General features: G+C 43.2%; 6 protein-coding genes, 1 long non-coding RNA gene and 2 pseudogenes across 15 annotated transcripts; 4 read left to right on the top strand and 5 right to left on the bottom strand.

Annotated features, from left to right (window-relative positions):
* Nucleotides 1-2,272: 2,272 nt before the first annotated feature.
* LOC309704155 lies at nt 2,273-5,357 on the bottom strand. Of its 3 annotated transcripts, XR_014276156.1 has the most exons (6): nt 5,316-5,357; nt 5,063-5,194; nt 4,579-4,614; nt 4,070-4,220; nt 3,613-3,703; nt 2,273-3,024 (listed from the first exon to the last, which is right to left on the bottom strand). It is a non-coding gene; the product is annotated as an uncharacterized lncRNA (long non-coding RNA). The 3 variants fall into 3 exon arrangements; XR_014276157.1 differs by lacking the exon at nt 5,316-5,357 and having other exon boundaries at nt 5,063-5,252; XR_014276158.1 differs by lacking the exon at nt 5,316-5,357 and having other exon boundaries at nt 3,613-3,698; nt 5,063-5,252.
* Nucleotides 5,358-19,326: 13,969 nt separating this feature from the next.
* On the top strand, nt 19,327-21,918 carry LOC309705631 (GTPase IMAP family member 9-like; the record flags this gene model as incomplete). The annotated part of the gene is made up of 4 exons (XM_082531542.1): nt 19,327-19,351; nt 19,403-19,521; nt 20,351-20,516; nt 21,104-21,918. The coding sequence occupies 4 exons, from the start codon at nt 19,327-19,329 to the stop codon at nt 21,916-21,918; spliced, it is 1,125 nt and encodes a 374-aa protein (XP_082387668.1).
* Nucleotides 21,919-35,505: 13,587 nt separating this feature from the next.
* LOC309705630 (GTPase IMAP family member 5-like) lies at nt 35,506-38,594 on the top strand (annotated as a pseudogene). Its single transcript has one exon. The product of its transcript is annotated as a GTPase IMAP family member 5-like (transcript).
* Nucleotides 38,595-38,716: 122 nt separating this feature from the next.
* LOC309704634 (uncharacterized protein) lies at nt 38,717-61,980 on the bottom strand. Of its 3 annotated transcripts, XM_082529949.1 has the most exons (5): nt 61,561-61,979; nt 49,586-50,180; nt 48,177-48,276; nt 46,357-46,427; nt 41,920-42,442 (listed from the first exon to the last, which is right to left on the bottom strand). In XM_082529949.1, the coding sequence occupies exons 1-4, from the start codon at nt 61,807-61,809 to the stop codon at nt 46,394-46,396; spliced, it is 978 nt and encodes a 325-aa protein (XP_082386075.1). In that variant the 5' UTR covers nt 61,810-61,979; the 3' UTR covers nt 41,920-42,442; nt 46,357-46,393. The 3 variants fall into 3 exon arrangements, with proteins under 3 accessions (XP_082386074.1, XP_082386075.1, XP_082386076.1); XM_082529948.1 differs by lacking the exons at nt 41,920-42,442; nt 46,357-46,427 and adding an exon at nt 38,717-39,511 and having other exon boundaries at nt 61,561-61,980; XM_082529950.1 differs by lacking the exon at nt 46,357-46,427 and having other exon boundaries at nt 61,561-61,976.
* A 4,632-nt stretch (nt 61,981-66,612) lies between these two features.
* jmjd6 (jumonji domain containing 6, arginine demethylase and lysine hydroxylase) lies at nt 66,613-77,048 on the bottom strand. The gene is made up of 6 exons (XM_082529147.1): nt 76,597-77,048; nt 75,401-75,789; nt 74,014-74,300; nt 70,678-70,813; nt 70,382-70,520; nt 66,613-69,121 (listed from the first exon to the last, which is right to left on the bottom strand). Exons 1-6 carry the CDS (start codon nt 76,723-76,725, stop codon nt 68,990-68,992), a joined length of 1,212 nt encoding a protein of 403 aa, XP_082385273.1. The 5' UTR covers nt 76,726-77,048; the 3' UTR covers nt 66,613-68,989.
* A 94-nt stretch (nt 77,049-77,142) lies between these two features.
* mettl23 (methyltransferase 23, arginine) lies at nt 77,143-80,660 on the top strand. The gene is made up of 5 exons (XM_082529154.1): nt 77,143-77,421; nt 78,164-78,268; nt 78,625-78,862; nt 79,417-79,501; nt 80,274-80,660. The coding sequence occupies exons 1-5, from the start codon at nt 77,317-77,319 to the stop codon at nt 80,467-80,469; spliced, it is 729 nt and encodes a 242-aa protein (XP_082385280.1). The 5' UTR covers nt 77,143-77,316; the 3' UTR covers nt 80,470-80,660.
* A 105-nt stretch (nt 80,661-80,765) lies between these two features.
* On the bottom strand, nt 80,766-94,175 carry LOC309704150 (GTPase IMAP family member 4-like; annotated as a pseudogene). The gene is made up of 2 exons (XR_014280849.1): nt 94,024-94,175; nt 80,766-85,067 (listed from the first exon to the last, which is right to left on the bottom strand). The product of XR_014280849.1 is annotated as a GTPase IMAP family member 4-like (transcript).
* LOC309704153 (uncharacterized protein) lies at nt 87,831-120,704 on the top strand. Of its 3 annotated transcripts, XM_082529156.1 has the most exons (4): nt 111,544-111,633; nt 112,529-112,624; nt 114,181-114,262; nt 119,698-120,704. In XM_082529156.1, the coding sequence occupies exons 3-4, from the start codon at nt 114,186-114,188 to the stop codon at nt 120,113-120,115; spliced, it is 495 nt and encodes a 164-aa protein (XP_082385282.1). In that variant the 5' UTR covers nt 111,544-111,633; nt 112,529-112,624; nt 114,181-114,185; the 3' UTR covers nt 120,116-120,704. The 3 variants fall into 3 exon arrangements, with proteins under 3 accessions (XP_082385283.1, XP_082385282.1, XP_082385281.1); XM_082529157.1 differs by lacking the exons at nt 111,544-111,633; nt 112,529-112,624 and adding an exon at nt 87,831-90,306; XM_082529155.1 differs by lacking the exon at nt 111,544-111,633 and having other exon boundaries at nt 112,410-112,624.
* Nucleotides 96,931-99,425, bottom strand: LOC309704151 (GTPase IMAP family member 4-like). Its single transcript, XM_082529153.1, has 2 exons — nt 99,344-99,425; nt 96,931-98,334 (listed from the first exon to the last, which is right to left on the bottom strand). Exons 1-2 carry the CDS (start codon nt 99,366-99,368, stop codon nt 97,598-97,600), a joined length of 762 nt encoding a protein of 253 aa, XP_082385279.1. The 5' UTR covers nt 99,369-99,425; the 3' UTR covers nt 96,931-97,597.
* Nucleotides 120,705-125,589: the final 4,885 nt, after the last annotated feature.

Here is a 125,589-nt window from a genome sequence, read left to right as displayed (position 1 = left end):
AATGGTTTGTTTCAGATTTCACTAATGTAAGAACTCTTCGTTTTGTGCCTTGAAAATATGTCGCTGAGATAATCACAATTGTAGCTGAACTGATAAACTACACAAAGGATGCTTCTTCACCCATGGGCAGGAAGACGCTGCCTTATCTTGGTCTGTACTGGTTTAAACTGATAATCTGCTGTCTCATGAATTTTACCCTCTATATAAACTGTTGTACTTGTGAATAAAGTTGAGTCACTTTGGGAAGACAATCTGAAGCAGTCTCTGTTTTCTTGTTCTCCCAAGCTGCTCCCGAGCTCGTACTAACACGCTGAATGGCATGCTTGAATATTGCTTGAGAATATATTTGACTGTGTTACAGACTAAGGTACATTCTCTGCTGATAGACGTCCACGCCTCGAAGGAAGTCGATCCACGGATTAGGCCCTGGAAACCGTTTCCTTCAAGAAGTACTCACGAGTTCAAATTACAGGTTTGCAGGGCGACTGACGCTGACGGCTCAACGATCCAGCGAAGAGTAGAGCAGGCCCACCATCCTAAGTAGGGCTCTAATTCTCGTGATCAGCGGCAGGTGTGCTGATCATCCCCAGGTGCATGGCCCAGGGGCGGAGCCCATACTGAGCTCCGCCCCGGCAGGAGAAAGAGAGAGAGAGCAGAGAGAGAGAGGAGAATAAACAAAACAAAACATAGCGCCAGACTGATGTCAGCTGGCGAGGTGCGGGGACCATGACAACTTATTTGCACATCATCTTTTATGTAAAAACAAAAAATTACTTGCACTTTAATTTGCATTATTTATTTGATTTGATTTATTTGATTTTTAATGTGACGGTCACATTAATGTTAAAAATACATTTCACTAGTTTCAAAATCATTTCTTCCATGTGTCATTATTTTATTTGCTGTGGGCGGTGAGGTACAGCATGAACTGGAGCCTAGAGCAGAAGGTGTGCCCACGGAAGGCGGAGATCTTAGAAATTAGATTTTTAATTTCAATGGGATATTTACCTGTTTAAATAAAGGATTATTAAAAAAATAACAGAAATGAGTGATTGAAACAATAGTAGACTAATCGACTAATCAAAAAATCTGCTGACAGATTAGTCGACTACTAACATATTCTTTAGTTGCAGCCCTAGACATCCACTCCAGGGAATATTGCCACCTCAATACTCCAAAGCAGCAGCCTGAAGAAAAATGATAAAATAGCACAATCCTAGCTGTCAGTCCAAATGGCCACGACCCTGATATTACAAACTTCAATACAATTAAAACAGGTGAGTTATAAAAACATGTGCAGGTGTTATGAAGGGGGACAATTTCTATAGAGACCAGAACAGTTTCTGTATCAGGCTGTACAGTTGTGCATTTTCATCTGGAAGTCTATGGGGACTGACTCGTGCCCCCAGTGGACATTAGAGGAATTACACATTTTTGTGCATTTCTTCACAGCGAATTTGTGGTGCTACAGCTGTGCCAGTGTTGGTATTTGCCAGTACAGAGGGGTTTGCTACCTACACTGAAAAAAATATGTTGTTGGATTTACTTAATTCAATGGTGGACATTTGTTGCACACAGATGTTTTGCTTCGGCAGCAACTTAAACAATTGAGTTAAATTAACACAATTTATTCATGTTCAATAAACTTGTGCAATTTGTGTTGATAAAATGTGACTTAAACATGTTTTGATGAAGTAATTTGAGCTCTTGGAATATTTTAATCCTTCACAATTTTCTCACGTTATCCCAACACGATTCAATAACTTTTACCCAATACTACTTGGTCACTTAAATACTACATGTTATCTTCAAATTACATTTTGCTATTATATTCTAGTATCAAATACACAATTTTCAAATGGAGGCCTTATAACAGATTGTATTGTTCTCTTCCAAGATGGTTGCTGGCATCCACCAGTAACCTTTCAAAACAAAATGTCTAATTTCACTGCAGTAGGTAAAGAATTAAACTGACATTACTCCTCCACTGAATCTACATAAATCAACAGTTAAATAATGTCAGTTCTTCCGTGTTCTCTGGAATCAATCACAGTAAAGAAATTAGACTGTTTCTTTTGAAAAATGTTGGGAAAGAACAATACAAAACATTCTATTTAAGGCCTCTGACATCAAGATTCAGTTAAACAACAATTATAACTAAACAATTTGAGGTAATGTTAGTTTCCATTAACATTAAATTAGGTTACTGAATTGGCAAACACCTTCCTATTAACATTACCCATTTTACCCCAATAACTAAAGAAATTAGCACTTGCAGGTCAAAACCTTTATTCAAGAGACGCAAAAATAACATTGATACAGTGACTGTCAAAAAATACAGCACTGATCATACTGTGACATCTTGGTTCAAAACAGCACACTTAGAAATATTCAACGTTCTTTACTTCAACTGAATGAAATTGAAAATACCATTTCACACGACCCATATGGGATATTTAGACTGCATAACTGTTCACGCTACATCTCTTCACTAGTAAAAGAAAGAAAAAATACAAAGACAAATTTAAAAATGCTGCCAAACAGACAAACAGAACTTGTACAGAGCAAAAGGAAAAACAAACAACAACAAAAAACGGCTTGTCCTCATGGCAGTTGCAGAGTATATACAAATGAACCCTGCGATCCGTTTCTGGAATTGAGCTTCAAAAATGCAGCAGAACAAGTGTGAGATTTAAATGTCCTCTCACCTAGAGCTGGTCACCTCACATGCATAACAGTGAGCTTCGTTGCAGGAGCAGTTTTGTCTTAGTTGTGAGCTTTTCTTGAGAGCTGAGTTGCATCCAACTCCATTACCACCCTTTGAATCACCTCAAAAGTGTAGCAGAGTTGTGATGGGTAACTCATGTTGAAGGAATAAAAAAGGTCCAAACAGCATGGCTACTGCAAAGGTCACATTATCCAGATCTTGAAGAACAACATCAGAAAAGTCATTGCCTGGTGCATCCTCTGGAGACAGATGTTCATTGTGGTTTTCTCAATCTGTGCAGTGGCCTCAGTCAAGTCCTGGTTAAACACAAAACATTTCTTTAAGATTCCTTTTTAAACTCATCTCTTTTGAATCTACCAGTTCTAATGTTAGAGTAATTTAAACCAATGCAAGCAACATAGTAAATAGCTATAGCCAAAGAGTGGCCTGCCATGCTGCCATTCATGGTCTAACAGAGTTTCTAAGAGAGGGTGAAAAACATAATAATTTCAAATGCTTTACATTAGTTTTTGTTAGAAAGACACCGGCCCATCAGAAATCCAGGTTATGTCACTCAGAAGATGTTAGAATTTAGACTTTCAGCCCCACAATTTGGTTAGCTGTTGGTCAGTTGGTCATTTTTTCAAACAAAAGCTAATGTAAATATTGGTGGGATTTTCCTTTGTTCACTAGAATGACAAATTTAAAGTTTTTTCACACTGATGTGACCCCTAATACAGGGGTGGGGCCTCAAGGGCCGGCGGCCGAGTTCACTACCAGGCCTCATGTGAACTTCAAATTATTAAAGAGGACTACTGGTCCTAACCAGTCCAATGAGGATCAAGTGGATAACTAAATGCATTTTTAAATGTTGCAAAGCCACAATCTACTCATAAAACACTCACCATGAACTCCTGCACCAAGATGTTGCAATTGTCTTTCACACAGATGCGGAGCACTTTGATGAGGGACTCCGAGCATTAATGTCATCCTTGACTATTATAACAAAGAAAACAGAGATTTGTGAACTTTTCAGTAGCACAGAAGAAAATGATCCCAGACAAAAACTCTTGACTTTTTAAACCAGTCAACATGCAACACCAGCATCTACAAAGCAATATCAAAAGTTCCTGTTTGACATCAACTTTATGGATATATAGTTTCCAGAACATTTATTTTTAAAAAAAGATAATTTTTTCTCAGTGGGCCAGTAAATGCATGACGAAAATTATGGCATCCTTTTAGTGGAATCATTACTCACAGGTAATAGTTGACTGTTTCAATGGATGTAGCATAAAAATCTTTTACTGACCTAATGCAATACATATACACTTTGTAGTTAAAGAATTTTAAAGTTCTTACTGTCATCATGGCAGCTACATCCTTTAGCTTTGTGCCCTGTTCCCCCGATCACTTTGCAAACACTTTCAGCAGACTGTCAGAGAAAAACTCAGCTCCGTCAGAAACCTTGACTGTATGCATGGTTGGGATGCACTGGAATGCTGCATTTTATCTGAAATGACATAAAATTATTTTGAAATAACAGCAGGCACTGTGCTTGGTTAATCAGTAATGTTTTGTTGAATAAAAACTGTGTTTCCAGATCTTATGGGATTAAAAAAAATCCAAAGATGTTTGTTTCTGATTTGCAACCCAAGAACCCACAAGTTACAACCTCATTTCAGTTCAAGTGTGCATTAATGCGAGTCCAGTAATCACCTTTCTGGCAACACATACAGGTATAAGATAAACCTATGGCAGATTTTGGATTTCTCAGTTGTATTAATAGGGTGAGTATGCATGCACCTAATAATTATAAAAAACCTATTATAATTAAGTTACAGAAACGAAAATAGAATATACTTTCTTACCATAACACCTTGAACCCACAATCCATCAGCTGACTCCTGGTGAAATGCAGAATAGATGTGGTCTCTCAATGTGCATCAACAAAAACAAAAACAAAAACAAAAGGACAGCAGGTGAGGGCAGGAGGGGTAGGGATGTAAGCTAGCATAATGCCGCTGATGATATTAGCTAAAGCTGTTCAATGTCCAAAATCCCACTAACACCACGGTGCAGTAAATACACAATGTAACTGAAGAGTCAGTTGGCAAATCTATTCACACAGAAAACCAAATTATGTTATGAGTGCCTCATAATTAGGTTTAATGTGATATTACGGCTCTTGTGCCAAAGACAAATTCAAATGAAAAAGCGCCAATTCTTTGACAACAGATAAAACAGCAAATAAGCTAACGGCTCTTTTTTAGCATGTTACATGGCGACACTCTAGACGTTTAACTACATTTGGCTGAATTATGGTAAAAATGAATTAAAAAAATCAAGACATACCAAAAACGTAGAGTTGGCTGCTCGACTTGACTGAGATGGATGCCTTTTTTAAACCACGATCCAAAGCCCGCGAGATGAAATCACGCGTGGTTTCACGAGATTTAACGTTGCTATCTTATTGACTTACGTCACCTGAACATGATATGAACAATTTAATACACCCTTTCTGCATATCATGTAGTTTTTACACTATATATTTACATTTAACTTTAAAACATGAGGCAATTGTGTTAAATACATGCAAGATGCTTACATAAATCCAAGAGATGGCCAGTCCCTTTTTTTCAGTGTATGCAAATGGGCCTGCATGCAGTCGTCCAAAAACCCAACATGGATGAGAGCCCGTTGTCATTCCTGACGCATAACATACCGGCGATTTGTCACATCCCAAGCGGTGCCATGGGAATGTGAAAGGTAACCTTGGGCATTCCTGAGATACTCTCCGGATTATGAATGACGGTTCCAGCGGTAACACACGTTCCAGCCATGTATTCCAGCCCTAACCGTAACCTTATGCCTAACCTTAACCACAACATTAATGGTGTCAGATGTTTTCCAAAAAAATTAAATACATGTAAATGTGCAGATTCAGTCCAGACGGTTCTCATGTTTCCTCCTGTTTCCCAATGCGTAACATAGAAATGTGTTGGGTGGCCGAAAGCGCAACATCCCGACTATTTGTCACATAGCATAATATGTTACGCTTTGGGAGTGAGGACGTGTTGTGGATGATGCCATGTGTCCATCGAATGCTGATTGGGGAACATTTTTGGCTAGAATAGAGAACTTAAGCTTAGCTCTTTGCATTATAACATCATTCTTCCCCGTGGCTGAAGGACCAACAACAACACAAGCTAAAGTCTGGATGATCGGGCATTTGTGACACTGTCCCCTGGTGTTAATAAACAGTTACAACATGTAGACAATGACTGCTGTCCATGGGCTCTGTGAAAGACCACCACAGAGCCACGTTTCCCTCCTTCCTCTGGGGTTGGTTCATTTTTCAGCCCTGGAGGTTGAGGGATTATTTGCACCTGGAATGTTTTATGTGAAACTTTAGCTTGTACATGAGAAAGACATGGATGTTGGTTCTCTTGTAATGTTTCCAGTTCTCTTTATGTAATGATGTAAATGAGAGAAGAGGGTGAGGAGGCAGACCCATGGGGATGTACTCTGCTTGATGCACTTTTTGTTCAGCCCTCCGATTGGTTCTTTTCAACCACAGTTCTGATTGGACAGCCAGTGTTGTAGGGGAGGGAACTAGCAGCAGGCTTTAAAATAGAAGTGAAATGGAATTGTAACCACTCAGAATAAGCCATGGACTCTATTGAGCTAGCACAGGGTTGCAGGATACCTGTTCCCAGTGAAGATCCAGATAAGATGGGTGAGTGTATCTGTCATGCACCGAGAGTCATGGTGGTGTTTAGTTTGATATTTGGGACAGAAATTACAGTAAAGACAGAAGTCAGTAGCAGCTCCTTTGTGCTTTACTTTGAAGTTATTTTGTTAGAAATTCATTTTCAGCCTTGTTCTGAAATTTAGAGTTGTTAAGTCCAGAGATGTCAGATTGTTCCTTTATGTTAAGTTTAGAGTCTGAATATCACCAAGCTGCATTTAGAGAACTTTTCAGTGGAACTGAGTGCAGTGAGTGTGAGCTGCTGACCAGTTCAATATGAAGGATTTCTACTTAGTTAATCAACTAATAAAACTATTAACATTAATATTTTACAGATCTCCTAAGGAAAGTACATTTTTTCTTCAACAATGACCTTCTATATGTTACATTATATTAAATTGTAACCTTTATGTAGAATACACATAATATATATCATGAATGTAGAGCATAGTTAAGTTTTTCAGAGAAGGTCAAACATCTGATCCTTTCAACTGAAGAAGTCGAAATAAAATTAAAGTTAAAGTTAAAAGTTAAAGTTTTTTAATTACTTTTGTAAGTTAAAAGGAAAAAATGTATCTGCTTTATGGTTTGGTTTTCTCTGTTTTAGGAAACTGCAGATTAATTTATTCAAATTTTACAGATAAAACAAAATGATCCTCAGATCTGCTGATGATAAAACGAGTTAGCTCTCCTCTGGTGATTTTTACACAAACACTCAGAGAAAGGAAACAATCCCAAGCTCTTTTAAATATTTTGACTTCATTCAGTAGGTTTTATAACGAGTCCTGATGTTGTGATTGGTTTTGTTTCTCTTGCTTTGGGAGAATAATCCGTCTGCACACGTGGCTGCATTTTGCCGCCATTTCACTTACGATTCTTTAAATGTCTTTAACTTCTGTGGTTAAACGTGACGCTGAATTTCGACTCGTTACTCGAGCGAAGCTTGTCTTAAAACTGAAAATTAGGACTGCAAACATTTCTAGGTAAGGAAACAGAATAAATACTTTTCTGTGATTTACACAGTTAAATGAATGAAAGTGACAGCTAGCAGTTAGCCAGCTTTGTTGTGGTAGATTAGTATCAGTAGGATTAGCTTTTTGCGTAGATAATGAAGCAGTTAAATCTGGAGATTATATTTCTGTAAATCTGTAAAAGTCACTTTTTAACTATTTGTTGGAACTTTTAATGCCTGTGAAATTAATATTTCTGTCTGTATGAAATACTTGGTGATCTAATCAGCATTTCCAGAGCTTTGAACAAACTAAACATCAACTTCTAGGGCTTTGAAAAGTCTCCCTGTTAAATCCAGAATTTCTTTCCTTTATGCTAAAGCTAAAGCATATAGTTAGGGCTGGACCAGGTGACCCTGAATCCTCCCTTAGTTATCCTGCGATAGGTGTAGGCTGCTGGGGGATTCCCATGATGCACTGGGTGTTTCTTCATCACTCACTCACGATTGTTGGGGTTTTTAATCTCTTTTCTCTGTATTATTGTAGGGTCTTTACCTTACAATATAAAGTGCTTATTTGGTGCTATATAAATTATAAAAGTTGTAACACATATTATATAATAATATGAAATATATATGATATAAATTGAATTTAATTGTTGAAATGAATGTTTATCAAGTGTGTTGGACATTCAGGTGTGGAGCTGGGTGAAACTGTCAACTGATCAGCACCTAGTGGTGTCTTGGATTACGTGTGCAGAGCGAGAATGGCAGAGCGGCCTGGTCCACCTAACCATAGAATGAGGGTGTGCTTAACAGTGTATTTTAAGTTTGCCTAACTTTCTTATCTCTAGAATAGAATAGAATAGAATAGAATAGAATAGAATAGAATAGAGTAAACCATTATCCCACCAATGAGAAATTTGTTTGTGACACAGAATCAGAATCAGAATCAGAATCAGAAACTTTATTGTCATTGTCATGAGAACAGCGAAATTAAGAATGGTCCCCGATCATTGCATCATCCCTAGCAATATCAAAATATAAATAAAACAATAAAATTCAATAAATAAAATAGATAGAATACTTAAAATACTAATAAGATGTAACAGTAAAACATTCACATACATTCCCACACACATGCTTCAGACCGTGCATAGATTAACACAAGAGTGGCGTGATGGACATTTTTTTGTAGTATTCAGATGTGTTATTGCAGTTGGATAACAGCTGTGTTTGAGTCTATTAGTCCTTGCTCTGATTGCCCTGTACCATCTGCCTGAGGGCAACAGTTTGAACAGGGAGTGGCCAGGATGTGAGGTGTCTTTTATGATGTTTTGGGCCTTTTTAAAACAGTGGGCGTTGTGTAGAACTTCCAGTGTGGGGAGAGGGCAGCCAGTGATCTTTTGGGCGGTGTTAATGATCCCTTGGAGTGCTTTCCTCTGAGCCCCTGTGCAGCTAGTGTACCAGATGCATATGCAGTAAGTTAGAACACTCTCAATGGTGGCTCTGTAGAAGGACACCAGCAGTCTCTGTGTGATGTTATTCCTCCTGAGAATTCTCAGGAAGTACAGTCTCTGTTGGGCCTTTTTCAGCAGCTCGGAGGTGTTCACACTCCAGGAAAGGTTCTCCTCTATATTGACTCCCAGGAAGCGGAAGCTTGCCACCCTTTCTACACAGTCCCCATTTATGAATAGTGGTTGGATCTCTGCCTTTTTCCTTCTGAAGTCTATTATGAGTTCTTTGGTTTTTGAAGTGTTGAGGAGGAGGTTATTGGCCTTACACCATGACGTCAGCTGCTCCACCTCGTCTCTGTACGTAGACTCGTCTCCCTTGGAAATGAGCCCCACCACTGTGGTGTCATCTGCAAATTTCACAAAGATGTTGCTGTGGTGGCGAGGAGTGCAGTCGTGTGTGTAGAGAGAGTAGAGCAGTGGACTGAGCACACAGCCCTGGGGTGAGCCAGTGCTGAGACTCAGGGCTGAGGATGTGTGATGGCCAACTCTGACTCTCTGTCTACGGCCCGAGAGGAAGCTATTGATCCACATGCAGGTGCTGTATGGAAGCCCCAGGTCTTGTAGCTTGGCCACCAGTTTGTGTGGAAGGATGGTGTTAAAAGCTGAGCAGTAATCCACGAAGAGCATCCGCACATAGCTACCATGCTCTTCCAGGTGAGTTAATGCAGCATGGAGTGCTGTGGCTACAGCGTCTTCCGTGGATCGGTTTGCTCTGTAGGCAAACTGGTGTGGATCCAGGCTGCGGGGCAGGGCTGCTGTGATGTGTCTGCGGACCAGCTTCTCAAAGCATTTCATTACCACTGGGGTGAGTGCCACCGGTCTGTAGTCATTCAGGCCGGTGATGTGGGGCTTCTTAGGCAAGGGGACTATGGTGGAGGACTTCAGGCAGAGTGGGACAGTCGCCTGTGCGAGGGATTTGTTGAAAATCCTGGTGAAGATCCCAGCCAGCTGTCCTGCACAATCCCTCAATATTCGACCTGGCACACCATCAGGACCCGCCGCCTTCCTCGGGTTAACAGCCTGCAGCATGCGCCTCACCTCGTGCTCTTCCAGGGTGAGGGTGGTGCTGCTATGGGTGCTCTCATAGCAAGGGAAATATAAAATATAGAAGGAAGACACAAAGTGCTCCTACATACATAAGTAACTGAGGTTTGTATATACAGATACACACAAACACACAGTAACAGGACGGAGAGGAGAAAACAGCAAAGTGCACACAAACACAACCCGAACAGGCAGGTCGACTGGCGAGGACCGTCTGGCCGTGACATCCTCAGCATGGGTGACATCCCATCTCTAAGGAAGAGGCCAGCCACCCTTAGGAGAAAAGCTCCTTTTCGCTGCTTGTATCTGCGATCTCGTTCTTTCAGTCACTACCCACAGCTTATGACCACAGGTGAAGGTAGAAATGTAGATCGACCGAGCTTGACTTTCACACTCAGCTCTCTCTTCACCATGATGGACCAGTACAGCGTCCACATCACTGGAGCCCCAGCACCAATCCATCTGTCGATCTCTCGCTCTCTTCTCCCGTAACTTGTGAACTTGCTGTAACCCCGCAAATGTGGCTCGTCTGTGAAGCACTTTGATGTACCTGGGACTTTTAAATGTGCTATAGAAATAAACTTGAAACTGAAACTGAAACAGAAAACAACACCCTGAGATAGTCAAAGGAGCTAGCAAAGAAAAGCGTCTGGACTTCTTTAAGTTGCTTGAAGACACCCTGAGATACTTGAACTCCTCCACCTGGGGCAGGAATTCGTCCCTGACCCGGAGTGGGCTCTCCTCAGTCCTTTTCGACTGAGGACCATGGCCTTGGATTTGGAGGTGCTGATTCTCATTCTGCTGATTCACCGTTTCGCACTCAGCTGCGAACCACTCCAGTGCAAGCTGGAGGCCATCATCCGATGAAGCCAGCAGGACCACATCTTCTGTGAAAAGCAGAGACGAGAATTGTTGACAAAGGGCAGCCCTGGTCAGAGTCTATCAGCCACTGGAAATAAGTCTAACTTATTGCCGGCAATGCAGACGGTTGTATAAGGATCAAATGGTCCGTAGCAATGGGCCAGACAAGTCAAGTCAAGTCAAGTCAAGTCAACTTTATTTGTCAATTCTGCCACATGTACAGGACATACAGAGAATAGAAATTTCGTTACTCTCAAACCCTAGATGAAATAGCAAATGAACATTTAAATATAAGAGAGTGATTAAAAAATGCAAATAAAATAATTAAAAAGTAAAAATTTAAATAAATAAATACAATACAAATTAACAAGAAAGCTATGCAATATACAATATACAATATTCAAGTAAGGGTAAATGACATTGAGTGTAAACCAGGCAGAGTAGTGCAAATAGGCAAATAGTGCAGATGGAGATTTAGTAATGTACAGTAAGAGATAGTATAACAACAAAGTCTTATGAGGTAATGGCAGTCCAATGCTCCACAAAGTGACTGGTAACTGGTGCAGGCCAGTGAGTGAGTTAGAGTGTGTGTGTGTGTGTGTGTGTGTGTGTGTGTGTGTGTGTGTGTGTGTGTGTGACAGAGTTCAGTGAGACCATGGAGGAGAAGAGGGGAGAGGGGGCAGAATCGGGAGGGAGTTAAGCTTCCTGACAGCCTGATGGATGAAGCTGTCCTTCAGTCTGCTGGTCCTGGCCTGGAGACTCCGCAGTCTCCTCCCTGACGGCAGCAGCTTGAAGAAGCTTTGCATTGGGTGCGTGGGATCAGCCGCTATGCAAAGGGCTTTTTTAGTGAGACGGGTGCTGTAAATGTCCTGGAGGGAGGGGAGAGAGACACCAATGATCCTCTCTGCAGCCCTCACTATGCGTTGGAGGGTTCTATGACAGGACGCATTGCAGGCTCCAAACCACACAGTGATGCAGCTCGACAGGATGCTCTCGATGGTGCCTCTGTAGAAAGTGTACATGATGGGGGCTGGTGCTCCTGCTCTTCAGTTTTCAGGCCCCTCTTCTGTGGAACCAGCTTCCAGTTTGGATTCGGGAGACAGACACTATCTCTACTTTTAATTCAATTCAATTCAATTCAATTCAATTTTATTTATATAGCGCCAAATCACAACAAAAGTCGCCTCAAGGCGCTTCATAGATACAGAGAAAAACCCAACAATCATATGACCCCCTATGAGCAAGCACTTTGGCGGCAGTGGAAAGGAAAAACTCCCTTTTAACAGGAAGAAACCTCCGGCAGAACCAGGCTCAGGGAGGGGCGGGGCCATCTGCTGCGACCGGTTGGGGTGAGAGAAGGAAGACAGGATAAAGACATGCTGTGGAAGAGAGACAGAGGTTAATAACAGATATGATTCAGTGCAGAGAGGTCTGTTAACACATAGTGAGTGAGAAAGGTGACTGGAAAGGAAAAACTCAATGCATCATGGGAATCCCCGGCAGCCTACATCTATTGCAGCATAACTAAGGGAGGATTCAGGGTCACCTGGTCCAGCCCTAACTATATGCTTTAGCAAAAAGGAAAGTTTGAAGCCTAATCTTGAAAGTAGAGATAGTGTCTGTCTCCTGAATCCAAACTGGAAGCTGGTTCCACAGAAGAGGGGCCTGAAAACTGAACGCTCTGCCTCCCATTCTACTTTTAAATACTCTAGGAACAACAAGTAGGCCTGCAGAGCGAGAGCCAAGTGCTCTAATAGGGTGATATGGTACTACAAGGTCATTAAGATAAGATGGGGCCTGATTATTTAAGACCTTGTATGTGAGGAGCAGGATTTTGAATTCTGGATTTAACAGGAAGCCAAAACAGGAGAAATCTGCTCTCTTTCTAGTCCCTGTCAGGACTCTTGCTGCAGCATTTTGGATCAGCTGAAGGCTTTTCAGCAAGTTTTTTGGACATCCTGATAATAATGAGTTACAGTCGTCCAGCCTGGAAGTAATAAATGCATGAACTAGTTTTTCAGCGTCACTCTGAGACAGGATATTTCTAACTTTAGAGATGTTGCGCAAATGGAAGAAAGCAGTCTTACATATTTGTTTAATATGTGCGTTGAAGGACATGTCCTGGTCAAAAATGACTCCAAGGTTCCTCACAGCGTTACTGGAGGCCAAGGTAATGCCATCCAGAGTAAGAATCTGCTTAGATACCATATTTCTAAGCTTTTCAGGGCCGAGTACAATAACCTCAGTTTGATCTGGCAGTTTTGGCAGTTTTTGTGAACGACAGATGGTGTAACCCTGGGCACATCACTGTAAAAGAGCAACTCTGCAGCAGAGACATTGAGCTGTTAGCCGTTAGCATGCATCCGTACTACCTGCCCCGGGAGTTCTCGCATGTTATCGCGATAACAGCGTATGTCCCCCCCTCGGCCAACGCGGATGCAGCCTGTGACTCTCTCCACTCTGTGGTCAGCAGACTGCAAACACAATCTCCGAGAGCCCTTCTCATAATATCAGGGGACTTCAATCATGCCTCACTGGACTCCACACTGCCCACCTTCACCCAGTATGTGACCTGCCCAACCAGAGACAATAAAACACTGGACTTACTGTATGCCAATGCAGAAGAGGCATACAGTTCATCACCTCTCCCTCCCCTGGGCAGATCTGATCACAACCTGGTGCACCTTGTCCCTGTGTATGAGCCCTTAGTGCGCAGGGAGCCACCAGCCACCCGCACAGTACAGAGATGGTCAGAGGAGAGCGAGGAGGCTCTTAAGGATTGTTTTGAGTCGACTGTGTGGGAGGTGATCTGTGATGACCACGGAGAGGACATCGACAGCCTTACTACATGCATTACTGACCATATAAACTTCTGTGTGGATAACACTGTACCTACCAGGACTGTACGGTGTTTCTCCAACAACAAACCTTGGATTACCCCAGAAATTAAAACCGTCCTCAAGCAGAAGAGGAGGGCCTTCAAATCCAGAGACAAAGAGGAGTTGAAAAGGGTGCAGAGAGAGCTGAGGGGACTGATAAGGAATGGGAAGGAGAGCTACAGGCAGAAGATGGAGAACCAGCTTCAACAAAACAACGTTGGTGAAGTCTGGAGAGGCCTCAGAACCATCTCGGGCCACAAACAGCAGAACTCTCTGCCTGGGAGGGATGTGAGATGGGCAAATGAACTGAATCATTTCTTCAACAGATTTGACTCAGCCATGAGGCAGTCTGCAACATCGGCTGCAGACTCACCCACCCCCACTGCTGCTGCTCCACCTCAGACACTTCACACCTCCTCTATTCACCCTGCTCACTCCTCCCCACCCCCAACTGCAGCATCCAATACACACTCAACACAAGGCTCCAGCCTGTCTCTCTCAACCACCCAGGTTAGGAGGGAACTGAGGAGGATTAATGGCAAGAAGGCAGCGGGTCCAGATGGCATCAGCTCGAGGGTCGTCAGGTCCTGCGCGGACCAACTGTGTGGGGTGATGGAGCACCTCTTCAACCTGAGCCTGAGGTTGGGAAGAGTCCCACAGCTCTGGAAAACCTCCTGTGTTGTACCAGTGCCAAAGACTTCACGCCCCAAGGACCTCAACAGCTACAGGCCGGTGGCTCTGACATCCCACCTGATGAAGACCCTGGAGCGGTTGGTCCTGGCTCAGCTTCGGCGCCTAATAAGCTCATCACTGGACCCACTTCAGTTTGCCTACCAGCCTGGCATTGGAGCGGATGATGCCGTCATTCACCTCCTACATCGTTCCCTCGCTCACCTGGAGACCGCTGGAAGCACTGTGAGAATCATGTTCTTTGATTTCTCCAGTGCCTTCAACACCATTCTTCCCTCGGTTCTGAAGGACAAGCTGGTGAACTCTGGAGTGGACCATCACCTCACTACCTGGATCCTGGACTACCTCACCGACCGACCACAGTATGTGAGGACTCAGGGCTGTGTGTCGGACAGGGTCGTCTGCAGTACGGGGGCCCCACAGGGAACGGTTCTGGCTCCGTTCCTCTTCACCATCTACACTGCAGACTTCTCCCACAATTCCACCCAGTGCTTCCTGCAGAAGTTCTCTGATGACTCTGCAATAGTCGGCCTCATCACTGATGGGGACGACAAGGAGTACAGAGGTCTGACCCAAGACTTTGTGGACTGGTGCCAGCAGAACTACCTCCAGATCAACGCCAGTAAAACCAAGGAACTGGTGGTAGACTTCCGCAGGCACAAGCATTCTCCACTGCAACCACTGAACATCCAAGGTATGGACATTGAGGCTGTGGACAGCTACAGGTACCTTGGTGTTCATCTGAACAATAGACTGGACTGGACTCATAACTCAGACGCCCTCTACAGGAAAGGGCAGAGCAGGCTGTACCTGCTGCGGAGACTCAGGTCGTTTGGGGTGGAGGGCCCACTCCTGAAGACCTTCTATGACTCTGTGGTGGCTTCTGCTATCTTTTATGGCGTGGTCTGCTGGGGCGGCAGCATCTCTGCTGGGGACAGGAAGAGACTGAACAGGGTGATCCGAAGGGCCAGCTCTGTTCTAGGATGCCCTCTGGACCCAGTGGAGGTGGTGAGTGACAGGAGAACGGCGGCTAAGCTGTCATCCCTGATGGACAACATCTCCCACCCCATGCAGCAGACTGTGACAGCACTGAGCAGCTCCTTCAGTGGGAGACTGCGGCACCCACGGTGTGGGACGGAGAGATTTCGCAGGTCTTTCCTCCCCACTGCTGTCAGACTCCACAACAAAGACTTTAACTGAACAAACACACACATCCACACATGTGCAATAATACTAAGTGCAATAATCCTTTCTGTCATCGTTGTATTTTTACTCAGTTGTATATAGTATTTGTATTTGTATTCTATTTTTATCTTATTGTATATTTATTTTATTTTATTCTACTGTATATAGTATTTTATTTTATTCTATTCTGTACAGCTGTGTACTGTATTTATTCTTATTGTATTCTAATTTTTGCCTCATAACTTTTGCACTGTCCACTTCCTGCTGTGACAAAACAAATTTCCCACGTGTGGGACTAATAAAGGTTATCTTATCTTATCTTATCTTATCTTATCTTATCTGAATTAAGAAGCAGAAAGTTAGCGGCCATCCAGGTCTTTATGTCTTTAAGACATTCCTGCAGTTTAACTCATTGGTGTGTGTTATCTGGCTTCATGGACAGATAGAGCTGGGTGTCATCTGCATAGAAGTGTAAATGTATGCTATGTCTTCTAATGATGCTGCCTAAGGGAAGCATGTATAATGTAAACAGAATTGGTCCTAGCACTGAACCCTGTGGAACTCCATAATTAGCCTCAGTGTGTGAAGAGGACTCTCCATTTACATGCACAAACTGGAGTCTATTAGATAGATATGATACAAACCACTGCAGCACAGTACCTGTAATACCTACAGCATGTTCTAACGCTCTAATAGGATATTATGGTCGACAGTATCGAACGCTGCACTGAGGTCTAGCAGGACAAGCACAGAGATGAGTCCACTGTCAGAGGCCATAAGAAGATCATTTGTAACCTTCACTAAAGCTGTTTCTGTGCTGTGATGAGCTCTGAAACCTGACTGAAACTCTTCAAATAAACCTCTGCAGATGATCTGTTAGCTGTTTGACAACTACTCTTTCAAGGATGTTTGATATAAAGGAAGGTTGGAGATTGGCCTATAATTAGCTAAGACTGCTGGGTCTAGAGATGCTTTTTGAGTAAAGGTTTAACTACAGCCAGCTTGAAGGCCTGTGGTACATAGCTGATTATTAGAGATAGGTTGATCATATTTAAGATCGAAGCATTAATTAATGGCAGGACTTCTTTGAGCAGTTTTGTAGGAATGGGGTCTAAAAGACACGTTGATGGTTTGGAGGAAGTAATTATTGAAGTTAACTCAGAAAGATCAATTAGAGAAAAAGAGTCTAACTTAACATCAATGGTACTAAGCTGTAGATAATATTACATCTGTGGGATGATTACTGGTAATTTTTTCTCTAATGATAAAAATTTTATTTGTGAAGAAGTTCATGAAGTCATTACTAGTTAACGTTAAAGGGATGGTTGGCTCAAAAGAGCTCTGACTTTTGTGTCATATATTGCTGTATTTGTTGATTTGATTTTTAAGATTAGGCTTCAAACTTTCCTTTTTGCTAAAGCATATAGTTAGGGCTGGACCAGGTGACCCTGACTCCTCCCTTAGTTATGCTGCAATAGACGTAGGCTGCCGGGGGATTCCCATGATGCATTGAGTTTTTCCTTTCCAGTCACCTTTCTCACTCACTAGGCCCTCAAAGTATTCCTTCTACTGACTGACACTGTTCTCAGTTGAAGTCAGCAGTGCTCAACCCACACTAAACAGTGCAGGTAGAGCACCGCTTTCCCTTCCTGAGTTGCCTGATGGTTTGCCAGAACCTCTTTCAAGGCAGTTTAAAAGCCTTCAAAACCACACCTGAGTTTTTCCTGCAGCCACTGGCTGAGCTGCGTTCCGCTTGGCCTGTCGGTACCTATTACCTGCCTCCAAACTCCCACATGCTAAACAAGAACAATAGAACTCAGTCTGGTGCCTTCCTTCACCTTTGGTGTCCACCATTTGGTTCGGGGGTTACCACCACAACAGGCACCAACCAGCCCAGTGCAGCGGCTTCGGCAATTGAGGTGCTGAACATGGTCCATTCAAATTCAATGTCCTCAGTCTCCCTCGGGATGGTGTTGAAGCTCTGCAGAGGTTTTAGCTTCTGCTGGGCATTCCCAGCACACCCTCACTGTACGTTTAGGTGTGCCAGCTCTGTCCAGCATCCTCCTCCACCACCTGATCAAACTCACTGCCAGATGGTGATCAGTTGACAGCTCAGCCCCTCTCTTCACCTGAGTGTCCAGAACATATGGCTGCAGATCTGGTGATACAATCACAAATCGATCATCCGCCTGTGGCCTAAGGTGTCACATCCACTTATGGACAACCTTATGTTCGAACACAGTGTTTTTTATGGCCAAACTCTGGTTTGCACAGAGGTCCAGTAACAAATCACTGCTCGGGTTCAGATCCGGGAGACCGTTCCTTCCCATCACGCCCCTCCAGGTCTTGCTGTCATTGCCCACATAAGTGTTGAAGTCTCCCAGTAGGACAGTAGAGTCTCCAGGTGGAACACCCTCAAGCATCCTGCCCAAGGACTCCAAGAAGTCTGGGTACTTTGAACTGCTATGCGATGATGACAGTCACAACCTGTTTCCTGACCTGAAGGCGCAGGGAACAAACCCTATTGTCCACTGGGAGAAACCCCAACATAAACCTCAAAAGTCTGACAAAGGAGGACCCATCAACAGCAGCGCTGCAGTTTAACACTTCTTTATTGGCTTTCCAGCTGCCCTGCTCCTGTAGCACAGACACCACCCCCTCCTATGGTCCCTGCATGATCTTTAACAGGGGAGACATGATTAGATGATGGGGTCAGGTGTTTGAGTCAGCCTCCCCAACACCACACTCTGAACCCACTGCTGAACTCACCCCTCCCCTGCAGCTGAGCCACAATCCACATCCTGCCACATACCCGACAGCCCGAGAGGTATTAGATTACATGCATAATTACAAACAGCCTGCTCGCTCTAACACTACATCAAATAACCGTGATCTCATTTGGTTACCCATTGCTAGCTGGAAGGCCTCAAATCTTCCTGATTATTGAACTGTGTTTTGATTCTCTGCCCACATCCTTCAAGGTCACCTGCGTTGGCTGGAGGATTGTTGACTTTTGCTTAAAACTAGGTGAAAAGACACTCTCTCTTCAGCTGATACAGGACACACACACACACACACACACACACACACACACACACACACACACACACACACACACACAGAGAGATATACAATCACACTCCTCCCCCCTCCAAATGCTTCCAAAGCACGTCCTTTATGTTTTAAGTTGTGAAGATTCAGGTACTGTTTTTGTTTTGTTTGGGTTTTTTGTAAAAGTGATAGAATGATGCATACGACATTAACAATACACTTAACATTAAAAGAAAATCTTGTGACAATAAATGAACATTTTTCTCATGAACTTTCTGAAAATTCAAGACAGTGGCTAATTTTAGGAAAGTCACCAACTTTACATACATCTATTTATATAAAATTTGTCACTCATCTTGTGGGCTTCTGTGGGCCTCTGTCAAAGGCCTGGGAGCTTCAGGGTCCTGTGCAGTATCTGTGATATTCCTACAACTGTGCTCTTATGTACAGAGATCTTGGATGTTGTTCGTTGGGTCTGGTGGAGCCACTTGCCCAGATTGGGGGGTATTGCCCCAAGTGCTTTGATTGCCACTGGGACCACTGTTACCTTCACCCTCAACATCTTCTCAGGCTCCTTACTGAGCTCTTGGTACTTCTCAGGCTCCTCATGTTCTTTCTTTCTGATGTTGCTATTACTCGGTATAGCTACATCTGTCACTACAGCCATCTTTCTCTACTTGTCCACCGCTACGATGTCTGGCTGGTTAGCCATCACCAGTTTGTATCTCTGTATCTGGAAGTCCTAAAAGATCATTCTCAACACCCTAGGTGGTGGGAAGCCCTTGGGTCTCTGGTCTCTGGGCCCAGAGCTCAGTCTGCTCTGGCGTAGCTGGCTGCCAGTGGAGCCTGTGGGCTGCTGGGTGACCCCCTACCCTTCCAGTCCATTGGTAGGTTTTCTTGATATCAGCCACTTCCTCTATCTGCTGGTGGTACATTTCATGCAGGGGTCTGTCCTTCCAAAAGGGTTCATGTTCTTGCTCCTCTTTTTTCTCAGGCATCTGTTGCCTGAAGTATTCACTGAGCACACTATCAGTAGTGGCTTCTTCCTGATGTACTTATGAAACTTTGTTGTCTCATCCTAGATGGTGGTTTTGACACTCACTAGTCCTTAGCCCCCTTCCTTCCACTTAGTGTACAGTCTCAGGCTGCTGGACTTGGGTTGAAACCCTCCATGCATGGTAAGGAACATTCTTGTTTTACTGTCAGTGGATTCTCACTCACTTGGACGAGTGACGAAACGTTTCTCCCATTGAAAACGTTACGTCCAGATGAACAGACTTACTTACCTGGACGATTGAGAAGGCATTGCTGCCATTGAGTTTCAATCCATTGAAAATATTTTTCTTGCAACTGATTGTGGACTCTTCACCATCATTTTCATTCTCTATGACCACACTACAGCTTTTGATACAACTTCCCACCGCGCCATTTTTATAATTTATCGCCTACGTCTCTGCAATATTTTTAAAAAAATACAACATTCAGCTTCACTGTTATCACTGTTACCCAGATGACACCCAGCTCTATTTGTCTTCTAAAACAACTACTATACTCCCACCCACATTCACTTCTGTTTAAATAAAATTAAACTTTGGTTTACATACATTCTTAAACTTAATGGCAATACAAGTGACTTAGTTCCTTTTGGCACCAAATTTATACCATCTAAATCTAACGTGATCTTTTAATAACTCAGTTGTCATATCTTCCCTTTAGCTTGAGAGTCTGAGTGTCATCCTTACCTTCATCGCGAACATAAACAATATAACCCAGTCTGCCTATCTTCATCTTTGCAATATTAATGCCCTTCATTCCTCACTCACTGAGCAGGGTCCACGCTCACAGGTGCCGCTAATCAGGTGCCTAATTGTCATCACCTGGGGTACCAGATGCTCAACACAAGAAATAGGAAAAAAACAAAACACAAATGTGGCACCATTTAAGGGGAAAAAACATGTTATCCCAGAATAATCAAACCACAGTTTATTTCAGAATTTTTAAAATGTGTTATATTTCTGTGTTTGCTATATGTGTACATATTAGTGCTGTCAACATTAATCTCGTTAGAATGATGTTAACGCCATGCACAGGGCGATCCGAGATTTGCCGCGTTAATGCGGTTATGGCGTTAACGTCATTCTAACGAGATTAACGCTGACAGCACTAGTACATATTTATTATCAGAATGATCTTCAATAACCTACAGCGCATGTTAAAACATCTTAAGGCAATCAGGTCGGACAATGATGGAATTCAGTGGGCGTTTAATTTTAACATGTTTAGATTTTAGAATTTTTACATCAAAGCAAATTCTTGAGTTTACAAAAAATATACTGCACTAGTGCACTTTAAAGTCTGATTAATGACTTCTGGATGAAACATTTGGGTGCATGTTGTGTCTAAGTGTTAAAAATGTATTTGTCAGGTTTGAGTAAGACCGGCTAATTCTCACTGACGTTCTTCCAACAGGTGAGCTGAGGATCGTCCTGTATGGACAGAGTGGACAGGGTAAAAGTACTCTAGGAGGCATCATCCTGGGCAACAGAGAAATATTCACTCCTGATAAGGACTCAAAGAAGTGCCGTAAGGAAAGAAAGACCATCCCGGGTCGAGACGTGGTTGTTGTTGACACTCCAGGTCTGTTTAAAGTAGATGATGATGGAAAGGAAGTGGTGGAAGAGATCAAGCGGTCCATCAAACATGCTGAACCTGGTCCTCATGTGTTCCTGTTCGTGGAGAGGTTTAAAGAGATCTCACAAGAGAAATTAGACGCACTGAAGACTTTTCAGGACACGTTTGGTAAACAGGCAGTGGACTACACTATAGTGGTGTTCACCACTAAAACGAAGGAAATCGACGCCGCTTTCAAGCAGGAAACACTGAAATCCCTCAGAAGATTAACCGATCAGTTCCAGCAAAGATGCTTTGTTTTTAACATTAGAGACGAACAACAAGGGTCTCAACTCGACGAGCTGCTGGGGATTATAAACAAGATGACGGGAGAAAAATGTCAACCTTTCTACACGTCTAAGATGCTCCAGGAGGCTGAGGAAGCTCTGAAAACACGAAAGGAAACAAAACCAAAGCCAGAAGAAGAGTGGCGCTCTTTTTATGACCGGTGTGGTTTGATTGGAATGGCTGTCGGCTGTGCAGCAGGGTATTTTATTTGTGGTGGCGAGCTGACGCCTACAACAGGAGCTGGGGTTGGAGCTGTAGTTGGTATGATGCTGTTCGTGGGAATAGCGTTTTTAGGCGTACTTGCTAAAATTAAACTTCAGGCATGATGCAGATAGATTTCAGACAGCGTCAGTGATTTTGTTGCTTACGCTGATCAGACCAAATCTAAAATCTAGAAAATCATAAAGGGGAAATCATGGTGGTTGTAGGTTTAGTTATTTTAGTTAATGTTTTCATGATTTTTACGCTGCAATAGGTGTAGCCTGCTGCGTGCTTCCCATCACGCACTGACTGTTTCTTCCTTACTCACCATGTGTTTATACACCTCTGCATTGGTTCTTATTAATCTCTGGCTCTCTTTCACAGCATGTCTTCATCCTGTCTTCCTTCCTTCTTCCCCAACCAATCACAGCAGATGGCCCCGCCCCTCCCTGAGCCTGGTTCTGCTGGAGGTTTCTTCCTGTTAAAAGGGAGTTTTTCCTTCCTACTGTCTCATTGAGGGTCATATGATTGTTGGGGTTTTCTCTGTATAATGTGAGGATCTTTTCTGTACAGTATAAAGAACCCTGAGACAACAGTTTTTGTCATTTGGTGTAAAATAAATAAAATTGAACTGAACTGAAAATCACAACAACAGCTGCCTCAAGGTGCTGGTGTTATTAAAAGTGATTTGTCACATACCAAATGGACCAATACCCAACAAGACCAACAAGTTACTGTATCTACAAATTCAGTAAAGAACTGTAATAGTGACCAACCACAAATGGAGAGCTATGTCCACAGAATGATCACAGTGGGTGTGGTTCAGCACCATCACGGCCAGCATCATTCACAAGCGAACCATGAGAAGTGGGCCAGTTTTGGGTTTAAGAAATAAGAGATTAAAGTGAAAGTTTTACAAACATGTTTAACGCCGACGTCTGTCAGTACCGAAGATTACGTCATGTGGTTGGTTGAGGGCTGTGTGGCAGCTCCTAGAGTCAGTCCTCATTCACAAAGTGCTCTACAAACACGAACGTTACGGCTAACAGCTGGATTTTCCCGTTTGAGTGCAGCAAGCAAACAGCAAACAGCCACTTACTGCTAAAGAGACAGAGTGAAAGTGGACTGCACATTTAACATAAACTCATTGTTGCAGCACTAAAGTGATCCCATGAAAAGTAGTTTTAGTTTTAATGTCCTCATTTTCCTCTGAGTTAGCAATCTGTCACTAGTTAGCTAACATGAACTAATGTAAATCTATTAGCCCCAACAAACCAGCCAACCGGGTGACGTCGCGTACTGACAGAAGATGGTGCTAAACATGGCTTTAAACTTTAGGTTTAAGCACTTATTTCTTAAACCCAGCTTAACACACAGAGTTACGTCTATGTCAGTTTCTGAGAGCAGGGCTCAGTGGTGTATATTAGCCTTTATATGCGTAGTGTTTCATGTCTCCTTTAAGGTTTGAGTTTTGTATGAGCCACATGTTAATAAAAAACTAGATGTTAGATTCAGATGATGTTTCTAATATTTTGGCATTACGATGTTTCCTCTTGTGAGTCTGAAACAACTGAAACAGGATAAAAACAGGTGAAGCCCAACTCTGGATCTGCTGCAGTGACCTGCTGGATGCTAAGTGAACTTTTATCTTCATTAACCTGTGACTGCTTTCACATCCAGTGGTGATCTGTGAGATAACACACAGTAATGTCTTTAAATGTCTTTTTGTGTGTTGGACAGATCGGTAATCTATCAGTTTGATCAGATTAGATCCTGTTGGCCGTCACAGACTCTGTTCTACATTCATACAGTTTGTTCTCATTTTAAAGGATTTTTGGGTTTCAGGGTTGTTAGGGAGTTTTTATTGTTTTATTTGCTTATGCTTCAAAAGTTATGTTACACATATTTCACCAGACACAGTTTTCTGTAGAAACAGGAAGCTGACCCTGTGACACTGGCATTTACCGCAAGAGACCAATACAGAAATACATATCCGCAGAAGTTGACTTGCATTATATTATTCTTAGAAATTGACTTGCAACACACATACTTTGTGACACACACACACACAGACAGCATCAGGACCTGCGTAACAGGAAATGTGATTATATTTGCATATTGACGATGTAACCTATAAAAATAAACGAATACTGCAGTTCGGTGTGATTTGCTCTGAGCTTTTCACCCGTGCAGCACGTTAACCTACACAAGTGTCTCAGTGTTGTTTATTCACCTGACTGTTTGTTAACTGTAAATCTCTGACAAGGGTTTTCTTGTGTTTGTTCTCCTGGATAAACTCCATGTTCTCACTTTAGGAGTTTCTACAGGACTGTTTCCTGATACAAATGCAAATGTGTGCTTCAGCTTCAGTGCAGACGGTTTTCACATGTTTGTGGATGGAAACACTTCGGTGTCTTAAACCTGTATATAGATATAATGCATTACCCATACTCACATACACATGTAATTTCTCTATGCTGCACTTTGCACATATCTAACGTTCTTAAATGAACTTGTAGATCAAACTTTTTACTTCTCTAAAGTAGCAACAACCTTTGATACCAGTTTAATCATCAACAGATAATCAAACAATCATATTGCTCTGTGTTGCTCTCAGTACGTTGAGCAGCTGCCACATGTCTTCCCCTCTCTCTCTCTGACCCTGCTTTCCTGTCCTCTCTACACTGTTTCTATGCAATAAATTAATAAAAAGGTCCAATCTGACAGAGAGGAGAATGATAAGAAACTATTTAAATAAAGGCTTTGTAATACTGCTGGCTCGGTGTCTGTCTGTTCTCTTGTGATCATTTTTATTACCACAGATATAAAAACATCTCCACTTTGGTCCGGTCTGTGGGAAGGACAGGGTCCAGAAGTCTTGTGCTTTGTTCAGATGCAGGTTTGCAAAGCTGCATCTGAAACCAAACAAGCCATGTTTGTTCAGTCTGTTTCTAATTGTACTGCCATGAACTTTAACCTTTAACGTGCTAACTGAGGGTTAGAGAGCCTGAGCTGGAGCTCTTGAGTTTGTTGCAATTTCACTGAACATTACATGGCCTGAACTTGGAAAATTAAGACTTGAATACTCCGAAATACGACAGAAAGTGTCAGTGTCCCTTTGACACTAAGCTTTAAAAGGAGATAACAAACACTCCACGTGTTGGCAGTGCTCGAGTATTTGCTCGAGTGGTTATCAGTCTCTTCTGAGGAACTGAGGAAGGGCTCGTTAAAGGAGTCATGCACATGATATAAAAGTCTTACTGATACAGCAGTCATAACAAATTTCCTACGTGTGGGACTAATAAAGGTTATCTTATCTTATCTTATCTTATAAAACAAACATTGAAAGTAAAAAATAAATGCTGCGTTAGCGTGAATCAGAATCCAAAGACTGTGATGTCCCCGGGGGAAACTGCTTTGTTCCAGAAGCTCAATGAAAAAACATGAAAGACAGAAAAATGTAAACTCTTAAAAATAAGATCATCATCAATGTTCCCTCTAAGCTGCGCACTGCTACACGCTCTCTGCGCACAGAAAATCTGCGTTGCGCACAACAACAACAAAAAAGTCTCACCTGAATTGAAATTAACATTAAAACTTTAACAATCATGTTTTGCAGTGTCAGTCAGTGACTGGCTGCTCCCGTATGGGATCAGAACGATGCCGCCTTATCCCGTAGTCCAGCCAATCACGCGATTCACATTTGTATATACGCAGCTAATCAATGTCGCTGACAGGCTATGACAGCGTCCTTATGTGCCGGTGTTTTAGCAAAGCGGCTGATGTGGAGTGAAGCCACGTTAATGACAACGTGCACAACCATTGGAGATGTGAGCAGGACAGACGGAACAACTGAAAGTGTGGACTTTATAGCAGTTTTTAAATTGTGTTGATCGGCCACGTAAAACCAGAGTTATGATAAAAATATCATTCATTTTTTATCAATATAGAAATGTGGGATGGTTCCCACATCGCAATTCCAAACACTAGGATCACCCCTGCCCCACGGCCGACACCCACACATCTTACATACACACACAGACAAAGACAATCCACAACTCTTACATGTTGACTGCTTGGCCGTCACCTAAGGATTTACATCCCCGATGAGCAGAAGGAGTCTCATCTTTTTAACGTCTCCCATGAACTAACAATGGCCTCACTGTGTGTGCATATATGTGTGATAGAGCATAAGGCCCATCTGTAGTGCACATGCATACAACTAAATGAGAAAGTGATATTACTATTAGTAAAGTGATATGATTAAAATATGTGATTAATGCACGAATAAAGAAATCTGCCAGTACAATATTTATGATGTAAGACGGGAAATTTTGGGTGTTTCTCTGCAAAACTGCTGTGAAGTTGCACACTACTTAAAAGTACTTGTGCAGTACTTCAATTTACTTATAGTATAAATATTTCATGTTCTCCTGTATTCTAATGTGCCTACTGTTAAGTAGTTGTAAGTTAATATAATTCCATCATCATTTCAAATAAAATATATTGAAATACAATTTAGAATTGTACATAATCTGTACATAGTGATTCCCACCTTTTATCCTAACCCCTATCTGTATGTAATCTGCTCTTATTGCACTCCTGATTAGATGCAAACTGTATTTCATTACCCTGTATTCATGTGTGATGACAATAAAGTCTAATCCTAACCAAGCCCTTAGTGCAGGGGTCCCCAATCCCAGTCCACGAGGGCCGGTGTCCTGCAGCTTTTAGATCTCACCCTGGGTCAACACACCTGAATCACATGATTAGTTCATTGCCAGGCCTCTGGAGAACTTCAAGACACGTTGAGGAGGTCATTTATCCATTTAAATCAGCTGTGATGGATCAAGGACACGTCTAAAACCTGCAGGGACACCGGCCCTCGTGGACTGGGATTGGGGACCCCTGCCTTTGTGTTTTAAGGTGTTACCTAAACGTCTACTGTAAAAACGTAGGAGTGCACACTGAGGTGTTATCTTTTACACCTAAACAGGAAGTGTGGCTCCTCTTTAGTTTGTGCTCGTATCAATGATGATTTTATAAATTAATGAATTCACTTTTATTTTCTTACTTTCTCTCTCTCTATGCTGCACTTTGCACATATCTAACGTTTTTAAATGAACTTGTAGATCAAACTTTTTACTTCTCTAAAGTAGCAACAACCTTTGATACCAGTTTAATCATCAACAGATAATCAAACAATCATATTGCTCTGTGTTGCTCTCAGTACGTTGAGCAGCTGCCACATGTCTTCCCCTCTCTCTCTCTGACCCTGCTTTCCTGTCCTCTCTACGCTGTTTCTATGCAATAAATAAAAAAAAAGGTCCAATCTGACAGAGAGGAGAATGATAAGAAACTATTTAAATAAAGGCTTTGTAATACTGCTGGCTCGGTGTCTGTCTGTTCTCTTGTGATCATTTTTATTACCACAAATATAAAAACATCTCCACTTTGGTCCGGTCTGTGGGAAGGACAGGGTCCAGAAGTCTTGTGCTTTGTTCAGATGCAGGTTTGCAAAGCTGCATCTGAAACCAAACAAGCCATGTTTGTTCAGTCTGTTTCTAATTGTACTGCCATGAACTTTAACCTTTAACGTGCTAACTGAGGGTTAGAGAGCCTGAGCTGGAGCTCTTGAGTTTGTTGCAATTTCACTGAACATTACATGGCCTGAACTTGGAAAATTAAGACTTGAATACTCCGAAATACGACAGAAAGTGTCAGTGTCCCTTTGACACTAAGCTTTAAAAGGAGATAACAAACACTCCACGTGTTGGCAGTGCTCGAGTATTTGCTCCAGTGGTTATCAGTCTCTTCTGAGGAACTGAGGAAGGGCTCGTTAAAGGAGTCATGCACATGATATAAAAGTCTTACTGATACAGCAGTCATAAAACAAACATTGAAAGTAAAAAATAAATGCTGCGTTAGCGTGAATCAGAATCCAAAGACTGTGATGTCCCCGGGGGAAACTGCTTTGTTCCAGAAGCTCAATGAAAAAACATGAAAGACAGAAACAATACTCAGTTCTGAGGAATTCGCCTTTTTTCTTGTCAATACTTGTAATGATGAAAAGGATAAGAGGAGAACATTACCCAGTTTCATTTATTACATTCAGATGTTATCAAATTCCATGTAAAAGTGGAACCGTTATCGGTTTGTGTTGTTACTGTTAGGCTTGTCTCGCTGATAAACTCGAGGTTGCTTCAACTTCAGAGCACTTTTTAAGCACACATCCAAAGCTAAGTGATAAATGATGTCTGAATGACTTTTTTAATTGCAGGCTTTTCATTGTAGTGCTCCAAATAACATTCAAATACAAATACAACAAGAAGGAAAATCAGGAACTAAACTCTAAACTTCCATTTGTTGATGAGGTCCTGATAAGAGGCAGTGAGTTCCACAGGTACACGTTTAAGTTGTTGTTTTTCTTTATTGTACTGTGCTAATTTACTGATCTGAAGCCAGACTGAAGGAGCATGCAGTGGATTCTCAGGCAGTCCAGCCTACAGGGAGTGCAGAATTATTAGGCAAATGAGTATTTTGTCCACATCATCCTCTTCATGCATGTTGTCTTACTCCAAGCTGTTTAGGCTCGAAAGCCTACTACCAATTAAGCATATTAGGTGATGTGCATCTCTGTAATGAGAAGGGGTGTGGTCTAATGACATCAACACCCTATATCAGGTGTGCATAATTATTAGGCAACGTCCTTTCCTTTGGCAAAATGGGTCAAAAGAAGGACTTGACAGGCTCAGAAAAGTCAAAAATAGTGAGATATCTTGCAGAGGGATGCAGCAGTCTCAAAATTGCAAAGCTTCTGAAGGGTGATCATCGAACAATCAAGCGTTTCATTCAAAATAGTCAACAGGGTCGCAAGAAGCGTGTGGAAAAACCAAGGCGCCAAATAACTGCCCATGAACTGAGAAAAGTCAAGCGTGCAGCTGCCAAGATGCCACTTGCCACCAGTTTGGCCATATTTCAGAGCTGCAACATCACTGGAGTGCCCAAAAGCACAAGGTGTGCAATACTCAGAGACATGGCCAAGGTAAGAAAGGCTGAAAGACGACCACCACTGAACAAGACACACAAGCTGAAACGTCAAGACTGGGCCAAGAAATATCTCAAGACTGGTTTTTCTAAGGTTTTATGGACTGATGAAATGAGAGTGAGTCTTGATGGGCCAGATGGATGGGCCCGTGGCTGGATTGGTAAAGGGCAGAGAGCTCCAGTCCGACTCAGACGCCAGCAAGGTGGAGGTGGAGTACTGGTTTGGGCTGGTATCATCAAAGATGAGCTTGTGGGGCCTTTTTGGGTTGAGGATGGAGTCAAGCTCAACTCCCAGTCCTACTGCCAGTTTCTGGAAGACACCTTCTTCAAGCAGTGGTACAGGAAGAAGTCTGCATCCTTCAAGAAAAACATGATTTTCATGCAGGACAATGCTCCATCACACGTGTCCAAGTACTCCACAGCGTGGCTGGCAAGAAAGGGTATAAAAGAAGAAAAACTAATGACATGGCCTCCTTGTTCACCTGATCTGAACCCCATTGAGAACCTGTGGTCCATCATCAAATGTGAGATTTACAAGGAGGGAAAACAGTACACCTCTCTGAACAGTGTCTGGGAGGCTGTGGTTGCTGCTGCACGCAATGTTGATGGTGAACAGATCAAAACACTGACAGAATCCATGGATGGCAGGCTTTTGAGTGTCCTTGCAAAGAAAGGTGGCTATATTGGTCGCTGATTTGTTGTTGTTTTGTTTTTGAATGTCAGAAATGTATATTTGTGAATGTGGAGATGTTATATTGGTGTCACTGGTAAAAATAAATAATTGAAATGGGTATATATTTGTTTTTGTTAAGTTGCCTAATAATTATGCACAGTAATAGTCACCTGCACACACAGATATCCCCCTAAAATAGCTCAAACTAAAAACAAACTAAAAACTACTTCCAAAAACATTCAGCTTTGATATTAATGAGTTTTTTGGGTTCATTGAGAACATGGTTGTTGTTCAATAATAAAATTATTCCTCAAAAATACAACTTGCCTAATAATTCTGCACTCCCTGTCGATAAATCTAGATAATGAGGCATGAGATATAGGGACATAAAACTAAAGGTAAAGCACGAGAAACAAGGTCTTGCAAACAGGAACCAACTAACCATGTGGAGTTTGTGTTGGACTCCGTTAGGCTGGGATCAGCTCGTCTCGTGACATCAGTAATTAGCAGACTCTGTTATTAAGCTAACATGTTGTTGGATTTTTACTCAGCATAACTGCAATGGATTTCTTTCCCATGTTCATTGCAGCTGCACAGTTTACCCATAACAGTTTGTCCTGAGAGGGAGGTGTGAAGTTCAAAAGATGGCAGACTTGCGACCAAACAGGCTCAGCATGGAACCACCTTTTAGCAATGTCGGCATTGACGTGTTTGGGCCCTGGTCTGTGTCAGCCCGTCGCACGAGAGGAGGCCACGCTGATAGTAAGAGGTGGGCTGTCCTCTTCACCTGTCTGTGTGTCAGAGCTATACACATTGAGGTAACTGAGTCATTGGTTTCCTCCAGTTTCATAAACGCATTCAGAAGGTTTATGGCGATTCGAGGGCATTTGCAAAACATATGCTCTAATTTCACCAGAGCTTGCAAAGATATGGGGATTCCCTCAAATCTTGATGGGAAAGCCATGGAGAGGTTTCTGTCAGAACATGGATGTATGTGGACCTTCAACACACCACATTCCTCTCATATGGGAGGAGCATGGGAAAGGATGATCGGCATCACACGTCGTATCCTGGACTTGATGCTTCTTCAAATGGGCTCCTCCAAACTCACACATGAGGTACTCACAACATTCATAGCTGAGGTTTCAGCCATAGTGAACAGTCGACCACTTGTGCCTGTGTCAAACGATCCTACAGATCCTTTCATTCTTACACCTGCTTCATTGCTTCAAGAAGCCAGAAAGTAGGTCCATTCCCAGTACCAGAAGAAGATTTTGGTCATAAAGACCTATTGAAGCAACAGTGGCACAGGGTCCAAAGTTTGTCTAACACATTTTGGGACAGGTGGCGGAAACAGTATCTGTCAACGCTACAGTGTCGAACAAAGTGGACATCTGACCGGCCAAACCTTAAGCAAGGAAGTGTGGTGCTTCTTAAGGACAGTCAGTGCAGTAGGAACGAATGGCCCTTAGGAATTATCGTTGATGTGTATCCCAGTAAAGATGGAAGGGTGCGCAAAGTGCAAGTAAAGGTCATCAAGAAAGAGGAACCAAAGCTTTACGTCCGACCTGTGAATGAGATGATCTTGCTCATTCCTCCAGATGACTGAAATGTGTTTGACCTTGTCATATTAGTAGGTGAAACCCGCTGGGTTTCAGACGGGGAGTGTTCTGTCACCAGTGTTGAGAAGGTTACTTTTAAAATGTATTCCATTACAGAATACAGATTACATGCCCCAAAATGTATTCTGTAACGTATTCCGTTACGTTACTCAATGACAGTAACGTATTCTGAATACTTTGGATTACTTAATATATTATCATGCTTTTTACAACAACATGAATGTACTATTGCTGTGTGATTTATTACTGTTACTGAAGGTCCGCGACTCCGAACTGTAGTAAAGGGACCTCTGACTAATAGGGCGGGGTCCCTGTCGGCTCGTAGCTGAAAAATAGCTTTACTTTGTTGTGTGGGTCAACTTTTCTTGCGAGAGACAGAGAGAGGCGTTGAAAGGCTCCAACGGAACTTATTGTTTTCGGAGGAAAACAGGAACACGGTGTACAGTCGAGTCTTAATAGCTTACTTACAACTGGGCTCGTCAGGCTCTCTTCTTGGCTGCAGTGGTTATTATTATATTTACATGTTTCCAGCTCCCGTTTTTCCTCGATGACAACTCGTACCTTTCCACTCCCCTTTTTCTCCCTCCTCGCTCACAGACCCATAACGTGTATGGCAGTCCATTCTCCCTGCAGCACGGACTACACTGCCCATGATGCTACATTCTTTAGAGCTATGCTTGTAGCATTCTGCCTGTTAGCTTAGCACAACAACAACAACAACGAAAAGGCGCTCTCTCACCCAGGAAACACACAGTCGCAGAGAGAGAGAGCGTCGCCCTGTAACCATGGCAGCCGTAACGCTGCCGCCTGGAACAACAGAACGTAGCTGTCAAACAAAACCCAAACAGTCCTGACCCACGACAATATGAAACAGGAAAGTACCGCAGTGTAATCCATTTATTTCAACAAAGTAACTGTATTCTGAATACCACCTTTTTAAACGGTAACTGTAACGGAATACAGTTACTCATATTTTGTATTTTAAATACGTAACGGCGGTACATGTATTCCGTTACACCCCAACACTGTCTGTCACCATGTAACTGTGTTCTGTTTAAATAGATTTTCCCTGAGAAAGTTGCTCTTTAGTGCCTCCTTCTGGCATGACCTGGTGTAACGAGCGCAAATCTGTCTCTGTTCTATGATGTCATCAGAAAGTGCATGCTATTGTTTGGGGAAAAGACTTCTGTTCTCTGCTGTAGTAACAATTGTCTCCCTTAAGATGGTCTTTAAGGGCGTTGTCGGTATGAAATTCTGTTCCATCCTTACTAATGAACAAAATCTACTTGAAATGCGATTGCAGTGTTTGCTTAATAGAAATGGTTGTAAAGAGAGGATTCGCTAACGCTTTTGGCTAAACAAGTCATTTGTACTGTTATTGTGTATTTGTCCTTGTCTTTGATTTCTAAGAGCATTTCATGTTGTTTTCTCAGTTTTATTCTACTTCAACTGGCCTAAGTAAACCGAGTGAAGTCAAACCCTCGTGTCTGCGTGGTCATTTTGAAGAGGAGTTGAGTCTGAATGTCGACTCTAGCAAGGCGTTAGAGGCAGAGGACATTACAGTATGTGTTCAGGCTACACTTCTCGTTATTATCCACGTTTCCAAATTAAGAAGACACCTAACAGTTACAAAATATTATCTAATTAAATTTAGTTGTAAAGATTATAGTTAGTTATAGAGTGAAAAAGACAGAGTGTGGCTGCACAGTGATTATTGTTTTAGTAATACATGAAAAAACAAGCCTGGTAATTCATTACTCATAATTTTTGTTCTATCTATACAGAATAATATGTATAATTTTATTTCATAACAATGTGAAATAAGTGAGAGTTACTACTATAAGTACGAGTTAATATGTTTATATTAGGGATGCACCGATACCTATCAGTATCGGTGCATCCCTAGTTTATATACATTTCCATATATCCACTTATCTCTCAGTCTGCTCCTCAGTCCCAGATCTGAAAAAAAAAACCCAAAGATATTAGAAGGTACATTTGAGATTAAAGAGGTTATTCTTCCAAAAATGAGATGGCACGAGAGAGAACAACGTAACCAATGTAAACAGAACAATTACGAAAATCCATAAAATAAGTGAGTAAAACAGAGCTGGGGCCCGTTCTTCGTACGTCGCTTACTACATCCAAGATCAAATGACACATCCAAGATCAAATCATCGCGCTAACCGTGAGCTCGCTAATCCGGTTCCCCGAACACACTTGCTGTTGACGATTACTACAGCTGGACGCAGGAATGTGACATCACTGGGCGTCGTAAAAGGGGCTACGCATCGATAGTAGAAACATTGATCGGCAACCCGCTGATTGGTCGGCGAAAATGTCGAAGGGGCGTGCTCGGTATTTTCCGGCAGCAGAGCAAGAACTCTTGAGTGAGGGATTTCAGGAGTTTCAGAGTTTAATTAAAACGCAAGAGAACACTGCAAAGGCTGCAAAAGCAAGGAGAGAGGGCTGGCAGAAAGTTGCTGACAAATCAAACTCGTAGGTAATTTAATAATAATAATAATAATGGATTGGATTTATATAGCGCTTTCCAAGGCACCCAAAGCGCTTTACGATACCACTATTCATTCACTCCCACATTCACACACTGGTGGAGGCAGCTACGGTTGTAGCCAGGCTGCCATATCGCGCCATCGGCCCCTCTGGCCAACACCAGTAGGCGGTAGGGTAGATCTATCATATGACACTATATTGTCCAATATCATATGGCATTATATTATATTATAATATGTTACATTATATCCCCTTTCACATTAGAGCCACAACAGGACCCACAAGAACATGGGAACAAGTAAAAGTGGAATACAGGAGTATTCTACAGAATGGTAATATTTATCTCTTAGATTGCTTTGCGTCTCTTGGCAAGGTAATACTGGCCTGTAATACTCTGTTAGTTTGTTCATAACAGCAACCAAGAAAAGGGCAGAGGAAAAAAAGACAGGTGGTGGTCCTGCACCCCCTCGTCAACAAGTTGGTTAAGTAAATAATACCCTCACGGGAAAATCGATATCTCTCTATGAGCACACTGTCGCGCTGAGCTAAAGGATCCTGTCTATCCCGCAATATACGCTGAATTCTGAGGACTCTCCTTATCAATCTTGCACCTTCCGCAATGGGTGGCTCGCGTATACGGACAGGACATGGCTGCGACAGACTTCCCAAATCCACCTTCGCTTTTATAGCCGTGGTCTCTCATCTTGATTACACGAAGTAATTTACAATTACTACTCTGAAATATGAATTAAATCTGTAATAATCACATACATGTAATAGAATGTTAATAGTTCATTTCCCTTTTTTAGGAAATGACCTGTATGTATCTGTGTGAAATCAATAAATGGATCAGGTGCTGCATTGTCTTTAGTTACATTGATAATATTTATTTATGGTGAAACAGTGGAAAAATATCGCTGTTGCTTTCGTATAAATGAAGCGGACATACCTGCGTGGCCGCGATCTAATCCTGTTTACATAAAGTGAACCTGCTCCCGAGCAGGTTTACGCTTACGGCTCTGTTGCTATGACAGCAAGTCCCGGATGAGCTTCGGGGAACCGACTGATCCAGGATCACGCGAAATCGTCAACAATCTAATCCGGCTAACCTACTTAGCGAGGTACGAAGAACAGGCCCCTGATCTGTAACTGAACATGTTTACATTTGTGTAGAGATGATTTTGGTCAGTTTTATGCCACTTACTGTGATATGCACATGAAAATAAATAGAAACTTTTTTATTTGCTTTATCCAATGAAAGATCTGCTTAATTCAGAAAGCTTTCCACATTTTTTCATGTTACAGCCTTTTGATTTTTCGTCTTTAAATTCTCGTACAACACCTCATAATGACAAAGTGACAAAAGTTTGTTTGAAATCACGTGTTTGATTGTCTTCACCTGCGTCCAATCACTCTATAAGACCATGAACACACAAGCATGGTGCTCAGAGCATCAGACTACCACACATCAGCTGCTGATGGTGCTTAACTGTGGATTATCTCCTTCGTATATGGATGCTCCAGTGTCTCCTCTACTAAAGGAGGTAACAAAGGAAGCACCAAGGAACCTTTCTTTAGTGTTCATCCTACCAGCTGTGATTATGGCTGCTGCACAGACATGTTCAGGTCACGTCGGTCAATTCAGAGCCTTCTCTTAATGTTTGTCTGATCCATCGTCTTGCACTCTGTGGTTTCCCACTCTGCATTTTTGGGAATCTTGTTTTGTGTCTCTGCTGAAAGGATTTTGTGTTTCCTTGTTAATAAACGCTGATTGTTCATTCCTCCTGCCTTCATGTTTTATATTTCCTTCCTCGCAGCTGCTTTATGATTTATGTCAGTGCTGTAAGAGATGGTGACTGGGACAGTTCTCACATACTAATATTCTTCCAACAGATGACCTGAGGATCGTGCTGTTTGGAAAGACCTCGGTTGGTAAAAGTACTCTAGGAAACATCATCATGGGGAACACAGAGACTTTCACCTCAAAGGATTCGTCCAAAGATCGCACACAGAAATCCCACAGCACTGTGGAAGGTCAAAAAGTGGCTGTTGTTGATACTCCAGGTCTGTTTAAACCTGGAAAACATGAAGATGAGCTGGTGAACGAGATCAAGCGATCCATTGATCTTGCCAGTCCTGGTCCTCATGTGTTCCTGCTGGTGCTGAGGTTCGGTATGATCACCTCTGAAGAATTAGAGGTACTGGAGGTTTTTGTGCGCACCTTTGGCAGACGTGCATTGGCCTACACAACAGTGGTGTTCACCCATAGAAATGAAGATGAAGACTATGAAGCTAACATACAGGAGGCTATGATCGAGAGTAAGGATTTCAGAGAACTCATTGAGCAGTGCCAGTGGAGATATTTTGCTTTTAACATTGAAGACAAAAGTCCTGCTCAGGTCACCGAGCTGCTGAAGAAGATAACACCGATGGGAAAAGATTACTTCTACACTCCTGACATGCTCCAAGAGGCTGGAAAACCGGACGAGCAGGACGAAAAACCAAAAACAGCAGAAACAACAGGCAGGCGTGCGCTTCTGGAAAGGACTGGATTGGTGGGAATCATTTTGGGATCTGTGGGGGGATATTTACTTGGAGGTGGTGAGCTGACGTCTACATCGGGAGCTTTACTGGGAGCTTTAGGGGGTTCAGTACTGTTGATGGGAACAACAGCTTTAGCGATGAAGGCCAAAACGCTCACTGAGAAATGCTGCAAAAAGTGAGTTTTTAATTGATTTAGCTTTTTGTAAAATGTTTCAAAAACAGATTCAAACCTTTAAAAATGAAAGGAATGGCCACGATGGCTCGTTACCGTGACGATTTGACCTGGGCTGTATTTTCATCTAATACCAGTTTGTACCACATGATGCAGCAGTGAGTCGGTGTAATGTTCATGCAACCAGGTCTCTTTTTCTTTTTTTACCTTTTCATATTGTAAGGGATATTTGTGCTTTAAGCAACAGGACTAGATGTTACAATCCCTGAACATGCATTGCTTCAAATGTAGAAAGTCTTGAGCAATGACTGTTATCATCGTTTTGTGCCTCAACCTCACAAGATGTTTCTGTCTTTTATCACAAGCTAAGGGACATCTGTACAGTTTGTATTCTGGTTGCTGATTGGTTGAGCTCTCTAAACTCTTTAAAAACATCTAACTTTCAGTGGTTTGCAGAGTAGTTTACAGTAAAATAATCACCAGTGAATTAGCAGTTGTTGGTGGAGGGGAGAGCCACAAGATTACTGGGTACCTCCAGATACTTTACTGGGAAACAAACCTGAAACAGAACATCATCCTCCAAAATTGCTCTTTAAAAAAGAAAAATCATAGAAGCCAAACATCTGTTACTGTCAGCTTTCAAATTTGCACATTGAGTTTATTATCTCCATGTTTTGCTGTTTGAAGATGCTGTTCTGGGAGCTTGTGATTGCTCTTTTTGTAGCATTTAAATCACTTTAAAAACTGTGTAAAGTAATAAAAATCAAAATAATATAATTTATAATTTCTGTTATGTTGCATTTTTCATTTATTACCTGAAGCAGTGCTTTGATATTGAGATTGTAGTGTTACTAGGGTGGAGCACGTGATCACAGACCTCTCCACACTTCAGTGTCGCTGTGGATGCTGTCACCTCTAACGTCAGCTCTCCTGTCTGTTCTACTGTCTGGTTTTGGTGGGTTGCTGTGCAGACTGCAGCAGCTACAAGCAGGAGAGGAGGGGAAAATATTTAAGCTCCAGAAAAAGTGATATGGGTGTATAATAAGTGAAATAAGTTAAAGCTTGTACAACATGTTCAGCGCCACCTTGTGTCAGTACAGAATGTGACAGCAACCGGTTGGTTGTTTGCTGTTAATAGACTTACTATGCATGTAAGCTAGCTGGTGACAGAACTGCTAACTCAGTGGAAAACATGGAAACTAACATTAGAGCAGAGCAGACTAAGGAGGTCTCTTTTTGTGTTGCAATGATAAGCTTCATGTTAAGAAACCAAGGAGCCAGTGCCCACTTCCACTGTCAGTCCCTTTAGCAGTAAGTGGTTCTTCGATGTTTGGCTGTGCTGGAACAGGTATGTCCTCCTGTTAGCCGTGATGTTCGGGTTTGCAGAGAACTGTATAAATGAGGACTGTGTGCAGGAGAGCCTGTTTCAGTTCGACAACCCCGTGGTTCACTCGACCGACATTTTCCTTGTCGGGTTAACTTTAACACTTATTTCCTAAATCCAGCTTCACAGACCATTTTACAGAGCAGAGATCCATGCTGAGAATTTTCCTTTCTACATGTCGTTGTTCATGTCCACTTTAAAATGTCCAAAGGGTTGGATTTGGTCCTTCAGTTTGAGATTTTTATATCAAACTCTTACTTGACAGCTTAAAAATACTCGAATCAAACGAATCACAAAAATATCTTTGTGTTTTTTTCACCTCTATCATGGAGAGTCCCAGGTATTTAACCTGCTGTGGGGACGTCACCTTGGGCTACGTCGTAGCCTAGCCTAGCCTAGACGTAGCCTTAGATGCTGGGGAATCAAAGGCAGACGGCTCTGCTGAAAAATGAAGTAAGGGAGGGTGAGAGGAAAGAGCAGAGAGCTCGAACAGGAAGCACAGCGTGTTTCTGCTCACAGTCTCAGAGGTGAAGCCCTGAACCTGTGTGGTTTAGTTAAATGCTGCCCTCTGCTGCTCACAGGAGGAAACACAGCCTGCAGCTGCAAACAAACAAGCCTCTGCTGCTGAGCCTGTTGTTCTGCAGTTTCACCATTAACCACTAGGTGGCACTGATGTTTCTCTCTGTGAGTTGATCCAGCTGCCCCGACATGAACTCAAGTCTCCTTTTCCAGATCAGTTTCCACACAGTGGGAAAAGGCCATGGAGTGAAGGAAAGGTGTGAAGGAGAGACTTAAAAGGACTCAGGAAAGGAGAAGCAGACTGCTTTTACGCTGGACTCCTTAATCATGTCTGCACTGCTGAAACTACACTGTCTACAGGATGGACTACAAAAGCCGGCCTTACAGTACATCATCCCAGCGTGTTCTGTCGTTTCCTGCAGGAAAATATAACACTTCACTCAACTGCGAGATTTCAAACAGCTTTATTGTGACTGCAGATGCTCCAGTGCAGAAAAACAGCGACAGAAGAAGAAGCAGCCAGACCTGAGTAGGAGGCCAATCACAGCTCGGGGGACACTTGGGGACATTTTTATTATTATTATGAAAACTAATTAAAAATACTATAAATGCTTTAAATGAACTATGAAATAAAAAATGAACGGTGGACGGAAAAAAAGTTGTTTTCATGACAATCTTGATGCAAAAATGTTCCATTAATATTATTTTAAAATAACAATATTTGCAGCAAATATTTGAAAAATGTTTGTTAATGAGCACTGAAATGTTTTTTACAGAGTTAATGTAGAAAAGAGTTCAGTGAGCTTTGAGGCTGAAATCATCCCACACACTGTTTCTTTTTTTGGTCTTTGGTGACGTCAGAAGCTCTCAGACGAGAGCCAATGAAGCGGTTTGAGGGGAAACGTCACGAGGACGCCGCCGCACTCACGTGTCTGCCATGAATATGAATCTGAAGCCTGCCAGCTTCCATTAGCGCGCTCTTCAAACTGCTACTACAATTTAGCCTAGCATTGCTTTGGAAGGAAGTGATGTCCCTAGAGTCTGACAGATGGCGAGCTGCAGTCTGGAGACATGATGCTGGTGATGGTGGTCATGGTGATAGACTTCCTGAGTGGACAGATCGATGGCGTCTCTCGTGTTTCAGAGGGAGTAAAGCTTCAGCTGCTCCTCTATGTCGGCCTCTGTCACCTCCTGGTTCGCCTTCAGCAGCTGGAAGATGGCCGCCAGCTGCTCCTGTTGCACCCTGGGATGTCAACACACACACACACACACACACACACACACACACGGTTAACAGTTTAGCCTCCAGGATCGTTTTTATTGTTGATCCTCGCTCAGGTGTTTTCAGATAGTGGGTTTGGATGTTCACTGAATGATTTCAATATGAATGAACCAGATTATTGCAAACAGCTAACAGTCTCACCATCTGCACCATCTGAGCCTTACATAGCTGCCTGCAGCTAGCAACCAGGTAGCACATCATTAGACAGTACTGCGCTGAAGTCTTCAGCCAACGAGCTTGACAATGAATGTTTGGTGTGAGCACCATCATCCTTCAGCTCTCTGAGGATCTCTTCTCCAGGCTTCTTGAAGGACGTTCAGAGCTCTTCTTTGGATGTTTCTGCCTCAGGATGTCCTTACCAATGTTCCCTCTAATGTTTCATGTGTCTGAACACACAAACTCCCTGAGCGGACACTTGGACCACAGTGAGCAACAGCAGACGTGAGCACACGGTCACGCCAGCATCGAATCCATGTATGGTTCATTAAAATAATCAAATTACAGCATTTACATTTATGTTACACTACTTTTAATTAACTGCTTTAGCCCACTTACAATGAAAATTTAAAAAAATCTTGTTCATGACCTGTGCAGCATGTTAACACTATTGGAAGTAAAAATAACTTGAACTCCAATTTTGAAAACACAACTTTCTTTCTTTTCTTTTTTTTCTTTTTATAAAGCTCTGACTTCTGAGTCTGTGGTCTGTTAGAGAGTCTGTAACTCTGCAAAATACAGTAAATAATGACCAATGTTGGGCAGGTAATGATATAGTTACTTCTTCAAAAAAGTAACTGAGTAATGCAAACAACAAGGTTTTTTGCAGCTGTTTACCTAAAAATGCAGCCAAGGCGTTTTTTAAACAAACATTTCAAACTATTTACAGAACAATCAGCTGTTCTGCATCAAATCTGATGCCACACAAATTATTTGTGCCGCTCCAAAAAATAATTTCTGTCCACTATGAGATGAAGGAGAACAACAGCCTGATACCTGCAGGCCTGACAGCAGCAGATGTGTCACTGCTGTGACACTCAGCAGGCGCCTCATTGTTCTGACACACAACAAAACCATTGACTACACTTAGTTAGCAGAGCGATGCTACTGTGAACTGAGGAGCGATTGTCCTGATGTGAGCTTCTACTCAGGGTTTTTTCTTCATGTTCAGAGCAGAAATGTTTTTGTTAAGAAACTGGATGTTGTGTTTTTCTCCACAATTTTAATTATAAGCTAGATACATTTCTACTAATGAAATGAGTTTGCTAACAGCAACAGGGATGAGTCAGTGAGTCAGTTGGGTTTGTGAATCATGATTCACGAGTCAGTAAAGTGATTCTCGAGTACTGAACGATTCGTTCATGATTCGCGCATCACTACACGCCGCTTTGCTCGCTAAAACAGCGGTGTCGGCACATAAGGACGCTGTCATAGCCTGTCAACGTTGATTGGCTGCATATATACGAATGTGGGATAAGGCGGCATTGTTCTGATCCCGTACAGGAGCAGCCAGTCACTGTCTGACTAACACTGAAGAACAGAATTGTTAACGCATTTATTTTAATTTCAATTCAGGTAGATTTTTTTCTGTGTGCAGAGGCCGTGCAGCAGTGCAGAATTGTGCACGTGCGCAGCTTGGGGGGAACATTGGTCCCCGCACTGCTTCAGGAATGCTGAGCTCCAGCTCTGGGGAGGCCCATCCATGACTGATAGTGCTCCACTGTGTGTTGACATGCTTTCACTGCGCTGGCAGTGTGTATGGGATCATCGTCAGGCTGAAAAATGAGGCTGCCAATCAGAATCTTTCAGATGTTACTGCATGTGGATCAAAATTTGATTTTCTTCACTAATCAGCAGTTTTAACTCCAACACACATCCAGCTAAATGAAACCAGTCCAAAGACTCTGGCACTGCAAACGTCTCTGAAAGTGTTTCCACTGATGATTCCCAGCAGTGGCTGTAAGCTGACAGTATTTCGTCTGCCCCTCCTCTGTTAGGTCTTGAGGCTGAGATAAAACAGGAGCGTTTCAATCATCTGCATCTTGATATTTTGAAACCAGACTCGTCACTCATCACTTTTGATCCTAAATTCTCAGTGAGAGATCTCTGAGCTCATCAACCCGACAGGCTGGACGAGCTCAGAGATCAGCTGAGCAGCAGGCTCACCTCCTGACCTCTTACAGCCAGAGGACATCTTAATGCAGGTTTGCCATATTTGGAGGGACTTTCATTTTTTGTGTCGTCTGTGGTTACACTTTTAGTTTTTCATATGTTGCCTCTAAACAACCACCTGATGGTGCTGTTGTCTCTGTCAGCTCCACCTAAACTTTGAAGCAAAAACAGGAAACAGGAAAGAATAAACAAACATCAAGAATGGGCAAAAGTACTTTTAATAATCCAGAATTTACAAAACAAAGATCAGAAAGACTTTCACCCTATGACAGCTGGGATAGGCTCCAGCGCCCCCCGCGACCCTGAAAAAGGATAAGCGGAAGCGAATGGATGGATGGATGAAGATCAGAAAGAATCAACAACATGTTTCACGCTTTTATTTCATGGTTAACTTTTAAAATCACAACTGAACACTGAAGCCAGCAGGAACGTTTTATTGCAGCTTGTCGTCTAATTTTCTTTCTTCATTTGAAACCAGCAGTGAGAACCAGGTTATACTGAGGTTAACTTCATTAACATTCACTCACATAATTAATTTGTTTGCTTCAGAAAAGCTGGACACGAAAAGCAGACGGAAAAGAAACTCCTGAAGGCACTTTGGTGTGAAGACGTTTGCTTTTCACAAGCAGCTCAAACCTCAAAACTCAACAACAAGAGAAGAAAGTAGGACTTCCTGCAGGGTCTTATCTCATCTCTTCAGAGCCCCTCATCCTCACAGATCAGCTGTAAGAACACAAAGAAAACACAAGTTTGAGATCACAACTACAGGAAAACTTGTAAAAATGACTCAAACCGTCTGAAAATCTAAACCCGGTGACGCTAACACGCACCAGAGTTAGCGCAGTTTAACGTGACGTTGTTCTGGAGTCACCTCAGCTCTGAGAGATGCTAACGCCAACACTGACTCTACTCGAATATTCAGGTTTATAGATGCTGAAGTTTTTTGGGCAGAGAAGTAAACGGTGCTGCACCGAAAACCTCCTCCAGGTTGCTTTGGTGCCTCGTAGTTTGCATAGAAGTCGCCGACTTGCAACGAGTCGTCAACGACTCACTGAGCTGTTGTGGCAGAGCTCGCCTTCAGAGTAAAAGCTGCATGAAATGTGTTGGCTACAGCGATAAGGCACAACTTTTACTTTGAAAGCAAATGTTCTGTTTCCTGTGGTTGGTGTTTGCAGTCTGATCCAGTGCGAACAGTGTTGCCAATTTAGCGACTCTGTCGCTATATTTAGCGAGTTTTCAGACGTGAAAGCGCGTATGGCTTTTACTCTCAACAAGCAGCGGGTGCTGTAACGCAGTCAGTTCTTTTACTCTTATGCTGTTTTGTGGATCACAAGGTTTAAAACTACTTATAAACACAAACACAAAGTAACTCCACCAGAGCGCCTATTTCGGGTCACTTTTGCCGGTCCAAGCCCGGGTAAAGGAGCAGGGTTGGAATTGTGACATTAAAAAAACAATAATTGCTAAAAGAAATTTAATTTGTAGTTCTAAATAAACTCTAAATGCATTTAGGACGTTTTTACTCCCTTTATGTCTCTTCCACGATGTTATTTCTCTCTCCAACAACATAGGTGCAATTAGATTAGCATGACCAATTATGCAAATTAGGCGATGACGTCATTTAGCGACTTTTAGGACAACCAATAGCGATTTTCCTTACTGAGGAGTTGGCAACACTGAGTGCGAACCACAGGAGACTGCAGAGGTCTGCTACCAGAACATAAAACACACACAGGTTTTAGGTGCAGCACTTTGGGGCTGATGTAACCTAGGCAACAGTCACCCTCCAGTCGGAGACAACACGCGTTTCCTTGACTGCAGGTTGCTGAGCGGTCACCGGGAAGCCTGAGCTAACAGTTCAGTGGAAAGTCCTTCACGAGTGACTCCAGCTGATCGAGGCGACCAGAGTCAGAGGTCAGTTAGGTTAACTAGTTCGACTCATGGACACGTTGCCTAACATGGTTAATGACGGCTCTCCTGACAGGTGAAGCAAAGGGCGGCACTCACCGTTAGCTGAGCCGTAGCAGGCAGCATGCAGGGTTAGCAGGCGAGCAGCACAGCTGGACAGAAGCTGACAGATGTGACGAGACCAGAGCGAAGACAGAAATAAACGAGCAGAGGCGAGCGCTCGATGAGCAGCCGGTCCACAGCGACGCTTCACCTGCACAGGTGAGACGGCAGCTGCTGCCTCAGGCTACAGCCACAAAGCAAAGTTCTCAGAAGTGTTTCTCCAGCTACAGAACACACCTCCACCCGGGAATTATTTATTCACCTGGATCAGAATACAGAAAATTCAACAGGAAAAAATGTTGATGACAGTCGTCCAGTTCCCACAGGTCAAAATAAAGATGGCGAGTCCACAGTGCTGCACATTCACCACGACTGAAGCAATGAAACGACCCGCGCTTCATCCCCATAAATCCCCACGGGGTCGCGACAGGAAGGACGTGGAACAAGTAAAGCTTGTATTGTGTTTCAACAGCACCTGAACATGCGTCACTAACACGTTTAGAAACGCTCTCTGCTTCAGCAGCCCCTCGTCACGGTCGGCGTGGAATAAAATACTCCATATGACAGGGGTGGGGAACTCCACAGTGTCCTGGTCCAGGCTGACGTTGACTGTGTGACAGCTGATTATACTAATATGAGGTATTATTATGGTTCTTTTGAATGTGTGGTGTGTTTGACCAGAGGAGGGCGCTGGTGAGCTCCACGCTGCGCGCAGTGGAAAAGTCCAAAAAAGAAACTGAGCTCAGACGCAAGCGGAGGACTCTCCATCAAACTGCTCGTTTTCTCCATAACAGCAACCGTTAATTATGGGCCACGGTTTCCTGTGCTTTGGATAAAGCGCTGAACTGTTTGGCTTAAATGATTCAACCTCTATTTTTATGGATGTGTTTAAGCGCCTCCAGGACCCCGTCTGAATCATTGTAACCCTGCTCTGACGCTGCACAGTTTCTGCAGGAGGCTGATATGAAGTCTGGCAGCCCGCTGCTAGAATCACAGCAGCAGTGATATCAAAGTCCACACCCAGAAATTAAACTGCTCCGGACGAGGCAGCAGCTGTGACGTCTGCTCTCAGGCCTTTTCTCAAAGTTTGCAGCTCCACTCGTCTGTGAGGCAGACGAACAGTAAAATCGAGTTACTGTGGCCTCTGCAACCAAGTGTTCCAGTAGTTTATGCAGGTCAGGAAATGTGTGTGTGAAAGCTGGAGACTGAATCAGAGATGACCGGATACTCGCAGGACAAAGAGACGGGCTGGCAGGAAACATGAACCAGGAATAAAAACCAAATCCAATGATTCTCAGTCACACCTCTGCCTCCATAAACAGGCAGTAGCCCTGAAGTAACGGAGATAATGAAAGCTGTGTGTCTGAGGTCAGCGGCTGGACTGAAGAGGAGCATCTCACCTGTCTGAGGTAAAGAAGGCAGCGCACAGCAGGACCGAATCACATGAAGGGGAGTCTGAGGACGCGTCCACGCTGTGACTGCAGCACCAAGCCTGATCTTCTTCACATGACTCAAAGAGTTCCCATCACACGTCTGTGAAAATGCTCCCAGAGCTCGTCCAACCCTGGAGCCTGGGAAACTCACGTCAGCCCCAGCGTGGTCACGTGACCCCGGCGCTCTTTTCTTTTAGATTAAAAGCTCGTGAAGCCTCACAACACTGAGCGCGCTCCTGCTGCAGCTGGAGGTGGAGCGTCTCCTTTATCCCCACAGAGAACATGTGACCCACATCAGCCGCCTTTTGTCCCTGCTGGGTCACACTCAGTTGGTACACTGCTGGGAGGTTAAAGGGGCGGGGCTGAGCTTCCTGTTAGCAGACGGTGAAGGACAATAATGATAAGAGGATAAGCAGCCGCTGTCTGGAGCGGCGGGCTGGTGTAAACACAGACCATGTGACCAACAGCAGAGGAATGAGCGTGAAACAGGGAGGAGCATCAGCCGCAGGGATAGACCAATCAATAATCAGTCATCAGCACCTCATGCAGAATATCTCACTGCAGAGACAGGAAACGATTAAAAGTTGGGACACGCCCACTCGTGGGCAGAAAACACAAAAACATGTTCTCAGTGTCAGCAGGGACCCAACCAGCAGCTGGACCCGAACGTCCACGGGAGACACAAACACAGACCCTCCCCACGGAGGAGACTCCACGGTCACAGTGAAAGAAGTACCACAATGGCGCTACACGCACGGCTTTAATATCCCTTTAGTAACATTCTGTTTTCTTTTAATGTTGCAGCTGAAGCGAATCACACGACGGCTTCTGTAAACGCTGATTCTCAGAGTTTATTTTTATCGTCATTTTGCAGATTGACTCAAATAATCAAATCATTGCAGTTATTACAGATGCTCTTTAATTATGTTCCTCCAGCACATTTAATTGCTTTGATCAACATGTTTGTTCTCCTGAAGAAACTTCAGATGAGAGACGTCAAACCTGCAGCTGCTGTCGGCTCTGCAGGACAGACGTTAATCAGTTTATAGCTTCTTATTGGACGCTTTGATCTAACTGGCTGCATTTGCTCTGTTTCTCACTGTGAATGTCGGCGTCAGTCTATCTGTGCTGCAGCGTTAGGGGTGATTAAGGACGGGCAGGGCTGAGGGTTCAGGGAGGGGATATTCTCCTTACCAGCTCCTTCCTAGCACACTGAGTCTGCTGAGGCTGATTACAGAGAGGTAAAATCAGACGTGAGCTCTATCCTGGAAAGATAAAGGTGGAGGCTGTCAGACACGTCACTCATACAATCCAGAAAAACGTGCAAATTCTCCAGAAAAAAAAGGTTGGTGCATGCTGGGATATTCCAGGAGGGGCGGATATAAAAAGAAGCTTAAATGAAAAGTTTGATGATCACGATTCTGTGTGTAACTGAACACGGCTATCAGACACATGCACGCGGCATCATAACCAAATTATAAGTGAGAGCAGCACATCACAGGTGTCACATGATGGTGATCCTCCCAGTATGCACAACATGTATTCTGATGAATAAGGATGCAACAGTCCCAGTACAGGACGCATCAGGCTGCTGCAGCAGGACTGGGACCAATCAGGGATGAACTTTGACTCAAACCTGTGCAAAACAAACTGCAGCGCTGGCTGTATCTGTCTTTGAAACACGCCCATCTCTCTGCATGCAGCAGCTGCATGCAGACACCTCATGCACTAACGTAGATCCATCACATGATGCATGACAGCTGATTACAAGAGGACAGAAAAATGACTGTTTGTGGTCAGTTAGCATCTTTTGTGCAAGCCTCTGTGTCCCACAGTGAGGAGCGACCTTCAGTCTGGAGGGACTCGCCCTTTCTCGAGTTTCTCCTGACTCAGAAGGTTTTGGCCTCCAGGTGTTTGACGAGGCTGGGGTCAGACTGAACACAAAGGTAAGGTCACTGCGCAGCTGGAAGCAAACATTCAGAGTTTAACAGATGCTCGGCGAGGATTCTGCACAAGCTTCTCTCAGCAAACTGAGAACAGAGAGGCCTCCCCTGCTCCAGGAACACAGTGCAGCAGCAGCACCAAGCCACACAAAGCTCCAGTGTCCAATCAGAGCGCTGCAGACGTGCACGCCCCACACCGACAAGAGCAGAAAATAAAAACAGTGAAATCTGCCAGACTTTCGTCCGCAGGCTGCTTCTCTACTTAACTGTGATTCAACAAAGAAGCAACGGGAACTCCGTCCAGCTGCAGGCTCACAGACGGGCACAGACAGCATGTAGCAGCAGATTACATAACACTGCGTTCAGACAGCGTCAGCCTCAGGACGCGTAGAACAGACACGAACGGAGGAGACAGAAGCTGCTCTGGATGTACGAACCAGAGCGCTCTCTCGCTCCAGCGAGGACGGACCGAGTCCTCGGCAAAAGTCTCGATTTGAATAATCAGCTGCCTCAGTTAAAATTCTGCTGGGATGGAAACACAGGAGTGTGTAAAGAGCCTCAAGAGGCAGAGCTGCTCCCAGCACAGGTACGACAAAGGTGTACCTGAGGTGGTGCAAAGGGAGGCCATGGTTCTGGTTCCACACCGAGCCCAGTCTACACGAAGCAGCCGTTTACTGTCGGTGGGTTCAAGTCTCCACCTTTCCTGCTTCTCCCATTCATGGCGTCACGCCCTTCCCTGTTCCCGCCCACTTTTAACCAATCAGCATTCGACTGACACACAGCATTGTCCACACTGAGCCACGTGCTGGTAGAGACAGCTCTCTAACCACATCCATACAATAGCTGGTTAATTAAAACCTGATGAGTTCAAATGAAACCACAGCTGTTTTTTGTTTCCTGAGCTCTTCCATCAAATCTTCCACGCCGAGTGTCAGAAAGGTTTAAGGAGCCAATCAGCTTTGGCTGCTCCGTGCAGCCGACCCGTCCATGCAGGATAGAACAGCGTGATCACGGCACACAGCACCAAGGTCAGTGTTAGCATGCAGTGAAACTGTCAGCCAGGAAACCAACCTCTGCTCCTCCTCCATGTCCTCCTGGGTCATCAGCACTGCCATCTTACTCTGTTTCATTCCCGGGGTGAAGCTCAGCACATCAGCAGCTGCAGCCACATCTGGAACAGCAGAGGGAGCGCAGACATGTTAGCATCTGGCTGATGTCAGCTCTAACTCATCAGCTCATACTGACAATACAAGATTTTTCTTTTTTTTATTCTTTATATTCATTTGCTGAGTGACTAACAACTAAAGTGCATCTCTGTTTTCTTTCATGAAGTAACGAGAGCGGCAGGACTCACAGTTTTGGTGAAAAGTTCTTACTGTAGATTTAAAAGAGCTTAGAAGCAAAGTCCAAGCGGTCACATCACTGCAGTCTGTGGTTGATCATTTCTGCCACTGTATTTGTGCAGCAATAACCTCCGAGCACACAAACGCACCTGTCGCTCCAGCTGCTGCGTGACAGCTTGGAGGTCATATGGCGAGCCGTCAGCCTGCACGCCAAGAGCTTTGCTGCCTGTTCAAGATTAAGTATCATCCTCCTGCAGCAGATGGCTGCTTCACCTCTACGCACGCCGGCTGATACAGTAACCACGCTCTGGCTCAGCCAGCGTCGACAGCCGGCCGCACGGAGCACGGTTGTGCATCATGCTTGAACCTGGATACTGATCCAGACTTGCAGGTCACAGTGATCACAGGGAGTAGCCGGATTTCCTCCTTGCTGATTCATTAACAGCAAATCAGCTGTTCTAAAATATATTCCTCTGGGTCACACGTTGTATTTCAGTAGCCCAGCATCTGTGTACACTCCTAATGTTTCCTGGAAGTGACTTATCTGTGACGCGCAGCTGCTGGCCTCAGTTTTCTGCTCAAAGATTGTCTTCAGTGTAAACGAAGCTGACACGTAAACCCAGAGCACGTATGTGGGAGCTTCAGTGTTCACAGCGGGTTCAAACTTTCAGCACGTTTAGTCTGTTTTAGCAGCAGATATACTGAACCAATGTCATTGTCACATACATGTTACACCACATGTCACTGTTCAAAGCAAATGTTTTTGAGGTGTTGGCATTGAGACGTTCAGGAGCCCTTGAGCCAACGGTTGTCGTGATTTGGCGCTAAATAAATAAAGCGAAATTGAGGAACCATCATTCTTCACTAAAGAAATCAGTACACAGGCTGTACTGAATTATTTAACAGGTTTTTTAACAAGTTTGGCTTTTCAAATTTATGTTGAACAGAAGAGGCCCCAGGATAGAGCCTCGGGGTGCTCCTAATATTTAATTACTGGAAACTTAGACACTAGGCAGTCCTTGGCCAAGAAATAAAACCAGTTCTGGACTCATGTGGTCCACCGAGGTCAACTAAGACCAAAACCTCTCTGAACAGAGACAGAAGAGTAGAAATGCACAGTCCAGCTAGCAGACTTACCATCATCCAGGATGGTCTCTGGTTCTGGTTCCTGCTTGTGCGATGGTTCTGTCAGACCTTCATTGGGTCTGGGAATCTGCTCAAGCGGTTCTTCGGGTTCAGTCGCGGACTTCTGGGCTGCCACTTCAGACACGAGCACAGGTTCTGGATCAGTAACAGGTTCTGGGACAGTTTTGGGTTCAGATATGAGTTCAGGGGACCTGTCTGGTTCTGATAAGGGCTCTGCTACAGGTTTGGACTCTGGGGTAGGTTCTGCAGCTTGTTCTGGGCCTGATACCAAGCCTGGTATGGGTTCAGACACTGCTGCTGCTTCTTGTGCTTCATCTGGTTCGAGAACAGGTTCTGGGCCTGACACAGCTTCAGAGACAAGTTCTGATACTGTGACTGATTCTGGAACAGACTTTGGCTCTTTTGTTGGTTCAGGGACTGCTTCTGGTGCTGGTGGTTGCTCTGCTCTTGTCTCTGGCACTTTTATTGGTTCTGCCACAGGTTCTGGTGCTCTGACTGCTTCTGTGACCTCTGGATCTTCTGCTGCTTCCGGCTCAGCTTCTGATATCTGCGCTGGTTCTGGGACATGTTGTGGTTCTGGGACAGCCTGAAAAGAGAAAGATTATGAAAACAGTTCACAGCAGTGGACGTCACAGTTGAACGAGCAGCTCGCCGACTGTCAAAACTGAGATAAACCCGATAAACCTGCTGAAGTCTGGAATCTGCTTTGGGAAAGTTTATGAATGACGTCATCCTGTAATTCAAAGTAATTTTTGCTTTTGAGAAAATGAAACAGATTTCACGAAGGCTGGTTTTTGATAACTTTAAAGACCTTTATTACAAAATGTTTTTTAGGATTACAGACCGTTATTACACAGTAAGAGCACAGTTAACCCGTCAATGTGCAAATATTGTCTTGCTTGTTCAAATCTCACTGGCGCTGGATTTTGCTGACTCGGGGAACCGAACCCAGATGCTTTGAATCTGGGCCGCAGAGGAAAACCAAACAACCGCCATGAAACAAGAATTTCATGAAGCAGAGAAATGTAATATCACCCAGACTTGAAGGAAGACTTATACTTCAGCAATGAAAAATACCTGGACACATGTGGACTCCCTGTAATGACCTCTGCACAGACCAACTCATCTGGAGGTCATTACTGTCACTCGCAGCACCTCCACAGCAACACTGGGACAAATAAAACCCTCCTCAGCTAACCTGTCCCTTCCTTGACACCCAGCAGCTCATCCATACAGCTATGTACAGTATGTACACTATGTACTATATATACCCAGGTATATATCTAGCGGCTGACCTCCATATTTGGCTCTACTGTTGCACCTGTCTGTGCTGAGGTTGCACACATCGACATCCAAGCAGCAGATCTGGTTTCTGCCTCAGCCTCTCTGCCATACCACCATCCAAGCTTTCCTCCTGTCCTCGTCTTTAGGAGGCGCTTGTGGCCTTAACCCCTGGAGGGTCTTGGGTCGATTTGTGGCTCTAAGCCCAATAGTGTATGCATTTTTCTAGGACCCTCCAGGGGTTAAAGAAACCAAACACTTGGAAGGCTTTATGGAGACGAAGGAACTTTGAACTCTATTAAACTGAGATCTGTGACTGCGTACAGTGAGCTCATTGCCGAGTTCTAGAAAGCAGTCCAAGATGATCTGAGCTTTGAGACCTGGAGCTGGCCTGAGGTCATACAGGGATGGGCACGGCCAGCAGCAACACTCGGGCAGTGTAAACCATACTAAGCTGGTACTGAAACCTCCCCACACCATCACACGAGCAGCGGCCGGAGCACAGGCAGGATGGATCCATGCTGTCATGTTGATTCCAAACTGACCGTCTGAACGTGACTCATCAGACCAGCAAACATCTTCCTCTGTTGGTGTGTGAACTGAACCCTCAGTTTCCTGCTCACACTGACAGAAGATTGAACTCCGGACCCAACCTGGCCAAAGGAGATCCTGAGAGAGAACAAAGGACGCGACCCTAAGCGACGGCCTCGAGGTAAAAGAGCCGGCATCAGGAACAGGCTACGGGCTCGCGCACACCGCGCACCCATGCCCAGTATCCTGCTAGCCAATGTTCAATCCATCGAGAACAAGCTTGATGACCTCAGAGCCAGAATCAAGTTCCAGAGAGACATTCGGGACTGCAACCTCCTCTGCTTCACCGAGACTTGGCTGAACCCAGCGATACCAGACCACGCCGTGCAGCCGACGGGGTTCTTTTCGGTTTACCGCATGGACAGGACAATGGAGTCGGGGAAGAAAAGAGGTGGTGGAGTGTGTTTGATGGTGAACAACAGATGGTGCGACAGCACAAACATCTCCCCACTCACACGCTCTTGCTCGCCCAATCTGGAGCTTTTGATCGTTAAGTGTCGCCCTTTCTATCTCCCTCGGGAATTCACTGCGGTCATTGCCTGCACTGTTTACATTCCGCCTCACGCGGACTCGGACACTGCCTTATGTGAGCTACATGAGGCTCTCACACATCAACAAACACTTCACCGAGATGCCGCACTCATTGTTATGGGAGATTTTAACAGAGTGAATCTCAAACGGACATTTCACAACCTTCACCAGCACATCAACTGCCCCACCCGGGGCACGAGGACATTAGACCACTGCTACACCCCGTTCAAGAACTGTTACAAGGCTCAACCCCTGCCGGCATTTGGAAAATCGGACCATTCCGCCATCTTCCTCATGCCTGCTTACAAACAAAGGCTAAAGCAGCAACCACCAATCAGGAGGGAGGTCGCTCGCTGGACGGACCAATCGGTGGCCGTGCTGCAGGACGCACTGGATGACGCAGACTGGGACATGTTTCGGCGCAGCTCTGATGACATCAACATGTTTGCGGAAGCGGTTGTGGGATTTATCGGGAAACTAGCGGACGACACAGCAGAAAGAACTATCATCCGAACGTTTCCCAACCAGAAGCCGTGGGTGGATAAAAACATCCGCGACGCTCTGAGATCACGCACCGCTGCCTACGATGAAGGGCTCGTCTCCGGTAATATGGACCTATACAAGGCTGCGTCCTACAACGTGCGCAGCGCGGTCCGAAAGGCAAAGCGGAGCTACGGGGAAAAACTAGAGTCACAGCTACGACAGTGCGACTCTAGGAGCCTGTGGAAAGGACTGCGGACTATAACGGACTATAAACGACCAGCTTCTTCAATGATGAATGCCGATGCTTCACTGGCTGATGAGCTGAACACGTTTTATGCTCGCTTCGACGCCGCAGCAATTAAAACAACAAACGGCTGCGCGCGCTCGGAGTGCACCAGTGAAGAAAATGCATTCGTCATCACAGAGCATGCCGTGAGGAACACCTTCAGGAGGGTGAACACCAGGAAGGCAGCAGGACCAGATGCAATCCCTGGCCGGGTCCTTAGAGCCTGCGCTGATCAACTAGCGCCGGTGTTCACGGAGATCTTCAACCTCTCCCTGGCCCAAGCTGTGGTTCCCACGTGCTTCAAACGGTCCATTATTGTCCCTGTTCCAAAGAAACAACAGCCCGCTTGCCACAATGACTACCGTCCAGTAGCACTGACTTCAATTGTGATGAAGTGTTTTGAAAGACTGATGAGAGATCACATCACTTCTTCACTTCCTCCCACCATCGACTCACTTCAGTTTGCTTACCGGACTAATCGTTCCACAGACGATGCCATATCTCACCTGCTCCACACATCCCTGAGTCACCTGGACACTGGCAGAGGGAATTATGTTAGGATGCTGTTCGTGGACTACAGTTCAGCATTCAACACAATAATTCCCTCTAAGCTTTTCACCAAGTTGACGGATCTAGGACTCAGCTCATCACTGTGTCAGTGGATCCTCAACTTCCTCACAGACAGACCCCAATCAGTGAGGGTGGGAAAACAAGTCTCCCCCTCCATCTCACTCAGCACTGGAGTGCCTCAGGGCTGTGTTTTAAGCCCCCTGCTGTACTCACTGTACACTTATGACTGTGTAGCCACATCCGACACCACCTCCATTGTCAAGTTTGCTGACGACACTGCTGTTGTGGGCCTGATCTCCGACAACATCGAGACGGCCTACCTGGAGGAGATTAGGAACCTGGAGACCTGGTGCCAGGAGAATAACCTCCTCCTAAACATCAGCAAGACTAAGGAGCTGATCGTGGACTTCACTACAAAGCAGGCGAGGAATTACAAACCCCTCATCATCAGTGGCACGCCAGTGGAGAGAGTGGACAGTTTCCGATACCTGGGTGTCCACATCACTCAGGACCTGTCATGGTCCTGTCACATCAACACCCTGGTTAAGAAAGCCCGTCAGCGTCTCTTCTTCCTCAGAAGACTTAGAGACTTCCATCTGCCACTGAAGGTGCTCAAGAACTTCTACTCCTGCACCATCGAGAGCGTCCTGACGGCAAACATCTGCACCTGGTTTGGGAACAGCACCAAGCAGGACAGACGAGATCTGCAAAGGGTGGTGCGCTCGGCAGAACGCATCATTCAATCAGAGCTCCCTGACCTGCTGTCCATCTACACCAAGCGGTGCAAGTCCAAAGCTAGGAAGACTATGATGGACCTCTCCCATCCCAACAATGGACTCTTCTCACTGTTGAGGTCTGGGAAGCGCTTCCGCTCCCTTAAGGCCAAAACAGAGAGAATGAGGAGGAGCTTCTTCCCCCAGGCTATTCGGGGCCTGAACCAGGTGTAGGACTGGACTCTCCCAAACACGTCACTATAAGACTGGACTCTCACACACGTCACCACACATTTCCTATAATCCTATAATTCCTATAATTTATAATCCTTATCTTTATAATCTCTTCTGCTATTTGCACATTCTTTACTGTAAATTTCTAAGTTAATTTGTAAATTTTGTAGTAAATTGTAAATATTGTAAAACTTTTCTTCTGTCATTTAATGGTCGGGCATTGTACAGCTACAAGCATTTCACCCCCATGTCATACTGTGTATGGTTGTGTGTGTGTGACAAATAAAATTTGAATTTGAATTTGACAGGAGTGACACGGTTGTGTGGTGTTCTGCTGCTTCAAGGTTCAGAGATGCTCTTCTACATACCTTGAATGTAATGAAGAAGCTTCTCGGATGAGAGGTGAAACGTCTTCAAGCAACCTAAAGAAGTCCAGATGCTTTTCTTTCCAAGCTCCTTAGACTATTAGAGTTTCCGTTTCCTTCCTATCAGTCTGTCCATTCTCCTCTGACCTCAAAGCTTTTTCACAGAGAGGTATCATAAGGCAGCGGTCCCCAACCTTTTTTGCGCCACGGACCAGTTTATGCCCGACAATATTTTCATGGACCGGCCTTTAAGGTGTCGCGGATAAATACAACAAAATAAAACCAGTACCAGTACCGAAAAAAAGAAGATTTATTCATAACACACGTGAAAAGACCCAGGAAAACCGAGTAAACGACAAAAACGATAACAAAATAACGCTGAAAACCGATAAAAACCCTGAAAACTATACATTTCACACCTGAGCCTCAACTCTCGCAGCCCGGTACCAAACAACTCACGGACCGGTACCGGTCCGAGGCCCGGGGGTTGGGGACCGCTGTCATAAGGTACATCAAGTTTATAGGATGTTAAATCAAAATGACAAAGTAGTAAATCAAAGATTAGAAAGCAAACATCCAGCAAACGTCAGTCAGACAGTGATGTGTCACAGTCTGAGTGTTGTAATGAGGCGGACCATAACAGCCCCTGAACTAGAAGGTTTGGATCATATGAACAAAAATGTGACACGTCTTCTAGGAAATGGCCATTTTTATGAGTATTAACCGATCTTGAGCCCAGAGAAATGGAGGCAGAAATCTTTTTTGTGATTTTAGGCCCGCTCTGCTCCATCGGTCTCGCCCTGACCCGGAGAGACCCCACAGTCTGCTGCTGGTCTCACCACAGAGACAGCTGGTGCACGCTTGTCTTAACCTCACAGCAGCCCTCCATCACAGCCTCACACTGGCATGGCATCTGTTTAGCCGGAAACACGGGTCTCTTCCTCTGAATTCCTGAGCTCTGAATCACTGAAATACCCACGGTGCTAAATGCAGCTCATTAAATCGCTCTGTGAGTCAGCAGAACGATGAGGACGGGCCCTGTTTGGACTCCGGGCCTAAACCAGAAAACAGTTTGTTAAAGGAGTGATGAGGTCATTGTGTGCAGCGGTGTCCTTTCATGCAACAAACATCAACTTCCTAATTTGGAGAACGTATCTACCAGGCAGCACAAAAGTTAATGTGTGACCAATTTACCATCGGCACATAAACCATCAAACTTACACGACTTAAACTCTATCGACAGATTATTTTTGATATGAATATGCAGTGAAGGGATGAGACGTTTGCTACGGGAGGTTTTCTGCTTTCTGTTCGTAGCCCGACTTCAAACGAGCGATTGCATTCATTCAGTCAGAACAGATTATGACACCAAATTAGGATTGTGAGCTCTTTAATTGGGACCATGTTCTAAACTCATTAACAGTCATTATAAGATATGATTGCAAGAACTTAGAACGTACAAAGGCTGAAGCTGGGATTCTGGAAAACAAGCTCTTCCACTGTGGATTAGGCTCAGTCACCGCCGCCTTCACCACCTCTGAGAGCACGTCCTGCTAAGCATATCTGTAACATTACACTGAGTGCTGTGCTCCTAAAAGCCATTTCAGCTCCATAACAGGCGCAGAGGAAGCATCAGCTCAGCTGGCATGTGGGGAATTCACTGAGCTACCTGAGCAAACCGGACAGATCACTCAGACGTCGGACACACGATGCAAACGTTTCAACCTCCAAGCTTTGCTTTGCTTCTTTTCTTAAACAGTTTCTTACACCTGCAAATTACAAAACAAGCCTTCAGGTTTTCTTTGAACCGCATACAGCAGCTCTGACAGCAGACGAGGAGCTCGGTGAGACAGGGAGGAGGTCGGGGTGGGTGGATGGGTCAGCTGATTACTTCAAGCTGTCAGGTAATGTTACAGTGGAGCCACAGCAGGTAAATGTTAATGAGGGCTTATTGGTGTTGTTTGAAGGCAGCTGGACGCTGTGAACACAGCTCTGCTCTTCTGTTATATGAGATTATAAAGTTTACAATGAAAAAGAAAAACGTAATTAATCAGAATAAAGTCAATCCACCAGCTGGGCCACGTGGATGTTACAGACTGCAGGTGATTTGGTCTCATCTGATATAAGAATTCTTGCTCCACTGATTTTGGAGATGGTTGCTTGGCTACAGTTGTCATTTGCAGGTCTTCCCATAAATTTCATCCCAGTATGATTCAGCTGAGGGCAGCGTGCCGAGGCGAGCGCTCCAGCCTCTGTGTGAACAGACTCTTTGTTATCCTCCTGCTCGCTGCCCTATCTCCACTTCAGCTGCTGACTCCACCTCCATTTACGACGGAGACGCTTCCACCGTGTCCTCTCACACAGATCATCTTACTTCATCTCATACAGACCAACATCTGTGAGACAAACATTTAGATTCAGAGTGTGAGGCCAATCGCTGAGACCGGCCCTTTCACATCCTCTGTTTCAGGCTCTGGTGGTGCTATAAAGAGCAAACTCCTCCCCAGCGCCAGCAGCTACAACCAATAAACACCAGGAAGTTCTCTCAGAGGCCGGGCGGGGACAGGGTGTGGTTGCGGCGGTGGTGGTGAGGGTGACGGTGCCAAGCTCAGTGTAATCACCACATTGTTTTGTCCCGGATTTGATGCCCAGCCAGCAGCTCTGTGGAGCAGAGGAGTACTGAGCCAGAGCCGAGCAGGCCTCAGAGGAAGGAGGAGAGGCAGGAACGGCGCCAGGCCGGGGGAAATACCAGCAGAGGTATGTCAGGCTGGAGAGAACGGCTCACAGCTTCCACGACTCGCTGCTGCTCAGTTTGATAAAACCCAAAGAAGACGAGAGTCCCACGTGTTTGATTTCATGTATAGTTGTTCCTGAAACACCAAACGTTGTGACTGTTTCCTCCCAGAGTTCAAGCACATCCTGTTGAAACCTCGGCTCTTTTTATCTTAGTGACCTTGTAGTACCATATCATCCTATTAGAGCACTTCGCTCTCGCTCTGCAGGCCTACTTGTTGTTCCTAGAGTATTTAAAAGTAGAATGGGAGGCAGAGCCTTCAGTTTTCAGGCCCCTCTTCTGTGGAACCAGCTTCCAGTTTGGATTCAGGAGACAGACACTATCTCTACTTTCAAGATTAGGCTTCAAACTTTCCTTTTTGCTAAAGCATATAGTTAGGGCTGGACCAGGTGACCCTGAATCCTCCCTTAGTTATGCTGCAATAGACGTAGGCTGCCGGGGGATTCCCATGATGCACTGGGTGCTTCTTCTTCACTCACTATGTGTTAACAGACCTCTCTGCACTGAATCATATCTGTTATTAACCTCTGTCTCTCTTCCACAGCATGTCTTTATCCTGTCTTCCTTCTCTCACCCCAACCAATCACAGCAGATGGCCCCGCCCCTCCCTGAGCCTGGTTCTGCCGGAGGTTTCTTCCTGTTAAAAGGGAGTTTTTCCTTCCCACTGTCGCCAAAGTGCTGCTCATAGGGGGTCATATGATTGTTGGGTTTTTCTCTGTATGTAGGGTCTACTTTACAGTATAAAGCACTTTGAGGCGACTGTTGTTGTGAAATAAAATTGAGTTTTCACTATCAGCAGGTCAGTTTTTCTAGCAGCGAGTGGCATATCTGGCCGAGAGCTGTTTTCATGCGTCTCAGCCTGATTTCTCCTTCTTGTTCAGCCGGCGTGACTCTGTGACATGTTTCTGCTTAGCTTGTTGGACTAATCCTTCTGTTAACGTTACTCCACCTCCATCCAGACTGCAGCCTAGATAAGGCAAACACAGAGAGAGCAGCGCGTTGTGCCCAGATTAATGCAATAAAGAGTTTTTTATTGAGCTGATGTGCTCGGGCTGGAAAAAGTGCTGCTTCTCGTTTAACACGTGGACACAGAGGAAACATCTTTAGCTCAAAGTCAACAGTGAAAGTTGTTTCTTCAGAGCTGGTTAACATTTCCTCTCCTTCCTCATTCTTTGAAAGTGTGTCGCTCGTGGCGAAGCAGCTCTCCATTTATGGAGATGTGAGTGAGCTCACGTTGTGCAGCTTTCACCGGAGGAACGAGACGAAGCTCTGCTGTTTAGTCTCTGCATGAACATCAGAATCAGCACAAGCATCAGCTGACAGTGAAATAAAAACACGTGTTTTTAAAACTTGAATATTCTTCATGGATTTTCTTGGAATAAATCTAAACGTCTTAATTCTTTCCTCTGCGGCAGTAAAATGTTAAATTAATATTTAAATGATTCTAATTAGAATAATTATTTCCCAAACATAATGTTCCTTATGTTTTGGTCCCCAGCTCTAACACCACAAAATGATCATTTGACTAAGTCAAATAATCCAAACTAAACAGTGTTTTATTCCAACGGTCAGAGCAGGAAACTCTTCCACAGCACATCTACGGAGCAGGAAGGCTGAGGGTTTGATTCCCAAACTTTCTTCCTTCTGTCTGAATGTAAGTTTGAGGTAAAATAGAAAGTGCAGCCAGTGTCCCTTTGGCTGTGCTGCTGTCACTCCCACACAGAAAACAACACTCGCTGTGTTCCAGCTCTCAGACAGACGTCCTTTATGAACGCTGTGAATGGCCCACGATGCATTGCGGCAGTCGTACAGTAAGCCTGACAGCTGCAGCTCGGTGTGCTTGGGTAACGTTATCAGAGGAGGCTCAGCAACTCAGAGTCGCTGGATTTAAAAAGTGGGATCAGCAGGTTGAGCTCACAGCTGTCAAACATGCCGACGCCACAGCGCCACACCCACCTCCTATAGGTGGTGTCAGTGTCTGGCACCAAATATAGACGGTTAGTCGGAGACCTGTTACACATTCTGCAGGCTGTTTAAAGATGGCGGGCAGATGGTTTGCATGTTTAACAGCTCTCACATCAGCAGGTATTCAAACGAGTCCAACACCACAGCTTGTGTGTGCATTTCACTCCACCCTCCCAAAAACAGTTCAACATTTCCATAAAGACGAGTCAGAGTGTGCACAAGCAAATCCACCAATCACAGGGAAAAGGTGGTGACCATGTTTGGGCATCGGGCCTCCAGTCGTCAGTCCAGAGTGCACCCGCCGTTTACTGGTGGACGGTTATTAATCACTCACAGAGCAACACACACAGGTAGCTCGAGGAGAGCAGGTGGTAACTCGGGGCAACCAAACATCCAAATGAAGCTCTACAAGCTGCAGTTCCTCTCACGTCCACTAGAGGCTCCCATGTTAAACCTTTATTGCAGAAATACACATGTTCACAGCCCGATGCACAAACTGTCGGCCTCTGTGGATCGTTTCCTCCTTCACAACACCTGTTTATAGCTCACCTGTTTAAACTGTATTTAGATTCAAGACTCTTTATTCGTCACACGCATAGTTATACAAGTATAACCTGCAGTGAAATGTAACCTGACACGCTGCTCGACTTGTGCAAAAGGAGGGAGAGAGAGAGCTTAATGTTGGCATTAAGGCTCCTGCATCTGCTAGCTTCACCTGAGCTGGACCTCTGGACCTGTTTGTGCGGTTGGGAGCATTGTTAATGACATCATGTGACCAATAATATGTCTGCTGTGAGGTCCCTGTACCAACAAACTGTCCAATAAGGCTGAGCTAGATTTTGATTGGCTGTTACTGAGAAGTAGTCAAGTCAAGTTGGCTTTATAGTCACTTCAACCATATACAGTTAGTACACAGTGAAGCGAAACAACGTTCCTCCAGGACCAAGGTGCTACATGCAACATAAATTTACAACATAAATTAACAGAAAACACTAAACTAGCTAACTAAGAGGCCTAGTTAGCTGCTAGCAGAGACAAGACAGACTGACCTAACATAAATTACAGCATAAATTAACAAGAAAAAACAAACAAACAAACAAACTATCTAACTATCTAAGGAAGCTTTTTTTTTTTGTTATCAGACAGCAGAAACAAAGTGCCCGTGCAAATGTGCAAACAAGAGCAGCGAAGTGACAGAATGATAGAAAAACACAACGTAACATAATAATAAGGTTTTGTGATGCTAAAGTAATGCTAAAGGTTGCTATTGTTAGCCTTCTTTTATTTTTGGTTTAAAAAACCAAGATGGCAACAGTCAGTATCTCGACGTCCGTTTTCCATATACAGTCTGTGATAACTGCAGTTTCACTGATATGTAACTAATATGTTAGTTAGTGATTAGTCGATATAAATAAAGATGTAAAACAAAAACAAACAGCCACTAAAATAAACCGATTCAAGCAGGAAGTTCATGTGGACGTAAAGGAGCACCTGCCATCACCTCCAATAATCAGACTGAATAAACAGCAGCTTCCTGTCATCTCTGTCTGATCTGCCAGTTATGCTTTCAGCCAATCACCGTTAACCTAAACACACGAACACAGATCGACTGCGTTTGGTCCGAAACTGTTACAGAGGAAACATCATTTTACCTTAATGAGAAAGTTTATCTGAACTTTATCCAGTGAAAAGGAGCCAATATGAGAGAGAGGGAGGGAGAGAGGGAGAGAGACGGGGGGGGAGAGAGAGAGAGAGAGAGACAGGGAGGGGGAGATAGGGAGAGTATGTCTCCTGTGGACAAACAATAACCTGGTGTTTGCTGTTATTCTCTTTTTAATCATCTGTTTATATAAAGTGACAGTAAATGATTAAAGTATCTGGTACCGCCTTCTTCAGACGCAGGTGATGAAACTGAAGGACTGAGGCATTAAAGGCTCCTGTCTGACAGGCTGCAGTTACAAACTGCGTCTCGTTTGTACTTCTTACATCTTTTATTGCTTATTGATCAGTTTTGGAACTAAAGTTCATTTCCCGGGTTCGTAGATCTGCGTTTTATCAATTAAAAGTAGCCGCTTCTTTAAAAAAAACAAAACAAACAAACAAACAAACAAACAAACACCAGTCTGATCAATAACAGCATCGATGGAGCTCACCTGGATCGTCTCGGCCGCCCCAATGTCCTCCACGCTCGGAGCTGGAGGCTCTGGTCGCAGGGAGGCTTCGGGCTCTTCTTCCAGAGCTCCTTGTGGAAGAAGGTCGTCTCCGTACCCGAGTTTGGACCTCTTGCTCCCGGCAGACGAGGAGGAGACATCGGGCTTCCTGCTGAGGAGCGACGTAGCGAAATAAATGGCAACGACGGTGAAGAGGATGGCGGGGACGATGACGGCGGGGTCCAAGTCCATGATGAAGAGCCGAAAAGTCACGGAGTGTGTGTTTGTTCAAGAGGAGGCTGAGGACCGTGTGTGTTAATCAGGCTGCGATCACACACTGAGCCTCATCCCGCCTCCTCACACAATCTGACCTCAACAGCTGACACACACACACACACACACACACACACACACACACACACACACACACACACACACACACACACACACACACACAGGGGCAGCAGCCGGATCTGCTTCAAAATAAAATACTCCAAGTGGGTTTTCGAAATTAAAGACCGAAAACTCAAATGCGGGTTCAGAGTGTTTAATACAAACCAGTCGTTTGTACTTTTCAAAATAAGAGACCTGACATGTAGGGCACAATAACTCGCCGGCTTCTTGTTCAAATGAACAGGACTTATACAACTTTAAACTATCTGACACACAGGCTACCACAGCATTGAAGAATGGTTTCAAAAATTATCAACCCTACAAACAGCATGTAAACCCAGTTAGATATTTCAAAATAAAAGTCGTTAACAAAGGGGTAAAAGAGGCATCGAGGGCTAATTTTCAAGCAGATAAGCTGCTTACCAAAGCAAAGCCCCAAGCCTAGTGTCTGCGTGGGCATTTAGTTTTCTTTTCTTTAAAGTGAATTCAAAGGCACCGGAAGCTCTGCTCGGACTGCAGCCCGACCATCAGGCTGAACAACAGCTTTAAGCGGTCACGTGCTGAGCATTTCCTGTGCAATACCTGCAGTCAGAGTGCGAGTCTGAAATACCTGTTAGGATCTGTTCCGCTGCCATTATCAGAATTATTATCTATTCTTTTTATTTATGACTGAATATTTTCTTTTCTGTTGCTCTTTCATTCTAATGGTCGCACATCAAGTTCGGCGGTGCTTACGATGAGAATAAAGATCAACTTGTGTTCTAACTAAATAAATCTTTAAATGTTTTTTGTTTCCCACATTTAAAACACAACAGACAAGAAGCCTGCCAACCAGCAGACGTTTCAAAGGTTATAAATGGTGTGCGTACACTTGATTGGGCACACCTAGTTATCTGCTTGTTAAATAATGAACCAATAAGCCAATCACATGGCAGCAGCTGCTCACACGCAGGTATGGTGAAGACGAGCCGCTGAAGTTCAACCTGAGCATCAGGGTGATGTGACGGTGGCGGGGTTGTTGGTCCCTCTGAGGGCGGAGTCTCATGGATGTACTAACGAGGTGTACCTAATAATGTGGCAGTTCAGATTTTAACATACACATCTCCTACCTGCAGAGCACATTTTAAAAATCTGATTATTAAATTCTCCTGAAACACTTCAGAAAACGAGCTTCAGGTTCAAGACCAGAGAAACGATGCATTTTATTTTCTAAAACATATTTTTAATAATCCTGTTGGGCTGCATAAACAATTCAAGATTTAAAGGGTTTATTGTCATGTGTATGTAACGCGCGGCGACACTAAAGCGGTGGCGCCAGAATGTCACGCTAAAAAGAAAGATTCTTTAAAATACAAGGGGGAGCAAGCGAGTCAGATACCACGGGCACAGCGAGGAAGCAGGTCTGATCAGGAACAGTTTATTACTGGGCCAGGGAGCACAAATAAAAACACCCTTAAAATGTACGTAATAAAATGTTTGCTCTCTACTAAAAACAATTCTAAAACCCGTAAAACTACCATTTTCTACATTCACTAAACCCCCCCTGCTATAATTAGGCCACATGTTCATTATGGGTCCATCAGCAGGCCAGGAATTCCTTCTTTAGAGCAGAGTCCACGCCAGCCTCGTCTTCGGCAGACAAGAAAGAGCCTCCCATCTTCTTGTCCTTCCGCTGGCCCATCACTTCCCAGCCCGGCTTGCGTTCTGCACCCGAATCCATCATGCGACCACCGCCACAGCTCCCCTTGCGTCGGTGTCCTGTAACATAACAAATAGGGGCCAGAACCTCTGCCCTGCTGCCAATCACACGCGTCGTCTCTTACTGTTGCCGTTCCATGAGGTCAGGACTGGGTCGCCGCATCACACTGGCCATCTCGCATTAACCTTCCAGTCTGGGGCCTCTCTCTTCAGTGCCCAGCTAGCCTGTTTTTAAAAGGTCTTTACACAGCTGATAGGCCACCTCTGGACACACCCCTGCCTCAGCAGGTGGTCCCTATCAGCTAATTTGTCCCATGTGCAGCCAGTCCACAGTGGACAAAAACCATGTCACATAAAACACTAAAAACCATGCAAACAAAACGACACCCACAAACAAACACCAAAATCAGAACAAAAACAATATACAAGATAAATACAAATTTCCACTGTGTGACATGTACAGAAGAAATTTCTCTGTGCGATGAAATTCTTCCTTTGCTGTCCACACACACAAGTTTGGTAGGGTTGAAGGAACAAACTGAGGATAAAAATAAGACAAGTTATTAGGATAAAATAAGGATAAAAATAGTAAAAGACATGTAAATGAAGACAAGTGAGGTATGCAGTTGTCAATGTAAAGGCATGTACAAAGGAGCTTAGAGTGCAAATTGCAGTTGAGGTAGGTTCAAGAGTCTGATGGCTGTGGGGAAGGAGGAGTAGCTTTCACACTCCTAAACCAGAGGCGGAGCCAGACATTTGAAACACCCGGGGCTTAGCCCTAAAGGGTAGTATGCATGTGGGATTTTTAAATTTTTTTTTTTGGGGGGGGGGGGTTGAAATGACTGAAGGATTAATTGGCTCTGTTTTGAGTTTTGTTCAAAAAAGAATGACTTCATATAGGGAAAAATATATATCACATGTGCAGGACACCTTAAACTAGTTTTTTAATTAAGCAGCAAGAAAGAACAAAGTCGGGGCTGCATCAAGACACGAGGACTAAACCCCAATTCAACCAGACCCAGAACTGATCCAGAATTAAAACAGGACTGCAACAGTTCAAAATCAGGACTACTGAGGACTTAACCAAGACAGAACCAGAATCAGAACTAGATGATAGCAGCACTAAAAATCATCATAGACCTGCACTACACTTATTTTTTAATTCTACCAAAGTCCAATATTTAGATTGAGAAAAGTTTATATAATTATTTATCCTCGTTGTGCAAACAAGCTGCAGAACTTAATAAATATAGAGTTTGAAAAATAACAAACCTAAAAATAAACACTGGGTACGAGATACATGAGGACCTGTGATACGGTGATACTTTTGGTAAACAACCATTTGACTAACATGTGAGTCTCACCTGCTCTTGTTCATCTGTTCTGTCCTCATTCTCCATCTCAATCTCTGTTCCTCTCTCCCTCTTTGTGCTGACAATCATCAAATATACAGTTATACAGATATTTACAAACTCTTCAGATAAAAACACTTTTTTAATTGTAACATCAAATCAGACTAAATGTTTATTTTTTAGATAAATATAAAAACATATTTGTTAACTTTAAGAGTAAATAGAGAAACTGTCTGTATCTCTTAATTGTAAATGGCACCAAATTGTATTCAAACTGAGCCACACTTATGGAGCTCCACAGTTCTGTTCCTGGTGTTTTGTTGACATCTCTTGATGTTCCCATGTCACAGAAACAGCCTCTGTGTTTTGCCTTATATGCATCCACAGCTGTGCCACCAGTTTACTCACATGGACTCTACTAACCTATCAGAAGCTTCTTCAGCTCAGAATGGAATCGTCTGCAGTTTCTTATTAATTAACAATAAACTTAGTGTACATGTACTCCTAAATTTGATGAAAGTGATAATAAATAGAAGCTCTGTCTCTCTTTATTGTGACATTTAACTAATTCGAAAGATATTTCAATATTTATCTAAAATAAAAGTTTACTCTAAATTGATGTTGTACAGTAAAAATGTTTTCTCCATAAAGTGTAAATATCTGGTTACAAATGTGAATATCCTGCTGTGTACTGAAATCCCTCTTGTTTTGCATAGAAATATACTGAACAACATACAAAGCATAATATATAAAATAACATTTACCAGAGTTTTTTCTTTGAAAGAAGCCTCTAATGTCCATTCTTATATTTCAGTACATAACTGAAACCGAATTAGTCGGGGAGGGTAAGAACTGAGAATATGAAATAAACACACGTAAGCTAAGACTCTCTAAAAAAAACAGCATTTGTTCGGCTTTTCATTTCGCCATTTGTTGATTCACTTGAAGAGCGAGTAACGTAATATTGGTCAAGTGATCAGTTTGATATCAATCTTTCGTGATTCATACAAATATTTACATTATTTGTACGGTACGAATGATTTGCTTTGGTACCTGCTCAAACTTAAGCTCTCCTCTGTCTGCCTGGCTCCGTTTTCCCAACAGCGCACTCACAGGCAGCAGCTGCCCCGCCCCCTCGCTCAGTCGCTTAGTGTCTGAGCTCGGATCATACCAATATCATACCTCTTCTTCCTCATGTCCACTATCATCTCCTTTGTTTTATCAGTGTTGAGGGTGAGGTTGTCCTCACACCATGACAGACCGGCCACCTCTCTCCTATAAGCCGCCTCGTCCCCACCAGTGATGCGACCGATCACTGCAGTGTCATCTGCAAACTTCAGTATGATGCACAGGGTGTAGAGGGTGGGGCTGAGGACGCAACCCTGTGGAAGTGTTTGTGGTAATGCTGGCTGAAGTCCTGTTGCGATCCTGACACGGTTCTGTAGCCGGTCACAGAGCGTGGAGCGCAGCGTGAAAAGTAAATGAATGTGAAGGTTTTCAGTCATGCAGGTCATCGTAGTCTAAGGAGCTCCTTAGAAAAGTAAATGAACTTTATTTCAGTGATTTTTCAGCTGAAATCAGTTTTTACAGGAACAGAAAAAATGAGACGATGTTTCAATCATAGAAAACTTTTATTGAGCAACAATGAACTCAATCACACATCTGAGCTTCTCGTCATCGACACAGAACGCACACCTTCACTTAAAGGCACCGTGTGACGGCGTCACAGAGCAGCAGCGTGCCTTTGAGAACAGGTAAAACAGCGCCCCCTACAGTCAGTCACAGCACTGTCAGGCACTTTAACGCGACAGGTCGGCAGGAAGCGAACGCACAGGTGCAGCCGGCGATCTGACTCTGGTTTATTGTGTTTGATGACAGGAGATTAAACAGATCTGGGCTTTAATGAGACGTTTCTCTGATTGTTTAGAAAAAACATTTGATGAGGAATTAAAACATCTTTAGTTTCATTTCTGTTTGGTGATGTTTATATTTCGTGTCCAGTGTAGTGACAGGTCGCCCGACAAAGACTCAGAATAAAAGTTCCCTCCAGCCTGCAGTCACCTGCTGTGCTGGGGTGGCAGACATCTTTGCTTCTCCTGAACGTTTAAAAACCTCAGCAGCTCCAGACTTGCAGACAAATATCAGACTGCATGATTACAGATTACTCATTAAACCGAACAGTGACTGGGTTGAGATTTCTAAAGGTTTTTTTAATGGATTTTTGGTACTTGGAGCGTCACTGCTGTCATGGTGAAGAAGACAAACCTCTAAAAAAATATATACATAAATAAAAACTCTCTCACTTTGCTCTGAGGCGACAAACTCAGGACAGGCTGGAGGACACGTTGCATCACTGGGGCGAAACGTCCCTTTAAACAGCCGCACGCGAGCCCGTTTTCACTGTTACGATACGATTTTAGTTGCTGTGGTCAGAAAGTTTATGAATAATTCAAATGAAGCCTCAGCTGATACTCAACAACAAACTAACAGGCTCCTCCCACACGCCACCGCCGTCCACGACCTCTCGGCTGTTCGTCTCTTGATTTTGGCACAAAGTAGAAACATCAGCTGAGAGCTGCAGAGGTCCTGCTCTAATGTCATTAGTCTGTTTGGTTCGAACAGGAAGTGTCAGACAGCAGGCAGGAAGTCTCCGTCTGGCACGTTAAGGCGCTAAGTTGACACCTCCATGACTTCAGCGTCAGGTGGAGAGGAGAGGACCGGGCCTCGGGTCACATCTGGTTCTTAAGACAGTTTGCAAACAAACGAACAGAAACGAAGCGCCGACCTGAGACGTGGACGCCGCCACCCTCGTCTCTCCAGATAACAGGAAACAGCTGAGACAGAACGCTGACCCAGTTTCAGCTCGTGCACGTAGGCAGAAACGAGAGGGTGTGAGGAACATCCCAGCCTGTGGACGTTTATCTAAAACATTCATTAACGGTGTGATCTGAGCCCACGCTAACGGACGAGGTTCAACACTGTCAGAACAAAATACGTTTATCTAAGACGTGTTTAAAAGCGCCGCTCACGTCCTTCAATCAGGAAACTGTTTAAAAGGCATCACATCAGAAACTCATCGACCGCATCAGCGCACGAAAGCCAACACCAAAGGACCACCAGCTAACCGTGATGCGCTCTTATTTTGAAAGCTGAGTCCTTACCAACTAGCTAGGCCTGTCACTTCCTGTCTTGCTGTTGTGGTCGTTTTCGACTTCTTTCAGCTGCTTCTCCAGAGACGATCTCGCCCCACAGCTGCACTCCACCTCCTCCATCATGGACCGCAGGTGCCTGTTCTTCCCTCAGGCTCCTCTGAGGGGAAGCTGGGTGGGGGGTGGGTCACCTGCGCACACCTGCGCACACCTGCAGCAGGTGGAGAGTGGGAGTCTGTCCATGAGATAAGAGCTCACTGGAGAGGCAGCTGATTACTACATGTTTCATAAAAGGACATCGAGATCGGTTTGTGTCACGCTGCGTTCGGATCAATCGGGATTTTTAGAAACTTTCTCTGCTACAAACTCAAACTGCAAATGTTCTGTTATAAAAATATTCCACTGGAACCTTTGTGAAAACGTCAGGGGGACAATTACAGTCCCTTTAAGACAGCGGCTCCGGAGGCGTTCCCATGTACACCGCCCAAAGCACCAAAGAGCTCAGATTCACGTAGACGACCAGCGAGTCAACGGCGAGAAACCGGAGACGCTATCAGAGTTTGAAAAGCAGAAAACTGACATTGAAGTTGGAGAAATGGTGGAAAAGCTGAAGTGCCGGTGAAATCCTGCTCAAAGTGTGACGCCCGCCGGCAGTTCGTTTACAGTTAAACACGCCCCTCAAAAGCCGTCCAGCTCCATAAACGCCTCTTCACAGCCTCATCCTTACAGAAGCTACAGAGAAAAGCACAGTGGTGGCAGGTCTCCTCCTCCTCAGGGTTTCACACCTTCAGCGAGACGAGAAGCAGCTGGAGCCGTAGAGTCACCGCCGCCGGGCGGAGGTCATCGTGACGAGCTCCTCTCCTTGCTGACGCAGTCATCCTGGCTGCTCGTGTCTCCGTTGGCCGCCGTGCCACAGGTGCGTCTCTTCTTCCTTCGGTGAGACATGGCGTCGCCCTCAGAGCCCGACCCCGCCTGTGGGAGGAGAGAGTGCACATGCTCAGACGGGTTCCACAGTGGCGACAAACTACAAGTACGAGTTTTTAACGTTTTCCAGAGGAAGTTTGTGTGTTTCCTGTTAGTCTGACGTTCACCTTTTATAAAAATGGAGTATTTGTCAGGGACAACTTTAAGGCGTGCGTGCACTCCCACAGACGCACCTCGTCACTGCATCAGTAAGAACCCTGCTGCCAGCTCAGGTGTGATGTGACAGCTGGGATCAATATAAGCCAGGACTGTACCTGAGCGATCACACTTTATATCCTGCAGCCAGGTGCCGGATCTCATTTCGGCATTCACCTACGTCTGCTGCTGCGAATATTTAAAAACACTCTGCAGGACGACCGCCCTCAGTGATTTGGATTTTCCTCCTTGGTCTAAAACTTAAACGCTTCACATAAACGTGGAAGATGAGGAGTGATATCGTTTCACAGGTGTTTCAGAACAACATCTGGAGCAAAAGTACTGTTGGACGCTTTGTCTCTTACAGCTCCACATACAGTAATCATTACCTTCTTCTAAACAGCTTCCAAGACCACCACTCCCCCTGCTGGTGGTGGTGAGTATTACATACAATAAACAGGAGAACACGTGTTAGCATAAATGTAGCTTCATAATTGTTTTTATAATTTATGAGATTATAAACTAAGGAGCACTCGTCTGCCCAGCTGGTGATGCAGCTGTGAGAAACGATGAGGCCACACGCAGCCCAGCCTGGAGTCTCTACAGGTTTGTCTATAATTCTGTGCAAAAGCCTCAGACTCTTCTCCTGCTCTCTGAAGGTCTTTGGCCGCTTTTTCACTCATTTTCAGTCCAGTCGTTGTACCTGAGCATTTTCAGACGATTGTTTGTTTGTAAAGCCTCCGAACTCGAGAATGAACCAGAGCCGAGTCTACACATAACAGACAGAACCAGTTTCATAGACAAAAAGGCAGAAACATCCGAAGAAGAGCTTGGAATAATCTGGAGAACTATTCCCGAAGATCCTTACAGAGATGAGAGTTCAGACCGAGCTGACGGTCAAATATTCAAAGCTCATCAGAACTACACACTCTGTATTGTGTTTACTGCATTTCCATGTTTCAGTAACTTGGTGCACATTTTCCTAACAAAATATGTAAAGAACTGAGGTCCAAGACTTCTGCACAGCACTGCACAGACATCTCTGTACACCTTCATATACACCTCCACTGCCTCCATCACAGGAAGTGTGTGTGTATGTGTGTCAGCACATACGTCAGAGTCTGAGTCTGACGAGCTGGAGGACGAGGACGATGACGAGTCACTGGAGCTGTCCGATGCGATGCCCGTGGACTCCTGCAGGTCCACTTTGTCTGCCAGCACCGCCAGGTCGGGCCGCTCCTGCTTCAGGATCCTGAAACAACAAAAGCAGCCACCGTTAGCGCAGCCTGCGAGAAGTCCTCACTCTACCAGCTACAGTTCACATTCTAGTCCACCCTAAAACTCAGACTGGGACCACAAAGAGATAATTCACATCTAAAGATGTCGTCCTCCTCCTGACCCGTCCTTACCGGTACCACTTCCTGGAGAGTTTGGGACGTCCTCGAACCGTTTTGTGCCACACGATGGGGAAGTTAACTGAGCTGGCAAAGTTCTGAGTGACGGCGATTGTCGTGTCCAGGTTGAGGACCACGTGCCACCATCCGCCTACAGAAAGACGAAAAAATGGTTCAACACCAAAAAGCAAAAAGATCTGAACAACCCGAACGTGGCTCTGCTCGATATCAGCTGCCCCACTGGGACATCGACCTGTTTCCACAGAAGTCCGACTGTCTTACAAACCAGAATCGACGACATTACCGACATAGCCGTTAAATGCACTGGGTGTCGGTTCGGCTCATCAGGTAGAGCAGGCGAGGCAAACACACTACACTCGAGCTGAGCTTCCACCTTTCTGCTCATCTCTGTCTCATTAAATTCAGTGTGTTTGGCACTTTGGTGAGGTGACACAACGGTCAGTGGGGACCTTTCAGGGCGATGTGGGCGCTAACAGACAGCACCTCCCTCCTGTCTCTGTGCTGTCTGTTAGGTAGGACTAAAACCTGGAGCGGTGCCCAAGGAGCAGCTGAGGGTTTAATCCGTGCTCATCACCATCAGCTCTGTCGGCATTACGTGAATGTAGGTCAGTGCGTTCTGAAAGGTCGGCGCCGCTGTCGGGTCACGGCTGGGTCAGCGAGCATTCCCACTCATCCACTGTAAACACTGAACACCAGCCTAGAGTCACTGACCGTCAGTGACATCACTGTCATCAGCACATGCGAGTTCCTGGATGGAACTGAAAGGCTGACAGTGCTCAAAACACGAAGCTTAGCTGCCCGACCAGTGCCTGTGCAAAATACAACAGCTGTGGATGAACGACATTTTATTCACCTTGATCTGCTGTGTCTGTTTGAGCGACTGTTCCATGTACAAGTTTTTCTTTCCCACGGTCACCAAAGTGAGGGTTTCTCTGAATTACTGTCGTCCTTCACCTGTGCCTGTAACGCACCTGACTGTTCTTATGATTTGGTGCTACAGTACAAAAACACTGAATTAAAACAAAGACCCCCACATACTCATATACAGGTCATTTAACTGTAATAAGAATAAACATGACTCACATGCATACAGATTAAAAGATGGATTGAATAATGAAGCCAGTATGGAAGCGAATTCTTTTTAATGGAGGAAGCAAAACCCTGACGAGACGTCAGAAGTGCTAAACAAAAACCAATCAGATGCTCTGAACATGTTCGAGTCAGTTTTACTTGTAAAGCATCAAATCACAAGAACAGTCACCTCAAGGTGCTTTATATCGTACAGCGGGATGCAAAAGTTTGGGCAGCCTTGTTCATAGTCATTATTTTCCTGTATAAATCGTTGGTACAATAAAAACATGTCAGTTAAATATATCATAGACACACACAGTGATATTTGAGAAGTGAAATGAAGCTTATTGGATTTACAGAAAGTGTGCAAGAATTGTTTAAACAAAATCAGGCAGGTGCATAAGTTTGGGCACTGTTGTCATTTTATTGATTCCAAACCTTTAGGACTGATTATTGGAACTCAAATTGGCTCGGTAAGCTCAGTGACCCCTGACCTACATGCACAGGTGAATCCAATAATGAGAAACAGTATTTAAGGGGGTCAATTGTAAGTTTCCCTCTTTTAATTTCCTCTGAAGACTAGCAACATGGGGGTCTCAGAACAACTGTCAAATGACCTGAAGACAAAGATTGTTCAGCATCGTGGTGGGAAGGACACAGAAAGCTGCCTCAGAGATTCAAGCCGTCTGTCTCTACAGTTAGGAACATATCAAGACAATGGAAGACCACAGGCTTAGCTCAAGTTAAGGCTCGAAGTGACAGACCAAGAAACATCTCAGATAGACAGAAGTGACGGTGAGAACAGTCAGAGTCGACCCACAGACCTGCACCAAAGACCTGCAACATCATGTTGCAGCAGATGGAGTCGCTGTGCATCGTTCTAACATTCGGTGCACTTTACACAAGGAGATGCTGCATGTGAGAGTGATGCAGAGGAAGCCTTTGCTCCGCCCACAGCACAAACAGAGCTGCTTGAGGTTTGCTGAAGCACATTTGGACAAACCAGCTTCATTCTGGAATAAGCTGCTGTGGACTGATGAAACTACAACTGAGTTATTTGGGCATAACAAGCGGCGTTATGCACGGAGGAAACAGAACACAGCAGTCCAAGAACAACACCTGCTGCCTCCAGTAAAATATGGTGGTGGCTCCATCATGCTGTGGGGCTGTGTGGCCAGTGCAGGGACACATGGATTTCACTCAGTATCAGCAGATTCTGGAGACCAATGTCCAGGAATCAGTGACAAAGCTGAAGCTGCGCCGGGGCTGGACCTTTCAACAAGACAACGACCCGAGACACTGCTCAAAATCCACTGAAGCTTTCATGCAGAGGAACAAGTACAACGTTCTGGAACGTTCATCTCAGCCCAGACCTGAATATTATTGAAGATCTGTGGTGTGAGTCAAAGAGAGCTGTTCATGCTCGGAAGCCATCAAACCTGAATGAACGAGAGATGTTGTGTAAAGAGGAATCGTCCAAAATACCTTCAACCACAATCCAGACTCTCAGTGGAACCGACAGGAAGCATTTAGAGGCTGGAATTTCTGCAAAAGGCAGATCTGCTAAATATTGATTTCATTTATTTTTTTTGTGGAGCCCAAATTTATGCAGCTGCCTGATTTTGTTTAAACAATTCTTGCACACTTTCTGTAAATCCAATAAACTTCATTTCACTTCTCAAATATCACTGTGTGTGTCTCCTCTATGATATATTTAACTGACATGTTTTATTGTAACAACCAACGATTTATACAGGAAAATAATGACTATGAACAAGGCTGCCCAAACTTCTGCATCCCACTGTATCTATAATAATTCAGAGTAAACCCAACAGTCATGTGACCCCCTATGAGCAGCACTTTGGCGACAGTGGGAAGGAAAAACTCCCTTTAACAGGAAGAAACCTCCGGCAGAACCAGGCTCAGGGAGGGGCGGCTAACAGGTTGGGAGTTAGAGGGTTTAAACAGCATAACAGCAGCATGTAAACACACCGACACCACTTTGTAGGATTGACTGATCTTTCTGTATATTTTCTGCGTTTTGTTTTTGTTGATAATCTGAATTAGCCCTGCGACAGACTGGCGACCTGTCCAGGATGTACCCGCCTTTCACCCCATGTTAGATGTGATAGGCTCCAGCCCCCCTCCGTGACCCTGACAAGGACAAGCCAAAGAGAATGGACGGACGGATAAACTGAATTAAAAATGAATCAAGAGCATCCCTACGGACAGAAGCCATCACAGCACATCCTCACTGACCGGGCACGAACACCGTCTCCCCGGGTCTCTGCAGGATCTCCAGCGGTCTGAACTCTGCGGGCCAGGTGGGCTGCTGCGTGCGGGGATAAACCACGCTGAACCAGGTGACCGCCTCATCCTGCTGGTTGCCGCCGTCCTCTCTCGTCACTTTGATCAGCTCCCGTGGCGTGTTGGTGGGGAACAGACACCATCGCTTGTGTCCCTGAACCAGAGCGTTCCAGGCGCTGGTGCCCAGCGGGTCAATGTGGATGCCGGTGCCGGACCGGGCCGGGCCCATCACAAACCATCTGTGGGGGAAATTAAGCGAATGAAATCAGACGTCACAAGCTCAGAGAAACTAAAGATTGGCAGTAGCTCATGACTGCTACAACACTCCTTAAACTCCAGGCCTCTGGGGCCAGTGTCCTGCAGGTTTTAAAGCCTGGTTCAACACACCGGAATCAAATGATTAGTTCATTACCAGGTCATTGAATCAGCTGTGTTGGATCAAGGACACATCTAAAACCGGCCCTTGAGGCCTGGAGTTCGCTCACCCCTGCCTTAAACTTTCCCCTGCTTCCTGTTCCAATTTCCAATCTCAACTCAAGCTTTATTTAATAAGACCTGAAACCATAAACTCATCAGGAAAGTCATTGCAGAGGTCAGACACATTTTCTCAGACTATAACCACAGGAGTCGTTCCTGCTGGACCTGAGACAGAATGCAGGTTTGAGCCCCTCGGACCTGGACTCGTGCTGGATGCAAGAAGCTACCTCCTCTGTCTTTTTCTAATCACTTTGGCTCAGTGGAAAACGTCATGAGGTCAGGGAAAGGGCTGAAGTTATCCCGGCTTCAGAAAGTGACTGTGGATGATGCCGTCCTCCTCAGGATGCACTACAAAGCCCTCCTCTTTCATCTTTCACACATCAGTTCTTCCTGCTTTGCTTCATTCAAACTGAAAAATATTTCATTAAAAAATCCTAACCTTTGTAAAAGCAAACAAACTGAACTGAAGGTGTCCTGCTGAGCCGAGAAGCCTTCACATGAAATATAAGTGAAAGAGGAAATAAGCTGGAGAGGCCCAGTTTGCGCTCTGCTGTAGAAGGTAATAAAAGAACAGCTGTGGTTTCGGCTGCAGGTGCTTCACGGCCAATTATAGAAGTTAAAGACGCTGATTATTTTAGAGTTTAATCTGCCTCCAGCAATCAAGAGGGTTAATGTGGGTACTGGGACGACATATTGGTGAAATCTGAGGGCTCAAAAGCCAAATGAAACCGAACAAATCAAAAATATCAAATAATCCATCAAGAGGTCAAATTACAGCCAATAGAGATCTGACCAATCAGCTGATCAAATGAAGAGCGAGTGCTCCTGATTGGATAAAGACGGAGCAGATAAGACCACTCACCTGTAGGGCGGCCTGCGCTTCTCTCCTGCAAACTGGAAGAGGTCGTCCCTGAAGAAGACGGGAACATCGTAGTCCTCCAGCAGCTTCTGCCGCTTGGCGTGTTCACCGTAGCTGCTGTCAAAGATGTAGAGCGGGCTGTCGTCACGGGTGGACTCCAGGTACTCCACGTAGTACTTCATCTTCATCTTCACTGAGTAACCGTCATTATCCTCACCACACTTGAACTTCTGGTTGCGGTATTTGCGTTTTAAGCGCTCCAGCGTCCATTTTTCCCGTGCGGGCCAGGTCTCCTGACAGTTAAGGAGGACGACGGGCTTGTAGGGGCGCTCGAAGCGCTCGATGAACTCCTCTGTGGTCAGATGGAGGGTGTCCACGCGCTCCACACTGTCCTGAAACACAGCACAGAGTGCGTTACATATTACCATTATATGTCTTTTATAACAGCTGTAATGCCACTCCTGAACGTCACACAGCTGCAGCTCAGTTTGGTGTTTTCCTGCTTTTCATGAGATCAAACTGTGAAACCTTCCCATGTTTAAATCCTGCACATCGTTAAAATTTTAACATTTAATGGAGGGAAAACACTTCCTGTGGACCTGAGACAAATAAAGAGTATTTGTGCCCAATATACTTCATTCTATTTTGTATCATGAATATTTTACTATTTATCTTTGATGTATTAATCTTTTTACATTATATTACGGGGTCGTTATTATAACACGGTTATTTTAGGTCATTACCAGTGTATTGTCTTTTACTGTGTTTTGTGTTTCATCGTTTTCGGTTGCAGTGGCCACTAAATGTCTGAATTACAGTTTGTAAAAGTGCTTTATGAATAAAGTTTGGTCGAAACTTTGATCGATTTTTCTTCGCAAGTACTTTTATAAAATGTTAACAAAGTTTATTAAGAGAATATAACCGTCTGCTTCTGTGATACACCTGCTGTACTTCCAGCACCTTAAGTATGTGTTATTGATACTACCCCCGGCTATCAGTACTTTTACTTCGCCTGTTCCTCCACATTCGTGTTGGCTCTCGGGTGTTATATGTGTGATGAAGACAGACGGACATTAACAGGAGCTCATATCAAACATCTCACGTGCCGGCGGCGCGAGCAGCGGCGACGTCTCCCACATTGTGTACGTGACAAGCTGCACTCCCCTGTTAGCCACTGTTAGCTTAGCATCAACAGTTACCTTCACAGTACGGTGCGACAGGTCGAAGGTCTCATGGTAGCCGTGTTTTATCCAGTCTAGCGAGTCCTTCAGTTCGGGTCTGGCGCTGCGTTTCGCCTCTTTGATCCTCTTCTTGCTCTTGTGGTTCATTCCTCCGCCCGGCGTGTTTATCTTTGCTCAGCTAGCTGTCAAGCTAACCCGGTGATACCGCACAAACACATCCAACAGCCTGCGCTCTCACCCGGCTAACTGCGCTGTTCTCACACCTTCTCCGGGTTTCTCTGATAAAACGACACAGCCACCCGCCGGGTGTGTGATAAACACGTCCTCCGATGTGAGATGGTGGATGAGACAGAACTCTTAAAACCTGCCGGGCGGATAAAGTTTGATAAACAGCTAACAGGAGCAGCTAGCTGTTAGCTGTGTGACACAATGCTTTCGCAACTGATTACGCAATTAGCCACCGCCCCTCTGGTAGTTCATTGGCTACATAAGCTACCGGAAGGTAAGTGTCAATTGGTTGGGCAGTCGAGTGAACCTTCCCGCCCGTGATTTTCATTGGCTGTTTTAACGCCCTCCTTTCTGTTTTGGTCTGCGCGGAACTAGTTTCCAATGTGGCGTTAGCTGTGGCATGAGGTTTTCAGGGATAATAAAAATATGGGTTTTATACCTAAAAACAAAGAACTGGACTGATGGCAGGTAGATGTAACAAGGTCAGGTAAAAGCGTGTATGCTTACAGGATGGCCGACAGTGGAACCGAAACGCCGAGCATAGCTTATAAAGTGTTCACGTTTGAAGACGAGAGGAAAAACGCACGGGAGTCCCTCTGTGTCTCCATACCCGAGGTCTGTTCAAACCTGTAAATGTAACATTATACCGAGTGTATAGCAACAGAAAATACACTCAGAGTGAGAAACTAATGCTTCATTATAAATTAAATTCGTTGTTGTGCTGTTTAGAAATCGACGTGTTAGCTCCTTAAAAGTTGTCAAATTTAAGTTTTGTACAAATCGAGACTATTGTCACATTTTAAAATCCTCGATTTAATACAGCATACAGGCAATACACAAGCATATTTGTGTTTAAGTAAAATTTATAACCATTTAACCGGCGTGCTGTTGAATCACGCTTCATTGAAATTAACCATAGGTACATAAATAATACATAAGTTTTAATACGATACCTTCGAGTCCTCTGTTTTATTCGGCCTAATATATTTATTTTTGTAAACTGGACCATCATTGCTGATTTTCCTGGTTTCCTCCATCAGTTATATCACAGTAAGTGGAAGGCAGGAGGTAAATAAATGAATCCATAAAGTCAGGTTTCTGTGCGCACACGTTGGATTGACTCATTTGTGATTTGAAAAGCCAGAAACTCTAAAAGCCTTGAGTTTCTTAGATGTGGAATCAATTAGGACTACAGCTTTCTGTCACTTTAACAACTGATTAGTTCATTTTCTCAACTTATTATCATTACTGGCCAACCGGATATCAGAGGATAACAGTTAACAGATGACTAAAGCCCATGAGATGTCTGCATGTGTTAATTTTGTTCCACAAAACCAAAATTCTTTTGGTGCCTCAGGTCCTCGACCCGCAGTTCGGCATGTATGTGTGGCCGTGTGCGGTGGTGCTGGCTCAGTATCTGTGGATGCACAGAGAGGAGCTGAGAGGGAAGAAGATGCTGGAGGTGAGCAGGAGCACACATTCAGACTCACACATGTGGAGATAGGTTACACTGATCCAAAGCATCGCAGAGCTGTCAACGATCCGTCTGAGGAGTCATTTGATGTGCAAACATAGATCAGTGGAACCGAATGAGGGTTCGAGGTTATTTTGATAAGACAAACCTTAAATTAATATTTCAGTGAAGACAGTTTAGTTTAAGGGGTTTAATTAATATGAGTAAAATCACTTTAGGTGCCAAATATAAACCTGAGACTATTAGTAGTGTGTAAGCCACTCTCGTCAGCATCAGAGAAACACGTGGTTTAAAGCGAACCAGCTGCAAAGCTGCCTAAAGGAGTCGCGTTAACGCTGTTTCAGCTCAGCGCAGGCGTGAGTCTGCCCGGCGTGGTTGCGGCGCGGTGCGGTGCCGTGGTGATCCTGTCAGATGCCGCTGACAGACCGGCGTGTTTGGAGAACTGCAGGCGCAGCTGCGAAGCCAACGACCTCAGCGACGTGCCGGTGGTGGGTGTCAGCTGGGGTGAGATCTCCCCGGACCTCGTCCTGCTCCCCGAGCTGGACGTCATCCTGGGCTCAGACGTCTTCTACGATCCCGAAGGTTCGCAGCACATTTTCCTGTCCGAAAGCAAAACAAAGTATTCAGACGCCGTCACGCTTTCAAACCTGATTGATAGAAATTTTCTAAAAATGTGTTTTTGATTTTGACAATGTTATAGTTGACTTGCATGTAGGTCAAAGGTCAGCTGCATAGTTTGGTCTCCAAAAGTTGATTCTGTTCATCTGGACGTAGCGTAGACATCATAGTTTGGTATTTCTTCATTATTTTTATGTAGTTTTAAATTGTTCGGTTGATATTTCAGTGAAGCTGGGCGTGTTTGTAAGTCAGGTGTGAAACAGCTCAGTCACCTCCTGGACTGAGTCGACCGTCTGTGTTATCAGGGAAGAACAAAGTGCAGTTATTAATATTACTCCACTGTTTATAAAGTGCTCTGCTCCTGTATCAGCTTCTCTAAAATCACACTCGTATCTGACTGGACTGTTTTTCTTTGAGGACGTTTAGAAATGTAAATATATTTCCTGTTGATGCACCAGGATGTAAAACGATTGTACAAACATTGTTTATGGAGGATGACGAGTTGTTGCCTGTTACAGATTTTGAAGACGTCCTTGTGACCGTTTTTTTCCTGCTGAGAAAAAACCCCAAAGCCGAGTTCTGGACGACGTACCAAGTACGAAGGTACGACTGCTCCTCTGTTTCAGTCTGTGGACGAAAACCTTCACCACTCTGATCACTACACGAGCCTCAGACCCAGTCTGTGCGATTTCAGTGATCAGAAAGTGGCATGAGATTAAAAATTGTTCTTTAAAAAATGATTATAATAATTTTAATTTAAAACTACCATTTGAATCATTTTAATGTATTTAGATATTTATTTTAAATAATTTGTTCTTCCACAGCCCACCAGGGGGCAGCAGCTCAGGAATCACTGATGTAAACAATCACATTTTTCATTTTCATCTTTTTCAATACAAAAAGAAGAAAACTGAAGCTGCTAAACTTTAATGTGGAAAAGTTTTTCCTTCTGTAGTGTAACAGTCACGTAAGGAGCTCTGAGAGACGAAGCACACGCTAACACCCAAAATGTGATCTCATTCATGATAATGTGCGCTCCAGGAACATCCTTCATTACACCAACAAAAATGACCATATTTACTCTTTTTTATTCTTTTTACTCCATTTTGTAAATACAATTATATTTCATTAAAATGTGCAAAATAACATAAAGTCACCGGACTAATCGTACATAATCATGAAAATAAACACTCGGTTGCAGTTATTTAGTGTTTTGTGTTGAAAAAGTCCTATTTTGGTTAAGAAGGAGCCAAAGGAGGTGTCACAAAGTCAGACACGTAGCCTGAGGGTTCGATACCGGATCTCTTCTTCAACTGATGACAAAGAGCTGCAGCGGAGCAAACAGAGTTCACAGCTTCTTCTTCGTGTGTTTCAGCGCCGACTGGTCGATCGAGGTGCTGCTGCACAGGTGGAACCTGAGCTGCATCGAGGTTCAGCTCGACCAGTTTGATGCCGACACACCTGAGCTGGCCGGGTCTAATCTGCCCGGCAACCACAGCATCCAGATGATGAAAATCACCCTGAAGACAGAGGATGCTGGACAGAAGGCCATCCACAGAGCTTCACCATAACCTCAACCACACCAGCAGCACCCAGGCTAACCAGTGACTCATGGTGTCTGGTCAGACCTGCTGTCAGGGCTGCTTTTCCAGTCCTGACAGGCTGAAGCTGGAGGCTGTGCTTCCTGCTGTGAGCAGCAGAGGGCAGCGTTTCACCGAACTTGACACCTGAGGTCACAATGATTAAACTTCCTCGTAAGCGAGCCATTCCTGCGTGTGGTTTCTTTGTCTTATTCATGAGTTTAACTCTAAATTCACTCATTTTAGTGCAGCAGCTGGTTTTGCAGTTTACACACACGTGTGTGAATGATTCTGGTGGATTGCTTAATCTCACCCTCACTAATACAGATGTGGATTCCAGGCCTCACAGTCGTGTTTGCTGTGAGCTAAAGTTCACACACAACAGCACATTTTAATGTCTCGCACTGTGCCTGACTGTGTACGGCTATATCCAAACCACATGTGATCCGCACATGGATATATATGTTGTATGATAATAAAATGATGTTGTTTTGGATTTTGTGTCCAAACCAGAATGAAAACATGTCAGTTAATCTGAAAACTGCTGAGACGATGTTCACTCACCTGACTGCACGCTAACCCAGAGCCGTGTCAGCAGCTCACAGTCACACTTTAGCTATTACACCAAACTGGAGCTAAATGAGGAAGACTGCAGCCCTTCACAACCAAACAAGTTAATCTGCAGCAATGCTGTGCTGGTCTGTTGAACAGAGAGCTTGCTGTTCATCTACGTTCACCTTTGGTCACAGACACAGTAGTGACTGAAAGGCCGTCTGAGACGGGATGAGGGGGTTTGGGAGGGACTGAGAGTAGCACCACTGCTCCTCCATATCAGCAGAAAGGTGTGTGACCTGAGCAGAGAGAACACAACAACCTGGAGTCACTGAATTAACCAGACCCTGATTTCTTCATCGGCCTGTTTTATACCACATCAGTGCCCATAGCAACCACTTAGCAACCACATTTCCTGTCTCCACATCTCTGATCTCGGTCCATCTATGAGACGGACATGTTCCTCTGCTAACACAGGGAGACGTCTGCAGACACGTCCCACTGTCTGTCTGCATGTTCACATGTGTTTGCTGCTCAAAGGCACAAGGTCAGGACTTCCTGCACAACAAGTTCAGGCACAAAATCCAAAGCAGAGCTGGTACTTAATACAACACACAATAACAATAACAGTCAGACATCATTTAGACTGTTTACCAAACTCCTCAGCACGAGCCTGTGGGTTCACATCAGGACAGATGTGACTGTGATCATATGTGCTCATGCTCTGGACTACAGAACATGCTCTAACATATACTGATACAAGAGTACAAATACTGGATTACATGTGTATAATTATTATATAATATGAATTCCCCATAGAACTCCTCATGGTCTACAGTTTCTAGTTAGTGCTGTCAAAATTAATGCGATAATGCAAATTAATCCGCCATCACGGTCAATGCGATTAACATTTTTAACACTATTAACCCATCTGGTGTGCAGAATGACTGAAAATCCCTGAAACGTTTCTGTCAACACTTTTCATCGTTTGAACTACAGCTGGTTAAAATTGGAAATAAAGCGCTGTAGTGTATCGTCCACCTGGCCTGAACAGCATGTTTTTAAAGTTCAGCGACTTTTTATCCTCGACTTTGAAGCTGTCCAGACTGGTTATAGTCGAGGATTTTAATATACACACTGATGATGACTCTGACCTGTTTGGCAGAGGTTTCCTTAGAGTCATGGATTCTTTTCTTTGTACACAGCATGTGTCTGGCCCTCTGCCTTTGATACCGTGGACCATCATATTTAGGTTTTGACCTTGACTTTCAGGGCTCTGCATAGACAAGCACCAACATATATCAGTGAACGTCCATACATTCCCAGCAGGTCCCTGAGGTCATGTGATCAGGGCTTGCTGGTTGTCCAACACACGAGGCTGAAAACAAAAGGCGACAGAGGTTTTGTAACTGTGGCCCTCAGACTGTGGAAGTCTCTCCCTTTGAGCCTGAGATCTGTGGATCTGTGGTGGCTTTTAAAAAACAGCTAAAACAGAAGTGGAGGACGCAAGAAGAATGAGTTCAGTAAAGTTTGACTTGTTTTGATTTGTTTTGCTTAATGCGCCTTATAATCCAAAAAATACGGTAACTTCTACCTTGCTTTAGCATGTCCAGAAGTCCAACTTTTTGTGTGATGGTTAGCATCTTCCTCTGCCTCTTGAGTGCTACCGCAGGTGCCTTGCAAGGCATGGAGAAAACGTCAGTACTGCACTTCAGAGTCACACTGCTAAGGATCAATGTAGTGATTCTGTACTGTACAGGAGAGAGGGCACGGAGGAGATGGACAATGGTCTACAGTCGATCAGGACGCAGAACACAATGATACAAAAAAAATTATGCAAAATTGCACACAAAAAATCAGCGAAACAGCGAGGCCGCGAAAGGTGAACCGTGTTATAGCGAGCGACCACAGTATGAGTAAAATTAGCATTGCCATAAGAGTGCATATTACATATTAGAGTATAGGTAATGGATTATATATTTCTATACAAGTTCAGGCACGAAAACAATATATATCATATATATCTATATACAGGTTTAAGACACCGAAGTGTTTCCATCCACAAACATGTGAAAACCGTCTGCACTGAAGCTGAAGCACACATTTGCATTTGTATCAGGAAACAGTCCTGTAGAAACTCCTAAAGTGAGAACATGGAGTTTATCCAGGAGAACAAACACAAGAAAACCCTGAAACCCAAAAATCCTTTAAAATGAGAACAAACTGTATGAATGTAGAACAGAGTCTGTGACGGCCAGCAGGATCTAACCTGATCAAACTGATAGATTATCGATCTGTCCAACACACAAAAAGACATTTAAAGACTGTGTGTTATCTCACAGATCACCACTGGATGTGAAAGCAGTCACAGGTTAATGAAGATAAAAGTTCACTTAGCATCCAGCAGGTCACTGCAGCAGATCCAGAGTTGGGCTTCACCTGTTTTTATCCTGTTTCAGTTGTTTCAGACTCACAAGAGGAAACATCGTAAAGCCAAAATATTAGAAACATCATCTGAATCTAACATCTAGTTTTTTATTAACATGTGGCTCATACAAAACCTGAACCCTAAACTCTGGTGACCTGGTGAATGTTCAGTTGTATATAATAATGTACAATGATGATGTGTTCATGTACAAAAAGCTCCCATCTGGCAGGGTGGTGGTGGAGTCCCACAGCGTGGAGCTCAGAGCCTCCATTCATTCAGCTGCTTTTGGAAACTCGTACAATCGAGCTCTGAGACGTCAGCAGCAGATCCAAACACCGCGGTCGTTCTCCTCCTCATCACTCTCTGCTGAGCGCCTCACAGACTTTCTTTTAGATGCTCCAACACAGCTAAACATCTGGTTCTGGTCAGGTTTCCAGACTGTCCACTTCCTGTGATATATTCACACCTGACATGAGTCATTATTATGAGACATTGTCTCCTGTGAGTGGTACTTTCATCAGGTGGAAACCTGCTTCCAAAAGGAAAGTGATGTTCTGTTTTAGGTTTGTTTCCCAGTAATGAAAGTATCCAGTAATCGTGTTGCCCTCCCCTCCACCAACACCGAAGCGCCCATGGTAGTTAGTACTTATTTCACTGTAAACTACTCTGCAAACCACTGACTCTGTCTTAAAAACCCTTCCTGAAATATGAAAATTAGATGTGGTTAACTCAGTTTGACGAGCTTAACTAAATCAAAATCCCCCAGTAGGACTAAAAACTCACTTTTTGCAGCATTTCTCAGTGAGCGTTTTGGCCTTCATCGCTAAAGCTGTTGTTCCCATCAACAGTACTGAACCCCCTAAAGCTCCCAGTAAAGCTCCCGATGTAGACGTCAGCTCACCACCTCCAAGTAAATATCCCCCCACAGATCCCAAAATGATTCCCACCAATCCAGTCCTTTCCAGAAGCGCACGCCTGCCTGTTGTTTCTGCTGTTTTTGGTTTTTCGTCCTGCTCGTCCGGTTTTCCAGCCTCTTGGAGCATGTCAGGAGTGTAGAAGTAATCTTTTCCCATCGGTGTTATCTTCTTCAGCAGCTCGGTGACCTGAGCAGGACTTTTGTCTTCAATGTTAAAAGCAAAATATCTCCACTGGCACTGCTCAATGAGTTCTCTGAAATCCTTACTCTCGATCATAGCCTCCTGTATGTTAGCTTCATAGTCTTCATCTTCATTTCTATGGGTGAACACCACTGTTGTGTAGGCCAATGCACGTCTGCCAAAGGTGCGCACAAAAACCTCCAGTACCTCTAATTCTTCAGAGGTGATCATACCGAACCTCAGCACCAGCAGGAACACATGAGGACCAGGACTGGCAAGATCAATGGATCGCTTGATCTCGTTCACCAGCTCATCTTCATGTTTTCCAGGTTTAAACAGACCTGGAGTATCAACAACAGTCACTTTTTGACCTTCCACAGTGCTGTGGGATTTCTGTGTGCGATCTTTGGACGAATCCTTTGAGGTGAAAGTCTTTGTCTTCCCCATGATGATGTTTCCTAGAGTACTTTTACCAACCCTGGTCTTCCCAAACAGCACGATCCTCAGGTCATCTGTTGGAAGAATATTAGTATGTGAGAACTGTCCCAGTCACCATCTCTTACACTGAAAAAAATATGTTTTACTTAATTCAATGGTGGACATTTGTTGCACACAGATGTTTTGCTTCGGCAGCAACTTAAACAATTGAGTTAAATTAACACAATTTATTCATGTTCAATAAACCTGTGCAATTTGTGTTGATAAAATGTGACTTAAACATGTTTTGATGAAGTAATTTGATCTCTTGGAATATTTTAATCCTTCACAATTTTCTCACGTTATCCCAACACGATTCAATAACTTTTACCCAATACTACTTGGTCACTTAAATACTACATGTTATCTTCAAATTACATTTTGCTATTATATTCTAGTATCAAATACACAATTTTCAAATGGAGGCCTTATAACAGATTGTATTGTTCTCTTCCAAGATGGTTGCTGGCATCCACCAGTAACCTTTCAAAACAAAATGTCTAATTTCACTGCATTGACAGTAGGTAAAGAATTAAACTGACATTACTCCTCCACTGAATCTATATAAATCAACAGTTAAATAATGTCAGTTCTTCCGTGTTCTCTGGAATCAATCACAGTAAAGAAATTAGACTGTTTCTTTTGAAAAATGTTGGGAAAGAACAAATCAAAACATTCTATTTAAGGCCTCTGACATCAAGATTCAGTTAAACAACAATTATAACTAAACAATTTGAGGTAATGTTAGTTTCCATTAACATTAAATTAGGTTACTGAATTGGCAAACACCTTCCTATTAACATTACCCATTTTACCCCAATAACTAAAGAAATTAGCACTTGCAGGTCAAAACCTTTATTCAAGAGACGCAAAAATAACATTGATACAGTGACTGTCAAAAAATACAGCACTGATCATACTGTGACATCTTGGTTCAAAACAGCACACTTAGAAATATTCAACGTTCTTTACTTCAACTGAATGAAATTGAAAATACCATTTCACACGACCCATATGGGATATTTAGACTGTATAACTGTTCACGCTACATCTCTTCACTAGTAAAAGAAAGAAAAAATACAAAGACAAATTTAAAAATGCTGCCAAACAGACAAACAGAACTTGTACAGAGCAAAAGGAAAAACAAACAACAAAAAAAACGGCTTGTCCTCATGGCAGTTGCAGAGTTTATAAAAATGAACCCTGCGATCCGTTTCTGGAATTGAGCTTCAAAAATGCAGCAGAACAAGTGTGAGATTTAAATGTCCTCTCACCTAGAGCTGGTCACCTCACATGCATAACAGTGAGCTTTGTTGCAGGAGCAGTTTTGTCTTAGTTGTGAGCTTTCCTTGAGAGCTGAGTTGCATCCAACTCCATTACCACCCTTTGAATCACCTCAAAAGTGTAGCAGAGTTGTGATGGGTAACTCATGTTGAAGGAATAAAAAAGGTCCAAACAGCATGGCTACTGCAAAGGTCACGTTATCCAGATCTTGAAGAACAACATCAGAAAAGTCATTGCCTGGTGCATCCTCTGGAGACAGATGTTCATTGTGGTTTTCTCAATCTGTGCAGTGGCCTCAGTCAAGTCCTGGTTAAACACAAAACATTTCTTTAAGATTCCTTTTTAAACTCATCTCTTTTGAATCTACCAGTTCTAATGTTAGAGTAATTTAAACCAATGCAAGCAACATAGTAAATAGCTATAGCCAAAGAGTGGCCTGCCATGCTGCCATTCATGGTCTAACAGAGTTTCTAAGAGAGGGTGAAAAACATAATAATTTCAAATGCTTTACATTAGTTTTTGTTAGAAAGACACCGGCCCATCAGAAATCCAGGTTATGTCACTCAGAAGATGTTAGAATTTAGACTTTCAGCCCCACAATTTGGTTAGCTGTTGGTCAGTTGGTCATTTTTTCAAACAAAAGCTAATGTAAATATTGGTGGGATTTTCCTTTGTTCACTAGAATGACAAATTTAAAGTTTTTTCACACTGATGTGACCCCTAATACAGGGGTGGGGCCTCAAGGGCCGGCGGCCGAGTTCACTACCAGGCCTCATGTGAACTTCAAATTATTAAAGAGGACTACTGGTCCTAACCAGTCCAATGAGGATCAAGTGGATAACTAAATGCATTTTTAAATGTTGCAAAGCCACAATCTACTCATAAAACACTCACCATGAACTCCTGCACCAAGATGTTGCAATTGTCTTTCACACAGATGCGGAGCACTTTGATGAGGGACTCCGAGCATTAATGTCATCCTTGAGTATTATAACAAAGAAAACAGAGATTTGTGAACTTTTCAGTAGCACAGAAGAAAATGATCCCAGACAAAAACTCTTGACTTTTTAAACCAGTCAACATGCAACACCAGCATCTACAAAGCAATATCAAAAGTTCCTGTTTGACATCAACTTTATGGATATATAGTTTCCAGAACATTTATTTTTAAAAAAAGATAATTTTTTCTCAGTGGGCCAGTAAATGCATGACGAAAATTATGGCATCCTTTTAGTGGAATCGGTACTCACAGGTAATAGTTGACGGTTTCAATGGATGTAGCATAAAAATCTTTTACTGACCTAATGCAATACATATACACTTTGTAGTTAAAGAATTTTAAAGTTCTTACTGTCATCATGGCAGCTACATCCTTTAGCTTTGTGCACTGTTCCCCCGATCACTTTGCAAACACTTTCAGCAGACTGTCAGAGAAAAACTCAGCTCCGTCAGAAACCTTGACTGTATGCATGGTTGGGATGCACTGGAATGCTGCATTTGATCTGAAATGACATAAAATTATTTTGAAATAACAGCAGGCACTGTGCTTGGTTAATCAGTAATGTTTTGTTGAATAAAAACTGTGTTTCCAGATCTTATGGGATTAAAAAAATCCAAAGATGTTTGTTTCTGATTTGCAACCCAACAACCCACAAGTTACAACCTCATTTCAGTTCAAGTGTGCATTAATGCGAGTCCAGTAATCACCTTTCTGGCAATACATACAGGTATAAGATAAACCTATGGCAGATTTTGGATTTCTCAGTTGTATTAATAGGGTGAGTATGCATGCACCTAATAATTATAAAAAACCTATTATAATTAAGTTACAGAAACGAAAATAGAATATACTTTCTTACCATAACACCTTGAACCCACAATCCATCAGCTGACTCCTGGTGAAATGCAGAATAGAGGTCATCTCTCAATGTGCAGCAAAAAAAACAAAAACAAAAACAAAAGGACAGCAGGTGAGGGCAGGAGGGGTAGGGATGTAAGCTAGCATAATGCCGCTGATGATATTAGCTAAAGCTGTTCAATGTCCAAAATCTCACTAACACCACGGTGCAGTAAATACACAATGTAACTGAAGAGTCAGTTGACAAATCTATTCACACAGAAAACCAAATTATGTTATGAGTGCCTCGTAATTAGGTTTAATGTGATATTACGGCTCTTGTGCCAAAGACAAATTCAAATGAAAAAGCGCCAATTCTTTGACAACAGATAAAACAGCAAATAAGCTAACGGCTCTTTTTTAGCATGTTACATGGCGACACTCTAGACGTTTAACTACATTTGGCTGAAATATGGTAAAAATTAATTCAAAAAATCAAGACATACCAAAAACGTAGAGTTGGCTGCTCGACTTGACTGAGATGGATGCCTTTTTTAAACCACGATCCAAAGCCCGCGAGATGAAATCACGCGTGGTTTCACGAGATTTAACGTTGCTATCTTATTAACTTACTTCACCTGAACATGATATGAACAATTTAATACACCCTTTCTGCATATCATGTAGTTTTTACACTATATAGTTACATTTAACTTTAAAACATGAGGCAATTGTGTTAAATACATGCAAGATGCTTACATAAATCCAAGAGATGGCCAGTCCCTTTTTTTCAGTGTACAGCATTGACATAAATCATAAAGCAGCTGCGAGGAAGGAAATATAAAACATGAAGGCAGGAGGAATGAACAATCAGCGTTTATTAACAAGGAAACACAAAGTCTAAGGAGCTTAGAAATTCTCAAAAGAGGATCCTCTCTTTTGAGGATGCCAATGTTCACATTTTGGACAGAGAGGACAGATGGTTTGAAAGAGGAGTGAAAGAAGCCATCTATGTCCACTGTGAGCGACCATCTTTGAACAGAGGCGGTGGTTTACGACACCAACTCTCTGCCATCTATCTCCAGTTTTGAGATCCCTCCCAGACGCCTTAACGCCCACTCACATCCTGGGCCATCTGTCCTCAGGAAATCACATGATAAGGTGGGGCCAGGTTTCACAATGAACACACCCGAAACTCTGGCTGATTGGGACCCACACCCAGTTTCACACCTTGGCTCATGTGCTTTTCACACCTTGGCTCATGTGCCACTGGACTTAAATCTGGGACTCTCCACCATTTGACCTTAGAACTGAAGAACCTTCTCGGATGAGAGGTGAAACGTCTTCAAGCAACTTAAGAAAGTCCAGAAGCTTTTCTTTCTAAGCTCCTTAGACTACGATGACTAAGAACGTTCACAGACAAGGAAACACAAAATCTTTCAGCAGAGACACAAAAAAAGATTGCCCAAAATCTCTCGTGCTCGTATCTCATGTTTCGGAAGAACAACCTCTTGAATCTCAAATGTACCTTGTAACTGCCAATGAATCTTCCAGCACTGTGGAGGAGTTTTGGCCCACTCATCTTTGGAGGGTTTTTGAGCATGAACCAACTTTTTAAGGTCATGCCACAGCATCTCAATCGGATTCAGGTCGGGACTTTGAGGTCACTACAGAGTCCTGCTGCAGAACCCAAGTGTGCTTCAGCATGAGGACAAAAAGGTGTGGCTCTAATCAGGAATGGATATAGTTAGAGTTTGGAGAAACCTGGAGTCGGGATTAATTTCCTGGTCAAGTAAAGTTAGCTGACTTAAAGCTAGCAAAGCATGCTGCAACCAGCAACTCTAAGCTGCTGATTAATATACTGATGTTTTCTTTTTTGGGGGGGGATGGGGTCAAACCCGGGCTTACTGGGCTTAAGCCCGGGTAATCTTATCAGAAGCCCGGGGTCTTGGAGTGTTATTTGTTTCATAGTTAGATGCCTGACTGACAACTGTATAAAACAAAAACTACATGACGCACAGTCGTAAATCCCCCCTAAGTTTGGTATGATCCGAGCTCAGGCACTGGGCGACTGAGCACTTACACATGTGAGCGAGGGGGGAGAAGCTGCTGCCTGCGAGTTTGCTGCACAGAGGAGAGCTTAGTTTCACCAGGTACAAAAGCAAATCATTCCTACTGTACAAATAATGTAAATATGACGGTGTATCACAAAAGATTGATATCAAACTGATCACTTGACCCATATTACGTTACTTGTTCTTCGAGTGAATCAACAAATGGCGAAATGAAAAGCTGAACAACAACAATGCTGTTTTTTAGAGAGTCTTAGCTTACATTAGGGCTGGGCGATATGACCCAAAATTCATATCTCGATATTTTTTAGCTGGATGGCGATATAAGATATATATCTCGATATTTTTTTTAAAGCCATAAAGTAAGAACAAACAGAGAGTTCTTAGTCAAAGCTGTGTCCCAGATGTCACACAGGCACTTTTATTAACATACAGCATAGATGTACATGAAAAAAACTACTCAAAAATAAATTATCAGCATTTATTAAATAATAATGCTCCATAAATAAAAGAAAACTGTTGTTTTTGTGCATAACAAAAAGCGTGGCGTTAGCGTGGTTAGCTCGTTAGCGTGGTTAGCTTGTTAGCGTGGTTAGCTCGTTAACACGTTGATGCCGTCCAGCCCCACGCATGGGGCGATGCGCAGTAACTCGTTAACGGAGATTTGCCGTGTCCATCTTGTCATTGCCTGCAGGTGAAGCGATGGGGAAGGAGGGGGAGTTGTGTTCAGTGAAGGAGAGGCAAGGTCGAGTAACGTTGCGTAAAGACAAAAGTGGATGAAAGAGAGGCAAACTTGTGGCTCCACAACTATAATTATAACGTAACATAGACTATATCGATATAAAAGATATTGTCACATCTTATATCTCATATAAAAATATATCGATATTTTTAAAAAACTCGATATATCGCCCAGCCCTTGCTTACATGTGTGTTTATTTCATACTTTCTGTTGTTACCCTCCACGGCTAAACAAACTCTCTAAATCGGTTTCAGTTATGTACTGATGGAAGGGGAAAGGAAGTTAGGAAGTTTTAAAGGAAGTTAGCTCGCTAGCTTCCATCTAAATACAATATAGCATGTCCTGACTGAGGGGGTTTGGAATCCCTGGGCTGTAGCTACATCGTAAGGTTAAAACTGTTAAAACTATTGTTGTTGTTTTTTCTGCATATGTCTGAAATAAAGATACAATACAATACAATACAAAAAAAAAAAAAACTGAGCTTAAATAAATGATTAGCGGTAATAAAAGCCGAGGGAGGTCAACAGTGATCACTGACTGTTTTAGGAGCTTTTTGAGATTAAATTGAAGAAAATACAAAACATTAAACATGTTAACAACACAAAAGCCGTATTAAACGCAGACTACTTTAGGCCCGGAAGTAGGATTTGTCACGTCATCACTTAAAGACCGGATAGGGCTAAGCCCGGGTGTATAAAATGGCTGGCTCCGCCTCTGGTGGGGTCCTGTTGACCGGGCATGCTCTGGTGCATCTGCAGATGTAGAGCCCAGTTTAGGCTCCCAACTCTAACCAAAAATCCCAAATAAAATATGGCACATGGTTTGGCAAAGATGGGACAGAGATGGCCCAGAGTTCAGTATTTATCACACGACCTGTTTCAGAGTGACATCCAGACACAACAATCTTTCTATTGAGTGTCTCGTCCTGTAGAGATACACTTCGGCCATGAAACAGTTTATGGAGTCCCACTGTGGCTTAAAAGACAAAACAAAATGAGAATCAATAAAAATGGTCTTATTTTGACACTGTCTCATAAAAAACATTTAAAAGGCAGAACCTTTAGACTTCATGATATCGCTTTTGTTTGAAAATAGAACAAATTTGATTTGCCCATATGACGCCTGTTATCTTCATCTGCTCTTTAAATAAACGGAGCCGATGATGGAGCTTCTGTAAAAAACAGACCCGAGACATATGAGGACAAATCACACTCATTGTTTCACATGGATATAATCAGGTTTATTCATAAAATATAAAAATGAAGGGATGTGGTCACTGTTTGAATTCAGTGTTATTCAATAAAACTACAAAATGTCACTGTTAGGATTGAGATCAACATTTGAAGAAAGGTTTTTGGACTGAATGTGACATGGACTTCATTATTTTTATGTCCTCTGGAAACTTGAGTAAATCGATGGCACACAGATTTAGCTGGGCGATGCTGAGGCGGAGCACAGGTGTGCACATAGAAGCTTCATTCTGGGTCATCAGTACAAACAGCTGCTATGCCAGCAGGTAACGGCCACTCATGAAGTTTAATGGAAGGCCTGGGTCTCGTCTGTGGACAGCTACCAGCTGTTTAACGTATCTGTGATACACTGAAATACTGGGAGTAACAGATTTAACAGGAAGTGTTTCAGAGAAGCGTCAGAACATGAAGCCGTCACTGTGATCCTGCTTTATATAACCTGTGTCTGTAAAGAGTCATAAAACCTCCATATAAGTTTGTTCATGTCTGAGAACTTTGCACTCACCAAAGGAGAATTATTTCAGACTCGGTTCCACATCGCTGCAGACTGAATCTGATAGAAGCTGCAGAGGATTAAACATGAAGAGGAGTCAGGACTTTTTACATGAAACATTTAGTGTTTACAAAAATATTCAACTCATGATCTGAAAATTATTGCTGAAAAGAAAGTCTGCATCCTTACCAACGAGGAGAGAACTGCATCTAAAGACCGACAGACACAACAAGGCAGTGAAAATGAGAGAACTGGACCAAAGTCAGGTTTAAAAGTTCATTTATAGCATTTGCATATTACAGTTTATTAGCTGGATTAACATCAACACAAAAGCCAATGCTACTGATACCAAAGTAAAGCTGGTTAACTGCTCGCTGTCACCCTCGTTTATTTCATCATATTAAAAATCAAACTGTTGTTAATAAATCAGTTTACTTACCAGGAAGTTTGAACAGAGGTGAAGAAGTCCGAGTGTCCAGAACCAAATATGAAGAAGCTTCAGCTTCACTCCAAGAACAAAGACTTCAGTGAATCCACAGAAACTGATTTCATCACATTTATAGTTTAAAGTCGTAGATGTGACGGATTTAACCGCACAGGTTCGAGACGTTTAGAGGATCGCAACGAAAATGGCGGCGAAATGCTGTCACGATAGATTTGAACTGACTGAAACAGAAAACGTCCAGAAATACCAGAATAAAAAATCATCTCACCATCATAAAGCCTCCTAAAATATCAGGACTGAACGCTGACTTTATCACCTTTACTGTCAGATCACCTGATGATGATTTTACAGCTCATCAATAGTTTTTCTATAAAATGAAAGGATCTGATTATTGAACAACTTTGTTTTAAAAGTGCGATAAAAATATTCACATTAAAAAAACAGAAACTGTTTTATTTCATGAGCAGATGATACATTTAAAACTTTTATTAATATCAACTCATCAGCTCAGAGTTTTATAAAACTTGAATAATTATATATTTATAATTTCTATTATTGACTCAAATATTAAGAGTCATATGAGATTCATTTGGTTATTTTCCTCTTATCTGTGATATAAAATCTTTACAGCTTAAAAATCATAAATGATTTCTTTGAGTGCAGCTTGGTGCTGATCAAGCTTTAGACTGAGAGTAAATGAACAAACCTAACATGTGTGAACTAAAAAACATTTCAGACTGAAACTGAAATCGTGTCCCAGTGATTTAAGCAAAGAGCTGCTCCTGTTTTATGTTTCAGGAAATAATGACTGTCCCAAAACTCAAAGCACACACCAGCCTGAGGATCACTGCAGGACAAATACACTCACCCATGGGCTGTGGATCAATCAGTACCTTGGTCTCCACTGCAGTACGACCATCCATGTCTTCTTCTGACTGTTTACATTTCCAACTCACCTCTATATTCAAGTCTGCTCCTGGTTCCCTCCCCTAAACTTCAGCTGTCCAATCAGAAGTCCGGCTGAAAGAAACCAATCAGAAGGCTGAAAAAAGTGCATCATCAGAGTGCATTTCCACAGGTCTGCCTCCTCACACTTAACCTTCTGACGACAGCAGGAAACATCACAATAAAACAGCATTAATGTGTTTGTTATTCAGATCAAATGTCAGGATGAGATGAACCATCAGCACTGAAGCACCAAAACCTGCAGTTCCTCTAATGTCCAGCAGAGGCTCCTGCACTGAGCTTTTTACAACGCACCTGCTTCAACTAAGGCTTTAAGTCTGCATAATTAGGGGCGTGGTCTCTTTAACTGAGAGGTGGATGGTGACACAGGTGACTGTAGCTGTTAGTGAAACGTAAACTAAAAGGCAAGGAGGAAAAACAAACACCAAAGATCACGTACACTCGGTCTGTAACCCAGGTTATCAACCACAGCCAGTGTCCTAACGCAGCCTTTTCACGGAGCATTTATCTGTCAGTGTTGGATAAAACCATGGTGGGAGACTTGCTCAGAATCAGAATACTTTATTAATCCCAGAAGAAATGATATGGTTATAGTTGCTCCAAGACAATAAGAACAGACTGAACTAAATCAAATAATACAAATATTTTACAAAGAAACTGACAAAATTTAAGAAATATAAATATGCAAAATATTACAGAGAGTAAATATATATGATTGACATTTTACTCTAAACTGTAGAACTTTGTTATTTGTTATTTTTACAGTCGAGCATGTGCAAGAGGGTGTACTGCTCTGTGTGCTGTGCATTAGGTGAACTTTACAGCTCCATCCCTACAACATTACTGCATTTTGATCAGTTTATTGAGTCTGTTAGCATCTGTGACCCTTGACCTGCTTTCCCAGCATGCAACAGCACAGATGATGGTACTGGCCACAACAGACTCATAGAAAATCATAGAAAATCCTGAGCATTGTCCGACAGATGTTAAAAGACCTCAGAGACGATTCTGGCTCTTCCTGTAAAGTGCAGTGGTGTTTTAACTAGGGATGGGTATCGTTTAGGTTTTATCCGATACCGGTGCCAAACCGGTACTTTTGAAACGGTGCCGGTGCTTAAACGGTGCTCAAACCGGTGCTTAAAGAATGGAGAACACAAACTTTGTCCAAAAACCTCTCATGTTCAGCTGTTTTTTTGTAAAAAGATAACAATGTTAGCCTTTTCTGCAGCTATGGGGCATATATGGTATCACTCTTGGCTGGAAGCAGTGCTTAAACAATGGAAAAAACACAAACTTTGTCCAAAAACCTCTCATGTTTAACTGTTTTCCACTTTTTCTTTGGTCATTTTAGCCTTTTTGGCCAGGGTGGAGGGAGCATCTGCCATCAAACAAGAAGACAGCCGCATGTAGCTATGATGATGTTTGCTAGTTCACCTTACATGCATTAATGTAATAACGTGGTTAGCCTACTCAACGTAAATTACACACGAACAACATTAAGCTACTCACACAGAGAAGAACGGCTGCTGCTGCATCATCATCCTCATCATTCCTGCTACACTGGCAGGGCTAGGGGCCAGGACTCTCCTCTTCGGGTTTTTGGGGGATGTTGCTAACTCCGGGTCCGATAACAGGCATCAGGTGGATGATGGCGTCCTCAGCTCTGAGGGGGATCCTGATGGGGTCTGACAGATCTGGGGGTCAGGCAGCAGTGCCACATTTAGCTGATTGACACAGTTGCCACATCCATCCAACCATTTTCTGCCTCTTCTCCAGGTCCAGATGATGAAGGCAGTGGTCTCAGCAGAGATGCCCAGACCTCCTTAACCCAAGCACTTATTTCTAGCGAGACACCAAGTCACCCAGAGACATAATTTCTTATGTCTTCAGGAGCAGTGTCCTCAGTCTGCCCAGGTGTCTCCTTTCATATGGACATGCTCATAACGCCTCACACAGGAAGCTGCCAGAAGCATCCTCGTCAGGTGCCCAAACCACGTCAGTGTGCTGCTGTTGACTGAACTCCTGACCGCATCACTCCAGAAAATACGGCCATCCTCTAGAGCAAACTCATTTCTTGTATTCACACTTTCATTTCTTCACTACCCAAAGCTCATGAGCACAGATGAGACCAGGAACAGGTAAACTGACAGCTTTACTTTCCCCTCCTTGCTTCACCACGACAGACTGGAGCAGTGTCCACATTACTCCCGCCCTCAGTCATTAACAATACTCGAACATAATTAACATTTGTTATGTTTGTATGGACAGGCAACAGAGACATCACTAACTCAGCAGAGCTGGTCTCACAAACCTCTGATGCATTTTAGGACCTGAGGCATAAACATGGAGCACTGAGGCTGTTTCAGGTCACAGCAGGAGGACAGGAGCTGAGTCAGAGCCTGAATGTCTCTGTCAGTGCTGATAAACTCCACATGATTAAATCTCAGCTGCTGCTGACTCTGAACCGCAGAGCTGAAGAGGACTCGTTGTTTGTGTGTGAGAATTGTTCTTTACAAAATTAATCAAGTTTATAGAAGTGAGGCTAACGATCCAGTCTAATGCATGCCTGTGTGTGCGCTGAGCTATATGAGCTGTGGACAAGAGGGGAAAGAGAGGCCGTATCAATGCTTTTCAAAATAAGAGAATGTTAGCATTGGTAATACAGCTGCAGCCATAAATACCTGCACATAAAGAGCTCGTTCCTTTATACTTACATCCCAACTAATGCTGGAATAAAGTTGCAGCACTCGGCAATCTAACGTTATAACAGAAAAAAACAGCACACGAGTAGAAAGAGAGTCGGGACAGGTGACATTTAAAAGGCCAATTTATTTTAATTTGGACATTTTATCATTGTTTCTGCAAATTTAACAAACTGTAGAAAAAACATATAAGGAAGCAACTTTAACAAGTCCTGCAGCAGCAAAAATGTTCACAGTTTTAATCGATCAAAAGCATGAAAGTAAACTGCCAATGTGTCCGAACCTAACTCCAAAAACATTCAAATGTGAAGAAAAACAGAAGGGGAACATTAAAAATCATGAAGAATACATATGAAATGACGATGTCAACACGTCTCAGAGGTACTGAGAGGAAACCGCTGGTTGTCTCGATCAGGGTGAGAGACGCAGCGTCAGAAATAAAAGCTCACCAATCAGCACAAACCTGCATCTACAAACTGGAGAACAATTTCAGAATAATGCTCATCATCAGCCACAGCACAGTGACATCAACACTCAGAGACGCTCTGTGCAACAACATCGTTCATCAGGTTTGGACGCTCGTGATCTTCGGGCGGCGCTGCATTAAAAACAGGGCTGGATGGTCGTTAATGCATCAAAGGATGTTTAATGTCGTTTCTTCAAACTCAGTCTGAAGGCTTTAAGTCACATAATCAGTTTAAGAAAAAGTCTCATGACCCTCGCTGATCCTTTTCATCGTGCTGGATGTTGTAAGTGGCTGTTGCACGGCTACAGTCAGAGCCATTCATCACACTCCTTTGCCAGGTAAGAATTAAACTGTATCACTTTCTGAGCTAATTCTTCACCCAGCATAGAAGCTAACAAACCCTTAACCCCAGAGGTCAGGTCCCTGTTTGCATCACTGACCTGATATTTTGGTTTCATATGTTCTTCCAACATTTCCTTGGTGTAATATTCTTTGCCCTCTGCCTTGTTAGTTTGCACCACCTGATTGATTTTGTCCACCAGCTCCTTTACCTTTTCAGTTTTCTGGTCTTTTTCACCTTTGTTGTTAAGGACACAATAGTTCTCTGTTTTAAAACCAACTCTCTGAGTAAACTTTGTTATCTTATCCTCATCCTCAGCTCCATTTACAGTCATCAAGAGGAAAAAGTAAGGCCCTGACGCGTCGCCAAACATCATCTTCAGGGCTTCCACTCGTTTCTCGTCTTGTGTGTTATCTCCCACCCATTCTTGCACATACAGGAACACATGTATGTTACCAGCCTCAAACACGGATGCAGTGATCTTATTCAGCACTTCCTCTTTTTTATAGTTGGTGTGGCACAGACCAGGAGTATCAACTAAAACCAGTTCTTGGTCTCCAAACTGTGCCGTCTCCGTCTTGCACGGTGTTGTATCTGAGAGAAGGCGGTTCTTCTTCACAGCAGGTTTACCCAGGAACGTGTTGATGGTTGAAGTCTTCCCAGCTCCAGTCTTCCCAACGAGGATAATCCTCAGCTCCTTTGGCCCTGTTTGAGAATTTACACGACATTCATCACACATCAACACTGCAGCAGTCACAGTGTGACTGATCTAGACAACAACAACTGACATTAGCTTAAATTGATCCTATTTGCTTCCTTTGCTTTTCAAAGACATGATCAGTTAGTCTGGGTTGAACAGCTGACTCCAGCTTTGTAGAGTCTCACTGAGCTAAACGCTGCTTTGCTGATGACTCGGTGCTCTTTATGTCTAATGCTGCAAAACACCTGAAAGGCTTCAGATGGTTTTTAAGGCGTCTCAGTTCTGCAGCAGTCACCTGCCATGTGAACCAGGCAGCCATCTATTTAAAGAAAACCCTTTCAGTATAATACATGGATAGAAATGAAAGTAAAGTTTTATTTAAGTATGAAAATAATTTTAGGAGCATTAATGATGTTCACGCCTCCTGGAGCTCTGTCCTAAGAATACAGTTAAACAGCTAAAAGGAAGAAAATGTCTGAAACTGTAACTATTAAACTACAACCAATGATAGTAAAGCACTCCATTATAAATATAAATAAATAACATAAATTACATCATGTCAGAAACAAAATGACTTTCTAGTTTTGCTGAAACACCAAGTTAGTAAAACATCTGTAAGGGACCTTTGAGTGAAACTCTAAACTTTAAACATTTAGTTTAAATCGTGCAGTGAACATCTGCAGCTGAAGTCTTTAAACTTCACTGAATTCTCCAGATGAACTGCTGTTCTCTGTGTTTTTGTCTAATAACATGAACAGTATAACGAGCAGCTGTTGTGTGACGGTGGAAGCGTCACTGAATATTGGCAGCATCTGTTGAATGTGACAAGAAAGCTGAGTTTGACTAAAACACCAAAGTGTGTGAGAAATGTAAAGTTACTTTCAAAGTTACAGGTAACTCCACAGGCTGACAGTTAACATACACGAACGTAAACCTGGAAATATTAGTCTGAGGAAGAGAACGAGTCCTCGCTCTGCTGGTTCATCCAAAAGCTCAAATATAAAACGTTCTTACCATCATTTGCATGTTTGCCGGCCATCCTGCCTGCTAGATGTGGTTGGTGGGCAGTCACGAGTGGGTCCTCTTCTTTGTAACTTCATGTTTTTATAATAACGTCTGTATAGTTCCCTCCCCTTGAACACACATCACCAAACTGGTTTCCGAAAGAGCCGTCCAATCACAGAGCACGAGTCAGAATGAGATGCAGACTCAAGGACCAAAAAAAGAAAGGTTCAACCAACAGGGTGCTGGGATTTTTCACTTATTAAAATTTAATTAGTTTAATTCTTTTTAAGAAAGTGGGACGTGGTATTTAAAACAGTGTGTACAAAAAAGATGATGCAAGGACCTGAAAATAAAATGAAGCCGTTCACAAAGATCCTGCGTAGAGCTGGCAGAAGTGCACATCAGTACGACGACCTTTGATAGAAAGGACACGTCCTTTCTTTTACACAGGAATCAGAAATATCTATTCAAAAATGAAACATGTTAGGCGACTATTTCTTGTCTTGAAATGTGCATTTCTCCTTTGTTTTTACTGCGGATCTTCCAGGTCAGTAATCAGACCAGAAAACGCTCAGACAGGTGGATGGTGACACAGGTAGCCGCTAGCAGTCTTCTAGGCTTCACCTCAGCTAACTGGAGTCCCTGAACTAGATCTCTGCACAGTGTTTGTGCTGCTGGAGCATTTTCATTGATATGACACATCGTCTGTGAGGTTACTGTACTAACAGACCCTCTAAGAAATCTGAGCTTCAGTTTTGTGAGTGAATTTCCAGGACTTTTATTGGAGGTTATATGTTATTATAAGCTACCAGCTGCAGCTTCAACGACCAAGCTGTTCTCAAACCCTTAAACTCTTTTATCATAAATGACTGAGAAAAGTTGTGGGTCAGAGTGTGGGCGAGAGCTATTTTGGCTTTTGAAATGAAAATCTTTGACAACCTCTGATTACAACAGCAGCTACATCAGTGTGGTTGAGGTAACACTTTAAAAATCACAGCTTTAAGGCTTAAATCACTCGTGTTTCCCTGTGATGCTCAGAGGAGCAGTGAGCCGTCCTGACTGAGCGCGCTCCTCTCCTCACTTCTGATAACCCCCTCCTCTCTGATGGTCCAGCTCCTCCCCAGCACTGAGCCCGCCTCCTGGTTTGAGGATGTTGGACTCTGAGGAGCAGTGCAGCTGTTTGCTGAACGTCTGCCCTCTGGTGGCCACAGGAGAAACTACACCTGCTGGTCTGTCTGGGTTTGAAACGTCTGACACAGGCTGTATCCCAATTCAGGGTCTGCAGCCTTAAAGTATGCAGCCTCAACGATCCTCAAGGGCCGCGTACTCAAAGACCGCTAAGGCCGGAAGTACGAGGCTTGTGTAATGGGACGGTCTAGCCTCCGTTGCGCTGATACTGTTGTTTGTCAATAAAGTTAAAAAAAAAAGCCTCTGTTGCGCTGCCCAGGTTGCCTAGCAACCATGATACTAACAGCTGGAAATGTGTCATACAGCTGTGTTTGACAGAAATGAAGGAGAAAATCTTTTGTTCATTTGTTTGTTTCTACATGAGCTTTGATCATTCTCTGTGAGATTAAGCTCAGCTATTGAACGGCGTATATTTTAAAGTAAAGGCTTTAAAACCAAGTTAGTACAAACGTCACTAATGTCACATGACTTTGCCGACATGTGGCCAACAGGAATGTTTAATGTTCTTCGTTATTAAACATTTGCACATAAATAAGTGACATAATATTCAGTACTTAAAGTTTACTCTTCAGCCGCCCCTCATCCGCCGTTTTTTTCGGCAAATTTATCCACACCCACCGCCGCGCTATGCATTCTGGGATATGTTGGGCCACGAAGTCTACACTGCCACGTCCTTAAAATTCAGGGAAATGAAGGACGCATTTCAGGGCCGCATTTCGAGCAGCCTTTGAATTGGGACAGCCTTCGGCGCGCCGCTGTGACGTAATCGGCCTTAAAATGCGGCCTTTAAGGCTGCAGACCCTGAATTGGGATACAGCCACAGGCTGAGGCTAAAGGGTGAAGTGACCTGAAGTGTCTGCAGCTACGATGAGAGCTGATCCCCATCAGCTTTACACTCCAAGACTCACAGTCTGAAGACAACATCTGGTTAAGTTCAGCTCGGTGCTCTCCAGACCCAGCTGTGAGCATCAGTGTGATGGATCCATCACAGTGTGAATCACCTGCAGCAGGTTCATGGCTGTGATGCAGAGGAGCAGAAAGCAGTGCTGATGCCATGATGTTGAATCTGTTTCTGATCTGGTTCATCTCATGTGGGATAGATTGATGAAAAGTCTCCTTTTACTTTTACTTTACTTTAAATTTTAACTTATTTAAGTTTGGAAAAGGTTTTTAAAATACTTAAAGTGCCTGGATCACAGAGGCTTTCAGGATGCTAATTGTTATTTATCAATGCCTATATTACCTCTGATCAGCTATGACATAAAAATAATACTTTCTATATGCCATTGCTATCCGGGATTCATTACCTTATCAAGGTGGAGGGGTTTGTGTGTCTTGTGGGGCTTTTTGTCCCCTGGTAGCGTCTCCCATGGCCAATTGGTCCTGGGTGAGGGACCAGATGAAGAGCGACTCAAAAACCCCTATGAGCAGAAGATCCAGGAAATAGTTTGCTCTATCTGGGGTAGAGTTACTGATCTTCAACACCCACCTGCAGCAGATCTTTGACAGCATTGCAAGGGCGCACTAGTCTGAATGGACCCTGTTCAGCACTTCCAGGTGGTTGGTGTCTGTCAAGGTGGTAAGCCCCGAACCTGATGGTGGACATCAGAGGTGAAAGGGAACCACCAGCCTGAAGAAGGAGTCCTATCGGGCTTGATTAGCCTTGATAACTTCAGAGGAAGCCAACCAGGAACCAACAGGCTGAACAAGGCTCGGGCAGTGGCTAAAGCAAAAACTCATGTGTGGGAGGAGTTCAGAGACGCCATGGAAAAAGACTTTTGGACTGCCTCGAAGAGATTCTGGCAGACCATCAGGTGACTCAGGAGGGGAAAGTGCACATAGACTATAGTTGATTGATTTAAGCCTTTATTTGTCCCTTGCAGTTGCCTGCAGCAAAATTGGACCTTTTCTAAACGTACATACATCACATTGGGGAGGCAGGTCACAACAGGTAATGTAAAGAAAACAATGAAATGTATAACAACAATGGACAGTCGAGGAGGAACAAAGAAACTCTGCTCAGAAAACAAAAACATCACAGCACAAAAGTGCATGAATCTTCACACCATAACACCATGAAAACACATGACAAGCAACAGGGAGTGAGCCGAGTAAGCGGCATCAGGGTCGCTGCATCACTGCACATTCCAGCTGACCCACCGTCTGCGCCGGATGGGAGGCAAGTATCGGAGGAGTTTGGAGTGGGGAAGGGGAGTGAGTGTGTATCTGTGTCAGTGTGTGTGTGAATGGGATGCTAGGCTCCCTATTTCCATCATTTGCAATGGCAGCAGCAAGCTTTCGGCACTTGGATCCCATTCCTCTAACCAGTTTCTCCGTTTTGTCCAGTCTTCCGCAAGATGTAGCAACAAACCCTGCCGGCACCGAGATGCCAGTTTCTCTGCCATCTTTCCTGTCTTTGCAAAGCACCAGCGAACTTTCATGGTTCGGGGATACCAGATTCTGTCCTCTATCGCCCCTTTTAAGACATCCAAACCGCACAATGTGCCTAATTCTTCATGGCGTCCCATCACTTTTCATGTGCTTTCACTAGCATCATCTAGCATCCACCCTCGACACCGTCATTCAAGACCGCTCTCTAAGCCAACTCACAGTTCTGACTACGTCTAAACATCTTATCATCTCCCATGAAGTTTGGTGGACTCGCACTCTGCTCTCTGACAATTTGGGGGCTGATCATTACAGAAGGCAATTTTCCTCCAGTCAGTGTTTCAATTAATCAACCCTTCATTTGATCTCTTCTCCAAACATTCCTTCCTAATTGTCCGAGCTCATCCACTCCACTTCATGAAATCCTCGACTACTTTACTGAGGGCTGTTCATCTTCGCTGGCCTGCCACCAGTTATTTCCCTCTCCTTTCGGTGGGGATGTCACTCGGCGTTCGCTCTCCCTGCACTTATCTTTGTCCTGTTCTCTCTCTCTCACCCCAAAAACAGCAGATGGCCCCGCCACTCCGTGAGCCTGGTTCTGCCAGACATCATTGCAGGGTCTTTAGGCGTCTGTCACTGTGATTTGGTGCCGTATAAATACGTTGAATTGAAAATCAAATTGTTACTGCTGAGATCTTCGACCTTCTAGGGGACGCCTTCTTTGGGGATCTGCCAGGCATGGGAGCCGTCGCCAGTCCCCTTCGAGGCCTTCCCCAAACCACAGCTCAACTCATGTCCAAGCATCACCTTTACCTACTAAAACGCTGTCAAACCTAAAATGAGGATGTGGGCCCAGCTAGTGAAAAAAATAAATAAACACAATGCTTTGGTTCTATAACATTTTTTCTATCATTGCTTTATTATGGATCAGGTGCAAGAGTTGTTAAGTGTGGATAATAAATAATCGATCAATGCAATAGCAAATTGTGTCTTTTTCTCAGATGAACAGAAAGTGGAGAGTGATGAGATATGAAAATGGAGGAAAGACAAACTCCACGTCTCTCTGGACATCCTCCGTAATTATATCAAAAGTATCAAAAGTCTGTTAAAGCTGCCAAATCTGCCTTTTTGTCCAGCATTATCATGACTAATAGCCACAACCCCCGAGCCCTTTTCAATACTTTTAACTCTGTGGTAAACCCTAGCACTACCACTTATAGGGATGCCTCCCCTGCTCTTTGTGATAAATACTTAAAGTATTTCTCTGATAAAATCTCAGCTCTAAGGGCTTCTCATCCATCTCATTCATCGTCAGTTTTAGACCCAGTTCCAGCCTCTGAATGCTTGACTGTCTTCCAACAGTTTGAGCCAGTGTCTTATTCTGCTTTAAAAGACATAATTGATCATCTCAAAATCTCTGGTTCCCCGCATAATATTCTTCCTTCTCGTTTCTTTAAGGAAGCTTTACATGTTATTGGTCCTTGTATCTTATCTCTGCTGAATGCATCATTGTCATCAGGTTGTGTACCGTCTGTCTTTAAGCATGCTGTTGTGCAACCTATTATGAAAAAGAAAAATCTTGACCTAATTGGTCTCACTAACTACAGGCCGATCTCCAAACTCCCTTTTATTTCCAAAATATTGGAAACGGTAGTTCTAAAACAACTTCAGGCCTTTTTAGATGCAAATGGTATTAATGACAAGTTTCAGTCTGGTTTGAAACCTCGCCCCAGCACAGAGACAGCCTTACTTAGAGTTGTTAATGATCTTCTTTTAACTGTTGACTCTGGATACTCCGTGATTTTAGTTTTACTTGACTTGACTGCTGCTTTGGTTAACCACAACATTCTTCTGTCAAGACTGGAACATGTTGTTGGTCTCAAAGGTACGGTTTAACTTGGTTTAAATCCTACCTCTCAGAGAGGTCGTTCTCTGTTGCTATGGGGCAACACTCCTCAGCTTCTGCCCCTATTTACTGTGGTGTGCCTCAAGGGTCCGCGCTCGGTCCTGCTCTCTTCTCTTTGTACATGTTGACGTTGGGATTAATTTTTAGTAAATACAACATCTCCTTTCACTGTTATGCTGATGATATCCAGATTTATTCACCTTTGAAATCCAATGTGTCTGCTTCTTTGCAACCTCTGTTCAACTGTTTGCATGAAGTTAAATTTTGGTTATCACATAATTTTCTTACACTGAACGAGAATAAGACCAAAATCATAGTCTTTGGTAGTCACACTCTGCTAGACCAGTTAGCTGATGCCCTAGGCCCTCTCGCTAGCCATCTCTCGCTCACTGTAAGGAACCTGTGAGTGTTCCTGGATGGCTCTTTAAAACTTGAGAAACAGGTGTCCATTGTGGTAAAAAAACAGCTTTTGCCAGTTGCGTCAGATTTCCAAAGCAAAGCCGTTCCCTCCTTTAAAGGACCTTGAAAAGCTTATCCATGCATTCATCACATCCAGACTGGACGACTGTAACTGCCTCTACTCCGGCCTCCAACACACTTCTCTTTACCGGCTTCAGTTAATTCAAAATGCAGCTGCGCGTCTTTTAACAGGTACGAGAATCTATGAACGCATCACTCCAATTTTAGCCAAACTACATTGGCTCCCTGTTAAATATCGCATAGATTTTAAAATTCTTTTGTTCACTTTTAAAATTCTAAATAATTTAGCGCCCAGCTATCTCTCTGAACTCCTCCACTTATACAATCCCAACAGAGCACTTAGATCAGGGGTCTCGAACTCCAGGCCTCGAGAATTTGCATAATTAAGTTTAAGGAACTGACCTCCCAGCCCATTGTCCCTTCACTGGGCTGGTTTCAGTCATTATGCAAATGTACTGTTTATAAGATTGAAAGCTGCAGTCCGCTGAGACTGAAGACGTCACCTGGATGATGACGAAACGTTTCTGGAGCTTCACAATCACCGTGGAACGCCCCTCCCAGAGTTTATGTGAACGTTAATGGAGCAGCTCTGGATGCCACACTAGATACAGGTTAGTCTCTTCCAGCAGTAAATGCAGACCTGTTGCCTGAAAAAAAAAAGTCATTAAAGAATCTGTGGAATTCTCCACCCATAAGACTGGCCAATGGCACTAACTGCAATCCATTAGGAATAACCTGGTTAATCATTGGATTTATGGGCAAGCAAGTCTATCAACGGTTTGTGATAGTGCAGGACCTGACATCCCCCTTGGTTCTTGGGATGGACTTTATGACTCACACTTCACTAACAATACGTGTCCCAATGAGAACTGTAATTATGGATGATCTGTGAAAATGGGCTGCTCCCATGGTCACTGTGAACAAACCCCCCCGCGAACCACGGTTCTGTGTTGACTTCCATGGTCTAAATTAGCTGACCGCGAAAGATTTTTACCCACTCCCGCAAGTGAATGAAACACTGGACTTTTTGTCAAGAGGGAAGTTTCTCACAACACTAGACCTCGCTCAAGGTTTTGAGCAGGTCCCCATTGCTGAAGAAGCTAAACCAAAGACTACTTTTATCATGCACTGTGGCCTGTTTCGTTTCAGAGTCCTTCCTTTTGGCCTGTGTAACACCCCTGTGACTTTTCAGCAGCTTATAAACAATGTTCTAGCTGGCCTGGTTTATAAGTCCTGCGCGGTGTATCTGGATGACATTGTTGTCACACCACGACTTTTGAGCAACACCTGCTTGACCTAAAAGAGGTCCTTGGTAGGCTTTAGTCCGCTGGCCTCTCTTTATAACCAAGCAAATGCCAATTCTGCCTTACAGAACTCACCTTACTTGGTTATTGGGTTATGCCAGAGGGGATCCATTCTGACCATGACAAGGTGAGAGCTGTGAGTTCAAAGTGCCACAACAAAGCAGGTGCGACAGTTCCTTGCCCTAACTGGCTACTGTCGCCGCTTTGTACATGGCTATGCCCGTCATGTCCTCACTAAAAAGGACGAAGAGTGTCATTCCAGAGTGCCGAGCAGCTGTAGACTTTCTGAAACATTCTATAGCCTCAGCACCAGTCCTCAGGTTCCCGTCCATTCTTCATTCACACTGATGCATGTGATGCTGGTCTTGGAGCAGCATTAATGCAGAAGTATTAGGATGGCAAAGATGTTGCTGTGGCTAGCCATGCCTTGCACAAATCAGTAAAACCCTACTCGACTCCAGAGAAGGAGTGTCTGGCTGTCATCTGGGCCTTGGACCCTATGTCGAAGGCTTGCACGTAACTATTTACACTGACCACAGCAACTGAAAGTGGTTGATGTCTCAACCAAACCCCTGTGGCAGGCTTGCTTGGTGGTGTCTTCTCCTTCAAAACCTTGAGTTCAGCATTATCCACAAACCTTGAGAACGTAATAAGGTGCCTGATGCCCTTTCATGTAATCCCCTCCCAGGTGTGGAAGCCCCTACCGATCTTCTCCCTCCCTATGCCGTGATTGGGAGCATGGACCTTCGTGCTCTACCTTCTGCAATTGTTTCTGACCGCCCGCATGTTCGTCAGTTGCAGCTTGAGGACCCAGTCACGGGCTCATTGCTCAATCAGCTCAAAAGTCAAAAACAAACTGTGGAGGATAGTCGGGATCTGGAGAAGTACGTTGTACAAGATGATCTCCTCTATTTCCTCAACCAAAAACAAAATGTGGTCTCCATCCACTCAGCCCTCCTGTTAAAGACTGAATGTCCACGAAACGTCTTACTCAGATAACCTGAGAGCTTCACTTCAGGATGCTCATGAACATGCTCGCTTGGTGCTCGCAGAGAGTCATAAACGGCAAAAGCACTACTATGATCTGAGACGTCGCGCGGTCTCTTACGATGTTGGAGACCTAGTCAGAGTAAAGTCACACCCAAAATCAGATTCATCGTCCTACTTTTCTGCAAAGTTGGCCCCTTTTTACACTGGTCCCTACCTTATCCCCAAGAGGAGGTCTGAGGTGAATTACTGTCTCACCACAATGGACACTGGAGAGAAAGTTTTTCATGTTGCAAACCTGCAACCATTCTACAGATTTAAAGATCTCCAGACACCCTAATCTTAGGGAGGTGACGGGCAGTCACAACTTTTCTGGGAGAGGGGCAAAGATGAGCTGGACTGAAGGTGTAGAGATATATGATATGCTGTGGATGTTCTTTCTTTGAGACTTTTGGGAAGGTATAAAATAGTTCAGGGCGGTGTCCTTCCTCAGAAAACTGTTTGGTGCTTAATTTAAACTTTTTCTCCACTGCAGTGTTTTTCTTTTTCCTTTTTCTTTCATAAACCTCACTTCAAAGACACTCAGCTGGTGGTTGCAGTTTTATTTAAAGTTTCCGTAACAAAAGCTGAAGGCTGCAGCAGCTTTGGATCTCAGTCTCCTGGACAGCAGCTTGCCTCCTGCTCTTCCAGACCCAGACTGTAGTGACTTGATAATGTTGATACGAACACTATTGTCTCTAGCCACACCCCTGCCGAGATTGACTTTGACCGTACTGACACTGTCCCGCTTTTCGTGGACCAGAACTCTTTCCAAGAGACTACTGACATTGCTCTGGAGACAGAGGCGTCTACTTTAAACAGACCTGGAGTGTCAACAACATCATATTTTTGACAGTCAATGATCTTTCCTTCCTTATGGCACTTCTTTAAGTCCTTATCAGAAGTGAATATTTCTCTGCTGCCCATGTTGATGCCTCCTAGAGTACTTTTACCCTGTCCACTCTGTCCATACGGGACGATTCTCAGCTCACTCGCAGAAAAAATATTTGCATGTCAGAATTTTCCCAGTCATAATGGCTTCAAACTCATCAATCTCTCACTCTCAAACCTGATTCAAACTGTGGAACATATTTCATCATTTACAGTAATGTATCCAAAAATGTATTCATCAAGTCATTAAACAGACTTTAAAAGTACAAATGCTGCAGTCAAAGGAGCTTGCAAAGAAAAGCGTCTGGACTTCTTTAAGTTGCTTGAAGACGTTTCACCTCTCATCCGAGAAGCTTCTTCAGTTCTAAGGTCAAATGGTGGAGAGTCCCAGATATAAACCTAGTGGGAGTTTCCCCCCACAGAGCGACAAAAGGACCCCTGATGATCCTCTAATCACATGAGCCAAGGTGTGAAACTGGGTGTGGGTCACAATCAGCCAGAGTTTCGGGTGTGTTCATTGTGAAACCTGGCCCCACCTTATCATGCGAATTCCTGAGGTCAGATGGCCCAGGATGTGAGTGGGCGTTAAGGCGTCTGGGGAGGGAACTCCAAACTGCTGCACCAGCTCACATACACATATTTTTATAAATTAAATAATTTGATTTTATGTATTTTTTTCTGAAACCTAAATCAGTTAAAATGAAAAATAGGAATATTCTGAATATCGATTTTCTATATCTATCTGGGTTTGCGTCACAGCTGCAGCGGTCAGAGCAGAGACGCCCAGACTTCCCTCAGCCCAGCCACCTCTTCCAGTTCATTCATAGTCCAAGAGCTCTCCTAATCAACCATCCCAACAGGAGCAGCAGCTCCACTACAAGTGCCTCTCAGATGGCTGACCTCCTCAGCCTGCCTCTAAGGAAGAACTCCTCATTCCTTTGGTCACAAAACCACATCAGAGTTGGAGGCCACCACCTGATAAAGCATAAACAGATAAACAGAACCACACCATGGTAAATGGTAGCTGCAATGGTTCTTATGCAGCGCTTACTCTGCCTGTGCTATAAAGTGCTCCTGAGCTACAGCCACTGCTCATCTGCAAAAAGTAAAGATGAAATCCTGAGGCCACCAAAGTGCAGTCCTTCCACCACCTATGCTATTCTGTCTATAAAGGTTATAAAAGCTCAACACTCAGTGTCATATTTTTCCACTCTGGGTCTACTTCTGCTGGATTGATGGATGTGCACCGCTCTGCCTCTCCTCTGTAAGCCGACAACACTGGTGAGACTGTGCTGAGTAGACCTCATACTGGACTGTGTTAATGGTGAAAACATTTTAATAATTTAACCATCATAGAAAGGAAGAGCTTTCTTTTACCAGATCTTTGTGTGTTATTAATCTGCTGATGTTCAGTGAGCAGTTTCCTGCTACTGACTGACTTGGTGATGGTTGAATTTCACTTGTGTTAGCTAATATCGTCTAAAAAAACCCCAAAAAACAATACAGGGTCAGATCTGCCAAAAGATTCGTCCAGGAATCGAAGTTTAGATGAAACTGTCTTTCTTCTGTCTAATGCTGACAGGAGGATCTTCTAATGCTGTATAGTTGTTACTGTACTGCTGCTGTATAAATATGTTTAAATGTGAGTGAAACACCAAAGAGTAAAATGATATCTGATCTGTTGTTGCCTGTTTCTAAACTCCGTGAATCATTGCTTACTTGTGTGCTAGAGAACATTAGTGCCTGTACTACGCCGACAGTGTTGGAGACGAACACGCGTGTTACTGAGACGAACACGCGTGTTACTGAGACGAACACACGTGTTACTGAGACGAGTGTCGTCCTGTTGTGTGGGCGTGCCGTCACTGAAAGAAGGAAATCTGCTGGAAACAGAGCAGTCTGGAGCTTTTGCCTCACATGGATTATTCTGTATACCTCTAAACTATTAGTCACTTTTAGTCTAATTTGACCTCTGACCTTTCTGATAGCAGGTGTGGTTCCTACATCACCGTTAAAGAGAATCATTTCTGTATCTTTGACGTGTAGCGAGTTCAGTTTAGGTGTGGACAGCTGTCAGAGGCAGAAACGTTTCAGTAACCTGAACTATTCCTGCAGGGAGATTAGTCTGCATGACTCAACACGACGATAATTATTAGTTGGATTTATTTTCCCACAAAGACTCTCTGAATAAGCTGAAATACTTTGATGTGTTAGCTTTTTGTCTCACCGTGTTCACTGTGACATGAACTGTGGTTTTCCACGCTGCGTATTAAAGTGTCATGTACACAAACACACCGTCGGGTGAGCTGACGTGATGTTTTTTAGACAAAAGTATGAAATAGTAAGTTTAACACAATCCAGCTTGGTCAGCAAGCTGCATCTAATCAGATGATCAGATGACAACACAGTTCATCACTGACCTTCACCCTCCAGCAGTGGATAAATAAACGTTTACTGCTTTCTGCAGATACTTTTAACCAGGCAACGGGACTTGACACATCACACCTTAACATATGTAACCAGGTCATAAATTACATATTGTTATATTTACACAAAATATGTTTTAAACCCCAAACTGTCCCTGGTAAACCTTACCGTTAGGACCTCCAAGTCTGTAGCTATCTTCATCATCAGTTAGAGCCCCTCCTCATCCTTTTCTTCTTCTTTGGTGCAACCCTGTAAATTTGGGGTACCCCTTTGGCCTCTCCCCTTTCCTACAATTCCCCTGTGGGAGAGGTCGGTGTCATTTCTTGTCCTACACTAATAATATCTTTATCCACCCTGATGTTTCTGATCATGTGTTTTAGTTCACTATTGTCATCATTGCGCCTCTCTTTGCTAAATGCTGAGTATGTGGTACGTGTGTGCTGTGTATGTGTATAGGCGCTGATCATGCTAGCATGAACAGTCTTGCTAGCTTGGAGGTTGTAGTGTGTTGAGCAAACTCTCGTCCTAACTGTTCATATTTGGTCATAGCAGGTCTTTCTGTTTACCTTTCACTGTCAGAGACAACACAGGAACACATCGGTTACATGTACAGTGGATCACCGACACCAACTCAAAGACTAAAATTAAGAGCGGATCCATACAAAGAAGATCCACACACTGCTGTGCAGGTACGCCCACACTGTGCGTGCAGACCTGACTTTGTTGATTCAAAAAAATCTTCCTTCCTGTTAGATCAGTCTAAAAGAACCCACTGCCACAAACCTGAGATCTATCCCAGTGTCTGGTCTTTCGCTTTGTTATTCACACGATCCTGTACTCATCCACACGCTTAGCATGCACAGGCAAACTCGCCACACACCACAAACATGTGGCTGCTTGATGCTATAATACTGCTTAAAGAAGATAATGATTGTCACCGCACCCTGTGGTTAAAAACAGCACAGGAAACAAAGGCTGCATGGAGAAAACTGCTCTCCGAAGAACAAATGTTCACAATCTGTTAGAGAGAGGACACACGTGAGCCCGACTGGAGTAACTGACAAAGCTTTAAGACACCAACAAAACGCTCCGTCTTTCTTCTCTCTCACGTACACAAATACACTCTGTTGGGTTTTATATCTTGTGGGGACATCTAACGCTTTCCCCAGCCCCTCTCCTTAACCATAACCACCAACAATGAATGCCTAACCCTGAACCTAAACCTAGCCATAACCCATCTGTAACCCTGACACTAAAACTACAAACTCAAAAATGCCTTCACACTTGTGGGCACCAGGATACACACACACACACACACACACACACACACACACACACACACACACACACACACACACACACACACACACACACACACACACACACACACACCTCTGTTGCAGTTTGTTACAGTATCTATTTGCCAACTAAATGTGTTACAATTAAAACAGCAGAAAATGCTAGAGGAGAAATTATTTGAGGCAGTTTCTCTGAAAGTGACGCCCAGCTCTTTCAGTGTGAAAGACGGATCCTAAATGGTTCAGTAGCATCCGTCCTTTCAGCCCCCTGTACTTTCACTTTCAGGGTATAAAAAGAGGACTGTTTAGTAACACAGCTACACCGGGAGGACGACCCATGTGGACACTGCTTATTGCTTTTATCTGAACTCATCACGTTATTGTAAGTCAATTTTTCATTGTTTGATATTAAAAAAACTAGTCTTAATTTAGTCTTGTACGTACAGCTTCCTCTGATTCACTGCATTTTCTAACGTAGGGTTTCAGACTGTGTGAGCCTCACTGTGATTGGACTGTTGAAACAGAATGAGAGACAGAATCTGAACTTTGTAATCATGACTTTCAAAGGGTGGAAATCATAAAAACACGGAGAAACATTCAGTAAAAAGCAGCAGAGGCGGAAACTGTGACCACAACCTGATCGAAGTTTCATCAGTGGTGAAGCCGGAAAGTTTTCAGTGGGGTGTCCAGGATGGATCTGTGATCATTATGGGATGCCACACATGTCTCACAAAAACACAGGGCTGTTTAATCTAGACTATGTTTGGAATGCAGATCAAATAAGATTCAGTGTTTCCAACTTTTTCCTTATTCTGAGATCAAGAGACAAAGAAGCACAAGCTGCACACAGTACTGTAATACTGTAATACTGTACAAAGTACTGTAGTACTGCACACAGTACTGTAATACTGTAATACTGTACAAAGTACTGTAGTACTGCACACAGTACTGTAATACTGTAATACTGTACAAAGTACTGTAGTACTGCACACAGTACTGTAATACTGTAATACTGTACAAAGTACTGTGTGCAGTATTACAGTATTACAGTACTGTACAAAGTACTGTGTGCAGTATTACAGTATTACAGTACTGTGTGCAGTACTACAGTACTTTGTACAGTATTACAGTACTGTAATACTGTAATACTGTACACAGTACTGTGTGCAGTATTACAGTATGTTGGATTACTGCTGTAGATGTTTACATGCTTGTACATTTATATATATGCTTTATTCTTTTGAAGGTAAGTTGATCTACAGCATTAGATCATATTTCATAAAGATGTTTAAAGTTCTGTGAGATGCATTTAACAAAGATCAGCCTGTTTAAGGCTCTGACGTCTTTTATATATGACTTCAAACAGTTATGATAACACGTGTTTTTCTCACCCAGCAAAGGAATATTTGCTATACAATTAATCACGGCTTGTGATCAGCATTTTAAGCTTTCAGGTTGAGGCATCAACACAGTAAAGGAACAACATTTGTCTCTTTCATAGACAATTCATCCGTATATAAGCTGTAAGAGATATTTGCCTTTGAGATAAAGAAGATATCAAATGATATGAAATGTAAATACTGAAGCTCAGTGTTTGAAATTTAAGTTTCACTGCTGTCATTTTTTAAAATAAGTACATTTCATTTACTAATACAATGAATGTAACGTTGACCTGTGTCGGCAACCTGAGCAGTGCTTGGTGTTGTAGACCAGAGCTCTAGGCTACATTAAACAGCCGCTCACTCCGGCCTTCACAGCCGGGTCCTTCAAACAGTGCAGCTCCTGAACTGAGACACAGCTACAGCTACTGCACCAATTATCTGAAGGCAGGATGTGTCCACAGTGCACAATTGTTGATGTGAAAGAAAAACCTCCTCACATCTGTCACCATCCAGCTGAGTCCCTGAAGGCTCAGTCGTTTTGTTCTTCTGCTTGCAGACGTCATGGGTGCTTCTGACTCTCGACAGTGTGAAGTTGTCTTTAGCAATTACAGCAGGAACTACACGCTGCGCAACCCCAGGTGACTCCTTACTCAAACACAATCACTCACATTTCATTTTTTCTGCTGGTTAGTTCAAAGTGCTTCACAGATCATTGACATGCTGTTAATAACAGAACTATTAAGCAGATTAAAAATAGAGACATGAACGACATGAAATTAATTAAAAGGTAAAAACATCATAAAAATGTAGAACAGAGTGTGAATGACTAACAAAGACCAATATAAAGCATGTTAGGGGTGTTCATCGTTCGCCTTGGAGCAGCTTTCACAGCAGAAACGTCTTCATGCAGCTCTCAGTTTCTCATTACACACACTCACCTGTGCAAAACACACTGCAGCAATCAAAATTTTTGTCCTATTTGTCATGAAAACTCAGTCAATCACTTCATCTCTGATCACTGAATTCAGATCCTTTCATTACATTTTTGAGGCTTTTATCAAAACTTTTCTGACTTTGGAAAAATATTGGCCTCGTGTAGAAAAGTGTGACACAAAAATAAAAATCTAATTACTGCTTGTTTTACCTAAAACTCTTCTTAGAACGTGTTTATTTTAAAGGCAAATTCACTGCTGTTCATGTGTTGCTATGTTTGCTCTTTCATACACGTCTGAATAACGTTTGAAGTGATTTGATTGAAATGCAAACAGTGCTGAGGAAAGTGAGAGAGCTGTGCTGTTCAGATGAGAAGCATACTGAGAAATATGTTGATGCACATATTTCACACAATGAATTATGACTGATGTGAGAACTGCATTAAGAGCAGTGAGAATGACAAACTGTGAGTGGTGTTTAGGGCGGGGCTCTGGACTAACTGTTTGCCACGGTTGCACTGGTGCACCTACATTTTTTTTCTTCGGCGCACCGGCACAAAAGTTTGGAGCACTCAGATTTTTCAACCGCACCGCTTCACACCGCAGTTTCACATGTGCACTTTTGGGGGGGAATTGCTGACCATTCAGACAATATTCATTTGTAAATGATTAACTAATGATCGTGTGCTTGTGCTTAAAGTGCGTTGGCATTCTGGTAATATTGTAGATAATGTTAAACTTAATCATCACATCGGCCTCTGACGACCTGTTTGCTGCTGCACAGCTGCTGAAAGGCAGTGAGGAGAGGGGACACCTGGGCATTTACTCTTATTATCATGATTCTGATGCGTCGGGTCTGCGCTCTGTGTTTACATCTTTGTGTGGAATCTGCTCTCATTTGTGTCTGTTGTTGACCACACGGAGACTTTTTGTTTTTTTGTTACTCGAACAGTTGGTCGCACCGGTGCGACCTAAGATTTTTTTTAGTCGCACCATTGAAAATGCGATCAAATTGGCCGCGCTCTAGAGCGCTGGTGTAGGGATCTGCATTTTTAAATGTTGCCTGAAACTGGAATTTTATGCAAATTGGGAATGGTTGAGGAAAAATGTTATTTTCTAGGAATTTGCTGATTGGATGGAATCACTTGGCACTTGTTTAGTGAGCAGAACTGAGCTTCCAGAGCAAATTTACCCACGAGAGTGAGAATCTGCTGGAAGCTCACAAAGCCTGCCCTGCTGCATGTGCAACAGTTTCTCTGTGCTTGGATTCAAAACTCTTGTGGCTACATACACACCACTAAATGGACAAGCTACACAAAGACACGTACATAATGTACTGCTGCTAACATGGGACCGGGTGTGTGCTGAACAGGGCGTGGACACAGATGTAGGACTCAACAGACGGATTAAATTCTAAATCCAAGCGTTTAATTTCTCTGCATCTGAGACCACAGTTATAACAACTTCTACTGTTATAACTGCACATTACTTCTCTCAGCTTATATATACACTAACTTATTGGAAGTTACATGTCTACTTTTTAATGCACAGATACAACACACAATCTGCACTTTTCCAGTTATTCTAAATATTCTTAACTATTTAAACATCTTTCAGTATCCTGCTCTGATTGCACACTACAACCTGGGTTTGCCACTTATCTGTACTCTAATTTTAATAACTGTACAGTACTCTGATTTGGTAACTACTGTCCATGATGTAAATATGTAAAAATTTTGTTTCTGTGTGTATTTGTGGGGGTTTTGCTGCTGTTATGACCAAATTTCCCCTTGTGGGACAATTAAAGGATTTTTCTGTTCTAAATGTAAATCATAAGTCCAAAGGCAAAACTCATGACTCAGAATACTGGGTCAAAGTCCCAGGACCATGACAGCTCCAGGCTCAGAAGTTGTTAGTTGTTCCTTGTTTGAGCTCAAAGACCTTTCAGTCTGGAGCAGTTGGTGGATCAGCTCCCAGGTTCTACAGTCCTTATGTCAAATTCAATTCAGTTCAATTTCATTTATATAGGACCAAATCACAACAACAGTTACCTCAAGGCACTTTATTTTGTACAGTATATCCTATAATAATAGATACAGAGAAAAACCCAACAATCAACAAACTCACTAAAAGTAAGCACTTTGGCGAACCAGGCTCAGGGAGGGGCGGGGCCATCTGCTGCGACCGGTTGGGGTGAGAGAAGGGAGACAGGATAAAGACATGCTGTGGAAGAGAGACAGAGATTAATAACAAGTATGATTCAGTGCAGAGAGGTCTGTTAACACATAGGGATGATCTGATATCATCGTGTTGGTGTTGTTCCCACATCATCATGAAAATGTTGTTCCAGGTTCAACATTGCAAGTGACCAATCACATTCTTGTGGCGTTATTCTTTTGCGCGCCAAGCCATTCGTGCATTTATGAAATTCCAATGTTGCAAGGACAATATCAATTCTGCTTACCATTTATTAAAGGGTTAGGGTCCGTTGATTGGCGGACAGAGGCGGTTTCTCGCAGCTTAAGTACAGTTTTTTGTTTTACGGCGTTTTTTCCCGAAGTCGCAAAAGTATGACGTCACAACATTCTGATTGGCCACTTGCAATGTTGATCCTGCAACAACATTTACTATGTTGATCTGGGAACAACACCAACACGACGATATCAGATCGTGCTAACACATAGTGAGTGAAGAAGAAACACCCAGTGCATCATGGGAATCCCTGGAAGCCTACATCTATTGCAGCATAACTAAGGGAGGATTCAGGGTCACCTGGTCCAGCCCTAACTATATGCTTTAGCAAAAAGGAAAGTTTGAAGCCTAATCTTGAAAGTAGAGATAGTGTCTGTCTCCCGAATCCAAACTGGAAGCTGGTTCCACAGAAGAGGGGCCTGAAAACTGAAGGCTCTGCCTCCCATTCTACTTTTAAATACTCTAGGAACAACAAGTAGGCCTGCAGAGCGAGAGCGAAGTGCTCTAATAGGGTGATATGGTACTACAAGGTCATTAAGATAAGATGGGGCCTGATTATTTAAGACCTTGTATGTGAGGAGCAGGATTTTGAATTCTGGATTTAACAGGAAGCCAAAACAGGAGAAATCTGCTCTCTCTTTCTAGTCCCTGTCAGGACTCTTGCTGCAGCATTTTGGATCAGCTGAAGGCTTTTCAGCGAGTTTTTTGGACATCCTGATAATAATGAATTACAGTCGTCCAGCCTGGAAGTAATAAATGCATGAACTAGTTTTTCAGCGTCACTCTGAGACAGGATATTTCTAACTTTAGAGATGTTGCACAAATGGAAGAACGCAGTCTTACATATTTGTTTAATATGTGCGTTGAAGGACATGTCCTGGTCAAAAATGACTCCAAGGTTCCTCACAGTGTTACTGGAGGCCAAGGTAATGCCATCCAGAGTAAGAATCTGCTTAGATACCATATTTCTAAGCTTTTCAGGGCCGAGTACAATAACCTCAGTTTGATCTGAATTAAGAAGCAGAAAGTTAGCGGCCATCCAGGTCTTTATGTCTTTAAGACATTCCTGCAGTTTAACTCATTGGTGTGTGTTATCTGGCTTCATGGACAGATAGAGCTGGGTGTCATCTGCATAGCAGTGTAAATGTATGCTATGTCTTCTAATGATACTGCCTAAGGGAAGCATGTATAATGTAAACAGAATTGGTCCTAGCACTGAACCCTGTGGAACTCCATAATTAACCTCAGTGTGTGAAGAGGACTCTCCATTTACATGCACAAACTGGAGTCTATTAGATAGATATGATACAAACCACTGCAGTGCAGTACCTGTAATACCTACAGCATGTTCTAATCGCTCTAATAGGATATTATGGTCGACAGTATCGAACGCTGCACTGAGGTCTAGCAGGACAAGCACAGAGATGAGTCCACTGTCAGAGGCCATAAGAAGATCATTTGTAACCTTCACTAAAGCTGTTTCTGTGCTGTGATGAGCTCTGAAACCTGACTGAAACTCTTCAAATAAACCTCTGCAGATGATCTGTTAGCTGTTTGACAACTACTCTTTCAAGGATGTTTGATATAGGTGACAGTGACAGTGGCAGAGAAAAGGACATTAAAGAAACTGATGGACATTATGGACAATGCCAGACATCCTCTGCACACGGCCATTAACAACCAGAAGAGTCTGTTCAGTGACAGGTTGCTTCTCCCAAAGACAAGAACTAACAGACTTAAAAACTCCTTTGTCCCACACGCCATCAGACTGTTTAACTCCTCCCTGGAGGGGAGAGGGAGGGGAAACAGGAGGACAAAGGAGGGGGGAACAACTAAGCTGTAGTGCCTCTTCACCTCACTGTGCAATACCTTTTGTGCAATACTTTTGTAAATAGTCAACGGTGCAATAGACTCAATACTTGAAATGTGCAATTCACTTGTATTTTATTTTTTATTCCTATTTATTCTACTTATCCCCTTTGTATATTTTATTTATATTGTCTCTGTATTTATATATGTGTGTGTGTATGTATATATATATATATATATATATATATATATATATATATATATATATATATATATATATATATATATATATATATATATATATATATTCTGTAACTCTGTAACTTCTGTCGGTGCTGTGCTTTTTTGGAAATCGAATTTCCCAGAGGAACCCACCCGAGGGATTAATAAAGTTCTATCTAATAAAGGAAGGTTGGAGATTGGCCTATAATTAGCTAAGACTGCTGGGTCTAGAGATGCTTTTTGAGTAAAGGTTTAACTACAGCCAGCTTGAAGGCCTGTACCACAGGCTGAAGGCCTCTCATCCAAGACGCTTCATAAGTTCTAAAACCAAATGGTGGAGGATCAAATGTTTATTTATCCAAATATATCAAAAAGCCAAACACTACTATTTTTTTATAAACATTGTGGGAAATTTGTTAAATCTTTTTGTATATCAGGATGTGATATGGAAAGTGTCGTGTTGGAAGTATTTATACTGCGTGACTGTTAAATGTTTGCTCTGTGCAGTCTTTGTGGCAACCGTAGCCAAACATTTTCTGTTAATCCAAAGTAACCCTGGTACACGCCTGTCTCATGACCGCTGCCCTTCATTTCAAAATTGACATATTCATTGAGATGTCTTTTGTTTCTCTGTCCAGAGTGCATTTGGAGAGTGGACAATATGACACTGCCATGCCTTTAACACTGCGCACTTCTGAATATGGCAGCGCTGTGTTTTCTAAGACTGCTGGCGCAGCGCGCGGATGTGTTGGAGTCGTCACCTACGATCTTTACAATGAATCTACAAAGCGAGCTGATAAGAAAATTGCTGGCATGTTCTCTGTTCCTTTCGATTATAACCTGTACTACATCTGGCATGGAATCGGAGTCTTTCCCATCAACACACAATGTAATTCTTGTCTGTTTGACATTATGAAAAACAATGAACAGCGAGGGTTTGTCAGAGGAAGAGCTGAGGGTCCCACTCTTACTTACAGAGATAATGATGTTACCCTTACTTCCGCCATCTCAAACTGTAGTCGAGCGACTATGACAGTGGAAGTGCGCAACCGATAGTAGACAGTCTAATAATGGAGAAAACAGAGTGACGGGTTTTTATTTTGTTCTTCAGACGATCTTTTGTTTTTAGTGGTTTATCAAGACAAAGAACATCAAAGTGGAAATTAAAATGCATCGACATTAAAACAAGGAGGTCAGTGATATAGAAGCTCACTCAGCACAATACGTCAGAATTCACAACTTATTGTCCAAAAAGTGACAAATATAACTCTGAGCACAGTTTGAGTGAAGACCTATTAGATGAGCATTGTATGTAAGTTTGATTCTATTCAAACCAATAGTGTGGGAGAAGAAGCAGGTCTGGGGTAAACGTGAAACAGAAAACAATCATCAACAATGAAGGAAATTTGGATCTTCTGTAATGTGGAAGTCTGTTCCACAGTTTGGGCCTGACATTAACTGCTAAACAGTGAAGAGGAGTTCAAACAGGAATTTGGGAAAGAGTATTTTAAATTATTCCTATGATTCAATTGTTTCATGCAGAAATAAACTCACACTTTTGTTCTATTAGAAAAAATGTCCCCGATACAACAAAAACTATGTGATGGTTTGTCTGCAGATCACTGAATATGAACAATAAAGATATCTGACGTTACTATCCCTCAGCCACTCCTGTGCTTCATTAACTGATCATGATGGCATTTCATTATTACTGGGTTGAATATTCGACCAAATAATATATTTGTTTAAATGTCTGTAGATAAAAGAAAAAACTGTGTCTTCAGGTAGATACACAAAATGCTCGATGTCTCACAATTCAAAGCAGTGTATGTGTTCAGTGTAGCAGCTTTGTTGAACCACCAGAGGGCATCAGTACTTTTCTGTGACAGCTCCAACTTGTCAGCTAAACACAGCCCCTGAGATTCACTTAAGCATTCATCATCAGCAAGGATAAAGTTACACCTAAAAACCCAAATCTGGACTTTGGTTTCTCAATCAGTAAGACAATAAATAAATCAAACAGGCAACATGTTTCATTTATCTTAAGCAAGAGTTCTGTGAATGCTCAAAAGAGATTTTAGTCCCACAGGATTAACATATTATACTTCTCTTATATTTAACTAGTCGTACAAATTAGAAAGTGAAGATAAGAACTACTCCCCAAAGACTTAATGTCATAATGTAATTCATTTGAAGTGTATACATAATATAATCACCAGATAATTCATTCAACCTCACCTCAATCAATCAATCGATTTCTTAATAAACACACTTAAACAACACTCTGAGGTGGAAAAAGCTGACTTTTACAACAGAATTTATTTGCTTCTCAAATAAAAAAACTGCCTTCAAAGAACACTGGCAGATTATTTGCAACAGGAGTTCTGGACTTTTCCAGAGGGCCAAGGTCATCCTTAAGAGAAGGACGAAGGTCTAAAGGTCCAGATACAGCAAATTCAAAAGTGTTAAATGTTTTGGTGTTAATAGTCTTCTTGCAAAAGTAGAGTTAATTTTACTCTAAGCAGAGTCACATTCTTTTAATGTAACTCTGAGGTGTAAAATGATAGTAGTTAAAATCGAGTGTTAAAAATGAGTGTTTCTCTGTCAAATCTGGAGGTGTTACAATGGAAACATTAACTCTTGACCTCTTAACTCTGAACTCCTACAGGGGCTATGACACCAACAGAGTAAATTCACAGACTCCGCCCCCAGCACGGCTCCAATCGAAGCTGAAGTGAAGCCGTTTCAGAACATTTTGCTCTACATATTTGAGTTGTTTGCCATGCTTGGTAAGTCATTTTTTCAAAGATTGTTTCAATTATTATTATTAGCTTTTACTTCTGTGGCTCTTTGGAGTTGAGACAAAGCTGTGTGAAAGGCATTAGCCATGTTGCTCGCTGATAGCATAATATTCTGTTTTAGCTAGCTGAAAGGTATTGTTTGCGGGCAAATACCACAGCCTTGAAAAAAAGCTTGCATGTGAATTTTCAGTCAAACTTTTGGTCAAATACACCTAAAACAATGTGTAGAATGTGAAATGTTGGTATAATGGTGCTACTTGAAGCCTGAAACCGATCGCCCATAAAAAAATTTAAAAAACGAGCAAACAGCAGTAGCAGACGTCCTGACTGGATTCTACGTTAGCATAGATCCCTCCAGAGTTTTGTGCACACGGTTTAGGTAAAAATGAAAAAGGTTGAGGTTTTACATTTAGTTCAGTATTACCTGTTGCCTGTGTCCTTGTCTTTTGGGAAAATACTTTACACCAGTAATGGCTCAAAGAGGATTCCTTTTTTTTTTTTTTTTTTTTCTTTTACTGTGCTGCAATTGTTTACTGGATTATTTGTGCCATTAATTAGTGTCAACTAATTTTTATTCAATCTCCGCACAGGATATGCTTGTGAAGATGGAATATGGGGGAGAGCAGAAGTGCGTTGAAGTTCCACAAAGGGATGAATGAAGGACATGCATATTGTATTGAAGAAATAAGTGATGAGAATGCTGTTATTTGCATTTACCATGTCAGACCTTTTGATAAACAAAATTCTAATGAAAGTGAGAACATGTATACTGTTACATCTTTCAGAAAATGTTTTGAAATTGTGGTGCACAGTTCAGAATAATGTGTTTGGAAATGTTTATTTCCAAAAGAAATTTCTAGAAGGTCAGAACAGTAAAATTCCCGCTTTTTAGAATGAATTAGAAGATAACTCTTACGTAGTTAAACTAAAATACTCTTTGAGAGTTAATATATAAACTCTTAACACCAAGTGTTAAATTATCAACTCCAGACAGATTTGGTGCTTAACACTAAATCAGAGTTAACGTACCAACTCTCCAAAAAGAGTTAAATTAACACTCTCTGGTGTGGACCCATATAGACACTTTAATAGTGTTGAAATCAAATCCGACAGTGTTAATTTGGACATGCTGGATTTGCTGTGTACAATCTCTGTTTTGTTTTTATTTTTTTGATCATTTATATTCAAAAATGTAATGCCAACCATGATTTTATATTGTCAAGACAGCAAAGACAAGACCAAAAAAACACAGGCTCCATAAATGCTAAAGAGGTAAGTATTTATCAGTTGCAGTAGATAGAAATAGAAAACAAGCTGTAGGAAACCAAAACAGAAGAAAGAAGAAGAGAAATAACAATTTAAGATAAACCAGTGACACACTCCGGGGCTAGTGTGTCTAGTGATAATGGCCGAAACACCCGATGAATCCAAGGTCCACTACTGATGATGTGTCCCAAATTTAAAATGATAATCTAGATCGAAACCCTTAAACCTAGCCAAGGAAGGAAAATGGCAGATTAGCCTGGGTAAAAGACAGAAAGTTGAGGCACACATAGATGTGTGTTTCTGGGCTGCCTTTCCTCATAACAGCCATCCCTCAAGAGTCTCTCCATTTAAAGCAATGCATTATCAGGGACTGTAACATCTTGTAACTGAATTTTTTAAGTAGATTTGAGAATCATTGGCGTAACAGTGAAATGAGATTCTGATTCTGAAAATAGAACCTATATGGGAGCATGTAAAGGGAAAAAATACTGGCCCAAGGATATATCCTTTAGGCACCCTGCATTAAAGGGGGTTGGATGTGGATGAAGAGCCACCAAACCTGACAGAAAAACTGTCAAGATTGGTGCTGGTTAAATAAGATTTAAACCATTCAAGCGCAGTTCCTTTAATACCCACAGGGTTCTCCGGTCTAGACACTAGAATACCATGCTCTGCTGTATCAAATTCAGCATTCAGGTCTAAAAGAACTAAAATAACAGAGTTCCAGAGTCAGCAATTAATACAAGATGATTAAAAACTTTTAAAAGCACAGTTTCAGTGCTATGTAGTACTTTGAAACCAGACTAAAGTGTTTCAGAGATGGGGGGGAAAAGGCTAAGAAATTCAGTTCAACTGACAAATTGTTACTTGAATTATAAAGACAAACATACATTTAAAAGAAAATGATAAAGACACCCACTTATGTGACTCAGAGGTCACTAAAATCAATATTGAATCGGTGTGTAACTTTGCCAAAACAATGTGGGACTCTGTAGCTTTCTCTGGTCCCCTCCCCAATCAGACCAGCAGTGACATGTTTAGCCGCATGTTCTCCTTAAATTGCTGGCTGTCTGAGTGGTGTCCCAGAAACGATGTGGGCTTCATAGATAATTGGCAAAGCTTCTGGAGGAAATCTGGTCTTGTTAGGAGAGACGGCATCCATCCCACTTTGGATGGAGCAGCTCTCATTTCTAGAAATATGGACAAGTTTATTAAACCCCCCAAAATATGACTATCCAGAGTTGGGACCAGGAAGCAGAGCTGCAGTCTTACACGCCTCTCTGCAGCTTCTCTCCTCCTGCTACCCCCCCAAAAACCCATCTCCATAGAAACTGTGTCAGCTCCCAAACAGACAAAAAACAAACTAAAAACCAGCAACAAACAACTTAAACATAAACAATCACAAAGAAAGAACAATAAAGTATCCACATCTGAACCAAAGAGTAAAACAGTGAAATGTGGATTATTAAATATTAGGTCCCTCTCCTCCAAGTCTCTGTTAGTACATGACTTAATAATTGATCAACAAATTGATTTACTCTGCCTTACAGAAACCTGGTTGCAGCAGGATGATTATGTTAGTTTAAATGAATCAACACCCCCGAGTCATTCTAACTACCAGAAACCTCGAAGCACAGGCCGAGGGGGAGGTGTGGCAGCAATTTTTCACACCAGCCTATTAATCAACCAAAGACCCAGACAGACTTTTATTTCATTTGAAAGCCTGATGCTTATCCATATTCACCCTAGCTGGAAAAAACTTTTATTTGTTATCATCTAACATCCACCTGGGCCTTATACAGAGTTTCTACCACTTTATTAACAGTCTAAATATCTTGGTTCTTTTAAATTTTGAGACAAGCCAGTTGAGTCTAATAACCGATTAAATGCAGTGTTGAGGCTGTCATTTTTAGCATCTACATGGATGTTAAACTCACCCACAATAATAGCTTTTTTTTCTTTATCAAACATAAAAGCTTCTTTAAACTAAAATGACGTCATTTTCTCTGATTATTTTGAGGATCTTTTTCTTTTTTTTTCCCCCCCAAGAAACCTAGGATCACTGGACTAAATGACTACAGACCCGTGGCTCTGACATCTGTAGTCATGAAGTCTTTTGAGCGCCTGGTTCTCTCCTATCTCAAGACCCTCACGGCCCCCCTCCTGGACCCCCTGCAGTTTGCATACAGAGCCAACAGGTCTGTAGATGACGCCATCAACATGGCCCTACACTTCATCCTGCAGCATCTGGACTCCCCAGGAACCTACGCCAGGATCCTGTTTGTGGACTTCAGCTCTGCCTTCAATACCATCCTTCCAGACCATCTCCAAGGCAAGCTTTCCCAGATGAATGTGCCTGATCCCATCTGCCGGTGGATCACTGACTTCCTGACGGACAGGAAGCAGCATGTGAGGCTAGGAAAGAATGTCTCGGACTCCCAGACCATCAGCACCGGCTCCCCT

The sequence above is a fragment of the Aulonocara stuartgranti genome, assembly GCF_965226115.1.
Source record: "Aulonocara stuartgranti genome assembly, chromosome: 4".
Lineage (NCBI taxonomy): Eukaryota > Metazoa > Chordata > Actinopteri > Cichliformes > Cichlidae > Aulonocara > Aulonocara stuartgranti.
This window is presented reverse-complemented; position numbering and strand designations above follow the sequence as displayed.

What these genes read in the sequence shown, in the direction of transcription:
- LOC309704634 (XM_082529948.1), bottom strand. Translation starts at nt 61,809, where the DNA reads ATGGACTTGGACCCCGCCGTCATCGTCCCCGCCATCCTCTTCACCGTC. An exon ending in GGGCGGCCGAGACGATCCAG is followed by an intron (nt 50,181 to 61,560) that starts GTGAGCTCCATC and finishes TTCTCTTTTCAG; the next exon opens with GCTGTCCCAGAACCACAACA. An exon ending in GACATGGAGGAGGAGCAGAG is followed by an intron (nt 39,512 to 48,176) that starts GTTGGTTTCCTG and finishes TTGACATCCCAG; the next exon opens with GGTGCAACAGGAGCAGCTGG.
- jmjd6 (XM_082529147.1), bottom strand. Translation starts at nt 76,725, where the DNA reads ATGAACCACAAGAGCAAGAAGAGGATCAAAGAGGCGAAACGCAGCGCC. An exon ending in AAGCGCAGGCCGCCCTACAG is followed by an intron (nt 74,301 to 75,400) that starts GTGAGTGGTCTT and finishes TTTCCCCCACAG; the next exon opens with ATGGTTTGTGATGGGCCCGG. An exon ending in GGAGACGGTGTTCGTGCCCG is followed by an intron (nt 70,814 to 74,013) that starts GTCAGTGAGGAT and finishes GTCTTTCTGTAG; the next exon opens with GCGGATGGTGGCACGTGGTC.
- mettl23 (XM_082529154.1), top strand. Translation starts at nt 77,317, where the DNA reads ATGGCCGACAGTGGAACCGAAACGCCGAGCATAGCTTATAAAGTGTTC. An exon ending in CGTCTTCTACGATCCCGAAG is followed by an intron (nt 78,863 to 79,416) that starts GTTCGCAGCACA and finishes TGCCTGTTACAG; the next exon opens with ATTTTGAAGACGTCCTTGTG. An exon ending in ACGACGTACCAAGTACGAAG is followed by an intron (nt 79,502 to 80,273) that starts GTACGACTGCTC and finishes CGTGTGTTTCAG; the next exon opens with CGCCGACTGGTCGATCGAGG.
- LOC309704151 (XM_082529153.1), bottom strand. Translation starts at nt 99,368, where the DNA reads ATGGCCGGCAAACATGCAAATGATG. An exon ending in CGGCAAACATGCAAATGATG is followed by an intron (nt 98,335 to 99,343) that starts GTAAGAACGTTT and finishes ATTCTCAAACAG; the next exon opens with GGCCAAAGGAGCTGAGGATT.
- LOC309704153 (XM_082529157.1), top strand. Translation starts at nt 114,186, where the DNA reads ATGGGTGCTTCTGACTCTCGACAGTGTGAAGTTGTCTTTAGCAATTAC. An exon ending in TACACGCTGCGCAACCCCAG is followed by an intron (nt 114,263 to 119,697) that starts GTGACTCCTTAC and finishes TTCTCTGTCCAG; the next exon opens with AGTGCATTTGGAGAGTGGAC.